At 41.0% G+C, this 104,751-nt stretch overlaps 4 protein-coding genes across 4 annotated transcripts; 1 reads left to right on the top strand and 3 right to left on the bottom strand.

Moving 5' to 3' along the window:
* Positions 1-394: 394 nt before the first annotated feature.
* Positions 395-11,849, bottom strand: LOC139449660 (protein sneaky-like). The gene is made up of 6 exons (XM_071231141.1): positions 11,775-11,849; positions 9,642-9,864; positions 6,821-7,277; positions 5,810-6,028; positions 5,145-5,332; positions 395-3,372 (listed from the first exon to the last, which is right to left on the bottom strand). Exons 1-6 carry the CDS (start codon positions 11,809-11,811, stop codon positions 2,313-2,315), a joined length of 2,184 nt encoding a protein of 727 aa, XP_071087242.1. The 5' UTR covers positions 11,812-11,849; the 3' UTR covers positions 395-2,312.
* Positions 11,850-12,463: 614 nt separating this feature from the next.
* On the bottom strand, positions 12,464-20,809 carry LOC139450170 (DC-STAMP domain-containing protein 2-like). Its single transcript, XM_071231847.1, has 6 exons — positions 20,770-20,809; positions 18,624-18,834; positions 16,098-16,542; positions 15,593-15,802; positions 14,684-14,796; positions 12,464-14,074 (listed from the first exon to the last, which is right to left on the bottom strand). Exons 1-6 carry the CDS (start codon positions 20,792-20,794, stop codon positions 13,048-13,050), a joined length of 2,031 nt encoding a protein of 676 aa, XP_071087948.1. The 5' UTR covers positions 20,795-20,809; the 3' UTR covers positions 12,464-13,047.
* Positions 20,810-24,074: 3,265 nt separating this feature from the next.
* LOC139450423 (alpha-glucosidase-like) lies at positions 24,075-62,138 on the bottom strand. The gene is made up of 11 exons (XM_071232118.1): positions 62,009-62,138; positions 58,637-58,875; positions 55,553-55,732; positions 43,873-44,009; positions 41,782-41,907; positions 41,324-41,449; positions 38,410-38,525; positions 35,422-35,611; positions 30,656-30,841; positions 28,375-28,509; positions 24,075-26,422 (listed from the first exon to the last, which is right to left on the bottom strand). The coding sequence occupies exons 1-11, from the start codon at positions 62,053-62,055 to the stop codon at positions 26,072-26,074; spliced, it is 1,833 nt and encodes a 610-aa protein (XP_071088219.1). The 5' UTR covers positions 62,056-62,138; the 3' UTR covers positions 24,075-26,071.
* Positions 62,139-64,609: 2,471 nt separating this feature from the next.
* Positions 64,610-102,374, top strand: LOC139449809 (major facilitator superfamily domain-containing protein 8-like). Its single transcript, XM_071231346.1, has 11 exons — positions 64,610-64,726; positions 68,770-68,858; positions 78,629-78,770; positions 84,211-84,454; positions 87,756-87,869; positions 88,854-89,042; positions 90,347-90,449; positions 96,077-96,211; positions 98,373-98,476; positions 99,856-100,694; positions 101,730-102,374. The coding sequence occupies exons 2-11, from the start codon at positions 68,806-68,808 to the stop codon at positions 101,952-101,954; spliced, it is 2,148 nt and encodes a 715-aa protein (XP_071087447.1). The 5' UTR covers positions 64,610-64,726; positions 68,770-68,805; the 3' UTR covers positions 101,955-102,374.
* Positions 102,375-104,751: the final 2,377 nt, after the last annotated feature.

Genomic DNA, 104,751 nt, shown 5'->3' on the forward strand with positions numbered 1-104,751 from the left:
TACAATTTTCACGGGTTCTGCGACAAAGCGTGTTTTGAATTAACTCAATCAAATTTGCTGGAACTGACAGCTAACCCGAGGGTTGTCTCCCTTTAACCGAAACAACCGCTTGTGGTGAAGGTTTTGAAAAGTTCAAAAGTCTGCCTCTAGGATCACTCATGACATGTCAGGGACGGATAGAACAGGACATTGTCACATACAGGTGGCAAAGTATTTATAATTACAAGTATTTGTATTTGTAATTAAAAGGCAGAGGTTAGTCTGGCGTACTGAATTTATGTTAGAAAACAGGGAACGTATTGCTACAACTGATTTATTCAGTGAGGTTACAGCAACGTCCACTATGCAAATAAGTCATGCGTACACTGTGAACGCAATTGTCCCTTAGACAAGATATAACGTTATGTGTATTTATAAAACTTGTCCTGACACCATGTGGAGCATCATCTGGAAAGATACAGGACAAGGGAACAAAGTCGAGCAACATGTGCAAAAGGTGAGTGAGTTGGATTTAACGCCGCTTTTAACAGTATTCCAGTTATATCACGGCGTGTCAGCTTAATGTGGGAGGAAAGCCCGAAGTGATGCAGGTCTCAGACGTTTACCACTTCGGTGAAACCCACGAGCAGGGGTATGGTGCTGACAAACCTAGAAACATAATCAGGGCGAACCGGGATTCGAACCCACACTTATAGGTTCCTGGCGTGTCTAGGGGATGCAACTCTGCACAGCGAATCGCGGCGCCTTAGACGACTGGGCTACCCGTGCCCCCAAGTGCAAAAGGACTCAGAAAGCGGTATAGAATAGCATGTGCAAATGTACAGGCTTAATGTGAGGTGGGTTTTAGCGTCGCTTTGAAGATTATTGCGCGTTTCTAGCGACGAGTGTGCGTGCGTGCGTGCGTGTGTGCGGGCAGGCGTGTGTGGTTGTTCCTACTAGTCCGGACTGATGCCGATTTTATAGGGTTAACCCACTGAGGTCCCTTACCGAAGTTTAACATGAATACCACACTCAGACACAGTATACAGACTCCGAGCTGACCAGTCCTTGTTTTAGTTGCTTAATGTCGAGCGCAAGCATGGTAAAAACAGGTACCATCTTTTAACGTCTTTTGGTATGACGCGGTCGGGGATTTACCCGCTCTCTTGGCGGTCGCTCTAATTTAATAGCTAGTGTTATTGAAATGAAGTTTTCTTGCGTATTAATGCGTTGTCATTGTGTATAAATATGTAGCGTGCCATGTATTCGAACCCTTCCCCATTGGCAATATTACCAAACAGTAAGATGTACGTACAATGTTGTGTGTAAAACGTGTTAATCAGATACATCACTCTGCAAAGACATAGCTTGTCATCGTTAAGGAACGTGTGGAAATATTGGTTATCATGTTAGCGTCTCATGTGAAAATGTACCTCCCGATTTGGATGTCGATAGCCATGTGTCGATACAGATGCCATCTGAGAGTGAGGAAATGTCGTTTAAAGCCACAGTCAGCAATATTACCTTATCTCGAGTAGGCTGTAAAACGGCGTTATATAACCTAATCCTGCATTTGGCATCTGCAAATTTTCAATGAACTTACAATGACATTCCAAAGGCATCATTACCGCATGTTGTCGCTAACTTGCAAAGAGTAACCTCCCTTGAACGAGACAGCAGTATTTTCCGTATTTTATTAACTTCATCATTTCGGTTCTGTATTCCTTGGTTGGGGAACTCAAATTTCATAAAATATGAAGATGATAAATATTATAATGAGGGTATTTGCACTTCTTGTCCAGTCTGTTGATAGTAATAAAAATCTCCAAAAGTTTTTTCAATATGGGAAGGGAAGGAACTCTTGTCATCCTTTAAAAGAATCCGTGATGCTACAATTCTTTCATTTCTTTTTAGTACGCCCTAAGGACCATATTTCTCAGAGATCACTAGATGTAATAGGTGTGCTGGGGTACATAATCTTAAGTTATGACTTGTTTATTGTAGCTTTTAGCAGCCAGGAACAGAGGACAGTGTCCCACGAAGAGCAATGTTACGATCCATTGCTAAATGCTAGATATATTCCAAACCCAAGAACCCAAGACACTCTAAATTCTCACCTCGAGGCAAGAGCGACCACTAGCCTTTTTATCAAAGACTTGTTTCCAGCGTAGAAACTAGGCTTTGATACAGGCTGGTGGATACACTTGCCTCGGGAAGATGCGTTCTCACTGACTACAAAGTGTTTTGCAAGCTTTCGGAGTAAAAGCAAATTGTACATTAGATTGATGGAAAAGCAAGTACGGTATGAGTGTTCTTGAGTATAAATCTGCTTTTCAACAGGTTGAAGTCTTTTCGTTGGAATGTTCTAAACCAATGACACTCCACTGGTCCTTCAGAAGATTCAGTTTCCTGGACTCTGAAGCCCGGAGTCTTCTCTTGTTGAGAATGTGTCTGTACAAATAGTGAATTCGTTCCGCCTCTCGCTCGGGAAAAAAGAACGCCACCATTTTGTGTCTTAGTCTCAGCCCATAAGCTTGAAGGAGGACGAAGACCAACACCAGGGAATAAAGGGAGATAATGAAGTAGAGAATCTTCCTCGGCTGCTCAGTGGGAGAAGGTAGACATCTTTTAAAATTCAGAACATCCTCAAAGGATTTCGAAACACTGATCCCTTCAACAACAGTTCGAAAGATGTCAGCGAAAGGCCCGGACCCGCTAACATTAACCTGTAACCACACTCCACCCGTGACAAGAAAATCCACATCCCCGTTTCTTTGAAGGATTGTGAGGACATAATATAAGCCATAATCAACAAGAATCACCATAGCGGATAAAAAGATGTGCAGGATCACCTGGGTAAATCCCATCATCCATGTTAGAGATTCTGATCGGGAAAGTTTCATGGAAGTCGAATCAATGTATTTCCTCTTCTCTACATCTTTCAGTGGGAAAAGAGCTTTACTTTCGTCCTCAGCCCGAATATGCTTGTCCAGATATTTAATTTGATCTCGAAGATAGATGTTGTCAAATTTCAGGTAGCGAAGATAACGCCTGACATAGAGGCTGGCTTTGATGAAGGCCGAGAGGAGGAAGATGATGAGGATCCGGTTGAGGATTTTGAAGATGAAGACAGCAAGGTCCAGCTGTTCTTGTAGTCTCTTCTTCAGCTCCCGGACACTTTGGATAGGGTCGCTGGAGGTGTTGCCTCTGACGTCAATGACGCTTGAGCTGTTGATGCTGAAACTCAGGAGCTCGTCCATCTCGTCATACCGTTCTGTGACTGCCCTGGCACTCGACTTGATCACTGTGTCATTAGCCCACTTGCAGATACTGGATTCCTTTAGTGGGTCACAGATGGGCTTTGACTTGACAGAGTCACACAGTGAAGGGTCGCTGAAGATGCAAAATAAATATTTGTTACCAGACCATGGGACGGAAAAAGACATGCAGGTCTTGGAATAGAAGCATTTACCACTATGGAAACTTATATACTTGAGACATATATATTTTCGATCTGATTGCTTCAGACTGATATTTTCATGGAAAGAAGGATCCAAACAGTTTGTTGCTTGTTTGTTGTTTGTTTGTTGTTTTGATTCATTCAGCAATACTCCAGCTATATGAGGGCGATCTGTAAATAATCGAGTCTGGACCAGATAATCCAGTGATTGATATCATGAGCATCGATCTACGCAATTGGGATCGATGACATGCATCAACCAAGTCGATCCAAATAGTAATTGGACCCACACAACATTAGTTTTCACAACATTAAATATGTTATTAAATACGAATTTTTGTTTTCTAAAACCCAAAAATGATAGAACAACTTTATTTCAACCTTTTCGAGAACAGATTATTTCTCCACCAAAATATAATCTGTTCATTATTGTCAGGCATGTATTCTTTGTTTACTTGTAAAATCACCGATGCTGATTGACTTTGGACATTTTTTTCAGTTACACTCTGACATTAATAACGGTATATTATAGTCCAGATGAGTAACATTTATACTCATAGGTTTTACGAGTAAATATGTACGTACGCGGGCAGAGTGAATAAAATCAAATCACATCCTACCCCAGGCGTGGGAACATTTATTTTACGTGAAACATGAATCCTTGGTGACATAAGTCACTGAAACGGACATAAAATATTCACAAGACGACAATTGTGAAACATAGAGTTTCGAAATGTTTCTTCAAGATAATCTGCAAGTAAGCAGCATTTTTAATCAACTATATATCGAGTTTAGGTTTTCAGGGATTATAGAACATTCGTTTCAAGAGATTTGGCAAATTCAGAACTTGGGGATTATTTAAGATAATGTTCCTTGTAATGAAAGTTTACATTCTTAAACTTCCGAAGCCTGAAGCCGGTTCAGTTTTAGGGACGTTACTCCCTGCTCGAAAGTTGAGTGTGCATCTGTGTTAAAACGGTAGCAGCTATATCATGAGGAGATTTTTATTGTCCTGCAAAAGTGTGTTAACTGTGCTAAACGCCACACTCACCAATATACACGCTGAGCAATATGACGGCACCCTGTAGATCATCGAACCAGTGATTGATATCATGAGCAACGTCCCACGCCGTTGGGTACGATGACACGCAATCATCCAAGCGACAGAGTCGTACCACACTCATGAATTTAGGTTGCAGGTTCCTCGGACCTGTTCTAACCCGTAATAGCCAACATAATTCCTACGACTGCTGGGTTGCTGGGTGCCTATAACGCGGAATCCAAACATGGATTGTATCTTATGTCAGGAACAGGTTGTTGGGGCATAACCTCATCCGGATTCCAAACAGGGATCGCCTCTTACGACAAATACAGGTGGCTGGGGGCCTAATCTCCCCGAATTTCAAAAAGGGATCGCCTATTACGCCAGGAACAGGATGCAAGGGATCTATTCTAATCCTGAATCAAAACATGGATCTCCTATTACGTCAAGCACAGGTTGCAGGGGACATATTCTAACCCTGAATCCAAACATAGATCGCCTCTTGCGACAAATACAGGTTGTTGGGGGCCTACTCTCACCCGGACTCCAAACATGGATCCCCTGTTACGAAGAGCAAAGGTTGCAAGGGGGACGGGGGGGGGGGGGGGGTCATGGAACCACATTACCCAGCAGACTAGTTAAACTCGTAATATCGCATCTCACCATTTTCTTCTCCTCAATGGCAATGGCTTGGGCTGCCCCTGGCTGTAGTTGGGGTCGTTGTAGGGCCCCGTTGGTGTGCCGCTGTTGCGTCGAGCCCGCGTTCCTGTCGAAGCCTTGCACGCCTCGATGGAGTCCTGTACCGCGCTCTCACAGTCTGTGTACAGGAACTGCAGTTGACCAGCACAGCCCTGTGGACAGCGACCAATGTTGACATGGGATGTTGGGTGCAAATACGTGATATCGGGTACCAAATGAAAAATATTCTTTATAGGGTCAGATACCATGCATGACCTATTTCTTGCTTCAACTATTTATATATATTATGGGGCGATCGGGTGGCCTAGTGGTTAAAGCGTTCGCTCGTCACGCCGAAGACCCGGGTTCGATTCCCGACATGGGTACAATGTGTGAAGCCCATTTCTGGTGTCCCCCGCTATGAAATTGCTGGAATATTGCTAAAAGCGGCGTAAAATCAAACTCACTCACTCACTCACTATATATATTATGGGATACAATAATACTGCACTCGGTGAATGAATGAATGTTATTGAACGCTGCTGACAGCAATATTCCAACTATATAACTGCGGCCTCATCCACGTGAGTGGTCAGCCTCAGCCTTTGTTGAGTCGTACCAAAATCCTAGTTATTTGAAATAATTCTTGCCTTTGACGAGTTTGGATCGACAACAGTCTCTTCAATATCCTTGATTTCCGACCTGAAAGATGTCAAGGCCAATCTGATAGCGGACGTTTTCCTCTCAACCACTTCCGCCGCTTTATCTAGGCTCCTCTGTTGCTTAGCAATTGGTTCAAGTAGCTGATGATGAAGAGCTAGACTTTGATTGAGAACCACTTCCGCTATACAGGCTACAGATGTTGCTGTCTGTAAACGTGAGGAATATTAATGTTTGTTTGGTGTTTAACGCCGCACTCAGCAATATGAGAAATATTAAGGAAAATTCAGGACAAGAATACAAATATATACCATAAACATATTTCAAACCTACTGAAATAATGTTTGACATTTATTTGACCCCTTGATTGAAAATAGACCACCATTCTCGTGGGATTTATGTTGGCTAAGCTATACTATTTGGCTGTTTATGTGTCATCGTGCAACGACCGCATGAGGCATCATTCATCATGCCATCGACAAGTGGTTTGCCTGGTCAAGACTTCATTTCCTAATAATATTCCTGAAAGCGGTGTTAAACAACCACCAATGGAATGCTAGGGACAAACTCCCAACAGAGTTTCAGATTCGTTTAGAATTGGTCTTCAGCAACCAATGCTTGTCGTAAGAAGCGACTAATGGGGTCGGGTGGTCAGGCTCGCTGACTTGGTTGTCATCGTATCCCAATCACTGAGTGATCGATACTCATGGTGACAATCACTTGATTTATAGACACGCTGATTAATAGACCGCCGTCATATAGCTGTATTATTGCTGAGTGCGGCGTAAAACAACAAACACACTTCAGATCATCGAGCACAGCCCCAAAGAGAGTGAGTCAATTAGTTGGATTTAACAGCGCTTTGGGTAGTATTCCATCAATATCACAGTCACGAGCAACTGGCGTCCCATATTGTGCCCATATGGGGATTCGGACGCTTTAAAAGCTACGCAACTCTTATCAACATTGAAATGACACTGGAGTGTAAAGTTATCATTGACCTCATTGAAGTTCCTGTGTATGTTCGTCACTGGTCCGGCGAGGAGAAGCCCTGGTATCAGAGACAGAAAGGCAGTGCGACCTTGACCTGTAAACACGCTCACTGACATCAGTGCTGCCACGCAGCGGGCATGAGGGGAGATAACCAGGAAAACGCACATCACCAGAGTTATACCCCCTGATATTGCTGCACTTTCTACAAAGGAGTAGTGATAGGCAAGAGAAAGAGCTGCAAACATCACGCATCCAAGAAACAAGCCCACCAATATGCCAATTACTGCTCGAGTGCATTTTTGACCATGGGTGTGGGTGTTAGGCAAGATATAGTTTTTAGAATTCGTCTTGGAGTCTTCTTTTGTGTTTTCTGGTGAAAGGACCTCTGTGGGAGGCGGAGGAATGTGAAAATCGTAACTTCCTGAAGCATTTTGCTGTGTCAAGTTCACGTAGATAGTCGATACTCTACAATAAAGGAAATTATGCAATAATAAAATATGTAAAATTGAATAAACAAGAGTGAGTGAGTGAGTATAGTTTTACGCTGCTTTTTGAGCAATATTCCAGCAATATCACGGCGGGGGACACCGGATATGGGCTTCACACATTGTACACATGTCGGGAATCGAACCCGGGTCTTCGGCGTGACGAACGAACGCTTTAACCACTAGGCTACCCGACCGCCCGAATAAACAAGAAGTACAAATAGACAAAGATAACTGCCGGAATCTACCGCCCTGACGAGAATTCATATAAACAATAAAAACATGAGGCATACACATTATTTATGTGACGGAGGGTTGTGAATTGAACATACATGAAGTTAGATCCATGACTGACATAAGGAATACACTTTGCAAACCAAACGATCAAAACGCCACCTACATCACTGAGGTACCGATAGAAAACGGGAAAGGCAGCCCGCTGAAAACTTACAGCATGGTGGCTTATACAAATCACCTGGAATAATATTTGATTTCATCTAATTTCAAGGTAACCACAAAGTCTATCAATATTTAAATAAAACGGAAAATAAGAAGACCGTTAAAAAGTCGGACGGTACACGGTTTGCAGCACCAACAAATTTTGATTATCAAATTAAACAATTTGACAGTTAACAGTTATTCAGTCTAGACTTAGACCGGAAGTACGTAAATAGGTTTACAGTTATACAGTCAAAACTGAAGCCGGAAGTACGAAGCTAGGTTTACAGTTATACAGTCTAAACTGAAGCCGGTAATACGTAGCTAGGTTTACAGTTATACTGTCTAAACTGAAGCCGGTAATACGTAGCTAGTTTTACAGTTATACTGTCTAAACTGAAGCCGGTAATACGTAGCTAGGTTTACAGTTATACAGTCTAAATTGAAGCCGGAAGAACGTACCTAGGTTTACAGTTATACAGTCTAAACTGAAGCCAGTAATACGTAGCTAGTTTTACAGTTATACAGTCTAAACTGAAGCCGGTAATACGTAGCTAGGTTTACAGTTATACAGTCTAAACTGAAGCCGGAAATACGTAGCTAGGTTTACAGTTATACAGTCTAAACTGAAGCCGGTAATACGTAGCTAGGTTTACAGTTATACAGTCTAAACTGAAGCCGGAAGAACGTACCTACTAGGTTTACAGTTATACAGTCTAAACTGAAGCCGGAAGAACGTACCTACTAGGTTTACAGTTATACAGTCTAAACTGAAGCCGGAAGTACGTAGCTAGGTTTACAGTTATACAGTCTAAACTGAAGCCGGTAATACGTAGCTAGGTTTACGGTTATACAGTCTAAACTGAAGCCGGAAATACGTAGCTAGGTTTACAGTTATACAGTCTAAACTGAAGCCGGAAATACGTAGCTAGGTTTACAGTTATACAGTCTAAACTGAAGCCGGAAATACGTAGCTAGGTTTACAGTTATACAGTCTAAATTGAAGCCGGAAGAACGTACCTAGGTTTACAGTTATACAGTCTAAACTGAAGCCGGAAGTACGTAGCTAGGTTTACAGTTATACAGTCTAAACTGAAGCCGGAAATACGTAGCTAGGTTAACAGTTATTCAGTCTAGACTTAGACCGGAAGTACGTAAATAGGTTTAAAGTTATACAGTCTAAACTGAAGCCGGAAGTACGAAGCTAGGTTTACAGTTATACAGTCTTAACTGAAGCCGGAAGAACGTAGCTAGGTTTACAGTTATACAGTCTAAACTGATGCCGGTAATACGTGGCTAGGTTTACAGTTATACAGTCTAAACTGAAGCCGGTAATACATAGCTAGGTTTACAGGTATACAGTCTAAACTGAAGCCGGTAATACGTAGCTAGCTTTACAGTTATACAGTCTAAACTGAAGCCGGTAATACGTAGCTAGCTTTACAGTTATACAGTCTAGACTTAGACCGGAAGTACGTAAATAGGTTTACAGTTATACAGTCCAGACTAAAACTGGAAACTGGCTGGAAACCGTGGATCATTGTCAGCCTTTAAAGGAAGCCATCGAGCGATACCAATATGGTAACACCTACAGTAACACGTGACCTGAATACGTCACATTGAAATTATCTATCTGTATCCGACCCTAACTACCAGTAAGGCGTTCTGTTTCCGAAAAAAAATGTTTTAAAAAGCAATATGATAAATAAGCAATATAATGTATGCCTCTTTGTTGGAATAAGCAGCGTTTCGAATAGACTCTCTCGATGACAACCTATAATGCTACATCAGACGACGCCCAAAGACATGGTATCTGCACAATCCGACAGGGAATAATCAAGGATAAAATAGGATAGGTTTTTGGAGAGGACCTCCCCGCGTCCACGTGAATCAGCTATCACCTCACCTATTTCTGAATCGGTCAACTCTACTCTGGCCTCTTCCGGCGATTCCTTTCTGCAGGTAATCCTTCGGACATAGTCCAGTGTTCCCCGTGGTCTTGTTGTATCCGACCACCCAGCCGTTCCCGACGTCTTTGATGTCGGTGATCTCATCTCCGATTCCCAGTCGGAGCTCATCTTGTTTCGTGGGATTGTACTGGTGCTTCACTCGATACACGACCGCCCTTCCTGAATACAACAACAGTGCGCTGTTAGTGTTTGCTTTGTTTGTTCCACTCGGCCATATTTCAGCTATATGATATCAGTCTTCAGCTGTCAGATATGTAAATAATCAAGTTTGGATGAGACAATCCAGGGGTTGTCCCGTAATTGGGATATGATGACATGAATCAACCAAGTCAGCGAGCCTGACCAACCGATCCCGTTTGTCACATCTTTCGACAAGCATTGGTTGCTGCAAACCAATTTTAACAAGGATCTTCACGGGGGCAGTTGTAGTGAGTTAGTCAGTAAGTCGCATTTAAAAATATTTTAGTTATATCACGGTGTGTGAGCTTGATGTTGGAGGAAAGACCGATGTGACACAGGTTTGATTGCAGACGTTTACCGCGTTGGCACGAGCACGTACCATGAGCACGGGCATGGTGCTGACGTACCTAGGAACGTAATCTGGGTGAATGTGAAATGTCAACCCACGATCATAGATTCTGAGAGTCCAAAGGGACGCTTCTCTGTACAGGGAACTTTGCACCTTCGATCACACTGAGCCACCCGTAGTCATCTCAGTTTCCCCTTGAGTACTATTGGGCATCAAAAGTTAAAAACATGTTATACGAATGTGGATATGGTTATATTTGGTTACAGCAACATGTAGATATGCCACAGCATTTCTTCTCCCGTTTGACACAGACCTTAAACGATATGCACATCCAAAAAATGGCATGGTTCTTTGTCCAGTTCTAGAAAAGCAAATTACTACACTACATTTACGACTACTATAATACTAGAAACTTATCTATTACCGTATTCTATTACCGTATTCTATTACCGTATTCGACGTAATAAGCGCCAAGGGCGTTCTCAAAATTGGAAATAGGGGCCTCTTATTAAAATATCATTTTGTTGAGAGAAAAAATTGAAAGAGTTGAAAGATTTTAAATTTCATGGTTTATGCTAACAGCCTGAAATGAAACAAAAGAAAAGTCTGTGCGTATTATACACGACAGTTACATTTTCCATAAAATAATTGCCCATTATTAAGGGTGCATATAACACACGGATGCGCATTATACACGAATAAATAAGTCTTGTGTACATTGATCAATCGGAAGGGGTGCTAATTGGGATTGTTCACTTCTAATATCCCTGTTCATCTATCATGCTACGAAACTAAGAAAATGTATGAATTTGTAACACGCCCCAGACAATGTACTATAAGCCTTTGTCCTCATAAGTACCACGCATAAAGATTGGTTGAATGAGTACTATAGTAAATAATTATATATTTCCAGCAAAAGCAATGAATGGACATACGAAACAACCACATGAGTGTGGTAGCGAGGATATACTTGGTTAAGACCACATTAATTAATGATACCGTATTTGAGTTAATAATAGAATGAGTGAGTGAGTAGGGTTTTATGCCGCTTTTAGCAATATTCCAGCAATATCACGGCGGGGGACGCCAGAAATGGGCTTCGCGCATTATACCCGTGTCGGGAATCGAACTCGGGTCTGCGGTGTCACAAGCCACAAGGCTACCCGGCCGTCCCGTAAACAATAGAAAAAAACACATGTCGCGATAGTATAGTATATATGAGCAAATGCCCAGTAACCTGACTCCTGAAATCGTATACTTGTATATGCCAGCTTTCGCTGTTCGTACACATCTGGACACAGCTGCAGTGTTTTGACGAAATCAAACCTTTAGAATTTGAACCGTCAAAAATAAATTTGTCATCTTTCCTGGGAACTCATCATAACGACTGCATTTGCAAAACATACTCATTATATAAACATCAGATAGTGTAAATTTTAAGAGCTAATTCGTTTAAAAACACACTGAAACTGGTTAATATTTTGGCTTATCCTTATTTTGTTATCTATTTAAATATATAGAAATATCCACAATTTGGTACCTTCAGTTTTGCGACTAAATCTTCTCAGCCCGTTCATGGTGCCTCCTCTGCTGCCCTCGTTGGAGTGAGACTGGATACATGCGGTTGTCTTGTCTTATAGTGACAAGCTTTCCTTCCCTTGAGAGGATGCGCTGAGTTGATAACAAGAGGGTCAATTGTGCTATACTGCTGACGCTTTGTCGGTGGGAAATGCGACATATCCATGTGCAGTGTTAGCAATAATTATTAAAATCTTTGAGCTTTGTTCACTACATGCGACGCCCTGTTATTTATGCAGCATCAGTGATTGTGTTTAGTGAGTGAGTGGATGTGTATGTAGTGAGAGAGAGAGAGAGAGAGAGAGAGAGAGAGAGAGATGGTGGTCTGTATAAAATATTATCTGGACCAGACAATCCAGTGGCTGACACGAGCATCATGCGCAACCACCCAATCCCGCTAGTCGCCTCTTACGGCAAGAATGGGCTGCTGAAGACCTATTCTACCCCGGATCTTCACGGGTACGGTACATCAAATAGCTTGAATATTGCGGCGTTAAACCCTAAACGAACAAAAGCATAATGTACCTTTGTCGGGAATCGAACCCGGGTATTTGGCGTACACAAACTAACGCTTTAACCACTGGGCTAGCATATCGCCCCACCAACAAAGACAAACGAATTTTGATACTTTTATTTGTAGGAGATCCAGAAACAGCGAGACCCGTGTTCACAACATTATGAAAATGAAATATTATATGAAAATACATGAAAACATTTGTACATTGTCACACACATATCACATGAAGAAGTGTAAGTGAAGTAGTCACGGTGTTCACGTTACATCGAGTGAGTACGGCTTACCGCCGCTTAGAACCGGATTTAGGTTGAATCACGTCGTCATCTTAATCTGGGGAGAAAGTGAGGAACGTTTGGTTTCAAACAAAAGCATACGTTCGGTGCTGCCAACCACTGATGATAATCTGTGCGAATATAGGATTTAGTCAACGACCAGCCGATGCTGGCACCACCAAATGGCGCAACTCTGCATACTAGCTACATCGCCTCGATTATTTACAGACCGCCGAATACTGCTGAGTGCGGCGTTACACAACAAACGATAAATCAATACTTCTATGAAAGAAGCCACTAAAAACACTAAAAATATTGAACAACATACAACTTAACATCATCTGTGTCAAGCTAACAACACAACAAATTGAGACCAAAATTCTATACACATTAAATAAAAATAAAAACGCCATACATCATGATACCAAAATGGTTGAGCTATTAAATTACTTCCGACTTAACCAATGACGCCATTCCTTGAGACTGTTTGTATTTCTCTCTGCCGATCTCATTTTTCTTTTCAGCAAGATATGGCGGCACAGAAAACTGACCCTTTCCATCTCACGTTCGGGAAAGAAGAAGGCGGCGATCTTGCGTCTCAGTCGAAGCCCATAGGACTGCAGCAGAACGAACAGGATGACTAGGGTGTAGAGTGTTAATATCATATACAGATTGTTCCTTGGAGCCTCTGAAGCTTCTGGTAGGCATTGTTCAAAGCTGAAGGTATTATTGAAAGTGTTTGAGGTGCTCAAGCTCTCTAGTATGGTCTTAAAGAAGACCGCAATAGGCTGCGAGCCCTCCACTTCAACTGCTAGTGTTGCACCGCCAGAATAGGCAATATCAACACCTCCGTTCTCCTTCACAAGTATTAGGATGTAGAAGATCCCGTAATCCAGAAGGAGGATGATGGTGGCGATGATTATGTGAAGAACAACTTGAGACATGCCAACCTTCCACGCGAAAGATTCAGAGTCGACCAATTTCGGTGACGTTGAATTAATATACTTCCTCTTCTCCCGTTTCAGAAGAGGAAGGACAGCATTCTGTTTCCCCGTTGCTCTCAGCTGCTTATCAAGGCTCTTGAGCTCGGAGGTGATATAAATGTTATCAAACTTGATCTTCCGGAGGAATCGTCTGAGGTACATCCCCGCACTGATAAAGGCAAGAAGAACAAAGATGATGAGGAGTTTGTTGATGATGCCGAATACGTGCACCACCTTGTCCATCTTCCTCTGCACTTCTTTCTTGATGTCCTCAATTTTTTGGACCAAGCTGAAGGAAGTGTTTCCTCTGACGTCTACGAGCTTGGTACTATTCAGTCTGACATTAAACATGTCAGAAAAGCCTTTAAACCTGTTCCTTATTGCTGAGATGCTTCTTCTGGGTCGGCTTGATGGGTAGCAGAGTTCCTCCATTCCTGTCAGAGATGCGCAGAGTGTGTTGGTCTTTAATGTACTCGTCTCCACTTCTTTGCTGCCAACATAGAAGGATGGATTTAGTGTTTTGTTTCATAGGCATAACTTAAAAGTTGACGGATGACAAAGTAGACACAGCTAATGGATAACAACTACGTTACTACTGTAAAGGCGACGTTTCGGTATCTATGCAGCATTAAAGAAGTTGTTATCCATAAACTGTGTCTACTTTGGATTGAGAATACCTAATACTATCTAAATCTATTGTCACTAAGTTTTTCTTTTGTTGGTTTGTTTGTTTATTGTTAAAGGTCGCTTTAGCAAAGTTCCAGCTATATGACGGCAGTCTATAAATAATGGAATCTGGACCACACAGTCCAGTGATCGATATTGAGAGCAAAGACACACGAAGTCGGGATACGAAGACACCATATCATCTGAGTCACCAAGCCTGGCCACCCGATCAGTTTGGTGGCCTCTTACGACCAGCATACGTTGCAGGGTGACGATTCTAACCCGGAATCCCCGCGGGAAACTCTACTTTACGGCAGTGTGGACTATTATTCTTAGACATACATTCAACTGCCTTTCTACTGCATTTCAATGAGTAATGGCGTCTAAATACATCCAAAGATAATATTTACAATATACAACTAATTCACTGTACCATTTCTTTCCTAAAATTTTGCGGCATGGTAATTTGATGGCTGTTATATTTGGCTTATACTTCGTCAGATTGGTGCATCTTTCTTTCATCTGATCGATGCGGCTAAGGCACTCCTGCAAGAGAGACAAGTTGCTTTATGTGTTATGTCAGCGGGCTTTAAAATAAATTAGTCTATCGATGATATAGACGTCAGTAGAATAACTATGACTTTTGATGACTAACTCATTGCATTTAGCTGAATACATGGACAGTATCTTGTCCAAAGAAAAGAATGTGTAAAATGTGAGCATTAATAGTGTAAATTAATTCAAATTTAATTAAATGGACAACGGACATGGAAGGTCAGTTGGACCTAGGCACTGCAGTTCGCTTTGCATCGTTGCATCGTTGCGTTCTTGAGCTTAAGTGGTTTGGTTGGTTGGTTGGTTGTTTAACGCCGCACTCAGCAATATTCCAGAAATATGACGGCGGTTTGTAAATAATCGAGTCTGGACCAGACAATCCAGTTATTGATATCATCGGCATCGATTTACGTAATTGGGATCGATGACATGCATCAACCAGTCAGCAAGCCTGACCACCCGATCCTTTTAATCGCCTCTTACGACAAGCATAGTCGCCTTTTACGGTAAACATGGGTTGCTGAAGACCTATTCTACCCCGGATCTTCACGGGTCTTGAGCTTTAGTGAGGATCGGCTGACAGAGGGTTCGAATCCTATATCGTCATGAATATGAACATTATTCTGTCCTCACATACACGTGTTCTTGAGCTCCACCAAAGTGGTAAACGTCATATATCACTAAGGAATGCCCCTCTTCGTTAAAGAAATACCTCCTGATTCAATAAGAAAATGGTCTTAGCGGGCAAAACGCATTCACTCACGCAACTAGATAATATTACACTTACGACAACACTTTCGTTGCTGTGCGTGGGTGTGGTTTGGCCATCCGTAGTATTCAGATCTGAACCAGTCGAGGTGAAGGTCAGGTTCTCGGCTTCTTTGACGGCATTCTCCAAGTTTTCCCGTTGCAAGGTTACGGAGTCTAGGATTTGGTTATGGAGAGCTAGTGTTTGGTTCATAACAACCTCTGCTACACAGCCAATAGATGTTGAACCCTGAAGAAAAATACCATCATGTTATAGTAGATATAATCCAATATATCAAACAAGCTTGCCGTAAAAGGCGACTATGCTTGTCGTCAAAGGCAACAAACGGAATCGGGTGGTCAGGCTCGTTGACTTGGTTGATGCATGTCATCGTATCCCAATTGTGTAGATCGATCCTCATATTATTCACTGAATTGTCTGGTCCAGATTAAATTATTTACAGACCGCCGTCATATAACTGGAATATTACTGAGTGCGGCGTTAAACAACAAACAAACAAACAAACAAAACCTAGTATATTTACCTCATTAATGTTTCTCTGCATGTTCATTATTGGTCCTGAAAGAAGAAGGCCTGGGATGAGAGTTAAGATGGCCGCTCGTCCTTGACTTGTGAAGACGCTTACTGACATCAGTGCTGCCACACAGCGGACGTAAGGGGAGAAAATCAGGAACATGCCCATGAGAAGGGTTATCCCCCCTGCTATGGCTCCAGACTGTATGAGTGTGAAGCTGTATATGTACAGCAGGGCAGCAAATATCAGACATCCGAGGAACAGACTCGAGAGGATTCCACACATAACCCGAAAGAATACTTGAACGACAGACATTTTCTTTTCGGGTACATTGTTGCTGTGCATTTCGATGTCAAGCGTGTCACTGCTTCCTCCAAGTGTCGTGAGTGCCATCTGGTCGCTTCTCTTTGGTGTCATGACGTTTTGTGCCATGTGCGTGTAAATGCTCGACACCCTGGAAAGAAAAGGCGGACATTGATCACAATTTTGAAGGAGTTCCATTTTTTAAGAATATGTTTATTATGTTACAGCTTGTCAGCTTGGGGTGTAAATCTTTTAATGATTATTGTAGTTCTGTTTTAAGGAGCATATTCCATTAATATCGTGGCAACATATTTGAGTACATTGTAACTGAATCTTGAACAGGCAAGACAGAATGAGAAACGACCCGTGCTGTGGAAGTACGATTAGATATCCTCAGGAAGGTGACACATCTTAAGATATGAACTCTAGTGACGCTGTGAAACCCACAAGCCATGGAAGAATACAGAATCAAAACCAGGACGAATAAAGGAATTGAACCCGATCAACGAATCCTCACACAACCAAGGGGTTCAACTCTTGTCCACGAAAACTATTTTTGATATTAACTCTAAAGTACTCATGGAAATGAAAAAAAACTGTTTTGCCGGATTTAATAATCGGCACAAAGCATTACGTAGATATAAATACGAAATAACAAAACAACTGGAAAAGTACTAGTCTGGATTTGCTAGTTCTACCTCAGTGCTCAATACAAAATGAACTTTACAGGAGGTAATTTGTATGCATTTTCAACATTCAAAAATGAAACTAAGTCCAAATTGACATGGCAGAAACAGGCTATAGGCATTATGCAAATTAGCCTGGAAAAAAGTTATCAAAACAATAAAAATAATAGCTATGTTTATGTACATAATAATAATGACATGTAAGTTGTTGTTTGAGAAGGGAATATGTTACTTTTACGTTCTGATATTTTGACGATGATTCACTATCCCACAATGCCACTCACAAATCACTAACCACTGACAAATCACATGCACGTGGGTTTCAAGCACTTGTTTTCACCTGTCGTCAAGGTGTCATAGGTCATGGACATTCACCTTCATCTACTAACACCTGGTTATGCTCAGTTTCACAATAGTCTGTTTTGTTCATATTTTTACACACTTTTACGTATAAAAAAGACATAAAAACCTTTGATACGCTGTATTTGTGCCAAGACCCCATTAGTACTAATTGAGTTGTTTGAATATTTATATATTTTGTACATTAACTGCATTTATTTAAAATATGAGATCGAAAAAACAGGGTTTTTTCATTTCCGTGAGTACTTTAGTGACGCTGTGAAACCCACAAGCCATGGAAGAATACAGAATCAAAACCAGGACGAATATAGGAATTGAACCCGATCAACGAATCCTCACACAACCAAGGGATTCAACTCTTGTCCACGAAAACTATTTTTGACACAACAAAAGCTTCAAACATTAATTGATTAATAGGGCAGCCTTAGTATGTTATTGATGATTGTAAAAAAGCAATTCATAACCGTCAAAAAGAATACGAAAATATTAATTACCTAATTTATTTATCATCTGTCATATGTATATTATCTCTCACAGCAAGCGTATATCATCAAGAGGTCAAATGCATGCAGTTTTGACGATCACAGAATAGGTAATATAAACAACATTAAAATGTATGAAATATATTCATTGTCTTCTTAGTAGCAGATTTAATTATTCATAAATGATTGATCGATGCAGCGTACCCTTGACTTAAAATCGTATTGGGAAAAATATGTAAATAAATGCTATTACTAATCGAGAATGGGAGCCCTAATCGTTAATGCATCTATTTCAAACGAACATAACCTATCGACGTTGGTTTGTTTTAAGTTTGGCTGCATTACTCGTTTAGCATCAATATTTATCTGTGTAACTAATATAAGGTTATAACGTTTCACTTGCCCAACCAAAGTCAGGATAATACAACAGTGATAATATAGAGACCGCATGATACATTCAGATTACTTTTTCACGATTCCGACGACCCAAAATTTCGAAACTGTGCAATGATAGAATTAGCCAAAATATTTTTAAAATCGGAATATGAAACCATGTAACCCTATTTCATTACAAAAGATACTTGTCATCCTTACTTCGAAGATTCGTTAAATAAGTAAACAGTCACTTGTTGTAAAATTTATTTTTATTATTTATTGGCCACCGATCATACTTTCCTTTTATAATTCTCGGTAAACAAACTGACCTATGCATAATCTTGACCATCGTGCTCTTCCTGCAAGGGCTGTGAAGGTACTCTCTTGGACACAGTCCAGTATTCCCCGTGGTGTTGTTGTGGCCGACCACCCAGCCGTTACCGACGTCCTTGATATCGGTGATCTCATCGCCCACTGTCAGTGCCAGCTCGTCATGGTAACGGGGATTGTACGAGTGCTTCGCTCGTAATGCGCCCGAGTCTGGGGAGGGAATAGAGGTTCGTTCAGTTCATGCTCGCTGCGCTTTATCATGGCGCCTGGCAAAATACGTAGACAATGATGCAGACTAATTTAAAATGTTCTCTGAAAGATATTTACACATGTTGTTGTTGTTGTTGTTGTTGTTGTTGTTGTTGTTGTTGTTGTTGTTTAACGCCGTACTCAGAAATATTCCAGCTTTATGTCGGCGGTCTGTAAATAATCGATTCTGGACCAGACAATTCATTGATTGACATCATCAGCATCGATCCACGCAATTTGGACTCGCAAAGTGCGAGTATTGCTGGGAACCACAAATACAAAAAGAGGTGAGGTGAAAAGAGGTTCAACGTCTCGCAGTGCGAGCCCACTGAGAAACCAAGCCTCAGTTTAACATGGATACCTCACTCAGACACAGTGTACTGACTCCGAGCCGACCAGTCCCTGTTTTAGCCCCTAAGTAACGAAATTCTAAGATATATACATCCTTCGCAACAAGGGTCAAAAAAAGGTCAAAAGTGAAAGTAGAAAAGTCTATTTTTGCATAGATCCTTAGAACAAACTTGTGTTTGGTTGAACATAATTTTAGTTTTAAAACAACCTGAATCTTAACGCGGGGATGGGAGGGGGATGTGATGCTAGGTTAAGGATAACGCACACAATTTGTAAGCAATATATGATGCAGAACTAGGACCGATCCCACATGCCAACCCACAGCTTAAATAAATGACCTGGTGGGGATCATGATTCTGAAAGAATGTCAAGTTACGCTTGCGTTATCGGACTTAGTATACATAAATCAATAAATAAATGAAAATAAATAAACTCAAATATGCTGCACGGACATTCCATGCAGTATACTTGTTATATACTACGCTGAATAAGTCCCCTAACTCATTTTGAGTTGTATCTATGAGAATCTTTAACTTCGTGCTTCGATACCTCAACTCACTCACACACACTCTTAATGAAAATATAGCTGGGGTAAACTAGTCACTTTCATACGCATAAATAAACTTTAGTAATTTTCTATGAAATACGAACATTCTCACTTAACTATTCCACGAAATAGCCAGATATGGGATGTGTTTTCTTTCAATTCATTCATACAGTTATTGGAGCATGTGTGCTTGCTAAAAGCTACTTTCCTTGTTGAAACTCAAAACCGAATGTAATGTCATGAAATCTCTTATTGTTCTGTCTCAAGGAAACACGTGCACTTGTGTGCACAATGCAAGCTTGCAAATATATGCCATACACCCGAAAGGTTTCATCTTCCTTTCGCAATTTGCGTTCTCTAATTATGTAAGTCAAGTCGACCAAGTACATGTACTTTTAAGTAATATAAAGAATCACCACTGAAACAACCCATTTAAAGCTAGTCCCATGCATTCGAGTTTCACTAAACATTTAAAATAAAGCTTTTAACAGTATTCCAGTTATTTCACAGCGTGTCAGCTTGATATGGGAGGAAAGCCTGAAGTGATGCAGGTCTCAGACGTTTACCACTTCGGTGAAACCCACGAGCACGGGTATGATGCTGACAAACATAATCGGGATTCGAACCCATGACCATAGGTTTTTAGCGTGCCAACAGGACGCAACTGCACAGCGAATTACGGCGCCTCAGACGACTCTGCCACCCGTTGCCTCTATTTTCAGTAAGGTAGTTGAAAACGTCTTTCAGTAATTGATATGAAAGTGAATATTATGCCAGCTACATTTCCTAAATGTAGATTATTCATAAATTATTCACCATGATTTCACTAATGCAAAGGAATCTTTTTATTTACTTTTTTCAGAAAGGCAGTAGCACAAAACAGAAAAAAACATTGTTTAATTAAAGCATATATGAAAAGGATTATTCTAACCAGCTTATATTTCATAACATATTGTCATCATCGACATGAAATGAGTTTTTTAAGAAAACAGTCTTACCTTCGTTTTTAGTGATGGTTTCCATAGTCCCAATGACACGGTGACCCACTGATGTGATTCTAACTGTTCCTTACTTTACAGCTGTTTATATAGCGGCTAATTAGGCCTGTCGCTGATTGGTCATCTGTTGCATGTCCGAGGGGGTCATGAATATATTCCGGTACTGTACATGACTAATTAGGAATTATCATCACACGCAGCGATTTGTAAACACTACCAGGACATATTTCATGAATCACGTAAATAATATATGGCCTGATATGTATGGAATAATATTGATGAAAATATTTATGTACTTACTGGTTTAATGGTTATTATCTTCCTATAGTAAACCTAAGATTTTATCTTTACCCTGATATAAACCTGTCATATTTTTTAGATTAAAATCCCGATTTTCTTATGTAATTTTAATTTTCCTAAGGGGTTTGTCCTCCTTTAAGGAAAAGAATCCAAAGCCCCATTTTGACCCATTGGGTCTGAATGATGGGCATGAGAAGTCGTGCGACTCCAACTATATGTTTATCATAAGCATGTGTTGATGAATCACAGTTGCAGCGCGCAAAACCTTTAGAATCATTACTCATGTGGATGAGAATTAGATTTTTCTTCATTTTATAACTTCTGCACTTCGATTTATACCAGCAATGTATATGTTATTAGGCTGAATGTCTTTTTTAGGCTTGAGGAAGAGAATATTTGGGTTTGGGGCCTAGAATTTGATAGATGTCATGTAAAAAATGTGTTGTGAATTTTATTTTAATTTCTCGGCTACTTCTTCACAGAACAAAATGCGAGTTTCGAAGCAGTGACCAAAAATATTCTGTCTCTCATAAACAATATCTAAAAAATATAGATTTTTCAGAGCCCAACTTTATGTCCAATAAAGAAATATAAATTAAGATAAATTCAAATGGTAAAGCGTAGTATTTGTATTTTTAGACTATAGTGGGGCATTGTTCAAAGAAGGAAAACAAATATCGATACTGATTGAATATTGATGTAAAAAGCAGTAAAGCTATATATTTTTGCCATAAGTCGACGAGAAAGTAATGTTATTTGAATAGAGATGCCTCAATGCCCCGCTCCATGTATGATATCAAGGTACTGTCATTTGTGTGAAAATACATATCTTTGTGGTTGTTCTTCAGATAATCACCATTTGTTGAATATATTCTCATAACAATTATATATTTAATCACAGAAACACGGGCAAAACATTGGTTATTTATTAACCAAAATAGGGGCTTTCAAACGAGGCATGTTTATTCTTTTAAGTCGTTACGTAGACAGCAAATAAACATGATGATTATTATTCACATAAACCCACCCAAAACGTTTCGGAGAATGCGGGGGCGGGGGGGGGGGGGGGGGGGGGGGGGGGGTGCTCTCAATGTCAGTCAACAAATTGGGAGGTACCAAACCTAAGGCAATGAGAGCAATGGTCGGACAACTTGGTACTTGGGATGCAAGCGTGACATTTCATAAGCGAGGTCCGCTTGCAATGTTTTTACTGAATCTTGTCAATCACATTAGTGTCAATAGGGACTGAAAATTCAATGATATAAATGATTTCATTGGATTTATCAAAAAGGACAAGATCAGGTTTGATGGCCTGAGGCTTTAAACAGGCCTATTTCGAAGAATTCTATATTTATTACTTTCCATGACGCCCTCTACATATTCTGGGTCGTACCATGGAGGAAACTCTGTGTCAAAACCACGAGCATGACGAAGGCGGCAATCGTGCCACGCCATCATGTCGTTTAGTGTGTTTGTGGGGTTTTGTTTGTTTGTTTGTTTGTTTGTTTGTTTGTTTGTTGCATTTGACTTCATGCATTTGAGGGGCGGTCCGGTAGCCTGGTGGTTAAAGCGTTAGCTCGTCATGCCGAAGACCCGGGTTCGATTCCCGACATGGGTACAATGTGTGAAGCCCATTTCTGGTGTGCCCCGCCGTGACATTGCTGGAATATTGCTAAAAGAGGCGTAAAACCATACTCACTCACTCACTCATGCATGTGAAGGACTCCACAGGGTGGAGCACACTGCTGCACACTGCACATAAGCTTGATGCAGTGGTCGTTAAGATAGCCTCTCCTTGAAAAACTGAGTCAGACTCTGCATATTATTGTTAGTAGTAGTAGTAGTAGTAGTAGTAGTAGTAGTAGTAGTAGTAGTAGTAGTAGTAGTAGTAGTAGTAGTAGTAGCAGCAGCAGCAGCAGCAGTATACAACTCGTTGTTGTGACCATCTCCATGTTATTTAATATTAGGAAGAAACAAATATGTCTCATGTATCTCAACGACTAATAATCCTTCACACGTAGACAGGGACTCGGCACCTACACCAATACCTTTTCCGGCACCTACATCGGCACCTACACCGGCATCTACACCGACTTGGAATCTCAGGGTCTTAAGTATGCTAACATTAACATATGTGACGTTACTTTTTCCTATCAGTATACACGTGATTTGTTCATGTCATTATTTCATCCCGTCATACAAAATAGTGACTTTCCCGAAAATCGCTGACAGGTTTTATCCGTGATGCAGATGTATAATGTCAGGAACATCCGCTCCAAACGGATCAACGGTCACTTAAGTTCCTTATATGGTACTGACCTAAATTCTCAAAATCAATTATGAAATAATCAAAAATACAGTCACGCTGATGAAACGTAAAGTAGGTTTATATAAATCAGAATGCAAGATGTGAATCACTTCTGCCCATTGGTTTGAGTCATCGTGGAGACCACGCCCCTTCCCTCTCTCCGTCGGAGATCATTGGCTAGAACGTTGTGTACGAGGAAGTGAGCCCACTGTGACATACATTATCTTCGCTCAAGTACAGTTGAACGGAAATAGATGCTTTTGTTCTAATGCTTCCGATCGTAACAGTATAAGTAGTAATTGTATCGCTCGTGTTATCAAGGGTAGACTTGGCGACGATGTTTAAATATCATGAAAATGTGTCAGATGGGGTAATATTCAAACTATATTTTTTCATAATATTCAATTGTTTTCAGTGATACATTTTAATACAAATGAAACATTCAATGACAGCAATAATGGGTTTCTCGAAGGATGAAAACAACTGAAGTGAAGTGAACGGGGTTTAGCATCCCAGTCAAGGTTATTGCACTTATATAGCGACGTGTGTGTGTGTGTGTGTGTGTGTGTGTGTGTGTGTCTACTGTCTTGTGTGATGATGATGAATAAATATGTGTCCTCAATGGCGAATGTATTATCTTTCTACATAAATGACAACAAACTCCACTTGAAATTAATATCAAATTTTATCGTGTCGAACATGTGTCATTTTGTTTTGTGGTATGAAGGAGGGTTATTCAGCAGCCAGATGTCCTCGTGATCATCGATCAACCTACACGTAGAATAGGTCTTCAGCAACCCATGCCTGCCGTAAAAGGCGACTATGCTTGTCGATAAAGGCGACTAATGGGATCAGGCGGTCAGGCACGCTGACTTGGTTGATGCATGTCATCGTATCCCAATTGCGTGGATCGATACTCATGATGTCAGCACTGGATTGTCTGGTCCAGACTCGATTATTTACAGACCGTCATCATATAGCCGGAATATTGCTGAGTGCGGCGTTAAACAACAAACAAACAAATAAACATGTATCATCACCGGACCACCAAACTGAATGAGTGATAAAAGTAAAAAATACCTCATTATATCTATACACCTAAAAAGATAATAAAATATATCGGAAATAGATGCTTAGAGCAAAAAGCAACCCATGGCGTGAAAAGCATGATATCAGTAAACTCAAAATTAATTACGCATATATGTGGATGACAAATTCTCCCCTGATTATTGGTGGGTGTTGAGTTCACCGCTCTGGCGATAACTTAAATATTTCCAGCCTTGTCATTAAATCTCAAAATGTAGCTGATTGCATGTTGGTCTAGGACACACATTAAAACACCATATGGTATTAAGGTGGGGAAGACCATAGAAGGATATAATGATATGTATGCTACCCAGGAGGACCAGATATTGCTGACGTTGGCAGTATTTGGTTGCCACATTAGTCACACTGTAAAAGTGTGTTCAGAATGCAAACACAAACATCTAAACACGTTTTGGGTCTAAACACGTGAAATGAGCTATCGTTTCACAGTCTAACTACCAGCTTACACAACACCCCCATAATTTAGACAAAGTTTAACATGTTTATCATTGTGTATTATCCTTATGATTTAAACAAATTAATGTTCTTTAAACAAATATTGTTTAGAATTTAAACATGTCTACAAAAAACTGCATGTCATTGGGTAGTTAGTCAAATATGGATACGATGTATAATGAATATTGAAATAGTCCACCAGGACTTACAAAAACCTTGGTACAATATTAACATAATAACGCACAAATAAACTAAGGTACGATGATTTAGAAACTAGAAACATCGACATGTGTGACTTCAACAGTCTGTAGCACATGTGGATCGTAAATGACAACAATTCGTATCCCATGGAGGTTTAAAAAGTGTTGTGTTTATAAATGCTCTATTACGAACATCAGTTCATTCATATTTGAGACGGGGACACGGGTGGCCCAGTCGTCTAAGGCGTCGCGATTCGCTGTGCAGAGTTGCGTCCCTTGGGCACTCCAGAAACCTATGATTGTGGGTTCGAATCCCAGTTCGCCCCAATTATGTTTCTAGGTTTGTCAGCACCATACCCGTGCTCGTGGGTTTCACCGAAGTGGTAAACGTCTAAGACCTGCATCACTTCGGGCTTTCCTCCCACATTAAGCTGACACGCCGCGATATGACTGGAATACTGTTAAAACCGGCGTTAAACCCAACTCACTCACTCACTCACCATATTTGAGACGGAACCTGAAAATGAAAGCGTGTCTGATTACTACGATAAACCACCAACTTTTTAAAGTTCCCTCCATTAAATGCTAAAAAACAAAATTATAGAAAGCGCCCGTTTTTATATTACCTAAATGAGTTTTAAGGGGGAGGGGATACGTGTCTTACTACACCCTGAACACGTTAAGGTGTTAAACACGAATGAACGGGACAAGGAACGCGCTAAGGTTTGTGTTTAGCACCTAAATACATTTTTACGGTTCTGAAATATCCATACTTAACAAGTACATTTACAACTGAGGTGTCAGCGACTATTCTAGAGGAGGAGCGACCTGGGATTTTGTTAAATACAGATTATGTTTGCGGTCACTTCTTACATCTTCCAAAGACAATTTTGTAAAACCGAATATTTTAACCATTTAGCAATGACATTTCGAGATAGCTTTTTGCTATACATCACCTTAGTTTTATTACTAAACCTTCCCCAGGGTAAAGTTCTAACTGATATAGATCCATTTTATCACCAACGTGATATTTTCCGGATTTTAAGTTTCCTGTTGTGAGAGTTATCTCCCCAAGACGCACGCCGTTCAACGCGTCAGCGAAATTATCTATCGAGACGTCATGTCCAAAATTGATCGTGACAAGATAGCTCTCTCCTGCCGGTGTGGAACGAATGTACGAAAATATGTTGTCGTTAACGACACCATATTCAAGTCCGCCATATTGAAAACACGGTTCGTTTCTGAGGACTGCCAATTTCCGATACAGATTCAGGGGAGACGACTGGGACGAAACTGTCTGAGACTGAAATTAGAATTAGAGAAATGATATTAAATATAAAACGTCAAAGTCAGAGAATAACCAGTCTCGAGTATCCATCGAAACAGATTCATTCGGCGTAAACGGCGAAATAGCGATAAGGTTCTCGCTAAGAATGGTTAGCATGTTTTGCCCTACCAAACACTATAAGATAAGGTAAGATAAGATAATACTTTATTAACCGATTTAGGAATTTGGCTTACATTTACGAAAAGCTCGTAGATATATGTAACATATATACAGACACAAATAAAGGATCACATGAAATGTACCAACATATGAATGAACGTACAACGACGACAGCACCACGCATTAAAAAGGTATAATTTGAGCAATAAAAGATGAAAGTTACTTGTGGGTAACTGTATATGGCTTCTTTTTAAAATAGCGGGTCTGTGTACAAGATTTAAAGGTTAATATTTAGTTAACATGGCTATAATCCAATAGAAGATTGGGTGAGTGAGTATGGCTTTCCGCCGCATTTAGCAATATACCAGCAATATCACGGCGGGGGAAACCAGAAATGAGCTTCACACATTGTACCCATGTCTTCGGCGTGACGAGCTAACGCTTTAACCACTAGGCTACCCGACCGCCCATAGAAGATTGAAAGACATTTGATGGATAAAAGTGTATGACTCACAATAGTAACCTCATGTAACAGAAGCATGCTTAAGATATTAACATGGCTTGTTTAAAAGACAAATACTGGTGGGAATAAAACATGGACGAGACCTTTTTGTTTTGAATTTTGGCACCCGGAATCTGCGACCCGAAGGGAGAAATGTGAAGTGACGGTTGAGATCCTGGGTAAGCTGTAAGCTGCCGTCATTCCTATTAAGCTGGCCTAGATTAGATTTTGTGGCTTGATTTAATTGATGCGACATAATCATCTGAATAATTTTGACTATTATACGAAAATTGCGATATTACGGTAATCTTATCTCTTTTGCCGTGCTTTGACGATTGTTAGTTACAAAGTGAGTATTGTTGTACGTCGCCTTTAGCAATATTCCAGCAATATCACGAAGGGGAACACACCAGAAATGGGCTTCACACATGGTATGTGTGGGGAACCGAGCCCGCGACGACACCTTTGTCGACAGATTTTGATGATGAATCGTAGTATTTAATGTTAAAAGTGGCGAAGACAGGTTTAAAAATTTGGTCAAATGGAGTTACAAACATCCATATCGTCAATATCTAATATGGAAATATATAGATATAGATAGATATATAGATATATAGATATATATATTGGCTATCCGTCCACAGATGTTCCTAGTGTCATTCCAAGTTCTTGCTCGCTGAGCATCTTCTTAATGGTTAAATTTTGATGTAAATAGTAATATTTCAACCAAACGTATTGTCTTTAAATAAATGTCATCAATTTATATTCAGTTATGTTCTTTTGTACATGATTTGCCATTGAAATAATCACATTTGCCGGTTGATATGTATTAACATTTAATTCCAATGAAATGAATGCCCTTCATATGTTGACGCAAGCTGGCGTACGTGAATCTAAAGGGTTTTTTTGTCCTCTGATCTGGTGCTGGTCAAGTGAAGATCCACACTGGGTAGTTATACCCCGTGTTATGTGCGAAACTGAGACATACTATCTGTGTATTTTAGGTAATCAATAGCAGCTAGCCTGGTTGAAATAAAACTAACAATATGAATTTAGAAACGAATGAAACTTGATAGGACCTGGATCTAGCGCCCCTTTAATACTCAGGATTTGAGTAAATTTCCAGGACTGCGTTTATAACATCACAAGCTCTCTCCTGAATAGATCATTTTATACATTGTACCCGGACATGCTACTGTTAGAGAGGTAGACCCAAGTGTCGAAGGTTACCAACAAACGTTTACACTAGTTTATACAGTAAGTGATATTAGCTTCATCCACTGAGTCACACAGGCATCGGACTGACCTCGACATTCTCATAGGATGACGTCTGGCTGACTGGTAGCCAGGGCACGCAACCGGATGTGAACCCGCCGTGTTTCCCTTCATTCCACTGCATTGGTGTCCGCGAGGCGTCGCGACTGTACTTTCGGAAATACTCCTATGTTGAAAACAAACAAAATATGAAAAGTTGTGTTCGTTCACTTCACAACCATACACTATTTATTTAAAGATGTGAGAAAATAGAACTTAAATAATGCTTACAGCTGTGAGTAGAACTTAAATAATGCATAAAGCTGTGAGTAAATAGAACTTAAATAATGCATAAAGCTGTGAGTAAATAGAACTTACCTGCTGCATAAAGCTGTAAGTAAATAGAACTTAACTACTCCATAAAGCTGTGAGTAAATAGAACTTACCTGCTGCATAAAGCTGTAAGTAAATAGAACTTAACTACTCCATAAAGCTGTGAGTAAATAGAACTTAACTACTCCATAAAGCTGTGAGTAAATAGAAATTAAATAATGCTTAAAGCTGTGAGTAAATAGAAATTAAATAATGCATAAAGCTGTGAGTACATAGAAATTAAATAATGCATAAAGCTGTGAGTAAATAGAAATTAAATAATGCATAAAGCTGTGAGTAAATATAACTTTAATAATGCATAAAGCTGTGAGTAACTAGAACTTAAATACTGCATTAAGCTGTGACTAAATAGAACTTAAATAATGCTTAAAGCTGTAAGTAAATATAACTTTAATAATGCATAAAGCTGTGAGTAAATAGAAATTAACTACTGCATAAAGCTGTGAGTGAATAGAACTTTAATAATGCATAAAGCTGTGAGTAAATATAACTTTAATAATGCATAAAGCTGTGAGTAAATAGAACTTAAATAATGCTTAAAGCTGTGAGTAAATATTACTTTAATAATGCATAAAGCTGTGAGTAAATAGAAATTAACTACTGCATAAAGCTGTGAGTGAATAGAACTTAACTACTGCTTCAAGCTGTGAGTAAATAGAAATTAACTACTGCATAAAGCTATGAGTAAATAGAACTTAAATAATGCATAAAGCTGTGAGTAAATAGAACTTAGATACTGTATAAAGCTGTGAGTGAATAGAACTTAACTACTGCTTCAAGCTGTGAGTAAATAGAACTTAAATAATGCATAAAGCTGTGAGTAAATAGAACTTAACTGCTGCATGAAGCTGTAAGTAAATAGAACTTAACTACTGCATAAAGCTGTAAGTAAATAGAACTTAACTACTGCATTAAGCTGTGAGTGAATAGAACTTAACTACTGCTTAAAGCTGTGAGTAAATAGAACTTAAATAATGCATAAAGCTGTGAGTAAATAGAACTTAACTACTGCCTAAAGCTGTGAGTAAATAGAACTTAGATACTGCATAAAGCTGTGAGTGAATAGAACTTAACTACTGCTTAAAGCTGTGAGTAAATAGAACTTAACTGCTGCATAAAGCTGTGAGTAAATAGAACTTAACTACTGCCTAAAGCTGTGAGTAAATAGAACTTAAATAATGCATAAAGCTGTGAGTAAATAGAACTTAAATACTGCATAAAGCTGTGAGTGAATAGAACTTAACTACTCCATAAAGCTGTGAGTGAATAGAACGTAACTACTGCTTAAAGCTGTGAGTAAATAGAACTTAAATAATGCATAAAGCTGTGACTAAATAGAACTTAGATACTGCATAAAACTTTGAGTGAATAGAACTTAACTACTGCATAAAGCTGTGAGTAAATAGAACTTAACTGCTGCATAAAGCTGTAAGTAAATAGAACTTAACTACTGCATAAAGCTGTAAGTAAATAGAACTTAAATACTGCATAAAGCTGTGAGTAAATAGAACTTAACTGCTGCATAAAGCTGTGAGTAAATAGAACTTAAATACTGTATAAAGCTGTAAGTAAATAGAACTTAAATACTGCATAAAGCTGTAAGTAAATAGAACTTAAATACTGTATAAAGCTGTAAGTAAATAGAACTTAACTACTGCATAAAGCTGTAAGTAAATAGAACTTAACTACTGCATAAAGCTGTGAGTAAATAGAACTTAAATACTGCATAAAGCCGAGAATAAATAGAAATAAATAGAGGCATAAAACGCCTGAATCGGTTACTTGACCACAAATGACAGCAAGCAAGACTTAATTGTCATATGGGCAAGATTTGGGAATGCACCATTCTGTCACCAAAGACAAAGCGTTACCATTGGAGCAGGTCAGTGGTACTTTGACAGTCTATACTGTAAGGTTCCTCGCATATCCATGGTGCTAACCTCGCCTTGGCCTTTAGCTTGAAGATCTTGACCCTGGTCAAAGGATACGTGGACATCCGACATTCCTAACTCTTCCCCATAGTATGTTGTGGGTGTTCCCGGCAACGTCAGTAACAACATGTTGACAGCGTTCACAAAATCTTTACCCATCTTGCTGGCGACACGAGGGTTGTCGTGGTTACCAACCTTGATGAAGATATTAAAGCACAAATTACACATATCATGATCGGATTTGATTCTTTGTACGCGACCGCCTTTCATATTAAACACACGCTTTTTTTAATGTGTTGTTTGAATTTGACTGAAGCCGCCACCGTTTTGTCAGCTACAATTTCAATTCCCATAAAATGAGTCTCTGCCTGTAAAAACGATGTAAGTTTGATATACTGCTGGAGAATTTGCGGGACAAAACCGGATGTAAAAAAGGGATGAAAACCATTGTACGATTCCGACTATATCATAAGCATGTATTTATTAATCCTTTTCAAATAGGAATGACACCAGGTGTTCGCGAAAAGGTAAACCTGTCCAGATTTACCGGTGGCACCCGTCACAAACACATGCAAAGGCAAGTCAACTGTCACCTGAATAAACATTGGAGCACATGGTACAAGGTAAAATAGAGAAATGCATCGAACATATATGTTATCATTGATGCGTCAAATGCCCTCTACATGTTCTACCACAAAACCTTTTGAACGCTCTACTTCGGCCTTAAATACTATAACCCTGATCAAACAACCTTTGAGTAAGTGTCTTATGATCACCTAGGAAATCTTCGGAAAAAACAAGCTTGATTGCACCTCAAAAGTTGTGAAATGTAGACACTTAAGAGTTGAGCAGCTGTGATATTGCTCAATTTAAATCGAAAGTTGACTATTGGAAAGTCTTCCCTCTAGTCACATAGTTTTGTGGATACTTTTGTCTCTCTATGCATAGATTCAAATAACAAAAGGATCAGGCCGTTTCACTGGTCTCTGTCATTTCAAGTACAAATTACCGTGTGGGTAAATCAGAGGAAGGTTATTTCTGACCACGATATCAGATAATCGATTTACCTGAAACTTAAGTTAACACACTGCTCAAAATAGATAGAAATATAGAGCGTTTTAGTTAAATACTCAGTAGACACGTGACGTCATAAATCGATAATGACCTAGTAAACAAACGGAAAGCTTTCTTAATAAGTTAGCTAGATGATCACTGATTGAAGTTGTAGTTTTGTGATCAAAAACATCATGATGCCGGAATTTCATTACAGTGAGTGAGTGAGTTGGGTTTAACACCGCTTTTAACAGTATTCCAGTTATATCGCGGCGTTTAGACGTGTACCACTTCGGTGAAACCCACGGGCACAGGTATGGTGCTGACAAACCTAGAAACATAATCGGGCGAACCGGGATTCGAACCCACAATCATAGCTTTCTGGCGTGCCCAAGGGACGCAACTCTGCACAGAGAATCGCGGCGCTTTAGACGACTGGCCCACCTGTGCCCCCGATAATCATATGTTTGGACTATAAAGATCGTCATAGTTTCCGCACTGGGAGAAACACTTTATTGGTCATATTTCTATTCGTCACCACTGTTTCCGTCGCCTACTGGAATGTAGTTAATTTTAGGACCATGTGGGTGGTGGATGTAAATGTGCCCGTTCGCTTGCATTAACATTTAGCTTACTGTCACATCATTACATCTAGTTATGACTGGACTTGCCTTTCCAAAACTAGATTCAGTGTCGAATCCATTTTGATCATATACCAAGAGATGGTAATAAAAGTAATTAAGTAATCAACAAATTTCAAAAGAATAATAACGTAAACATAAACACGAATTATAGGATATATATGTGCTGGGGACATTTAATTCCATTTGAGATTTTTTTTAAATCTATTTGCAACAGACCAAAATAGCTATTCTTTCATTAAAGATAAAAAAACATGAAGTAATTTCCTATTCATTATTCAAATAAATGTTTACTGAAATATTAGAATGTGTAAAGTGGACGCGTATCTATTGAAAGATGGAGTTGGCTGAATCTACTCAGGTTATTCCTATATACATGGTACTCGTGGATCAGATCACATTGCACAAGGTGTTTGTCAGCTGAGCTTAGTTAAGATTTGTGTTCCAAACGAGAGAAATTATTTATATTTTTAAAAAAGTTATGAATCTGGCATGGGGTATCAATGTAATGTGTAGCATCAGTCACAATTGACACTGGCATATATAGAAAAAATCCACTTTTCCATTACAATGACTTTAACTGGTGATTTATCAGCGGGTGGCTTTGTGTGGGTGGACAAAAAATATCAGAATTAGGACAGTGTGGGTAATATATACCTTAGTATATTTAGTTTATATCATATTTGGTTGCTTCTCAGTGGATTAGCACTATAAAATCGGCATTAGTCCGGACTAGTACAGCCGAACATACACACAGGCTCGCGAGCGCGCGCGCACGCACGCACACACATACATGTACGTACATACACACACACACCTCTGTGTTTTGTCAGACCTCTGTCAAATACCTTCATTACATTAACAAGTGATGACTGAACAAAAAATACAGATTGTTGAAAACAATTGATTCCTCGATGAATAATCAGAACCATATGATGGTTGGTAGACCTCATTCAAGTATAAAAATTATGAAATTTAAAGTAATTCTTTCAAAATTTGTGAAATGAAAAATCTGACTCTAACATATATTACAATAAAAGAAAGCTATTATATAAAGATAACCATTAAATACTTACTGAAACGTAATGTGATAAATATTAGGGGTTTCAAATGGCCTACCTGGGTGACGTACACATTGTCTTGCTTATTAAAAGCTTCAGTCCTCCTTGGGTATAATGCCACCCTGTATATAATGCCACCCTGGATATAATGCCACCCTGGTTATAATACCATGTTTTTCTCAGAACAGATTTCCGCAGTGCAAAATTCCCTGGTTATAATACCAGCCTCGTTATATTGCCATTGGCGTTTTAGAACAAACGTTCCAACTCCCTGGTCATAATGCCATTTGTTTATTTAATTTTGACCAAAACTTGGCAATGTACATGTAGTTACAATGGAGATGATTCCCTCTTTCGAATTAAAAAAAATGTTGTTTTCTCAGTTGTTTTCACAGCTCACACAGAGAATTATTCACCTTCTTAAAATAACAAACAAATTAGTATGATGATGATGATGATACTACCTATTAATAAGCTTAAATAAATTGGCATTTAATCTTCCGTCAGAATACATACGTGAAATGATGGTAAAGGAGGGAGGGGTGTTATGGAGTGATGCATGTAAACATTCCGCAGGTAAATATAAGCAAGGTAAGAAAGATGCCCCGATGACCAAACAACGGTTCACGGAAGTCCCCATCTCCACTCCAGTTTCCACCCTTGCGAACTAGGCTGGAATTTCTGAGCTCGATCGTCGAGCGTCACCGGTGGATATTACGAGTTATGTCCCTTTCATAGTCCTTCTATTGACCAATGAAATTCCACTTCTCATATCCCTTGTATTTGCTTCAAACGAAATGGCGGCGCCAAGTGAGGACGATCTGATCGATAATCAAGATCTATATTGTAATAAAACGGGTCTTACTTCGCGAAGCGCATCAAATTACGTGACCACCTTGGTTAAAAACATCTGGAAAATATCTGTTAATGCTAAGTTGAAGGTACACATGCTTTGCAAATCCTGCACAGTAGTTTACAAACCTGATTTCGTTACGCGATTTTGATTGGACGACGTTTAGACTCGTAAATCAAACCAAAATATAACTTCATAATTCCAGCCTAGTTCGGCAAGGGTGGAAACTGGACTGTTATCGTCAGGTTACTCCCTTGCCTCGGGTAGATGGGAAGTCCGACAAACTCACGACCGACATTTACTGAGACATGCCTACTGTAATGACGTCACATCTTGAGTTCTGTCAGTCTCTGTCGTAAAAGAATGTGTCACGCGTTAAGAGTCATTCCAAAGTCTTCTTCATGCTGTTTTGTGTCCAGCAATAAATTTATGACATATAGAGAAGGATTACATAAGCTTGGATTTATTTAAGATGGGGTTTAGAAAGGCATTTTGTTAAACGCCTCATGCACTGAACATTTTAGTAAAATAATATATTATTGTGGCATTTCTTCGTGTGGTTAGCATATGAGACCAGACATCTTTTTATGTCATTGTTTCCCGATGGCGTTGACAGTCCTCCATGCACTCATCCAATGGATGGCTTGTCAGAAATTTGATTATTTACTGCTGTGATAAAGTTTGAATGTTGATGAGTGAGTGAGTGAGTGAGTGAGTTGGGTTTATTATTCCTGTTATTATAATATTCCAGTTATATCGCGGCGTGTCAGCTTCATGTGGGAGGAAAGCCCGAAGTGATGCAGGTCTCAGACGTTTACCACTTCGCTGAAACCAACGAGCACGGGTATGGTGCTGACAAACCTAGAAACATAACCGGGGCGAACCAGGATTCGAACCCACAATCATAGGTTTCTGGCGTGCCCAAGGGACGCAACTCTGCACAGCGAATCGCGGCGCCTTAGACAACTGGGCCACCGGTGCCCCCTGAATATTGATGAGTGATTGTGGTGTTACATAATCTCTTTCAGTCCACATCGTATAGAGCTAGGATAAAATATGTTTTAAATCGTGTACATTTTATCGTGTATCTTTAAAAGGTCGTGGATAATTATTGACATCGTCCATTTTTTGGGAAACAGAATTAAGGCATCAAGATGCATTACTAACCACAAAGTTCGGCCACTGGCCTTGCGAAAGATGGCCAAGCTCCCTGTTCACGTAATGCTGAATACAGTGACCTCCACATGATCTATTGACCCGCAAAAGGTCAAAGTTGAAGGGCATATCGGCACCGTAGTCGTAGTATTGGTTCCTTATTGATACGTCATTGTCGAAGAGTGTCTCCACAACCAGGTACCTGGAAGACACAGGTCTAGATTAGCCTTTCCTTAAAGAATCTGTGTGACGAAAAATTCAGTTGCACATGGTAAATATCGTACCATCATCTTAACGCTGCGTGATGGGCGTTAAGTCTTCTTCTCGAGGCAAGCGTGTCTACTAGCCCAAATCAAAGCCTAGTTTCTACCTTTGCCACATCAAGGCCACTTTTCCTGGCTCGACCCTGGCACCACCGCGCGTAGATCACGAGTTGTGCCCCTTGTAATTGAAACGCGATATCCAATCAGAGCACTGTTATCTCGTACAGCTTCTCAGATAACGAAAACATTCGCGATTTCACCACTGACACAAAAAACACAGGCAATGGTTGGGGGATTTAAAAGTTGAAAAACACATATTCATGTCAACAAAGATGGGAAGCGGTAAACACTTTCACACGAAGGTGTACCAGTCGTAGATGTTCTTCGATATGTGCGATGGTCCAATCATATTTAGCACAGGAAAGTGGGCTTGACGTGGCAAGGGTGGAAAGAAGAAAAAGACCAGTGGACGCTCTTGCCTTGGGAAGATGGCCAAAAGGTAAGTAACTCAAAATGTATTTTAATTTATTATTACGTGAATAAGAGCATGTTTTGAACAATGAAACCATTATGATGACGTCACGCCATTGATCTTGCATTTGCTTCTGAGCCAGGAATTCACTCGCTGTTGTGAACGTACATTTTAGCAAGAAACACTGACGGACCTATGGGTCATGATACAAATTTATAGAGAGTGAGTGAGTATGGTATTACGCCGCTTTTAGCAATATTCCAGCAATACCACGGCGGGGGACACCAAAAATGGGCTTCACACATTGTACCCATGTCGGGATTCGAACCCGGTTTCGGCGTGACGAGCGAACGCTTTAACCACTAGGCTACCCCACCGCCCCAAATTTATAGAGAAATCATATATCAAACACAACACGGATAGTCGGAGAAAGCAATCAAAGCTATTGATTTCGGAAATCAAGAATCAACAGATTCTACCGATTTCCCCTTACGGTATTGGATGAGCGAGTGATTGGGTTTGGTTTAAAATCTCTTTTAACTCTCTGGATGCCGAGTTATTTTTCTCACGCACATTTTCATAAGATCTGAAAAGAGAAAGTTGTGCGAGAGTTGCGCTCGCGCGGCACTTCATCTACCTCCGGCTGGCTATAAAATTACTCAGAGATGTAGAATATTAAATTACCTATCTGATGGTGTAAATTTAACTGTAAATATTAAGAAGGTTTACAAAAAAGACACTGCTAAGTGTTATCCGAGAATTTGTTCTGCGTTGATAACCAGCAAATTTCTCCGCTATTTATCGTTTACCGATATAAGTATTGTGCCACAATTAGTTTTATTTAGCAGCTTTAAGGAAACTTTGAGCGAACAAAATACTGCCTAATATCTGAACGACATAAATTTATATCAAATGGATACTTATGGATAACATTAATATATATTCTATACAAAAAATAGCTGATTTTACTCAATGACATCAAAAGACGACAGAGAGGTTACACACGTACAAAGAACAGGGGGCATAACTCCGCAATGCTTAGCACTAGTTCATTGTAACACAGCTCATATGGTGAGAGTTGTTAGCGGAAAAGGACAATATAGTTTCATGATATAGGAATCAAACTGTTCGAACACAAATTTCGATATTTAACATGAAAAATGGTGAAATCGTACTTCATTTAAAAAAGGAAGTAATAGCGAACTGGATAGCCTTATCTTACATTTAAATTAGTCCTTAGATTCTAACATTCTCCTGATTTTGCAAGTGAGATTTGACTAAAGTTGCACTATTAATAATGGAACACCTGCTTTATTATAAAATGTATTGGATAGAGGTTCATGCGGGGAAACCAACAGGTACGGTTGTTGTAATGATAGACCAAGAATCACAATCGGAATTCTTGGATTTGAACCCTGGATATGCGTAATCTGGCATGGCACAACACGGTATGAAGAAGACCTGGGCCCACTTGCACAAAGCGATCTTAGCACTACAACTATTGTAGGCCTATGTTAAAGTATGGGAGTTACGATCATCTTAGCGCTAAGATCGCTTTGTGCAAGTGGGCCCAGGACCACTGGGCCACCCTTCCTTCAGTAACCGGATCTACATTGATTGAGTATCACATGCAGAGTACATCTGTGCCCTGCATTTTGATGCGCCCTAATACCCTGTGCAGAGTAGCGTCCCTTTGCCGCGCCAAGATCCGTTTATTATGGGTTCGAATCACCGATTCTGAGAGATTATGATCCTAGGTCCGTCTGAAACCTATCTGAACTGATGGGTAAAGGCAGTGTGTCAGTTTGGACATTCCTTTCACAGTTGCCACGCTATAATAATACAAAAACATTGTTCAATAAGACTTTAAACTTAACTCACCCACTCGCCAACAATTACAAATTAAAAAATTATTCCAGGGTATTCCTTCTACACGAAAATTACACCACACCTCAATTATACTCTAAAAACTGTTCCTAAACACAAACCTAATCGCGTTCCTTGTTCCATCATTTCGACGTATTTAGGGTCTAAACATGTTTAGGATTCGGTTTAACAGCTAAACATGTTAAGGGTTTAAATGTGCAAGGCCTGTGTCAACCCATATGTTTAGATAGAACACATCAAATTAAACCCGTTTAGGATATAAACACATCCCCTAACATGTTAGATCTAAACGTGTCTTTCTTAACATTCTAAACTTTTTGTTACAGTGTAGAGTAGGACACTTGTCATGACTGACCAACAAGAATGGCCACACATTACCTTGCTTTTCCATCCAGAGCCTCGTATTCATTCAAAACATCCCGCCATCGTCTCACAGCGCCACCTATTTCCGGCAAGTCAAATGTATAGTCGTGTCGCAATGAGTACCAGCTATCCTAAAACATGTATCAGATACAACTTCACGCTCTAATCTTATTAAAATATCTGCATATATAATAATATAAGGGTAACGCAAATTTTCAGGGCATTATCATTTGGAGAAGACCGAGGTCTTCCAATAACTGCCCGACGAAGGACCGAGGGCTTCTGCAAATGATAATGCCCTGAAAAATAGCGTTACCTTTATTATAGCTAAAATGGATGGAATTTGTTATCAAATAAAAAGAAACAACAACATCGGTTTTGAAACATTTACTGCAATCAACACAAATGTCACTGACCCACTTTTACAAATATGGAAGCGTCATAGAATAAACCAGATGACGTCACTATTTAACGTGACGGCACCTATGCCTACCCTATGACGTCACCTAACAACGGGCGTGATAATGGCTCGTCGTCAGGTCATATGAGGGCATTATCAAGTTACAGTGGCCCGCTGATTCTTGATAACGTGCGGGCGGTTTACTAATAATTCTATCCATTTTAGCTATAATTGTTTATTACAAAATGGAGGGGAAAAAGAAAGTATACTACTAGTATTTCGTTCTTTGTGTAATTACAAATTGAAAGAAGTTTTGTTAAATTTAATCATGTCTATTTAATCATCATTCAATCTGCAACAATTTGTAAAAAGTAATCTGTGGCTGGGTAATTTTGTATAAAAGTATTTTTTATCAATGAAGACGGGGGTAAGAAATGAATTTGCAACCACATAATCCCTACTACAGTAAACTACGATTAAAACGGACTCAAAGGGATCACTAATTTTAGTTCGTTATAAGCATACATGCAGCATATAAACAGCAAATGGTCCTGACAAACAAATAGGTTCCTTATATCCGTCAGTTCGTTATAAGCGTGATCGTTATAAACGTAGTTTACTGTATGTTTGAAATGTTGTAAAGTATTTTTTGAGTCCTGACTAAGCGCCAATTCAGCTAATTGTTTGAATAAAATATCGCTAACTTAAGATATTTTGAATTTAAAACCAAACATATGATAAAAACAACTGAGAGGTATATGTATTTTTCCTCCTCAGTTTATATTAATTGTTCAAAGTGGCGTTAAGTAGCTGTATTAAAGAAGCACCAGTAAGTAGTCTGGATCAAGCATGAAGAAAATGGGGAACATGAACAACGTCAGGAAGGTCAAAGACCCGTGGGTATTCCGGTTAAGGATGATTGTCAGAACCAGAATCAGAATCAGTTTATCCTCAAAATCCACAAAAGGAGGTACAAGACCATATTACATGCCCCCCGCAACCTTTGCTTGTAGTAGGAGACGACTAAATGGATCAGGTGGTCAGACAAGGTAACTTGGTTGATAACATGTCATCGTGTCTCAGTTGCATAGATCGATGCTCATAATATTAATCACTAGAATGTCTGGGCCATTCTCGATAAATAACAGACCGCCGTCATACAGCTGGAATGTTGCTGCGTGCGGCCTTAAACAACAAACAGTCACGTCAAAAGGCCTTACCACTCTATTCATTTTTGTCGTAATTGATTATTATCAATGATGCCAATGGCAAATCCAAAAGACATCGCATAAACTCTGACACACCAAATTGTCTCATAATCAAGTAATAATGCCTTTTCTCGAGCTGCCTTTTGACAGCACAGCGTTGCATGAGAAAACCCTCGTCTAGACGATATGATCTGATATGTTCACAGACTGAAGGCACGAACTAAGGTATGATGTGTTTGAGGTATGATATAATGAGCTTTTATCTGTCACCAGATTTAATGGAGCTAAGCGTCTTTCAGATTGTATTTATAGATCAATAATTAGGACAAGACGCCCACAAAGTATGGTTCATATAAAAGAAGGAGAAGGAGGTTCGTTCAGAGACAGATTCTCTGTCTCAAACAAGTTCTGTATGGCATCAACTCATTCACCTTCTCTACGTCACTATCTCCAGAAGGACGTTCGTTCAGAGAGAGATTCTCAGTCTCAAACATATTCTGTATGGCATCAACTCACTCACCTTCTCTACGTCAGGATCTACAGAAGGAGGTTCGTTCAGAGGCAGATTCTCAGTCTCAAACATATTCTGTATGGCATCAACTCACTCACCTTCTCTACGTCAGGATCTCCAGAAGGAGGTTCGTTCAGAGACAGATTCTCAGTCTCAAACATATTCTGTATGGCATCAACTCACTCACCTTCTCTACGTCAGGATCTACAGAAGGAGGTTCGTTCAGAGACAGATTCTCAGTCTCAAACATATTCTGTATGGCATCAACTCACTCACCTTCTCTACGTCAGGATCTAGAGAAGGAGGTTCGTTCAGAGGCAGATTCTCAGTCTCAAACATATTCTGTATGGCATCAACTCACTCACCTTCTCTACGTCAGGATCTCCAGAAGGGGGTTCGTTCAGAGACAGATTCTCAGTCTCAAACATATTCTGTATGGCATCAACTCACTCACCTTCTCTACGTCAGTATCTACAGAAGGAGGTTCGTTCAGAGACAGATTCTCAGTCTCAAACATATTCTGTATGGCATCAACTCACTCACCTTCTCTACGTCAGGATCTCCAGAAGGAGGTTCGTTCAGAGACAGATTCTCAGTCTCAAACAAGTTCTGCATGACATCAACTCACTCACCTTCTCTACGTCAGTATCTCCAGAAGGAGGTTCGTTCAGAGAGAGATTCTCTGTCTCAAACATATTCTGTATGGCATCAACTCACTCACCTTCTCTACGTCAGGATCTCCAGAAGGAGGTTCGTTCAGAGACAGATTCTCAGTCTCAAACATGTTCTGTATGGCATCAACTCACTCACCTTCTCTACGTCAGGATCTCCAGAAGGAGGTTCGTTCAGAGACAGATTCTCAGTCTCAAACATATTCTGTATGGCATCAACTCGGAACCCATCCACGCCTCGACTCATCCAGAACCTCAGCACATTCTGAAAGCATACAAAGCGAAGAAGGGGTAGCATACCCTGATTACACTACACCACACTCTTCCAAGCATGAAGGACATAACGATATTCGATATAACATAAAAAGTGAGTGAGTGAGTATGGTTTTACGCCGCTTTTAGCAATATTCCAGCAATATCACGGCGGGGGACACCAGAAATGGGCTTCACACATTGTACCCATGTCGGGAATCGAACCCGGGTCTTCGGCGTGACGAGCGAACGCTTTTAACCACTAGGCCACACACACACACACCCGCCCCTATGACATAAGGACATGAAAGGTTGATGATTATTGGATTAAGGGTCCTGTCATACATTCATCTCCTCCACCAGTTGAGCACATCTCCAGTTGAGGTCCGGCTGCTGCACCATGAAGGCGTGATAGTACAGCTCTCCTCGGACACTGTCCAGCGTCCATGCCGGACCACGGAATAGGCTCAACTGGAATAACCAAATGAATCTAATGTATTTCATTACACAAAGGATGAAGTGATTATTACTGTGATGAGTGAGTGAGTGAGTGAGTCTGGTTTTACGACGAGTTTAGCAATATTCCAGCAATATCACGGCGGGGGACACCACAAATGGGCTTCACACATTGTACCCATGTCGGGAATCGAACCCGGGTCTTCGGGGTGACGAGCTAACGCTTTATACACAAGGCTACCCCACCGCCCGTATTACTGAAATGTTGGTTGTTAAAAGTACAGGCGAAAAACAACAATCATTAAAAAACATAATATTTTACTTGAATGTGATAAGAAGCATTGTCAAGTTGGAGCCATAAGAAGCAGTTGGTAAAAAGAGCTAAAAAGCATATGCAAAAATGCCTCCATAAAAAAGATCACAGTAGTATTTGTTTGTTTGGGTGTTTGTTGTTGTACGCTGCACGAAGAATATTCCTGCTACATGACGACGGGCTTAATAATCGAATCTGGACCAGGCAATCCAGTGATTGACATCATCCAAATGGAATCCGATGACAAGCATCAACCAAGTCAGCGAGCCTAACTACCCGATTCCGTTAGTCGCCTCTTATGGTGATCAATATTCTTACCCCGATTCCCACGCCTTCGGGTGACAGCTCAGCAGAAATTAAGGGAACTGATCACAAATTATTGAATATTTATCACTCGTTTTAATATGTTTGAATGAATATGGTTCAAAGATCAAACATCCACACAATATGGATTGATTTTAGAATTGTCTCTTACTTTTAACTCCCAATATATTTTAATATGTTGTAAACTTTACACTCGAATGCTATTCTTCAACAGGATTTATTACGTTTTGTCTGTACCGTGTTTAACGCCGCTCAGTGCTAGCAGCAGTGATTAATATTATTATGCGGTGGGGGTACCATGCCATGCAGTCAAACAAGTCACCGAATCTGACCACCCGATCCATTCAGTCGTCTCTTTCGACAAGCACGTTTCTGTATGCCAATTTGGCCAGAAGTCACCATGGGGTATTATTATCAGCAACATGTTTGAGCTATCTTCCCGAGGCAAGGGCGTTAAGTGACTGTAAGAGGTTCAACCTTGCCAAACTAGGCTGGAAAACCGGAGCTGGATTAACGAGTCTATGCATAGTCCAATCAAAATCGTGTTACGAACTAGACATCCGGTTCGTAAACAACGTGGATTTCGACGTGCAGATTTCGGTCGACTGAAGGATTTGCAAATCATGTGTACCGTCAACTCGGCGTCGAAAGATATTTTGCAAATCTTTTCAGGATTTTAATCAAGGTGCTCATGTTGTTTATTGCATTTCGCGAGGTAAGGACCGTTTTATCATGATAAAGATTAGCCTAGTAGGGCAAAGGGTGGAAACAGGACTTTTATAGTCAGTTAACGCTCTTGCGTTGGGAAGATGGTTAGAGCAGACAGTAAGAATGTGCACGTTTATATTCCGCTTTAAGCAATATTCGAGCTAAATCACGACGGTTGGTTGGTTGGTTGGTTTGTTGTTTAACGCCGCACTCAGCAATATTCCAGCTATATGACGGCGGTCTGACAATTATCGAGTCTGGACCAGACAATCCAGTGATTGATATCATGAGCATCGATCCACGCAATTGGGATCGATGACATGCTTCAACCAAGTCAGCGAGCCTGACCACCCGATCCCGTTAGGCGCCTTTTACGACAAGCATAGTCGCCATTTACGGCAAGCATGAGTTGCTGAAGACCTATTCTACCCCGGAATCTTCACGGGGATAAATCACGACGGTGACACGTGCCAAATTAAATCACGACGGGGACACGTGCCAAGCTTCCTACATAGTACCCATGTGGATCGTGAATCGAACCAGGAGTTTCTGTCTGACGAGCTAACGCTTGTCCTCTAGGCTACCCAACCCCCTTATGAATAGTAACGTATATAGCACTCTATATAACAACCTACCCAGTTGTTGGGCGGTTCTCCAGGGCTTGTCCAAACGTAGTAGTCTTTGTATGGTGCCACGCCCTGTCGGCTCAGTTGAAACCATGGGTGAAGGTCACTAGAATGGTTTGGCACAAAATCCAAAATGACTTTGATCCCTACAACATGAAACATTTAATTGATCTAATCTTTTAAAAAGCAGCCGGCGAAAATAATTATAATCATTTTAAATAATTAATTTTGACAGTGATTGACATCGTGAGCATCGATCTACGAAATTGGGATACGATCAACCAAGTGAGCGAGCCTGACCACCCGATCCCGTCAGTCGCCTCTTACAAGGATGGTCGCGTTTTACGTCAAGCATGGGTTGCTGAAGACCTTTTCTAACCCGGATCTTCACGGGTGAACCGTGTTAAAGAACACGTGCTCAGCCAACGGTTTATGTATTAGCTTCATAAAGTATCTTAGTGCTTGAACTTGCGATTTACGTTGGATTTGTGATCTTTATGTGAGTCGTTTTCAGAAATGACTGAATCTGTGATTTGGACACATGGCACCATTTACGATCCAAGTGAGCTTCAACTTTTGCAGTAATATTTGTTCTACATAATGACAAGGTTTATCCATGTCCTGCTAGGTAATTGTAGCTAGGTGAGCTACAACAATTTCGCCTTTTCATTTGGTGTAATTAGACACTGTGCATCCACGGCTTCACACATTTTGTGAGCGGTTTCATCGCGTATTCCACCCCACTCCCACGATCAGAGATCTATGGTGACATTCTTGAAAAAGTAGCTGAGCAAACATACGTTAGGCCGATGTGAAATATATACCTTGTATATATTGATTGTCACCAGCGACGTGAACATATAGTAGGACACCTGCCTTTGCATTACACGAGAGGAGTGACACATTTCACCTGCACTCACTCAACATTTGAAATTCGTGGGGGGGGGGGGGGGTGTTCAGGTTTTACAAATAACATCGTTCATGCTGGATGCCCTGAAAAAATAGGCATTGTGGTTCCCAAATAAATGTGTTGGTTCCAACTTAATTAATATGTTGTCCCTTGATACATATAACACACTCACACACATACACTTGTAGATTCCGAGGTAGGATAGGTCTTCAGCAACCCATTCTTGCCGTAAAAGGCGACTATGCTTGTCGTAGAAGGCGACTAACGGGATTGGGTGGTCAGGATCGCTGACATGGTTGAAGCATGTCATCGATCCCAATCGTGTGGATCGGTGCTCATGATATCAATCACTGGATTATGTGGTCCAGACTCGATTATTTACAGACTGCGGTCATATAGCTAGAGTATTGCTGAGTGCGGCGTTAAACAACAAGCAAACAAAACAAAACAAATGATGGATGCTCGAACCCTAAGTATTTATGACCATTGCATTGTGGATCAGTGAATGAGAACGATAGTGATGACACTTTGGTGGCATAAATCTATTATCTTAAGACGATTTTTGTATTTCAATTAGCTGCTAATGTTTTCGAAACTTCGAATTTTTTGTCGTTACTTCAACAACAATATCTGACCGTAATAGTTCTTTGTAAACTGTACACTCATAATAATACATTTCTCATAGTTATCTTTCAGTGTGGGTTAAGTCAGTGTTTGATGGCGTCAATGGTAGAATGCACAAACTGAAAACGAGGACACAAAATTGGAATAAACCCAGTCTGTCCCAGTCCGCTTTCCTCCCAGATCTGGCTTCCCTACTAGACCGGCAGCCCAGAGCACTTTGGTCAAACGAACAAGATAAAACAACAGATAAAAGACTCCTGTAAGTGTTCAAATGGTTTTAATTTGTCATACTGACTTCGGAAAATGCGTGATTTGTCTGGTAATGGGTATTTTATACTAAGTAGAGTGTAATAGTTCATTTTATGTTGATTTCATGTGGTACCTCCATTGTTTAATCCAGCCCAAAATTTGGGACCCTCTCTGGGGGTGTCTGGCAGGCCTTATGCAGAGGAAGATTTGTCTGGTGTGGCCCATTCTGTACTCTATGAGATGAACAAGTTCATTTACACATACTTCCATGTGGTACCTCCAATGTTTGATCCAGCCCTTGAATGGCCCCTTCTTTTGGGGGGCCAGGGGCCACACGCAACAGGGGCTCCCCGGCAGATATCCATATATGAATATGTTGGGTTACACAGTAAATGTTCCTGTGTTCGGATATTGGTACCTTGTTCGTTTGACCAAAGTGCTCTGGGCTGCTGCTCTATACATGGAATGTTTGTTGGTGTTCCCACTGACAAGAGTGAGTGAGTGTCTTGTGTTTAACGCCGCTTTGAACAGTATTCCAGTTATATCACGGCGTGTCAACTTAATGTGGAAGGAAAGCTCGAAGTGATGCAGGTCTTAGACGTTTACCACTTCGGTGAAAACCACGAGAACGGGTATGGTGCTGACAAACCTAGAAACACATCAGGGCGAACCGGGATTCGAACCCACAAACAAAGGTTTCTGGCGTGCCCAAGGGACGCAAATGTGCACAGCGATTTGCGGCGCCATAGACAGGGCCACCTGTGACTCTAAAAGTCCTTTCCTCCTGTGTACTGGATTCCAAAGTTTCAGTAATAAAATACCCACAAACACAGATATAACGCTGGTTCAAGCAAATATAACACCAAAGCTATGTCTCGAATATCAACCATGATCCTTAATATAATCCAAGTAAGTAATGTATATATGTTCACACAAGTATTTGAGACAAGAGGAAATAATACCATGTGGATTGTCAAAATATTTGCAATCTCAGAAAAGAACCAAGTTTATAAAAATTGATTTTTCAACTTTCGACAAACTCACGGAAAAACGTCATTCCTTGAACTATGGGCGCATGCGTGAGGCGGGGAGAAGGCTGACATTTTGAGAGCTCTGACAAAAGTGAAGAAAATTGTGTGTTTCAACCGAAATATTTGCTTTAGGCGAGACATATCCTGCATGACCATTCTCCAGGGACAATTCCCATAACGCTCAGCGAATATTTGAAACATTTAACGTTGCAACTGCCATATTTTCAACACAAATAAGCCCGCGATGTCGACAACTCGTGTTGAGCTAACATCAGACTCTGAGACTCTCTCCAGAAAAAGAGAGTTGGAGGAGAAAAGTGACTTTGGTGAGACAGAGGACGATAATATGGATACGCCATGTACAAAACGGTTAAAACATACATCGGAGGAAAAGAGTGGAAATGATGTGAGTAAACAAAATGATGTAAATAACTCTGTCCTCCTGTTTGCCATTCGCGAGGTTGGTGATAGTTTGGGTGCCAGAATTAGTTCCCGAGAAAACACTTTATCCGATAAAATTAGAGAAGTTGTTCTTGAAGAAATGCAGAAACTCAGGGATGAGTTCGAGGATAAAGTGCGACATATCACCGAGAAACTTCAACATCTCGAGCAGAAACAAGTAGCAGACGACACACATCTGAGGGACAAGGTTCAGGTTTTAGCAGAAACCTATGCTTCAGCTACTGCCACTAACTGTGATAATGTGATTGTTATAAAAAATCTACCACTTCAAGCTAATGAAGAAAAGAACACGACCATCACAGAAAACAAAGTTTCTGCACTCTTCAAAGATGGTCTTAAATTAGGGGACATCTCTGTTACTGGTGTGGAGCGAAAGAAAAGCGCCAGTAAAAGACCAGGCATAGTGACTGTGCGGGTCAGCAACGCTGAGCAGAAATCAAGAATAATGAAAAATAAGTCAAAGTTAAAGCAACACAAGCGATACTAAAATATCTACATTGAGAACAACATGTCTCCTGTCGAGTAAAAGACACAGTCTAGTCTTTTGACCCTTGTAAAAGAACTAGATAAACAAGACAAATTCTATGTTAAAGGCAGCAGTATTTTTAAAAGGAAGGTACAGAATTAGGAATTACGACTGTGCCATTTGAATTGTGCTGGTTGGTCCACAAAAAGTAACGAAAACTCTATTGTCAGAGAAAATCTTATCAAGGCTAGTGATTATGATATCATTTCCCTCCGTGAAACATTTTTTACGCGACGATGAACAAATACAAGTTGAGGGTTATAAATGGTTCGGTCATAATAGAAAACAAGTCGACAAGAAAGCTAAACGGGGCTCAGGAGGCGTAGGATTCCTTATCAAGAACAGCTTAACCAAAGTGTTCAAAATCTCAGTTTTAGATGATACAATTGAAGATATTTTATGGCTAAAATTAGAAGCCCGTGACATCACCCTCTGTGCATGTGCGTGCTATCTCCCACCTACAGGATCATCTCATGCAAGGGACCCGGATCTGTTCTTCAGTGACTTGCTACACCAGGTGTACACATATCGGAATGAAGGTATCTTGTGGGTGTGGCGATTTCAATGCTAGATGTGGAATTCAAATGGATTACATTGAGGGAGTGGACAAAATACATCCCAGGTCAGTCATTGATTGCAATGAAAATAGCTATGGAGCTATGTTTATCGACTTCCTTTGTGATGTCAACTTCTGTATGTTGAACGGGAGGGTTGGTGACAGTAACGACTATACGTATGTGTGTACTACAGGGCGATCATGTCGTTGACTATGTTGTGGTACCGCACGAGCACATTGTCAAGTATTATATCTATGCTTAATATCCCAGTGCCTGACAAAATCCCAGATCATTCTGTGCTCGAATTCAAAGTTGCTATCAATGTTTTTGATCGGTACACTGTTGGTATTGCCCCAGATCGTCCTGAGAGACCCGCTCATAGACCAGATATCCCTTACGATTTCTTGATATCTCAGGACGATGTGCTGCGTTTACAAGACTGTATCAAACGCATTGAATCCAGTTTGAATGCACACAATCGTCTTAATGAAGCTTACGACAGATTCACATCTCTTATTCAACACGAGCTTAATAAATGCCCAAAACCTAAACCGGTTAATAATCATAATGTTAAAAAACGTAAACCATATTGGAACGACGAGTTACAGCGTCAGTGGACACTAACATGCGCTCGAGAAAGGGAGTGGTTAGCATGTAGATCACCAGGCGTGAAACGAGCCAGTCATCAGTTATATATCAGTCAGAGAAAATACTTTGATAAACTACATAGAAAATATAAACGTTCCTATCAGCTAGAAAAGCAGAAGAAACTGACAGATTCGTTTGATAATACTGACACAAGAGATTTCTGGAAAATGATTGGTAGATTAGGAGTAGCTAACGACCGTACAGGTAAGTTGCCCTTTGAGGTCAGAGACAACGAAGGAAATGGTGTTTGTGTTACTAGCTCTGTCCTTGAAAGATGGAAGGATGACTTTGAGAATTTATACGGTTACGACCCACACCCTGATAGAAATTTTGATAATGAACACCTGGATAATATAGTGCATGAATTATCCAATTTTGTTATAACAAAGGAAGTTAAAACAAACTGTGATCCCTTGAACGTCCCTATTACGTTGGTGGAAGTAGAGAAGGCAATAGAACGCGCTAAATCCAGAAAGGCGGCGGGTATTGATAATCTTCCTGCTGAGTGTCTGAAAAATCCTGTCTGCGTTGACATATTGTTTAAAATAATGACTCGTTGTTTTAATAATGGTGTAGTACCTGATGCATGGCAACAGAGTATCATTAATCCTATTGCTAAATCTGACACCGATGTTCACAATCCTCTGTCATGCAGGGGTATCTCGCTTATTTCTGTACCCTGTAAAATTTATTGTGACATTTTAAATGCCAGATTGAGTGAGTGGTGCGAAAGAAATAATATTTTAGCTGAGGAGCAACTATGGCTTCAGAAAAAAGGAGCTGTTTGGATCACCTCTACAGCATTTGTACAATAATATAAATAGAAAACAATCAAAATTATCAACATTTTGCTGTTTTATTGACATGAAAAAGGAGTTCGATAATGTAAACAGAAATTGTTTAGGTGTAAAATATTAAAATTTGGCATAAACGGAAAATGTTTGAAGCTGTTAAAAGTTTATACAGCAATGTGAAGTGTGCTGTGAGAGTAAATGGTTTGTTTTCACCCTGGTTTAAGGCCCCACGGGGACTAAAGCAAGGATGCCTTGTCTTTCCATTATTGTTCTCTATTTACATTAACGACCTGGCGGCCAATATAAAACGCATGAATTGTGATGTTGACGTAAATGATTTAAATATTGGTATTATGTTATATGCTGATGATATTTTATTATTGGCGCCCTCGGAGGACAAACTCCAAAGTATGTTAAACGTGGTCAATGAATGGTGTCAAAAGTGGAGGCTTACAGTTAATCCTACAAAAAAACTAAGATTGTTCATTTTAGGCCTACCAATACAAATTGCTCCACAACCAACTTCTCAATTGGAGAAACTCTTCTGAAGTATAGTAACAGTTATAAATATCTTGGTTTGTGGCTCAACGAACACGTGGACTTTAAGTCCACAATTAATGAACTGGCTAAATCGGCAAGCCGAGCTTTTGGTGGTTTTACTTATGCAATTTACACTAAATTGTATGAATCCTTGGTTCAGCCTGTTATGCAATATGGTGCTTCCATCTGGGGGATGTATGAACATAAAAAGTTAAACACTCTGCAAAACAAAGCATGTAAAAAATTTCTCGGCCATAGACGTAATGCGTCAAATGTCACCGCCAGGGGAGACATCGGTTGGAAAACATGTGTCACTAAGCAACGCATAGAAGTATTTCGTTTATTCTTCCGCCTTAACAGTGTGGAAATTACAAGATTGCCCCGTGTCATTCATGCTTGGTCAAGTAAAAGAGGGCGCTCATGGGAAAAGGAGCTAGAAACTTAAACGTCGTCGACTTGATCGATGTCCATTCGATGACACGTGGCCAGTTCACTCTCAATAAGCAAAATTTATTTCAAGTGGATGAAACTGCTTGGTTTTCAGAGCTGTGGAATGATGCTAATAACCCTAATGGTAATAAGCTGAGGACCTATAGATTGCTTAAGAAGGATCTATCGCCCGAGCCCTATGTCTTATCAAATTATATCCATAGAAACACCAGAAAATATTTGGCACTTTTACGCAGTGGCAGCCTCCCCATTAACATTGAAAAAATGAGGTACAGTCGTCCCCCTGTCCCCCTTCAGGATAGAACTTGCCCTTTTTGTTTTAACTCAGTAGAGACTGAGGTCCACTTCTTAATTGATTGTATGATGAATTACGTTATGATGTAATGAACGCTATGTGTGAATGTATGCCAGATTTTAAAAACTTATCTTCAACCGAGAAATTTATAACATTACTCAGATGTGAATACGGGTGTTATACTCTTTGTAAGCTAATTGATCAAATGTTCCAAAGACGCTTGTCACTCATTTGATTCTGTGTGCGCTTTTCTGCATGTATGTCATTATGCTTGCGAATTGTAGTATTTCTTCTTGTGATATATGTTATACTTGTAATGCTTATGTTGAGTGTCGGTGAGGATAAATTCACCCCTGTGTTGGGTGTGTGTGTGGGTGTGTGTGTGTGTGGGGTGGGTATAATCTACGTTTGGTGTATGTGTACGTGCGTGTGTGCGTGCGTGTGTGTGTGTGGGTGGGTGGGGGGTGCGTGTGTGTGGGGGGGGTTTATAATGTACGTATGGTGTGTGTGTGTGTGCGTGTGTGTGTGTGGGGGTTGCGTGAATGCGTGCGTGTGTGGGGGGTATAATGTACGTATGGTGTGTGTGTGTGTGTGTGTGTGTGTGTGTGTGTGTGTGTGTGTGCGCGCGCGTGTGTGTGTGTGCGTGGTATGGTGTGGGGTGGGTGTGTGGGTACCTACGTGTTTGCGTATGATAGTGTGGTGACTTTATAAGTAATTTGGCGTGTGTGTGTGCGAGCGTGCGTGTTCATAACCCAACCTTACTTACTTTTAAACATTGTGTTAGTATATATCTTATTTTACCTTACCCAGATCATGACGTTATAATTTTCTTTTTTGTCTAAGTGTCTCGTAGGCCATACCTGGTCGGATGTTATATTTTACTGTTCGTGTACGTGTTTTAGTATGAAGTGTATATAACATGTGACACTATAATAAACATTCTCTCTCTCTCTCTCTCTCTCTCTCTCTCTCTCTCTCTCTCTCTCTCTCTCTCTCTCTCTCTCTCGCTCTCACTATGGGTCATTTGTCACTAATCGTGGTGACTTCAGGTATAGATTCTTCTCCATCTTCAAAAGTTCAGGACAATAAGTCAAAAAATAAAAGCAAATGAAATATGAAGTCAATAAAGAAAACAATATGTGAAAAGCTGGAATTCCGCATAGATAACAGGGGCGGTGGGGTAGCCTTGTGGTTAAAGTGTTCGCTCGTCCCGCCGAAGACCCAGGATCGATTCTCCACATGGGTACAATGTGATGCTCATTTCTGGTGTCCCCCGCCGTGATATTGCTGGAATATTGGTAAAAGCTACGTAAAATCAAACTTACTGACTTACATTGTTTGACATTTGTGCGAAATATTTCATACACGATAGCGCGTGTTCATTATACATCGAAACACAATGGGGCGAGGTGTTTGGTATTAAACGATAACAAGCGTGTCCTACAAGCGAGCAAACGAGGAAGGAAATATCTAGGCCATGATGATAAACATTGCTGCACTCGGGGATGATGATAAGATAAATATATGTGGATATATTAGATATTTACATACATATGTCTTACAACTGGTGCAATGATACATGAATAAGTACATGTACTTGTGAGGTTGGCCCAGGATTTTTGATAAGGGGTGAGTGCACTTTACTTGAAATGTATTTAGCACACGTGACTGGAAGACACTTCAGGTGCCTGGTTCGCCAGTGCACTGGGCGGAGGGTGTGAGACGCTTAAGCAACGTATTGTAGTCAATGTTTGCCTTCTGTATTACTGGGTCAGTCACACTGGCTTCGGCTCCCTCGGTTCAACAAGGGATCTTGCTCAACGGCTCGAAGTTCAACGATTACTGACAGTGGTATCCCTATCGGGGGAGGCAACGCAATTCGCTGTCCCACGGGCGGGTCAGAATTCACTCGTGTGTTCCCCGATTTCTCAAAGGCCTGACAGGGTGCCATCGTACAACAGTTGCTTATTCTATCAACCACCCGACAAATCATGTGGTTAATAGAATGAGCAACGATTGTACGATGGCAATATGTCAGCCAGGTAGTTCATAACCTACCCATCCTATTTCTGGTCAGGGGGCACGGGTGGCCCAGTCGTCGCACGCCAGAAACCTATGATTGTGGGTTCGAATCCCGGTTCGCCCCAATTATGTTTCTAGGTTTGTCAGCACTATACCCGTGCTCGTGGGTTTCACCGAAGTGGTAAACGTCTGAAACCTGCATCACTTCGGGCTTTCCTCCCACATTAAGCTGACACGCCGCGATATAACTGGAATACTGTTAAAAGCGGCGTTAAACACAACTCACTCACTCACTCACTATTTCTAGTCAACTGAAGTTTTGGGTACTTGGATCTAACTGTGATGTAAATGTTTGTTGGTTTTCGTCGTAGTCAATGTTCCAGCATGTATCCAAGCGGCTTAGTAGAGTCAATGTGAGTCAAGTGGGTTGATATTATGAGCACCGCCTCACGTCATAGTACCTGACATGACAATCTACCAAGTCACCGGGTCTGACCACCCGATCCACTAAGTCGCTTCTTAGGAGTGGAATAGGCTATTGGGAACCAACCTATTCTAATTCCGGAATCCAATGGGGCTTTGCAGTGAGAGAAGTCTATAATGAGACATATTGGTTACACGTGGTCCAGCGTACAGCGTACAGGCAGCACATTAAGGAACGTTGGTTGCGGAGAGTAGTTGGATGGGTGACCGTGTGCAAGCCTCGCTTCTGAGAGTTTCTAGGGCTCCGGTCTTGTTCCATACTAAAACACCGATTGCATGCTGTGTCTACGTAGGCAAGTGACTTTTGTCCAACGTATGCCTCTGTTCAGTGTTTGCGAGCAGTGAAAGGGTACCCGGTAGGATGTGACAGACAACTTGGATACTCCTCAGGAGCTGAGAATAAATTCAATTGCACCCAGATCCACTGACCATGATAATGATATGTAGTGTTTTGAGCATTCTTCCATTGATGGGTATGGCGCATTATGAATACACATTATTTTGATATTATATTATTGTGAACAGCACCAATGGTATCTGTTAAAACATGTTATCATTCGGGTTGATTTGATAAGTTTTTGTTGGAGAGGATGAATGTCGTTCAACGCCAGCCAATCATTTCACTGACTGGCTTCACCGTGGAAGAAATTAAAAAAACATTGTTATCAAGATTGTATTCGCTCAGCTTATCCTACCCCTTCAAAGGGACGCAACTGAAATTATAGCACGTTACAAGGCCGCTAACATCCAATAACCACGAATGAGACTGGGTGACTTACAGTCTAACATCGCGTTTACCTTTGGTACATGGCATTCCTTTCACTGTTTCTAAGTCAGTTCTTGGACATTGGTAGGCTGGACATGGGTTCCTGTCTACACAAGCGAGTAGATAGGGTGTGGCCGATTTCTTGTTGGCTGCATTTGGACGATATTTAGGGACCATCCATTCTGACCTGCTTCTGAATTAACCTCTCTTGTTTGCCCAACTGATTTCTTTACTTTATATGCAACCGAGATTTTGTCTGGGAACGTTTCAGGTGTAAACATACCTCTTTGAATTCTGCAATTTTTAAAAGCACTGGAAAATCACAATGGAAAATGGTATGGATTTGTACCACTTATTTTGGTCGCCGCCAGTTGGCCAAAAGCGCCAAGCTCGCTGCGCGATCCAAATGTGGAACCAGTTAAGGAGGTTTACTAACGTTGTGTGATGCACCAAGGATCATAATCGGTTCGATTATGTTAAATCTATCCCTACCAACTACAGTGAGTGAGTGAGTTTGGTTTTACGCAGCTTTGTTTATTATCATGGCGTAGATATTTCGTTCCTCGTTTGCTCGCTTGTAGGACACGCTTGTTATCGTTGAATACTAGACACCTCGCCCCCGTTGTGCATCGATGCATAATGAACACGCTCTCGTGTATTTCGCACAAATGTAATACAATATGAGTAAGTAAGTTTGATTTTATCACGCTTTTAGCAATATTCCAGCAATATCACGGCACGGGACACCAGAAACGGGCTTCACACATTGTACCCATGTCGGGAATCGAACCCGGGTCTTCGGCATGACGGGCGAACGCTTTATCCACTAGGCTACCCGACCGCCCCCTACCAACTACAGACATATACCGTTCAATCCGTTTCAGGTAAGCCATAGCTCATAATATGTGTGAGCTGATGAGACGTCGGTGGCTCTTATTTATATAGATATTTCCTTATCCAACCACCGACCACCCGACCCAGAAAACACGAGAAATGCAGTGGGTTGTTTGGCGGCCTAGTGCCATGAGCATTGGTCAAGCTTTTGGGCCAATGGATTTATTATAAAGAAGAGTGCGAGAGGTTGATTAACACTGCTTTCAACAGTATTTCACTTTGATGTAGGGAGAAAGCCCAATGTGATCTAGGACGTTTACCATTTTGGTGAAACCCTCGTCACATTGATTGAAACAAAGTCAGGGTTAACATGGATTAAAACCTGCGATCCAGGTTTAAGGCGTGCATAAGTGTACAGGTGCTTTAGACGACTGGGCCACTCTCATTATAAGGAATAGTATACATCAAGTCTCGGATGACAAAGTGTCCAACGTTTACCTCTATCATGTGCTGCTGAAATCAGATTGTCGAAATCTTCCAGGTTTCCGAAAGTCGGGTCAATATCAGTGTAGTTTGAAATATCGTAGCCGAAGTCACGCATTGGAGACCGGAAGATAGGACTCAGCCATATTGCTCGTACGTTAAGAGACCGGATGTAGTCCAAACGTTGTATGATGCCTGTTGAAATAACAGTTGAGAGCTTACCTGTGACATTTAGGAAATATCACTCATCATATATAAAGGTAATGACATTCGTGGTGCAATACATATTCATGTAACATTGCTGTTATACTAAAGGTAGTCATCGAGCAGGCATTGTAATCGCTGCATTTTCAAAAAATAGGCTTACATTATCGTGTTATTTTTTGGATACACGGGGGGCTTCTATGCACAAGTCTTAACAATAAGTTGTAACATTGGGGTACTGATTAGAATCGTAACACTAGTAACACTAATTAGGTCATGCGTTACTTTAGTACTTCTAGCCTTTGGGTATCGCTTGATGCGTATCTTAAAATCAAATTTTCCTAATCAAACTATATTACATACACACTGTTATATGGCTGTATTGTTAAACAACGACTGTAACTGTTTACATCGTTTCTGTTGAGATTCAGTAGAAGTTCATTGCGTTGTATTTGGACAATGATTAGTTGTCAGGAATGTAGTACTATTTAATGTAAGCCGTGGTGAGTAAGTTGTTATATTAAGATTGGGGTTTGGGGGTTGAATCCCGTCCGGGATTCGAACCCACGCTGCCTGAGGGATTGTGTGATTTGGTGCCTTACCCTGGCAGTGTGGGTTCGAATCCCTGACGGGACTCAACACCAAAAGTTCGAGAATCTGTACTTTACTTTATATAACATCTGTTACATTTCACCACTTTCAAACTAGCATTGTGTGTTCACATGTGTTGCTTGTTAGTTGTTTTCAAACTATTCTTTTACGTATAGATTTCAGGGTTAACTAATTATTTCAATTTGGGAATCGCCACGTAACGATACACACATGCATCTGTACTGAAAGCATAGATTAAGAATACGTTCAAATGTACATGAGCGGATAGAATTAACTAAAATGAGCCATAGTTATATATTTATTAGCCTATAATTTTCCTAGGAATTTCAAGATGCCAAACAGGTGATTGGGTATTTTGGTGGTTAAAGCGTTCTCTCGTCTAAATATGAGTACAATGTGTCACATTACTGGAAGAATGCTAATAAAATAATACTTACTCACACAAGAGGCCAACAGACGGCCCTTCAAATAATACGGTTATGCAGAAGTGTATTCTATGTTTAGTGAGTGAGTATGCTTTTCCGCCACTTTTAGCAGTATTCCAGCAATATCACGGCGGGGGACACCACAAATGGGCTTCACACATTGTACCCACGTCGGGAATCGAACCCGTGTCTTCGGCGTGACGTGCGGACGCTTTAACTACTGGGCTACCCGACCGCCCCTATGTAACGTGATGTGTGATGAAATAGTGTTAAACGCTGGGTTAAAGATTACTGCACTTACATCACGACCTATATTCTGACTGGGTTAGGCAAGTTCACCATATTGACATTCCAGATCAGTGGAAGGTCCTTCCTTGTACAGCATGCTTAAGAGCCGGTGTATAAATGCACACCCATGAAATCCAGCCCTGGTAAATCGGGCCGGCACATTGTCTTCACTAACATTTGATAAAAAACATTATCAAAATCTATTTAAAACTAACTGACTTTATGTACCTCCAAAGATTACAATATGCTATAGGGAGTAGGGAATAGGGAATGCTGGACGCAGTGGTAAATGTAAATAGTCTTTTGATCTCAACACTGATCTGGTTGTTTGATGTTGTCCCAAAGTTTGTTGCTTCTTGATCAACGCCGCACTCAGCTTTATTGAGCCCCACGAAGAAGGAATTGCGTCATAGTCCTATGAGCAACAGATAGTCAGTAAAATAAGCCAGGTCTGCGACCTTTGGAAAATAGACAAAATAGATGACCTTTCCTACACCACTTTGTGGTGACCATCAGAATTGTAGCGTGGAAGGGAGATCCTTGAAAACGACCGTTCTCGAAGACCAGTCACGTCAGCAACACCAGAATGATCCAGTGAATTCACAATAAGGTGATGACCGACCGGGCAATGACTGTGCGTCATATTGCTAGTTCTGTAGGCATGTCCCAAGACAGAGTACACTTCATTACCACAGAAACTTTGGCAACGAAGACAGTGCCAGCTCATTGCGCTCCAAATCTTCTGACATCTCATGAAAACACACTATGCAAAACATCTTGTGATAATCTTGTTCTGTTTGAAGCTGGCCGCCTTTTGCAACAACGTATAACTGTACGTCACTTCCAGCAAAATCCAAACAGGGGAAGCACTTGAAATCACCGCTACTAAAGAAGACAAAGATGGTGGGCTATCTTCCAAAAGGCTTGACAATAAACGGAACATATGAATGCTGCACTTTTTGAGTGGATTATTGAATGAAATTAAGAATACGAGACGTGACACCCTGGGAAACTTGCTACTCATCAGGGCAATGCACAAGTGCACAAATCAGTTAACGGGATCGGGTGGTCAGCGTCGCTGACTTGGTTGATGCTTGTCATCGTATCCCAATTGCGTGGATCGATGCTCATGATGTCAATCAAAGGATTGTCTGATTGATTGACTCGATTATTTACAGACCACTGTCATATAGCTGGAATATTACTGAATGCGGCGTAAAACAAAAAACCAACCATACACGCGAATCATGGAGTTCGGGTATTGTGACATCCAGCCTGATCTCACATTCTTCCCAGTATCGCGAACACCTGGTGTCACTGTAACTTTACATTGATTCGTCTGGTCCAGACTCGATTATTTACAGACCGCTGTCATATAGCTGGAATATTGCTGGGTGCGGCGTTAAACAACAAACAAACAAATCATAGGAACATAGAGAATCTCCAACCCAAACGTATTCAGAACGTTTTGCATTAGTTTAAATAACAGTTATGATAGCAATTATTGCTCCTAGCCTCTGTCGTATCAGAAATAAGGATTGAGTGATTGAATCTGTTGAGATGTACCCACCTCTAATGTCACCCACACCATCTCCATCCGAGTCCTGATAAGATCGTGGGTAGATCTGATAGATTATGGTTGTTTGCCACCATGACAGAGAGGGCGGGGGGTCTTCCGCCACCCTCCCGCCCCAGAGGAAGACCCGCGCCAGGACAGCGAGGAGAAGCAGCAGTAAGACAATTATTTTCGTTCGGTGGTGATACACCATGCCACTCGGTGCTGGTTGTCTGGTAGAGACTGCATCATGACTGCCAACGTAGAAAAAACAAATATCATTGGAATACATTTGTCTATCGTATGCTTATACTTCTAAAATTTTTACCAACATGCAATTAGGTTATTCTTTCAAATATATATTTTGGATCGTGTTTCTGTTTATTTCTCCGACGTGACATATGTGATGTCCTCAGATCTTTGACTTGTAGCTGCAGATGGCACTTTTAATGAGATCGTGCACAGCTGTTTAAATTATTGAATGTAAACTTCCTGTTTTTCGATGCTTGATGCTTTTCATTTACTGTCAGCGCCTTTCATTTGCTAAAAGTGCCACATGGTCCAGTCAGAATCGATTTACACATTTTTTAGTAGTAATATGAGCGGTTTATATCGGTTCTTTATCACCTCTAATAAATCATGGTCGCACAGAAAATCAGCCTGAAAAGATCCAGATATAGATCAATTTTATATTTCTTTTCGTCATCGACCGCCTCCGTGGTCTAGTGGTAGAGCGTCCGCCCGGAGAGAGGAGGGTCCGGGGTTCGATCCCCGACCGCGTCATACCAAAAGATGTTAAAAGATGGTACTTGTTGTTACCCTGTCTGGCGCTCGGCATTAAAGGGCTAAAACAAGGACTGGTCGGCTCGGAGTCAGTATACTGTGTCTGAATGGGGCATTCATGTTAAACTGCGGTATGGTATCTCAGTGGGCTAGCACTATAAATCGGCATCAGTCCGGACTAGTACAAGCAGCCACACACACACACACACGTACATGCACGTCGCTATATAAGTGCAAAAATCTTGGACTCGACGTTAAACCCCATTTCACCTCATCTCTTTTCGTCATCACACATCCTAAACCGTCTTGTGATAACGCGAACGATGTTTTTGCCTCGAATGACCCCGAAACGCAGGTAACGTAAGCGAGACTCAGAATGTTTCGCATATGATAGTAACACTTCAAAATCGAAGACCGAGAATGGCAGTCATTTTCTTCGTCATTACTCCTGAATGGGTTCAGCATAACTCAAAAACAAACACATGTCAGCTTTGTATAAATCATATGAAATCGATTTTAATGACACAGTTAAATTCTAATTTGAGAGCGAGTACCTTGAAGAGACGCGCTAACGGCAGTGATCACAAACAAGTAGTTTCGACTAAATATTTGGAGTCGGACGTCGTTAGGCAATACATAACATTACATCTGAGAGAGATGTTATTCTGCATCAATAGCCTGCGTATCGGGTTTTAAGTTTTATTTGATCTCTCAGAATGTGGCCCCAAATGGTTTGAGTGAGTGAGTTGGGTTTAATGTCGCTTAATCCAGTATTCCAGTTACATCACGGCGTGTCAGCTTAGTGTGGGAGGAAAGCCTGAAGTGATGCAGGTCTCAGACGTTTACCACTTCGGTGAAACCCACGAGCACGGGTATGGTGCTGACAAACCTAGAAACATAACCAAGGGACGAACCGGGATTCGAACCCACAATCATAGGTTTCTGGCGTTCCCAAGGGACGCAACTCTGCACAGCGAATCGCGGGGCCTTAGACGACTGTGCCACGCATGCCCAAAAATGTTTTGAAAATGGCCCCATGTTTTATGTTGAAGGGACCCTTGTCACTACCATTCATTTCACGGATGGCCTGGTCGTCTAAGGCGCCGCAAATGCGTTGTACAGAGTTGCGTACAGAATACAAAGCCGGATTCAAATATCCGCGTTAACAAACACGCCATGGCTCAGTTACTTCAGAGATTTTGTTGAAAATGATTAAAGAAAGAAACGTAGGTTTCAATTTCAAAGTTGATATGCTGCGAACACTTAGTAAACAGAGCTGACATAAAGAAAGAACGCAGCCGTTCTTCAGTTGGGTGTTCGAGTGTGACGGTGCTACATCTGAATCTTAAGATAATTCTTTCATAGAACAGGGGGAGTTCAGATGATAATAAGTATATCCCAACATTGACAACGGAATTGAATTATGTTTGTTTCTTTTGTATTGTTTGTTGTTTAACGCCGCACTCAGCAATATTCCAGCTATATGACGGCGGTCTGTATTATAAGTAGAATTGACATTTCGACATTACGACAAGCATAGTCGCCTTTTAGGGCAAGTGCGTTGCTGAAGACCTATTCTTCCCCGGATCTTCACAGGTCCGATGTTTTTTTATGAACACATGAGGTTGCAAATAAAATGGGTTGCTTTTTAAAATTCAACCCTCTAACCCGCCCCAAAATAACAGCCCATGTGGTATGCGCCATACAATGGGCATGTGTTACTCAAACAGTCTTCACCCCTACCTCCTTTACCAGCGGCCATAGCCCATAGTCCGTAGCTTGACGGTCGTTCAAAACGAGGCGGTGGGAGCAGCTGATAGTATTATAAGTATTGACATTGAGGTGAAGTTTCGAGGGATAAATGCCAGTTTTGATAGAGACAGTAGTGTACTCAAAGCCAAGCCCTCATTGGAAGTCTTATGACGGTTAAGTTAACGCGTTGTTGTTGTTTATCACTATCATCCAGTGTCTTGAGCATAACATATATTTAGAGAGAGAAGTATAGAGCAAGTAACATATATTATAAATCAGTATGGGGGTGGGGCGCTAGGGGTGGGTTATAGCCACTTGGCTAAGCGTTCGCTTCTCACGATGACATTTGGGCTTCGATTCCCACACTGGAGTAATACGGACAGCTGTTATTGCGCTCAGAAGCAATAGCCATTCGTAACAACCCCCTCCCCCCGAACACCACACACCCTACTGCCCTCTTGCCTTGAATATTAAACACAAACCAGTCACTCCAGTGAACTAATTGAATTACAACCCATAAGCAATACAGGCGTGATTCGGCCGCATATACGTTCCACCAAATCAGAGCTAACACCACCCACTCTACCCCCTCTTGTCTTGGAGATAAAGATAAACGCCCCAGCGTATCCAGTGTACTGAATGAATTACAACATACAAGAAATACACGTTTGATTCAACACCACAGGGACTGCAAATACGTGGCACCGATCAGAACCGCCACAGGTAACGATCCTTCTTCTGGGCGTCATGACAACGCACAAAGGAAACCATACATTAAACACTCAATATTCCTAACACACAGACAGTTCAGCTGTGAATCAAATGAAATAACCACGAGCACCACGTTCTTACCCAGCGTTCTTCTCCCTGCCTCCTCTCTGCCTCATGGCCGTCTCCATCTATCCTCTCTCACTGACAAGTTACGCCGGGGTTCACCCACATTCGTAACACAAAACCTATATTACTTCTAAGGAGGCCATGCCGTGGCTGGCTTTTCAAAATGCAGTGAGTAACCGTTCATCTCCATCACAAATTGTTAGCGCATGTAGATTATGCAACTTAAATAATTAATTGAACAAAATACTTGAAGCGGAAATACTGGCCGTGTATCGGTACAGCTACCATATTTGTGTGAGACTAACAGATAACGCGGTGATCATTGCTGATCGGGGTTTAATGTCGCGTCCAAGATTAGTGCACTTATATAGCGACGTGCATGTGTGTGTGTGTGTGTGTGTGTGTGTGTGTGAGCTTGTACTTGTCCGGACTGATGTCGATTTATAGTGCTAGCACACTGAGATACCATGCCGCTGTTTAACATGAATACCCCACTCAGACACAGTATACTGACTTCGAGCCGACCAGTCCTTGTTTTAGCCCTTTAATGCCGAGCGCCAGACAGGGTAACAACAAGTACCATCTTTTAACGTCTTTTGATATGACGCGGCCAGGGATCGAACCCGGACCTACCACTCTCCGGGCGGACGCCCTACCACTAGGCCCCGGAGGCCAGGTATGACAGGTAGTAATGAATATACGACTCAGTTAATGTCATCGACCACAGTGACTTCTCCTACGTACATAATCAACTGTTCTTTCATAAAAGATCTCTGCTGGTATGATTTGCTTGTTTGTTTGTTTGTTTTTGTTTTTTAAAGCTGCAGTTACAAAAAAACCTTGTAGCTACATTCTAGCTATATGACAGCGGTCTGTAAATAATCGCGAGTCTGATCATCTCGGGTGGATGGTTTTGTAGCCACTACAGAGCTAGAATTGGGGGATGGTCTGATGATTGTTCGCATCAGCCTCATTGCTCATGATATCAATCACTGGATTGTCTGGTCCAGACTCGATTATTTACAGACGGCCGTCATATAGCTGGAATATTGCCAAGTGCGGCATTAAACAACGAACAAACGAAATACTACTACTACTACTACTACTACTACTACTACTACTACTACTACTTCATTATATTTACAAATCATTATGGGAGGGCGTGGTTTAATTAACGTGGATGCTCTTCATGATAGAATTGTATTATGCACACATAATGAAAACAAAGCATTCTTGACATGCATCAACCAAGTCAGCGAGCCTGATCACCCGATCTCGTTAGTCGCTTCTTACGGCAAGCATAAGTTGCTGAAGAGGTATTCTCCCCGGACCTTTAAAGGTAAGTGGTGAGGTGAAATGGGGTTTAACGTCGCGTCCAAGATTATTGCACTTATATAGCGACGTGCATGTACGTGTGTGTGTGGCTGCTTGTACTAGTCCGGACTGATGCCGATTTATAGTGCTAGCACACAGAGATACCATACCGCTGTTTAACATGAATACCCCACTCAGACACAGTATACTGATTCCGAGCTTGGTATAGTAGCTAGTGTCTGCTCGGAGCGGTGAAGGTCGGTGACTCGATCCCAGGGCGAATCATACCAAAAGACGTTTAAGGAAGGTGTTTCCTACCGCTCGGCATTAAACCGCTCGGTTTTTCAAGTATTGTATCTTACACACACGCGCACGCACACGCGCGCGCGCACACACACACACACACACACACACACACACACACACACACACACACACACACACACACACACACACACACACACACACACACAAGTACACACATATACTTTCATGTTGCTTTTTAAATGAAATTTCTTTAACGCGACGTTGAACTCCATTTCACTTCCCTCACTTATGAAAATTACTTCTTGAGCATGTGTGTAAACTGAGTTTACGAAATGACGGTTAGAGATTTCCAAACTTTTTAAAACGCGTTTGATTTCAATTACATCTACAGGTTCCAGGCCAAACTTTAAAATATTTAAAATGATTAAAACAACACACAGCATGGTAATCTCGTACCCAAATCAATAAAACATTCTGTTATACAACAATTTAAAAGGTAGTGAGTGAGTGGGTTTAACAGTAGTAGTAGTAGTAGTAGTAGTAGTAGTAGTAGTAGTAGTAGTAGTAGTAGTAGTAGTAGTAGTAGTAGTAGTAGTAGTTATTGTTGTTGTTGTAGTTTGTGTGTACATCGGTTCTGAAGTGCATGTTGTAATTCATTGTCATCATATCTACTGACGAGACTGGCATATTACTGCTTATACACATATACTGGTAATACAATACGATTCGGCCTAGTTCAGTTTTCGAAATATCCATTACCGTATACGTGAAGAAACATGCGTTCTAGTATTATAAATGATAATACTATACTGCAAGTCACCAGCGTCACCATCTGTCCAACTAGGCCGACGAGATCCAGTGATCGACTATACAACGGATAATACAAGCCTAGTCACAACAGTGTTGTGGTTATCCAAGTGTTTGTCACAGCTGTTTAAAATTCAATCATCATTTCACCTTCGGTAACAGCCGACGTACTCAATTATGATCATTGGTCTTTTCATGTTTAGCTCGGCTATCGGAACTAGTTAATAATACATGTGTCAACTGTAAAATGGCAGGGATAATGTGACGCCGGTTGTAAACGTTTTACACTTTTCCTGAAACTGAATCTGTGCCGGATTCCTGCAGGAGGCATGAGAAGTATGCTAGGTAAGACTTCGTGTATTTACCTTACATACTTCCTCAAATATTCAGTAATTGATTACACATTACGGATTCAAGGGAGTCAGAAAATTGAGGTGAAAGGTCATGATAAAGCCACGTGACTCACAAATGTACAGGTGAGGTGAAATATGGGTTTAACGTCGCGTCCAAGAATATTGCACTTATATAGCGACGTGCATGTACGTGTGTGTGTGTGTGTGTGGCTGCTTGTACTAGTCCGGACTGACGCCGGTTTATAGTGCTAGCTCACTGAGATACCATGCCGCAGTTTAACATGAATACCCCACTCAGACACAGTACACTGAGTCCGAGCCGACCAGTCCTTGTTTTAGCCCCTTGATGCCGAGCGATTATTTACAGACCGCCGCCATTGAGCTGGAATACTGCTGCGTGCGGCGTTAAAAAAACAACCAACCAACAACAACCAACCAATCTTATCTGTGAGTACAGAGGACAATTGTGAATTACGTGCGCTTCATCTTCAAATACTTTCTGGTCATACAAACTCGCTCTCAGCAAGCCTGCTTCTCCTCTTATTCTTAATGCCCAAGTAATTATAACCGACTCTTAATATTAGCAGTCCATTTATATACTTTGAGATGTTAATATTTACTATATATTTTCCAAGTTGTTAGGATGGCTTTATACATGAATAAAACACGAAACGGGGAAGTTATTAGGTCTCTGAAAGGCATGTTTCAGAGTATGTGCTTACTTCTTCATCAGGTGAACATATACTACGAAACGTTGTCTACCTCATGAATGGTGATGTTATCGTTGAAGAGTGCCAATCTTGAACATTGCAATCTCTTATTCTTTGTTTAAATAATTGAATAAACGAGTCTGTGTTACCTACCTTGCGCTGTCCAGGCATATCCAACACTATAGCTATGATTGCTTGGTTGGTTTGTTGTTTAACGCCGCATTCAGTAATATTCCACCTATATGACGGCGGTCTGTAAATAATCGAGTCTGAACCAAACTATCAAGTGATTGACATCATGAACATCGATCAACGCAATTTGGATACGATGACGATGTTAGCCTCACCACCCGACCCCGATGTCGCCTCTTACGACATGCACGTGTTGCTGAAGACGTATTCTAACTTCACTTATATATGTTCGAGACAACCGAAAATTCGACAAATCCAATTCGACTTACCTGAGGTGAAAAATGATAAAGAATGAAAGAATTCGTCGGAAACACAATCAGTTTGTCACAACCGAGACTTCAGTACATCAGAGCTCGACACAACTGTGTTTGACTGTATCAGTAAACTTTCGTTTCAGAAACCTTTCTGGTACTTTAATGATTAGCAAGTCTCTCATACTTAAGAAAGGCGGGTTTGTTTATTTCGTTGGTTTACATATAGGCTGATACATAATGCATATATGTCGAATGAAATGTTTCCTTTTGACAATGACGTTAGTAAAAAATTATCAAAGAAGTCCAACTGTCACGAAACAAGGGAAGTAACCCTTTGACTTGTCATTCAAAACACAAACACAGTTAAGTTTGTTAACTCCATCTACATTTTTTCAATGTTTTTTTTCAACTCTAGGGCGACCTGGTCAGAAAAATGCATTGCCTAAGGAATAATTACACATTGCGATCAATGGTCGAGTAAAGGTCTTGTTTGCTTTTCCCGTTGCTAAATAAAGGTGAAATCAGATTTTACGAGCGCTTCACTTTCCCTTAATAAATGTTATCTCTTCCCTTTTTCTGTGTTTGACATCGCCCAACCGGTTTTCATTCCTTTGAAGGTCGAATGTTTTTATTCTCTAAATAACGCCCACTTTCCAGTCACGTCTACGTGCTCCTTGTTTGCTATACGATATATCTGAACGTAAATGTTAAACATACAATTTAATGAAATTTGTAGTCTTGTTAAAATTACATATTTCTCATGACTCGCATGCCCCTAAATGTCCTTAAAAGCTGTAATTTCTCTACACATATTTAAAACGAAAGGTCGGTATATCTACGGTAAGTATATAATTCATGCGATTACAAACAATATTATTTCGAACCATGTCAAAGAAAACGTATCTAAAACACATATAACGTAACACAGCTATCGGATGCTACTGTCAAGCTTTGTATAGTCTAGGGTTGAAGAAAGGATGAATGATATATAAATATAATCAAAATAACATTTTTTTAAAGTAATATTTCTTTAATGTGTATTGACACATGACGAGGTTTGATGAAAATTCTGGTATCCAGTAAATGTGAAGGTTTTAGTAAAACTTTGAAATATTGTTATGATGTTATAAAAAAATTAAAAAAACATTTATCGGACATGTCCATATGACTGTCAATAATCCTTTCTATGTATTTCAAGCAGATATTTTGACTGATGTACGTGTACATACAATTCTACGAAAACCAGCTTGTGCCAAACCTTTCAAATCAGTTTTTCTAATGATGTAGCATACTTACATGTATATATTTTGCCATGTCTGGACCCTATACCTTGCATATACTAGTTCTGACTCACCATGTCAGAGCAGGTAATCTATTCTATCAAAATGCCTGTGTCGCCAGATCTCGAGAAGTCCTCATCGAAAGCTAATGCATGTAGTACCAGAGTACCGGGGCTTCAGTAGGGATGGGCAGATTTGAACAGATAACGCATGTAAACTTTGCTAGAGATAAATATCATCATTGAGTTTTGGTCACGTGGTTACACAATACGGTCGGCAGTCCGCGAGTGACACAATTTAGCAGTATGTGCAGGGTACGTATATCACCGACACGAAATGGAAGAAAAATACATGCAAATGTATTTAATGCGCCATGGAGTGCTATATATAACCGCCTGCTGTTAGCTGACTGTCAATTCTTACCCGGAATGTAACCATGTGATCAAAAATCAATGATGACGTTTGTCTCTAAGAAAATGGATTATTTGGATTATATTTAAAAGCGCACGTAGCAATTTTTGTCATTACAGTATGTTATATTCCTTATCTGTGGAATGGCTTGATTTCACTTTATAAGTATGAGCAAAGTATATATCTTCATTAATCGACTCGTGAAGATCCGGGGTAGAATAAGTCTTCAGCAACCCATGCTTGCGTGGATCGATGCTCATGATATTAATCACTGGATTGTCTGGTCCAGACTCGATTATTTACAGACTGCCATCATACAGCTGGAATATTGCGGCGTTAAACAACAAACCAACCAACCAACCAACCAACCATTGAATGTTGGCGTGGTTTAGGTTGATTTGATCACTGAAACTGAATAGCATAAGAAACTATATCTTTCAGCTGATGTTATCATTATTGTAATGTTAATCTTTACGTACGTCAGCGATATCATGTTTGGAACATGAACTGTACTGGCGATCTTAAAGACTTCTTCTACATGGTTTCATTTTTAGAAATATAATTTGATTTTATACTTTTAAAAATTAAAAAAGTTAATTCGCATGATGCACAACTGCCGACGGGTATCTTTATCCGACACAAATTTGCAAGATTTCAAATATCATGTGGTTGCCAATTCATTTCTTACCCTAGTCTTCAGTGAACCAATCTATTGTTACACAACATTATCCAGCTAAAGATTACATGTTACAAAATGTTGCAGGAATGAGTGATGGTTAGATACTAGACATAATCAAATTTAACAACAGTTGTTTCAATTGTCAAGGGGCGGTGGGGGTAGCCTTGTTGTTAAAGCGTTCGCTCGTCACGTCGAAGAGGCGGGTTCGATTCCCCACATGGGTAAAATGTGTGAAGCCCATTTCTGGTATTGCTGGAATATTGGTAAAAGCGGCCTGAAACCATACTCACTCACTACAGTTTTGAATTACATTTTTTTTTAAAACTCGGTATACGTTCCAAGCTCCGTCGCTAGCAGTTAATATCTTAATATTGTCGGATATAAACCGTACAATGTACCCATAACCTTGATAAGTTTCTCTAATCAGGGTAGATAATCTAACGCAGTGTCATGTGTCATCGTCTCGCGGTCACCACGTGACCTGTCGTCTGCTCCTTTTTGTCTAGCAGACGATATTTCGAGAGAGGCGGAAGGATACACCTCAAATGTCGGACATGGAAGAACCGAACGAACGAACGCCAATATTGAGAAAAAACAGGTAAGGTCTACTCAGTAGATATAAGCTTTGTTTAACCACAGAATGATTCACGAAGCAAATTTGACGGACATTGCATCCCATTACGGTGGCTTAGATATCCCATATCACCAAGATGTGAAGTGATCGCATGCTTACCGTAAACTCTCGTGGTAGGCTTTATAAGTATGGCTACTTGAAGTTTGATTTGACAAATAATTAATTTTTACGCTTTAACAGTTGACATGATAAATATGTTCAGGAATGAGACTTGAATTAGTTAAAGAGAGAGAATGGTGTTTTATTTAAATGTGACATGTATTATAAACGGGTAAATGAGCAATTAATAAAACATCCCGCAAATCACTGGTCTGTGAGACACTATTCTGGACATGTAATATATCCTGGTCACCGCCATAAAATTGGGTTGCTTTTTAAAATGCAAAAGCTGTGTAATACTATCATGTTCTGACTAAAAAGGGTAGCTTAGCCAGGTAGAACAAGAGACGACTAGTACAATATACACAGATTTATTTACATGAACATCATATATATAAGTAGCTAACAAATATATATAACAATGGTGAGCATACATAGACTTCCCAGGGACCGAGCATGTTCCTAGGAAGGCGAGGGCAAGTCTGTCGACACTTACTTACTTACTGACTTACTGACTTATGTTGGAGATTTATCGGGCGCTTTCCGACTGCAGGCCTATGTCGCACACAGGCCCGGCCAAGCCATTTAATGCCTTTCCGAAAAGGGGAAACGTGAGTTTACGCAACCCAGGAGGGGGTCTTTAGGGGATGCTTATATAGTAATTTTGAAATTTTGCGATTTGGAATGAACGCGAAGAGGGGGTGGAGGACGAACTAAGGGAGCTGTGTGTGTTGGGTGGTTGTTAGATTAGGTAGTTTGGGTTTTAATATTTTATTTGGGGTTTAAATGCGACTAATTAGTCCTGTTTTAATTAGGTATATGCCTAAGGCTTTGAATTTTTCTAATTTATTTTGTGGATTTAGAATTGATTCTAGTGTAAGTCCGGTTTTAAGATTTAGGGTGGTCTGTAGTGTTGTTCGGTGTGTTTGGTAGTGTGTGCAGTGAATGAGTACGTGTTCTGGTGTTTCTTGTTTGCAATGTGGGCAGTTTCCTGTTGTGTGTAGATTAGCTATTTTACGGTGATTATTTAGTTTGGCCTGTTTGTAGTTTAGTGATACTTACTTACTTACTTACTTACTTACTTACTTTGGAGATTTAACGTGCGCTTTCCGACTGATGCGTATTTCGAACACGGTAGTGACACTTGGCTGACTGATTTATAGGTTTTACGTCCGCTTCGCATTTATTGCATTTCGCGGACGGGGTAGGTTGGGAAATAAAAATAAATAGATTAAATATGAAAATCACCATACCCAAAAAACTGTAACTAGCCGGGGAGTAACCTAGATCATCCTAGTGAAGATACTTGAAAGTTGGGTTGTTTGTTTACTAGGGCATAGTTATGTTGTATAGATTTGTTTGGGAGGTTCTAAAATCGGTCTATAAGGTCGGCTTTGATGATGAATTGTGTTATTGCGTTGAAGATGGGGGTAGGGTTGGAAGGGTTGAAAAGTAGTGTGAGGTTTTGTTTATAGTTAGGAGGGATAGCGTTATAAAGTTTGGAGTGAAGGGTGCAATATAAAGGACAGCTGTTAAAGGTCGGCTGTGTATTGTAAGGAGGGGTGTGTGTGTGTTATCTTGCTTAGGTTGTGGGTGTGTATTAGCTTGAGTAGGTGGGTCATGTATGGGGCTTGGTCAGGGGATTTATTGAATTTGAATGCCGTTTGTTTGTTAATGTTGTTATATTTTTGTTTGAGTGTTTTAAAGATTGGATTGTGTTGTGCCCCAGCCCAGTAGTTGAGGATTGTCTGTTGTATTCTGTGTGTAATGGAGACAGTGTTGGTCATGAGTAGTAAGGCATGGTGTGAGGTACCAGTCCTGGTGCTGGTGGCTATTTTGAGGGCCTTATATTGGATTGATTTGATTTTATTGTAAGTAGTTGAAATGCCGCTTAGGACCGGAGCGGCGTAGTCGATTTTGGATTGAATGAGTGTTTTGAAGATGTCGAGGAGGGTTTGTTTGTCAGACCCCCAATCGTTCCCTTTAATAGCTCTCATTAGGTTTAAATCTTTTTCACAAGAGTTGACCAATTTTGATATATGAGGGCCCCATGTAAGATGTTTGTCGAATGTAACCCCTAGGAACTTAGCTTCTTTTTGGTATGTAATTTGTTTCTCATTAAGGTGAAGTTTGGGTGTGTAATTTTGCATATATTTTTTTGAAGAGCATGCCAATGGTCTTTTTGGTGTTGATTTGGAATCCCCAGTTGGAAGCCTAATTTTGGATATTGCTTAAGGCAGATTGCATTCTGGTTTTTAGTAAATTTATGGAGGCCGAGGAGGTCCAAAGGGAGACGTCATCTGCGAATTTTGCTGTGGTAACTCTTTCTTTATTTTTGTTAATCTAAGAAGATGTCATTTATCATAAAATTGAATAGAGTTGGCGATAAGATGTTTCCTTGTGGGGTGCCGTTTTCAATGGGGTGAGTGTCGGATAGGGTTTGATGAGATTTAACAGTGATATGTCTGTCAGTTAGGAAAGAGTGAATGAAGTTTAGTATTCTCCCATTGATATGATTGTTTTCGAGTTTTTTAAGAAGGCCGTTATGCCAAACCATGTCGAAAGCTTTGCTGAAATCTATAAAGATGGCAAGGATGTATTGTTTCATTGATTGCGCTGTCCTAATGTCTTGTTCTAGGTGAAGGATGTGGTCTAATGTTTGTCTGTTATTTGTGAAGCCGCTCTGGTCTGGGCTGATTAGTCTGTTTATGGAGATGTGATGCTTAAGTCTATTATTGATAATTGATTCAAGGATTTTGCATATGTGGGAGGTTAGGGATATGGGGCGGAAGGAGTCGGGATCATTGGGGGGTTTGCCCGACTTCAGGAATGGAATGATTTTTGCGTGTTTCCATGTTTGTGGTGTTTTTACTGTTGACCATATTTGGTTGTAGAGTTGTAGTAATAATTGTTGTATTTGAGGTGGGATTTTATTTAGTATTATGTAGCTTATGTTATCTAGTCCTGTGGCTGAGGCTGTGTGCATGTAGGAGTTCATGTATATTGATGGTTTTATTGATGGAGAGATGGGCTAAGTCGGGGCGCTTTTCGTAGGGGGGGGGGGGGGGTGTTGATTGTGTCTTGGAAGGAGGGGAGGTAGTTGGCGGTGCTGCTGGTCTTGGCAAAGTGAATAGCTATATGATTGGCTTTATCTTTATTGGATGGGCAGTTTTTGAAGTTGGGTTGGACTGATTTTCGAAATGTCCCTTTTAGGGATTTAAGTTTGTTCCATATTTTTCTTGAATTGTTTTCGCCAAATTTGAGGGTATTGCAGAAAAGCTGCCAGTGTTTTTTTCTGGCCGTTTTAATGAGCTTTTTGGTATGGTTTCTGAGATGAATGAAATCAGGAATTTTTGTTTTATCTCGTTTGCTTCTATTTAGGGCTCTTTTCCTTAATTTTCTAGAGTTTTGGATGTCGTCGTCCCACCAGGGGACTGGGTTGTGGGAGGGGGCGGGTTTGGTTGTGGGTATGTATTGGCTTGCGATGTCGTATAGTGTGTTGGTAAGGTTGGTTTTGAATGTGTCTATGTTTCTGTTTTGTATATTTTGGGGGTCTGTTTGGTTACATAGTTTGGTAAAGTGTTGCCAATTGGCTTTTTGGAAGTTGAATTTTATTTGCTGGGTGGTTTCTAAAGGAGGTTCGTTGGTGGTAAAGGGGGATTTGTAGAGAATTTAGTTTCAATCTTAATGGGGCAGTGGTCACTTCCCCAGGTGTCGTTATGAACATCCCAGCTAATTAGATTGGACAATCTGTTAGTTATTAGTGATAGGTCGACTGCGGTAGGGTTTTGTAGCCGGGATATTGGGTATCTTGTGGGTTGGTGATCGTTGAGTGAGATGAGGTTGGCCTTGTCTATCCATTCTACCAGAAGTCTCCCGAATTTATCAGTATAGTTTGTAGTTCCCCAAAGCGGGTGGTGTGCATTTGGGGGTGTTTGGTGGGCGGGGTCGGTCTTTACGTAGAAATTGGAATTCGGGGATTTTGAAGTCTTTTTTGGATGAAAGTAGGGTTTCCTGGAGTGCAATAATGTGGGGTCATATTTTTTTAAGAGAGATGAGAGCTTTTAGTTCGTGTCCGTTGGCCCGAAGGCCATTACAATTCCATTGGATGATGGACATGATTGGGGGTTGATTGGAAGGGGGGTTGTGCTGGGGGGTAGGGATGGACTGGGGGGGTAGGGGAGGTTAAATGTTAGGTTTTTAGTTTGAGGGTAGCTGTTTGGAGAGATGCAAAAGACTTCTGGTAGATTTTGGAGTTAGTAGCTAGTGTGTGGAGTTTTTTGGCGGTAGAGTATTTCAGAAGAATGGCTGCGATTATATATTCGACTAGTTTGTTTGTGTTATGGTGCAGTTTTTGTGGAGTGATGTTTGCGGAGGGTGTGGACTTAAGTTGATGTATTTTGTTTGTTAGGAATTCCCTTCTGTGTTTGGCGATATGGTGTACATGTGGACTGGAAGTGGGTGGGGTGGGGGAGAGATTCGTGTAGGGGGGGGGGGGGGGGGGGTATGGGATGAGGGGGAGGGGTATGTGGGGAGTATGGGGGTAGGGGTTTTGACTGCTAGCGGTTGTTTGGGTATGGTGGATGTGGGTTGGGGGGGGTGGTAGGAGAGCTGTGGTCTGATTGTTGTTGGGGAGTGTTACACTTACTTACTTACTTACTTACTTACTTACTTACTTACTTACTTACTTACTTACTTACTTACTTACTTACTTACTTACTTACTTTGGAGATTTAACGTGCGCTTTCCGACTGATGCGTATTTCGCACACGGGCCCGGCCAGGCCATTAATTGTGTTTCCGAAAGGGGCGAAAGTGGTCTGTGCAACCCAAGAGGGGGCTTTAGAGGTTGCTTATATAGAATTTGGGAATTTTGAGATTTGGAATAGATGCCGATGGGGTAGGGGAGGAGAACTAAGGGAGCTGGGTATGGTGGATGTTTGTGTGTTTATGTAATTTTGATTTGGTGGATTATAGTGTTTTTAGATGCGTTTTATTAGTTCCGTTTTGATTAAGAATACGCCTAAGGCCTTGAAGTTTTCTAGTTTATTTTGTGGGTTTAGTATTGCTTCTAGAGTGAGAGCCTTGTTTAGATTGAGGGTGGTTTGTAATGCGGCTCGATGTGTTAGGTAGTGCGTGCAGTAGATGAGTGCGTGTTCTAGGGTTTCTAGTTGTTTGCAGTGTGGGCAGTTACCTGTAGTATGTTTTTTTAAATTTTTTTTTAGGTGGTTATTTAGGTTGGTGTGTCCTGTTTGGAGTTTAGTGATTACTCTGTCGATTTTTTTGGATGGATGGAGAATTTTTGGTTTGGTTAGTGGTTTGCTGAGTACTTTTTTGATTTGGCTATTTGAGTTTAGATATAGGTTATGCCATTTTTTGGTGATTTTTTGCTTATTTACACTTTTAATTTCTGATTTTGAGATGGGTAAGTTTAAGCTTATTTCTGGGATTTTGAGGGATAGTTTAGCTGCCTTATCGGCGTTTTCATTACCGTATATTCCTACGTGGGCGGGTATCCACAAGAAGGTTATTTGTTTGCCTGCCTTAGTTAGGTCGTTGGAGCTTTTAAGTATACGTATTAGATTTATTAATTTAGGTCGGTTTTTGGTATTTTTGTTTTGGAGGGCTTGCAGTCTACTTAGGGAGTCGGTAAGTATTAGGATTTTATTGTGTTTTTTGGATTCTTGACTATGGAGGGCCGAGGCCATGCCCATTAGTTCTGCCGTGAATATTGATTGGTTGTTTGGGAGTCGGAAGGATAGTGTGGTTTTAGTTGGTTGTGTGGTATGGACTCCAAAACCGGTGTGTTTGGAGGTCGGATCTGAAGATCCGTCCGTGTAAATGTGACACCAATTTGGCCAATTTTCGTGTATGTATGCTAGTGTGGTGGTTTTAGCTATGTTTGGGTCGGTTTGTTTATTTATTTGGCTAGCTAGTGTTGTGTCTATTTTGGGTATTTCAAGTTTAGGGGTGAAGATATTTGATTGTTTGCAGTTTTGTTTAAGATTTTTAATTTGGTGTTCATTGAGGTAGTTTGTTATTCTTTGGGATATTGGGGTAAGTAAGGGGTGTTTACGAGCTAGAGCTTGGTTTTTGGGGCTGATATTTTGGTTTATTAAGTTTTGGATTAGAGGGTTTGATTGGGATGCGGCCCAGAAATTTAAGCTTAGCTGTTCCCTGCGTAGACTTAGTGGCATTTCTCCTGTTAAGGCCTGAAGTGAAGTGTAGGAGGTGCCATGTTGGGTGCGTGTAATTAGTTTGAGAGCCTGATATTGTATTGAGTCAAGGTTTTTTTTGTTTTTTTAGATAGAGAGTTGTTTAGAGTGTTACACTTACTTACTTACCGATATTTTTACTAACTTATATGTGGTATACCATGGGTTTGGGTAAGTTGACCAATCACAAGGTTAGGTTCTGTTGACCAACCATATTAGGGATTAACATTTATGTGAATGTTATTATAAGGTTTGGAACTATTTGGATGTGTATCCTTTGACGCTAACTCGCTGGCAGATGAGATCTATTGTTTTAGATGATTAGCACTAGGTAATTAGGGTGCTGTCTAGACTTATTGAATACAGAGGTAATTAAGTGGTGGAGACAATGTTATTTTAGGGTTATGTTTACTTAGTTGGATTATGGGGATTAAGGTTTGTTTACATTGATACTTAGACACCCAAATCAAGTCATAGCTTACATGGCATTTAGATGAACAATATTTCAATAGGGATAATTATTGAATGTTTTGATTTACGTGACAAAGTATTTATGACCAGTGATAAACCTCCCCACCAACAAACAGCCCCTTTCGTCATCAGCCTGCCCTACATAGGAACTACCAGCCATCAGATCCGCAGACTACTTAAACATGAAGCCAATATAGACGTCGTGTTCCAGAGAGGCCAGACAATTCAGAACCTCCTCAATGCCACAAGTAAACCACCAAGCACACGCCACCAAGATCCAGCTGGTGTTGTGTACCACATAGTGTGTGAATGCGGCGACTCATATGTAGGTGAAACTTCAAGACCTCTCAACCAACGCTTAAAAGAAAATCTTGCCTCTGTCCTAAAAAAAAAACAACTCTAAATCTGCTATCACTGACCACACCCAAATCCACCCCAGCCACAATATTAAGTGGGACAACGTCAACATCTTAACAACAAACCAGAAAGACTTCAAGCTCAGAAAATTTAGAGAAGCCATTTGCATCAAAAGAATTCAGCCAGCCATAAACAGAGATCAAGGATACTACATCCCTCCAGCTTACCAGCTCGCCAAAACAACACTGAACTATTATCTCCCCACTGGCTTCCCATACATTCCTTCTTAGTAATCCTTGTGTTAATCCCATACCCATCAATTACTGTACATCAAACCCATCTCTTGTATAAACTTGTCTTATCATAACTACCTAATCAATCAGTGTACATGAACCTTATCTGTTATATAAACATCTATCTATTGTTATGTATATATATCATGCTCATACCTAGTTTGTACGTCATTTGCTTGATATCGGTGTTAGAATCTACACCGAAACGTCGCTCAATTGTAATAAAGAAGTTGCTCATCCATAACAATTTTGTCTTAGAAAGTATTTATGGTTTAATACTTAGTTGATTTAGAACATTCTATTCCTTTTTTGGGTTGATTCCCACCCGGGATTCGAACCCACAAAGCCAGAGTGAGGCACCTAATTGCCAGCACACAAAGTCAGCGATCTAACCCACTCAGCCACCACAAAATGAAAGTCCGACACCTGGTAGTCTAGATCACGTACTTTGTGTACCAATTTGACGAGTGTAAATTGGCACGGCTCCTATGGCCGAAAGTCAGTGAGGTACACAAAACACGTGATCCAGGATACCAGTTGTCGGACTTTCATTTTGTGGAAGCATCGGTGGCCGAGTGGGTTAGATCGCTGATTTTGAGTGCTGGCGATTAGGTGCCTCACACTGGCAGTGTGGGTTCGAATCCCGGGTGGGACTCGACTCAAAAACGGAATAGAATCTGTACTTTACTAAGAAAGTGTTATCCCGAAACATAATATTTGTTACATTTGACCACGATCTAAATGGTATTGTGTGTTCAAAACATTATATATTAGATTCCCAATGCGCATGCTCTAATGTTAAGATAACACAGCCGTGACAATGCAGCATTGTAGGTATGTGTATGTCTGTAACAAAACTGGGTTTTATTTAGTAGTGGTCCTATCTCAGGGTGACAACTGTAACTTCATAAGAACACAAAACGTTGCTTCATTTGGGCTGTCTGTTTGCTATCAACAACTAACCCAACATAGCTCCTTTGTCCGTGGTCGTACTTACTGAATTGTCAGTTAAACACCACTTGGCGGCAATGACGGAACTTCTTTTATCCCTTATCATTTATCTTGATGATAGAATAGTTTCATAATAAACGTTTTTCGCCAGCGGGAATGGAACCCGCGATGTCCGCACTGAAGGCTAACGAACGGAGTCTTCTGATACGCGACATGTTAGAAATTGTATGAAATTAACAACTAAATATTTACTTACATCAGTACCAATTGCCTATCCGTGTTTGAACTGCGAAATGTGTTTTATGCAATTTTTATACAGATTGTTACTCTAAGCATTCTAGTATTTTTCCAGTACTTGTGATTTTGTAGCTTTTCGTTCAACGAAATGAACAGATAGAAAAGAAATTACTATAATCTTGATCAGGGCTATATTTGCTCATAAGTAATAATTAGATGATTGATAAAAGTGCTCGAGTTGGTCTAAAATGCTTGGTATACTTGCCCCGGGACATGCATTTCATAACCCAAATCGGCACAGTGCGAGGTGCATGAGCTGAAGGCTCGGGAAACACATTTCGTGTTCTTCACGCAGGGTCGATTCACACCGTGTTCTCACAGTTGATCATAGAGTTCCTGAGTATTTTTCAAAACACCTTGAACCAAACAATGTTTTTTCCAGCATTTAAGTTGTCATAAATGTTGGACGTGGTCTAATCAATACATAAAACGTTGCTACATTTGTGCTGTTTAATGTCCGGCAACTAACCCAATAACAGTGGCGAAGGCGGTTACATGACTGTGGAGTGTATGTATACACTAGGAAAGACTCCAATACGGCAGCGACAAGCTAAGCATACCGCTCCGTGTCAGAACCTAGACTTTGGCCGATTGTCTGTCAGTACATGCTAGCTAAACCTGTCAGTTAGATCATGCGGAGCACCCTCTGATAACGACATTTAATCTGTCAGATATATTTACATGGTCCACAACACCACATTGAAATACATGGCTTTATAGTGAGTCTTGGCTTCTGGAGAGTGTATTTACCTTCCTTATAACATGTATATATTTCATGTCTACCAAATACGGACATTGAAATGTGTTAGCGGTGAAATATGAATCCATTTTATCTTAATGTTTTTGAATTTAACATGTATTGTGGACGAGATTTTTTGTTTTGGTTTTACCTGTGCGGTTGTTTATCCACCTATTTACCTAATTATTTATTCATCATCAGTATTTTCTTATTTATTATTCAATTAGGTATCACTCATTCATTAATTCGTTTTGTTTGATTGTCTTATCTATTATGTATTTCTCCTTGAATATATTTATGTTCTCATTTTCAGCCTTAAGAGAAAGGTCGTTCAACCTGGCGATTTCTCAGACCGGCAGCGATGGTGGTCCATCCGGGTGATGTATTTGACGATGTTTCTCAGCAGTGTGACCTTCACCTTGACCTTATCTTCAATATGGCCATTCCTGCAAGTGGTATGTACTCCAATTTCATAATGACGTGTTGTGTTTGTGAATACATCACCAGAATAGAAATACATCTTACCATTCTTAGCGCTTGGAACCGTTTCTATGCTGAGGCAGGTTAGACGAAGCATACAAGAAACCTTCTTTTGGCATTTGACGCCTTTTTGACTATTTAGCACTCTTCTCGGTCGTGAGAAAGAAATACAATCTCAGAAGAAAAATACTCATGTATTTCAATGGGTAAAAGTAAACTGTCATCGATAATTCTATGATAATACGGTCTCTGTATGAATTCGACTTAAAAGCAACTTTAAACACACTTAATATTTTGTATATTTCTTTACTGCGCGATGCGTTTCGCGATGAGATGAACAAAAATGTATTAATTTTATAACACGATAAGACATTATTCTTGTTTCTGAGTTAGTGAATGCTCTCTTTTAACATATACATCTGTGTGAAAGACTGAGTTTTTTAGAGTTGAGAACAGTGATATTTTCATTGTAGTGAACATAACACTTGATATTTCACTGCAGTGAACATAACACTTTGACGGAACTATTGTATACTATTGTAAACAAGAATGCGTACGTGTCTCGCCCGCACACAAACTGTTGACGTCCCTTTAACGTTAGTTCCACATAGGCAAAGCAAAATAATGACAAATGGTCATTTATGGAGTTAATATCACTTCTTGTCGTTTGTTATTCTCTCGAAAATGTTTCGCTTTAGGTTGTTGATTTCTCATTTAACTCGTCAATCGAGACTGTTCGTTTCGCAAAACTTGAGCAACATGTATTCTTTCGCTTCCACCAGCGGTCTCCTGGTTTTCAAGAATATTTTTTGTTAAAGTTGATTTTGTATATAATCATATCGAAATGTATGATGATTTTGTGACCCTAAATATTTTTTATACTTTTGTTTACATTTTGGGAGATTTGGGAGATTTTGCAAACACGAAACTGATTTTTTTGGTCGCAAATACATGGGGTGGTGAACCGTCCCTGTGTGTTAGGTAGGGAGAATTTACGTTTCAAGGTTTTACATTTATAATGAAATAATTTACAAATACACAAAAAGTATATAATGATATGTTTCTCTCATCGAGTGACGGGGGGAAATCCTCCATATTTACATTGCAAAGTTCTTTTACTGTTTTGTATTTAATGCTGAATGCTCTGAAAATGAGTGAGTTGTGGGTCCCAAACGAGTTGTGTATCTTTAAGCGCTGACTGGAAATTGTCAGTAAGATACGATACTTTATCGCTTAATGGAGGATGGGAGTGCAAAAAAAAATAATCCGACCCTGTCACGGACGCATCTCTCGCCAGTTATCTTACATCCTCATGTTCCCGAGATGTCATCAGCTGATCTAGATGTCATTAACTGGCACAGGTGAGCCGGTAGTTTATAGCTGCGTCCTTTGAGCGTGCTCTGATGTTGGGTTCGAGTCCCAGACTCGCCTGGTTAACATCCTGATTGTGGTTTGTCGGAACCATACCCGTGGTCGTTCATGGGTTTCACCAAAGTGTAAATGTCCAAAATGTGCATAACTTTGCGCTCCCAGTTGACACGTGGGGATAGAACAGAAATAATCACCAAAGCGAGTTTATGTTTCATTTGACCCGTGAGGATCCGGGGTGGAATACATCTTCAGCAACCATATTTTATGTCTCTGCACTCGGTCAAATGCCTTGGCAAAGTCAACGAAGAGCATATAAAGTTACCCACCCTTGACACTGAGGTATTTGTTAACTAAAACTTGAAGTATAAAAATGTTATCAATTGTTGAATAGCCCTCTCTAAATCCAGCTTGTTCTTCATTGATTTTGTTGAGGGTATCTGCCCAAAACACTAACCTTTTATTTATTATGTTTTTGAATAGTTTACCAAAAATACTTAGCAGTGAAATACCTCTGTAATTGTTTATATTATTTAAATCACCTTGTTTATGTATTGGCACAATTATCCCTATTGACCATGCATCTGGAAATGTTCCATTTTCTAATATAACATTAAATATAAGTTCAAGGTAAGGTACAATGATATCTGAGGAATGTTTAAAAAACTCGGGAATAATCTGATCCATTCCTGGTGATTTGTTGCATTTAAGATGGTGTATACTCTCTAAAATCTCATCTCTGGTAATAGGGGAATCCAGTATATCATGATGTCAATCACTGGATTGTCTGGTCCAGACTCTATTATTTACAGACCGCCGCCATGTAGCTGGAATATTGCTGAGTGCGGCGTTAAACAACAAACAAACATTATATTTCATTACTGGGGTCTACTGAGCACTGTAGGGTGTGCACCATTTCTACAACATCGAGTGTTAAATCCATATTCATTTACACATACACGAATCACAAATCGCTTTCCCGTGAGAATTCGAAGGTAGGGGCTTTACTTGTTATGCGAGTCGACAAAGTGGATCAGGTGGTCAGGTTCTGTCACTTGGTTGTTTGCATATTGTCGTGCTTTCCATCACCAGTTTTTTGGTCCTGACTGGAGTATTTCAAGGCTGCCGTGATATAGCTTGGTCTTCAGCAACCCATGCTTGTCGAAAGAGGCGACTAACGGGATCGGGTGGTCAGGCTCGCTGACTTGGTTCATGTCATCGTCTCCCAATTGTGTAGATCGATCCTCATTATGTCCATCAGACTCAATTATTTACAAGTGAAGCATTCTTAAACGCTACATTTGACCCCATTTTACCTCACTTCATTCAAGGTTATGGTTAGGTTAGGTTATTTGTTGTTTAACGCCGCACTCGGCAATATTCCAGCTATATGACGGCGGTCTGTAAATAATCGAGTCTGGACCAGACAACCGAGTGATTGACATGAGCATGGATCATTTTATACAAGGATTTACGTGAATACATGACCATGAATTCAAGGGAAGAACCCAACCATACTATGCTTGTAAGAGTGAGTGAGTGAGTATGGTTTTACGCCGCTTTTAGCAATATTCCAGCAATTTCACGACGGGGGACACCAGAAATGGGCTTCACACATTGTACCCATGTCGGGAATCGAACCCGGGTCTTCGGCGTGACGAGCGAACGCTTTAACCACTGGGCTACCCGACCGCCCCTATGCTTGTAAGAGGATCGGGTGGTGAGGTTCGGTGACTTGGTTGATTGCGTGCCATCGTACCCCGACGGCGAGGATCATTGCTCATAATATCAACCTCTGAAATGTCTGATCCAGACTCGATTATTTACAGGCCGGCTTCATACAGCAGAATATTGCTCAATGCGGGGTTTAACAAAAAACTATAGTCATATTAAGCTAACATGCCATTAAATTACTTAAAAATGTTCAAGGCTGCATTAAACCCAACTATCATTGTCAAGTGCGGCGTTAAACAACAAACATACAAACATGTGGAAGCCGTTTAGGCCAACATATTTTTTTCTTGACATTTCAAGATGCTAACGTGAAATTTCAAGATACAGAAGTTGAAAATTCAAGATGTTATGGCGAAATTTCAAGATACATACTAACTTGAAATTTCAAATGATCTTGAAATTTCAAGATAATAAGTTTAAATGTCAAGTTAATACATTAGCATTACTTATAATATAACCTGGCATCTTGAAATTTCAACTTAGTATCTTAATATTTCACGATACTAAGTTGAAATTTCTAGTTATAATCTTAAAATTTCAACTTAATGTCTTGCAATTTCAAGAAAAAACAGAAAAAAAACAAATGGCCCTGAAAGACATTTTACGTTGTAATACTATTCACTGAGATCAAAGGTAACAGGAGCTTGTGTATATTCACAAGAAGGAAATGTCAAGGTATGTTCAGGTTTCCATTACAGAGCCACTGAGCTCTTAATGAGAATTCCGAAGACAGCGGGGTAATTGCCGCATCTTTGTATCGTGTTGTCTTTGTGTCGCACTTTGTTACGCGAGGTCAATTAGATTTGCAACCCAACGTATGCAAGTGTTTCACGAATAGAATCAGATTGACTGAATGAAGTTGTACGTCGTTTTGCGGTATTCAATCCATGTGGGAGGATTACCAATGGCATCGGAATCAGACCCGGGTCTTCATGACGAGCCAACGCTATTATGAGCTTTAACGTTTTTACCACGAGCGTTTCCATAGTCACATTGAAGCCTGTTAAGCCACACTCGCGTGTCAGGTCCTACCGAGGCGGACACCGTGGTATTTGTTCCCAACAAAAGTATAGAACTTATAAAGCAACTCCAGGACATTATGTTAAACGTGTACATGTAATGTACAGAGATAACCGTCATGATTTATCCCAATTTAGATACCCGTGAAGATTCCGGGATAGAACAGGTCTTCAGCAACCCATGCTTGCCGTAAAAGGTGACTATGCTTGTCGTAAAAGGCGACTAACGGTGGTCAGACTCGCTGACTTGGTTGATGCATGTCATCGATCCAAATTGCGTGGATTGTCTGGTCCAGACTCTATTATTTACAGACCGCCGTCATATAGCTGGAATATTGCTGAGTGCGGCGTTAAACAACAAACCAACCAACCCAATTTAGATGTAGTATTTTATCCTTGTATAAAGAAACTGGCAGATATGTCAAGACTCTTGTGCATCTTTCAGAGAGATTTTGTAAAAAAGTTTTTTACCAATGATGTGCATGTTAATATGATTGAAAATGAAAATGAAAATAATCCTTGGTTTCATAACATTAATGATAAAAATAAATGTGTATATATTATGAACGAAAGTAAAATATAAAGCCTTTTAGTCTTAATACTTTTTAAAATGTTTCGAAGAAGGCAAATTTATTATGGTTTTTTTCAATTCTTTTATTTCTTCTGTATTTCCTTTATTTAATTATTTCGTTTGTGTTGTTTAATTTGATTATAGTGTCTTATATGCTAATTTGTGGCTCGACGCACTGTATTTCATATGTATATAGCATGTATACTTTACATGTTCAAGTGAGTGTGACAATTACCATTACTACTACTACTACTACTACCAAAATCGTAACGAATATACATGCGGGGAAATAGGACAATTAGCAGGCTGTTTCTGTGCAGTGAACGCGCTGATTCACATTTGTGATGTGAAGAGATGTCGTGATTTTCCCTTTTTCATATATTTGGATTTTTTATCTTATCTCTGGTAATAAAACAATATTTGTTCCCGAAATTCAGGTGAAAATATTTTAATCTCAGGGTTTACAAAAAATAGAATCGTCCACTGGAGATCCTAGATCTCCTGAAAAAATGAGTTATGGATAAACAATTTGTTGTTTGTGAAACAAATTGTAACCCTAATCCCCTCCAAAACACGCACGCACGCACGCAAAAACAATATTAAAATAGGCGCCTTAGCACTGAGAATATTGTTGATAAAGAGATGTACAATTACAAATAGTCATACAAACAGAGGACCCTGGTACCTTTACATCAGTTCCCCAATGAACCCCTTTCTGTTCAGCTGGACCCATCTGCTACTGCCGACTTCCTGGGATGGGTGGTGGCCGCCTATAGCGTCGGGCAGCTCGTGGCATCCCCATTTTTCGGGATGTGGGCCAACTGTAGGGGACAGAGCAGAGAACCTCTGGTGGTCTCCATTGCATTGGGTATAGGAGCGAACATCATGTACGCCTATCTACAGTCCATCCCGGGGAACAAAGGGCTTCTCATGATCATTTCTCGTGGACTCATTGGCTTTGGCGCAGGTTGGTGCAATCAAATGACTATAAAACGTCAACACCAGAGAATGACTAGTATCGATTATCCGACGAAACAGATTCTTTTGGGTGTAAAAGGCAAATTAGCGAGAACATTATAATTTTATTATGATTGATAATCAGTGACACCAGGTGTTCGCGAAAAGGGTAAGCATACCCTTCCCTACCGGTAGCATTCATAAAATTTGCATTAGAAACTATGTTTGTTGCCTGACATCGCGCAGCAGTACTGCCATGCCCCCTTGGAGTTCATTCCTTCAGACCCGTGAAGGTTCCGGGGTAGAATCGGTCTTCAGCAACCCATGCTTGCCGTAAAAGGTGACTCTACTTGTGGTAAAAGGTGACTAACGGGATCGAGTGGTCAGGCTCGCTGACTTGGTTGATGCATGTCATCGATCCCAATTGCGTGGATCGATGCTCATGATATTAATCACTGGATTGTCTGGTCCAGACTCGATTATTTACAGACCGCCGTCATATAGCTGGAATATTGCTGAGTGTGGCGTTAAACAAACAAACAAACAAACTAATTCCTTCAGTTGAAACTGTGTTGCATGTGGTCAGGCTCGCTGACTTGGTTGATACATGTCATCGATCCCAATTGCGTGGATCGATGCTCATGATGTCTGTCACTGGATTGTCTGGTCCAGACTGGATTATTTACAGACCGCCATCATATAGCTGGAATATTGCTAAGTGCGGCGTTAAACAACAAACAAACTGGAAACTGGATGGCTTTTAGCAATATTCCAGCAATATCACAGCGGCGGACACCGTCCCCAGGCCTTTGCGTGTCGAGCGAACGCTTACACTAAAGTACTCACGGAAATGAAAAAGAAACTGTATTGCTGGATTTAATAATCGACACAAAGGATTACGTAGACCTAAATACGAAATAACAAAACAACTGGAAAAGTACTAGTCTGGATTTGCTAGTTCTATCTCAGTGCTCAATACAAAATGTACTTTACAGGAGGTAATTTGTAGGCACTTTCAACATTCAAAAAAAAAAAAAAGTCCAAATTGACATGGCAGAAACAGGCTATAGGCATTATGCAAATTAGCCTGGAAAAAAGTTATCAAAACAACAATAAAAATAACAGCTATGTTTATGTACATAATAATAATGACATGTAAGTTGTTGTTTGAGAAAGGAATATGTTACTTTTACGTTCTGATATTTTGACGATGATTCACTATCCCACAATGCCACTCACAAATTACTAACCACTGACAAATCACATGCACGTGGGTTTCAAGCACCTGTTTTCACCTGTCGTCAAGGTGTCATAGGTCATGGACATTCACCTTGATCTACTAACACCTGGTTATGCTCAGTTTCACAATAGTCTGTTTTGTTCATATTTTTACACACTTTTACGTGTAAAAAGACATAAAAACCTTTGATACGCTGTATTTGTGCAAAGGTCCAATAAGTACTAATTGAGGTGTTTGAATATTTATGTATTTTGTATATTAACTGCATTTATTCAAAATCTGAGATCGAAAAAAAAGTTTCCGTGAGTACTTTAGGCTGTTCCACCACATCTTGTGGATCAAGTGTTCTGACAATTATTTGTTCGTTAATGATAATTAGTATTATTGGTTACCAGTCTTTCCCTTTTTGGCAATTGCTTCCGGTTTCCAAATTGTCCATTGTTTTTTGTTAGAATTACATAGTCTCCTACCCGTGGCAAGAGTGAGTGAGTGAGTTGGGTTTAACGCCGCTTTTAACACTATGCCAGTTATATCAGCTTAAAGTGGGAGGAAAGCCCGAAGTGATGCAGGTCTCAGACGTTTACCACTTCGGTGAAACCCACGAGCACGGGTATGGTGCTGACAAGCCTAGAAACATAATCGGGGCGAACAGGGATTCGAACCCACAATCATAGGTTTCTGGCGTGGCCAAGGGACGCAACTCTGTACAGCGAATCGCGGCGCCTTAGACGACTGGGCCACCCGCCCGTGGCAAGGATGCCTGTAGGTACACAGTATGACTTGTCGTTAGAGGGGCGTTCACGTAGGTGTTATGACCATGGTGGTTTTGTGTCATTGTTACCGACGGCGTGGGCCATAAGGGTTAGGGATCGATCATTAACGTGCCGCAGTGATAAAACTTGCTTACAGTTGACTGTGATATAAAACCACATAAACGCACTTCTATCGCAGTGATAGATGGCCATTAACTCATTTTGAGTCATTATGCCAATATTGCAGTCTTATAAGTTTTATAAGTGTATACGAATGTACATTCTAACATGAATTTGGAATTTACTCGATTCTGATTGGTCAATCAGAGGCTATTAAATCACAATTAACCCCCTATGATTGAAACAGCTGCGCAATCGGTTCCAAATTCAATTAAGCGCGGTCAAATCTACAGGTAACCTAGCTCTACATTGAAAACACAGTATGTTTAATATTGTATATCTCCTAATTCTTTTAAGCGACCGACCAATACATTTTCATTTTCTGTTGGGCCTGTGAATTTTGTTAGAAACAGAATATTTTTTCCACTGCATACACACGAATCGACCCGTAGCAACCAATGCTTGCCGTAAAAGGCAACTATGCATGTCGAAAGAGGCGACTAACGGATCCGGTGGTCAGGCTCGCTGACTTGGTTGATGCATGTCATCGTATCCCAAATGCCTGGATCGATGCTCATGATGTCAATCACAAGGTTGTCTGGTCCAGACTCGATTATTTACAGACCGCCGTCATATATTTGGAATATTACTGAATGCGGCGTAAAACAACAAACCAACCATACACGCGAATCATGGATTTAGGGTATTGTGACATCCAGCCTGATCTCACATTCTTGCCCGTATCGCGAACACCTGGTGTCACTGTAACTTTACATTGATTCGTCAATGTATTTATTCCTATAATTAGCTTTATTACACGTTTAAGCAACGGGAGAATCACATACAACCATGTTTTGATTAAGGTAAAGTCTCGTTAATCCGACAATCGGCTTTATCCGACACTAATGATGGGAACAGATTATATCAGTCCTGCACTCCGACTCCGACACACCTAATTTGCAACGAATTACCGAAATCATTCATTAATCACTCTCGTTAATCCGACACAGTGATCAGCGTACTCCGTGGTCATCTGCCCGCGAGTACACAGCCCCGTGTTTTGATGCGAGACGAGTCGGCTGGTAGCTGCATATTACAACAGCTGCAGAGATAAACTTGCTTGACAAAAAAACTAAATGATTAATGCTTTAAATAAACAAAACAGGATTAATCACATCCTTGACTGTAATCTGTTTCAGGGAACGTGGCAGTCGTGAGAGCTTATGTAGCAGGGGCCACACACATGTCTGAACGTACACCAGCAATGGCCAATGTCAGTATTTTCCAGTCTATTGGATTCATCCTTGGACCAGGTAATGTCGAATATGTACCATTGAATAAAGGGACAACCTTTTAATATTGGAGTGGTTCCAAGCTCCTCACAGTGATAGCCCGTTTGCGGAGCTCTCTATGGTATCACTGCCACCAATGAAAGCTCCCCACTGTGATAGATGGCTGCAACCATGCTTGGAGTTGAACTCACAACCAACTGTTTTATTTACAATCAAACAGTTGGTTGTAAGGATTTTACAAATGTTAAATGGTTTTTTTCAGCTTTATATGTGTGTAAAAATATTATTTCGGGGTCAAATCTTGGATTTTACATTGTGAGAAGTGTCAAATATTTGTCATCATGTTCATATATTTAAGATAAACTACAAGTAAACTACGAGTCAAAGATCATTCCTTGTTTGTTGACAATGGAATTGCATGAATAAGTTCATTACGGTGAAGGGATGAAGGTTTTGCTAGTGTGTGCCCTGAAGTTGTTTTGATAACACTGTAGGCAAAGTGCACTGGAGGCAATAAGAGAAGACATCTTCTGGGAGGGATGGGATTTGTTTGAAAAGTAATACTAAAAGAAATAATTTGGCATTTAGTTTTACCCCTAAAATTGTATCCTAACTGGACACACAGGATGTCCTGAGAAAAGCAGCTTGGGGTGTATACCTCCCAGGGAGTTGAGAATAATAACTGGAATGCAAACAGATCCACTGGTTGGGCAACACATAACTGTAATATACCACATTTGAACAGATACGAGTACTTGGATAAGTGCGATATATAAAATGAATAAAAATAAAAATTGTGAAAAGCGAATTAATGAATGAATGAAATAAACCCCAGTATGGAACACTCTTCACCCGCTCGATCTGACACGAGTTTCCGTTGCCTCTGACTTTGCATGGCTGTATACATGTTTCTACACTCGGTACTTCTTCATGACAGTTATCCAGGCTGCCTTGGTGCCTATCTGCTGTATACATGTTTCTACACTCGGTACTTCTCCATGACAGTTATCCAGGCTGCCTTGGTGCCTATCTCCTACCCCGGGGTCGTCGAGGTTCCTGGCTTCCACCTCAACATGTACACCGCGCCCGCCATCTTGGGCGCCATATTTTGCACAGTCAACGTTGTGCTACTTTTTGCCGTCTTTCGAGAATTTAAAGTCCACGATGACGTCACCATTACAAACATTCAAAGCTGTAAGTGAATCTTTGTCAGTGTGTGTATGGTTGATTTTGGTTCGGGCTGGAGTCTCGGCGGGGATGGGGGATGGAGTGTATGTGTGTGGGAGGGGGTTGTTGGTCTGCTCTGTGATTGGTTGTTGTTTGTTTAACGCCGCACTCAGCAATATTCCAAATATATGACGGCGGTATGTAAATGTTCGAGTATGGACCAGACAATCCAGTGATTGACATCATGAGCACCCATCTACACAATTAGGATACGATGACATGCATCAACCAAGTCAGCGAGCCTGACGCCCCGATCCCGTTATTCGCCTTTTACGACAAGCATGGGTGCTGAAGACCAGTTATTACCCAAATCTTCACGGGTGTTAGGCTCAGTGACTTGGCTGATTGTGTTTTATCGTACCCGTCGGTGTCATGGATCACTGGTTTGCCTGGCCCAGGCCGGAATTTTTCCGAATGCGTAAAACAACACATGGACAAACGTCACCTATGGCAGATCAAGGTCATTCGCTGACATGTCTACACAGGTCATGAACAGAAGAAAGTTCAGCTTTCGTTTTGTTTTGTTTGTTCTGTGGAGGACAGTCTCAACGCCGAAAACCCGGGTTCGATTCCCGGCATGGGCACAATGTGGAGTCGATTCTTGGTGTCCCCTACTGTGACATAGCTGGTATAATATGCTTATAATGGCGTATAAAACCTACTCACTCATTATAAGTGGTTATATTTGCAAACTGTATAGTTGAAAAAATTATATAGTTATGCCTTCCTGTGAAATTCAATGTTTTTTAACTTGGACAGAACAATATTATGATACGACTGAAATAAATTGTTAGATTCTTGTTGATACTATATATGTTATTATTTTAAATTGATAGAATTTGTTTATTTCAAAATTAGGAATGCTGATTTTCACATATTATCATTATTTTTGGTGTTTGAATTTCGATATTCTTTCGATATAACGAAGTTTGATGCTTTAGGGAGGTTCTGTAGAATAATGGTTCGTCACGCCGAAGACCCGTTTTCGATTCTCCACCCATTTGCAAAATTTGAAATTGTTTGTCATGATGAAAGCGACTAATCGAAATCAGGTTAAAGTTAATGTTTCCGATGTTTACTGTTCGGGTAGCCTAGTGGTTAAAGCGTTCGCTCGTCACGCCGAAGACCCGGGTTCGATTCCCAACATGGGTACAATGTGTGAAGCCCCTTTCTGGTGACCCCCGCCGTGATATTGCTGGGATATTGCTAAAAGCGGCGTAAAATCAGACTCACTCACTCACTCTGATAGCGAATGACTTTCCATCTTCCAGCGTATGAAGAATCGGTCAAGAACTACAAGCCTGATTACTTTGCGGTGATCTACTGCATCATCATATTCTTCGTTGTTCTCTTCATCTTCACGATTTTTGAAACGTGAGTATCCGTTTTTACTGCCCCAAATCTGCTGGAGTTCCTTTAGGTCGCTGGGTATATATCGGGTCGTATAACGCTATATTGACAATGCATAAATCTTCCAGGCCGTTGTGTGTTCACCTCAGTGTTCCATGTTCCACAAAGCCATATTAACCCAAGACGATCGTAACGCCGGTGTCTTCCCAATGTGCCCAGTCCCATTCTGCCTACAGTAAAATAATGAAATGATACGGTCTGATGCCCAGAAAGTGATGCATGAGTGAACATGTTACCTGTTTTACCTGTGATGGGAGATAAACTGTAAAATAATGAAATGATACGGTCCGATGCTCAGAAAGTGATGCATGAGTGAACATGTTACCTGTTTTACCTGTGATGGGAGATAAACTGTAAAATAATGAAATGATACGGTCTGATGCCCAGAAAGTGATGCATGAGTGAACATGTTACCTGTTTTACCTGTGATGGGAGATAAACTGTAAAATAATGAAATGATACGGTCCGATGCTCAGAAAGTGATGCATGAGTGAACATGTTACCTGTTTTACCTGTGATGGGAGATAAACTGTAAAATAATGAAATGATACGGTCTGATGCCCAGAAAGTGATGCATGAGTGAACATGTTACCTGTTTTACGTGTGATGGGAGATAAACTGTAAAATAATGAAATGATACGGTCTGATGCTCAGAAAGTGATGCATGAGTGAACATGTTACCTGTTTTACGTGTGATGGGAGATAAACTGTAAAATAATGAAATGATACGGTCTGATGCCCAGAAAGTGATGCATGAGTGAACATATTACCTGTTTTACCTGTGATGGGAGATAAACTGTAAAAAAATGAAATGATACGGTCTGATGCCCAGAAAGTGATGCATGAGTGAACATGTTACCTGTTTTACCTGTGATGGGAGATAAACTGTAAAATAATGAAATGATACGGTCCGATGCTCAGAAAGTGATGCATGAGTGAACATGTTACCTGTTTTACCTGTGATGGGAGATAAACTGTAAAATAATGAAATGATACGGTCCGATGCCCAGAAAGTGATGCATGAGTGAACATGTTACCTGTTTTACCTGTGATGGGAGATAAACTGTAAAATAATGAAATGATACGGTCCGATGCTCAGTAAGTGATGCATGAGTGAACATGTTACCTGTTTTACGTGTGATGGGAGATAAACTGTAAAATAATGAAATGATACGGTCTGATGCCCAGAAAGTGATGCATGAGTGAACATGTTACCTGTTTTACCTGTGATGGGAGATAAACTGTAAAATAATGAAATGATACGGTCTGATGCCCAGAAAGTGATGCATGAGTGAACATGTTACCTGTTTTACCTGTGGTGGGAGATAAACTGTAAAATAATGAAATGATACGGTCCGATGCTCAGAAAGTGATGCATGAGTGAACATGTTACCTGTTTTACCTGTGATGGGAGATAAACTGTAAAATAATGAAATGATACGGTCTGATGCCCAGAAAGTGATGCATGAGTGAACATGTTACCTGTTTTACGTGTGATGGGAGATAAACTGTAAAATAATGAAATGATACGGTCCGATGCCCAGAAAGTGATGCATGAGTGAACATGTTACCTGTTTTACCTGTGATGGGAGATAAACTGTAAAATAATGAAATGATACGGTCTGATGCCCAGAAAGTGATGCATGAGTGAACATATTACCTGTTTTACCTGTGATGGGAGATAAACTGTAAAAAAATGAAATGATACGGTCTGATGCCCAGAAAGTGATGCATGAGTGAACATGTTACCTGTTTTACCTGTGATGGGAGATAAACTGTAAAATAATGAAATGATACGGTCCGATGCTCAGAAAGTGATGCATGAGTGAACATGTTACCTGTTTTACCTGTGATGGGAGATAAACTGTAAAATAATGAAATGATACGGTCCGATGCCCAGAAAGTGATGCATGAGTGAACATGTTACCTGTTTTACCTGTGATGGGAGATAAACTGTAAAATAATGAAATGATACGGTCCGATGCTCAGTAAGTGATGCATGAGTGAACATGTTACCTGTTTTACGTGTGATGGGAGATAAACTGTAAAATAATGAAATGATACGGTCTGATGCCCAGAAAGTGATGCATGAGTGAACATGTTACCTGTTTTACCTGTGATGGGAGATAAACTGTAAAATAATGAAATGATACGGTCTGATGCCCAGAAAGTGATGCATGAGTGAACATGTTACCTGTTTTACCTGTGGTGGGAGATAAACTGTAAAATAATGAAATGATACGGTCCGATGCTCAGAAAGTGATGCATGAGTGAACATGTTACCTGTTTTACGTGTGATGGGAGATAAACTGTAAAATAATGAAATGATACGGTCTGATGCCCAGAAAGTGATGCATGGGTGAACATGTTACCCGTTTTACCTGTGATGGGAGATAAACTGTAAAATAATGAAATGATACGGTCCGATGCCCAGAAAGTGATGCATGAGTGAACATGTTACTTGTTTTACCTGTGATGGGAGATGAACTGTAAAATAATGAAATGATACGGTCCGATGTCCAGAAAGTGATGCATGAGTGAACATGTTACTTGTTTTACCTGTGATGGGAGATGAACTGTAAAATAATGAAATGATACGGTCCGATGTCCAGAAAGTGATGCATGAGTGAACATGTTACTTGTTTTACCTGTGATGGGAGATAAACTGTACAATAATGAAATGATACGGTCCGATGCCCAGAACGTGATGCATGAGTGAACATGTTACCTGTGTTACCTGTGATGAGAGATGAACTGGTCCATACTGAGACAACGAAACAGTGTGGGAAACACTTGTGAAATGAAATATAACCATAACACGTAATGAAAGTCACGGATATATTATATTCATAATATAAGACAGAAGAAAAATATAACAATAGTTTTGGCCATACTTTCACATCAATCAATTAACCACAGGCAATCATAGAAAGTTATTGTCCAGATTTAATAAGGTGACCAGCGTCATGTAGGAACTGCATGGAAGTCTTTCTTCCGAAGTCGAGATGGTCCTTCAGTCCTGTTGTCCATTTCCCGCATCACTCCATAGCATCATCGCATCTCTCCATCGTTTCATCGCATCACTCCATATCATCATCGGATCACTCCATAGCATCATCGCATCATTCCATAGCATCGATCATCGCAAAACCCGATAGCATCGATCATCGCATCACTCCATAGCATCGATCATCGCATCACTCCATAGCATCGATCATCGCAACACTCCATAGCATCGATCATCGCATCACTCCATAGCATCATCACAACACTACACAGCATCATCGCATCACTCCATATCATCATCGGATCACTCCACAGCATCATCACACCATTCCATAGCATCGATCATCGCATCACTTCATAGCATCGATCATCGCATCACTCCATAGCATCGATCATCGCATCACTCCATAGCATCGATCATCGCATCCCTCCATACCATCATCGGATCACTCCACAGCATCATCGCATCATTCCATAGCATCGATCATCGCAACACTCCATAGCATCGATCATCGCATCACTCCATAGCTTCGATCATCGCATCACTCCAAAGCATCGATCATCGCATCACTCCATAGCATCGATCATTGCAACACTCCATAGCATCGATCATCGCATCACTCCATAGCATCATCGCAACACTCCACAGCATCATCGCATCATTCCATATCATCATCGGATCACTCCACAGCATCATCGCATCATTCCATAGCATCGATCATCGCATCACTCCATAGCATCGATCATTGCATCACTCCATAGCATCGATCATCGCATCACTCCATAGCATCGATCATCGCAGCACTCCATAGCATCATCGGATCACTCCTTAGCATCGATCATCGCATCACTCAAAAGGCTCAATCATCGCATCACTTCATAGCATCGATCATCGCATCACTCCATAGCATCGATCATCGCAGCACTCCATAGAATCGATCATCGCAGCACTCCATAGCATCATCGCATCACTCCACAGCATCATCGCATCATCGCATCACTCCACAGCATCGATCATCGCAGCACTCCATAGCATCAAACCATCACCCCACAGCATCATCGCATCATCGCATCACTCCACAGCATCATCGCATCAACTCATCGTTTCATCGCATCATTGCATTACTGCATCTTCACAGTCATCACACAGATTGTTTTTATCAAATTAGAATATATACTATTTTAGAAAAAGAATTTTAAAATAATTAAAAATCTCTCACCTCACAATATTATTTGATATAAATGACGATGATGATATTAAAAATGATTATTATTCCAAACATATGTTTGAATGTTGCTTAACTCTGAATTCAGCAATATTCCAACTATATGACGGCGGTCCGTAAATAATCGAGTCTCGATCAGACAATCCAGTGATTGACACCATGAGCATCGATCTACGCCATTGGGATACGATGATATGCACCAACCAAGTCAGCAAGCCTGACCACCCCGATTCTGTTAGTCGCGTTTACGACCAGCATATAGTCGCCTTTTACGGCAAGCATGGGTTGCTGAAGACCTATTCTACCCCGGATCTTCACGGGTACCAAACATATGTAATGGAAAAGGTTATGAGGACGACGTGACGGGCGAGTGAATTTTCTGAAATGTTGCGGTCAGAACTTCGGCCTGTTAGTAATTGAGCCAGTTCTTGAATGACTAAACACACAATCCAGGCAATACGATGACACGCACTCAATGACGTCTTCCCGTCCTGTGAAAATCCCAGGTTAGAATTGATCTTCAGCAACCCATGTTTGTCGTGAGAAGCAACTAACGGAATCGGGTGATACTTGCTGATGACGTTAATGGATGTCATGGTATCGCGATTGCGTAGATGGATGTTAATAATGTCAAACAATGGGTTGTCTGGTCCATATTCGATTTGACCCGTGAAGATCCGGGGTAGAATAGGTCTTCAGCAACCCACGCTTTCCGTAAAAGCCGACTATGCTTGTCGTAAGAGGCAACTAACGGGTGGTCAGGCTCGCTGACTTGGTTGAAGCATGTCATCGATCCTTATTGCGCGGATCGATGCTCATGATATCAATCACTGGATTGTCTGGTCCAGACTCGATTATTATTAACAGACTGTCGTCGAATAGCTGGAATGTAGCTTAATGCGGCGTCAAACAACAAACAAACATATTTTCCCACATTTAAATCTGCTCTAACGAAAGGTACATGAGGTAAAAGGAACCTGTTCTGTCCCTAAATCTCCCAAGGATTACGGAACTAAAGAACTGATTCCACCTGTAATGACACATTTATGTACTACAATGAGTGAGTGAGTGAGTATGGTTTCACGGCGCTTTTAGCAATATTCCAGAAATATCACGGCGGAGGACACCAGAAATGGGCTTCACACATTGTATCCATGTCGGGAATCGAACCCGGTCTTCGGCGTAACGAGCGAACGCTTTAACCACTAGGCTACCCGACCGCCCCTTATGTACTACAATTTCAAAGACGGTTCAAAGACTCTTCCGAATGGTAACAGATGTCATCATTATCTGGACGAATCGACATTCTAAAACGTTATCCTCGGATCCCATTGTTACGATGAATGTATATGGTTCCAGCATCGCGACGCCCCTGGGGATGAACATGTTCGCCTGGAGCAAGAAGCAGTCCACGCTGTATGTAGGGGTTATTCTGGCGTCGTGCGGAGTGGAAGCAATTGGAGTGTTTGTCGTTCTTAAGATACTCAGCCGAAGGTAATCCTCAGCAATGTCTCAAGAGAAAGTAGGCCTTGTTCCCCATTCTCAACAATCTGTCAACAGAACCAAGGATTTGTTCCCCACTCTCAGCAATCTGTCAACAGAAGGTAGACCTTGTTCCCCACTCTCAGCAATCTGTCAACAGAAGGTAGACCTTGTTCCCCACTCTCAGCAATCTGTCAACAGAAGGTAGACCTTGTTCCCCACTCTCAGCAATCTGTCAACAGAAGGTAGGCCTTGTTCCCCACTCTCAGCAATCTGTTAACAGAAGGTAGGCCTTGTTCCCCACTCTCAGCAATCTGTTAACAGAAGGTAGGCCTTGTTCCCCACTCTCAGCAATCTGTTAAGACAAGGTAGGCCTTGTTCCCCACTCTCAGCAATCTGTTAACAGAAGGTAGGCCTTGTTCCCCACTCTCAGCAATCTGTTAAGACAAGGTAGGCCTTGTTCCCCACTCTCAGCAATCTGTTAAGACAAGGTAGGCCTTGTTCCCCACTCTCAGCAATCTGTCAACAGAAGGTAGGCCTTGTTCCCCACTCTCAGCAATCTGTCAACAGAAGGTAGGCCTTGTTCCCCACTCTCAGCAATCTGTCAACAGAAGGTAGGCCTTGTTCCCCACTCTCAGCAATCTGTCAACAGAAGGTAGGCCTTGTTCCCCACTCTCAGCAATCTGTTAACAGAAGGTAGGCCTTGTTCCCCACTCTCAGCAATCTGTCAACAGAAGGTAGGCCTTGTTCCCCACTCTCAGCAATCTGTCAACAGAAGGTAGGCCTTGTTCCCCACTCTCAGCAATCTGTTAACAGAAGGTAGGCCTTGTTCCCCACTCTCAGCAATCTGTCAACAGAAGGTAGACCCTTGTTCCCCACTCTCAGCAATCTGTCAACAGAAGGTAGGCCTTGTTCCCCACTCTCAGCAATCTGTTAAGACAAGGTAGGCCTTGTTCCCCACTCTCAGCAATCTGTCAACAGAAGGTAGGCCTTGTTCCCCACTCTCAGCAATCTGTCAACAGAAGGTAGGCCTTGTTCCCCACTCTCAGCAATCTGTCAACAGAAGGTAGGCCTTGTTCCCCACTCTCAGCAATCTGTTAACAGAAGGTAGGCCTTGTTCCCCACTCTCAGCAATCTGTCAACAGAAGGTAGGCCTTGTTCCCCACTCTCAGCAATCTGTCAACAGAAGGTAGGCCTTGTTCCCCACTCTCAGCAATCTGTTAACAGAAGGTAGGCCTTGTTCCCCACTCTCAGCAATCTGTTAACAGAAGGTAGGCCTTGTTCCCCACTCTCAGCAATCTGTCAACAGAAGGTAGGCCTTGTTCCCCACTCTCAGCAATCTGTCAACAGAAGGTAGGCCTTGTTCCCCACTCTCAGCAATCTGTTAACAGAAGGTAGGCCTTGTTCCCCACTCTCAGCAATCTGTCAACAGAAGGTAGGCCTTGTTCCCCACTCTCAGCAATCTGTCAACAGAAGGTAGGCCTTGTTCCCCACTCTCAGCAATCTGTCAACAGAAGGTAGGCCTTGTTCCACACTCTCAGCAATCTGTCAACAGAAGGTAGGCCTTGTTCCCCACTCTCAGCAATCTGTTAACAGAAGGTAGGCCTTGTTCCCCACTCTCAGCAATCTGTTAAGACAAGGTAGGCCTTGTTCCCCACTCTCAGCAATCTGTCAACAGAAGGTAGACCTTGTTCCCCACTCTCAGCAATCTGTCAACAGAAGGTAGGCCTTGCTGCCAACTATCAGCAATCTGTCAACAGAAGTTAGGCCATTAAGTTCACTGCTTAATATGCCGGTTTCTATCCAGATTGTAACCACGTGATCAAAACTCAATGACGTGGTCTATCGCTAGCAAAAAAAGACATATTTTTTTTAAAAGCGCACTTTGCATTTTTTGTCATTACTGTAAGTAATATTCCTTATCGGCGGACTGGCTTGTTTTCACTTTAGAAGTATTGGCACACATGCAGCTATCTTCATTGATTAATCACCGCGATATGTCGTGATTCTATTTCAAATGGCGAGGACTGTAACCATGGCAACATCAGATATCATCAGCGATTCCATAAGGTGATCATGTATAGATCAGATGTTATTCACTTGAAGACTCATTGAAAGCCTGAATTTCCAGAAATAGTAACTTGAATAATATACTGCCTTTCATTTTGGTCAGGATAAACGAACGCTACCTTCTAATCATGGGATTTGTCCTGTGCTTCTTTGGATACTTTGTTCAACTTCCGTGGGGAGATGGGCTCCCGGCGAGAGCACCGGCAGGTGAGACTGACGGGTAACTTGGTAGTTCTTCCATTTATTACTCGTGACGCACATTCGATGTGTATCTTCATCTTCAGATGTAATGAGTGCATTTCCGAGACAGAGCCCTTTCATGTGGCATTATAGCTGGATCGCCATGCAGACACTGGGAAACTGTCAAATCTATCCAGTCTGTTTGATTCTACGTTATTGCTAACCGATTTTGAAACATGGTGCAGAGCTACTGATAAAAAAAAACATTCAAAACTCAATTGAAACATGGTGGGTGGGCATAATACCCAACACGAATTTTTTAAATATGTTTGTTGTTTAACGCCGCATTTAGCAGTATTCCAACTATATGACGGTGGTCTGCAAATAATTGAGTCTGGACCAGACAATCCAAGGATTGACATCTTGAGCATCGATCCACGCAATTGGGATACGTCGACATGCATCAACCAAGTCAGCGAGCCTGACCACCCGATCCCGTTAGTCGTCTCTTACGACAAACATAGTCGCCTTTTACGGCAAGCATGGGTTGCTGAAGACCTGTTCTACCCTGGATCTTCACGGGTCCAAACATGAAGTGACTTGGTCGAGGGAGCAGTTAACATATAAGGCCCCAGAAAATAGGGATGGGGTGCGCACCTCCCCTGGATCCACCAGTTTTCGGTTTTAGGAGCGGTGAGGTAGCCTAGTGGTAAAAGCACTCGATATACTCAAGACCAGGGTTCGATTCCCACATCTGTAAATTGTGTGAAGCGCATTTCTGGTATCCCCCGTCGTGATATTGCTGGAATATTCAATTTGCTAAAAGCGACGTAAAACCACTCTCACTCGTCGGTTTTTACGTCTGTTGTTTTGTATCTTTGTATTCATTTTGATACCAATACACTGACATTTGCCTGATTTTGACCGATATTTTTCTCGGGCAATGTTTCACTTGCGTGTCTGGACTGGAGGATCGCCCCGATTATGTTTCTAGGTTTTGTCAGCACCATGCCCGTGCTCGTGGGTTTCACCGAAGTGGTAAACGTCTGAGACCTGCATCACTTCGGGCTTTCCTCCCACATTAAGCTGACATGCTGTGATATAACTGGAATACTGTTAAAAGCGGCGTTAAACCCAACTCACTCACTCACCATGCTTATGAAAATGGTTATGTCGCTTTTATTTACACCCGGGGCGGTCGGGTAGCCGAGTGGTTAAAGCGTTCGCTCGCCACGCCGAAGACCCGGGTTCGAATTCCGACATGGGATATAGGTGGAATATCGCTAAAGGCTGCGTAAAACCATACTCACTCATTCACTTATTTGCACCCGAGTCAATCATTCTTTGAATGATTTAGTACATGTACGCGACACACTGACTAAAGTTTTATATTTCCTTTGGTACAGTGATGGTGCCGAGTCACACAATCAAGCCGACAGGAGTGGGAAACCATACGCTCGAAGGTATCATGTCTCAACTCAGTAACCATGCCGACAGCGGTATCCTGACCATGTTGGTAGATAATGTGACGACCGCATTGTCAGCAGTGAATACGACGATTGCACCGTTGACGACGAGGACGATGGGAGACGCATCGTCGCTAGTCACCGAAGCTTCGATAGGAACCGCAGCAACGTTAACGTCAAACATCACAGACGCCGTCAATTTGACTGCGGGGACTACAACCAAAGCCACGACAACCATCACAGACGCTATACTGTCTACTGCCGAGACGTTTACTACAACCAAAGCCACGACAGCCATCACAGACGCTGTCCTGTCTACTGCCGAGACGATTACTACAACCAAAGCCACGACAACCATCACAGACGCTATACTGTCTACTGCCGAGACGTTTACTACAACCAAAGCCACGACAACCATCACAGACGCTGTCCTGTCTACTGCCGAGACGTTTACTACAACCAAAGCCACGACAACCATCACAGACGCTGTCCTGTCAACAGCAGCAACAGCAACTACATCAACGCCGACATACACCACGGAACACATAGTATCAACGTATTCTACAACTGTAAGCAATATGACGTCGACGCCTCACAGCAACATTTCCACAACAGTAGAACCTGTTGGTTGCCCAGCAACCATGGACTGGTGCAACCACACGCCACCAGTGTATCTGGCCCAGTTCATTGTTGGTTGTATCATAATCTCAGCTGGGTACCCGGCAGCAAACGTCATGTGTTATACGCTCTTCTCCAAAATACTTGGTCCTAAACCACAGGTGAGTCAAGGTTTGTTGTGTTATTTGTTTCGTTTATTCCAGTGTTTGTTTGTTTGTTGTTTAACGCCGCACTCAGCAATATTCCAGCTATATGACGGCGGTCTGTAAAATAATCGAGTCTGGACCAGACAATCCAGTGATTGACATCATGAGCATCGATCCACGCAATTGGGATCGATGACATGTATCAACCAAGTCAACGAGCCTGACCACCCGATCCCATTAGTCGCCTTTTACGACAAGCATAGTCGCCTTTTACGACAAGTATGGGTTGCTGAAGACCTATTCTAACCCGGAATCTTCACGGGTCGTTTATTCCAGTGAGTGAGTGAGTGAGTGAGTGAGTGAGTGAGTGGGCGAGTGGGCGAGTGAGTGAATGAGTGGGTGAGTGGGTGATAGGGGTTTTAGGTCGCGTTTAGGAATATGTCAGCAATATCACGGCGGGGGACACCAGAAATGGGCTTCACACATTGTACTTTGTGGGGAATCTTCGGCGTGACGAGCGAACGCTTTAACCACGAGGTTTAACGTTAATGACGTGAATATATATCCATGGTTGTGTCTCCAAACCCACTGGTGTTGACTGGCACTTTGCTGCTATCAGTGTAAATGTAATGTTTTATCATAATTTTCACTGCTGATAAAACGCATTACCAAAAAGGCATCAGCGACGCTCTTGTTGTCGCCATTAGTAGTAGTAGTTGTAGTAGTAGTAGTAGTAGTAGTAGTAGTAGTAGTAGTAGTAGTAGTAGTAGTAGAAGACCTGGTAGTAGTAGTAGTAGTAGTAGTAGTAGTAGTAGTAGTAGTAGAAGTAGTAGTAGTAGTAGTAGTAGTAGTAGAAGACCTGGTAGTAGTAGTAGTAGTAGTAGTAGTAGTAGTAGTAGTAGTAGTAGTAGTCAAGGATATCATCGTCAGACTATTAGTTATAGTTGCTGAGTGAGGTGAGGTTGAAACGAGAATTACTCACTCGTCTTCGGCATTATTATTATTATTATTATTATTATTATTATTATTATTATTATTACTTTTATCCAGGGTACGTGGATGGGCTGGTTGACAGCGTCTGGCAGCCTCGCCAGGACCTTGGGGCCAATATTCGTTTCACAGATTTATTATTCATTTGGACCTCGCGTGACATTCGGCGCAGACTGCGGTATTATCCTTTTGACAATTATTGCCATTATTGCTGTGTTCAAAAGACTTGTGCCCTGTAAGTATACAACTGATTATCAACACCAGAATGGAGATACCGTCAACTAGAGAACCGTCCCTGGTCGCTCATCCAATAACCGACACTGATTGAGGCTGTGTGTCCCCAGCGACTGCTGCGTATCGACGCTGGCCTACAGTGTGATTCAGCAACAACGAAACGTTTCCGTTTTGTAAAGCCCAAACTGGTCAGTACGAAAATTGTACATACTTTTTCAATGTCGATAAGTTCAAGAACGACGTTGAAACAACAGAAGGAACCGTAGAGCGCACATGCGTATTCGTGTGTGCGTGTTTCCGATGATAAAATGACAACACAAGAATCACAACACCATTCCAGCCCAAAGGGGGCAGACAGATCACCATAATGTTATATTTATTTATGTATGTATTTCTTTTACGTCAAAGTCATCATTAATTTTATGGAAATGTGACCGGCATCTATAAACTTCATCGTCTTTTAAAACTATTGGCTATTCTAGTCTTTTGCCCGTCCTTCAAGTGAGTGCTTGAGTTTGATTTTACTACTCTTTTAACAATATCACAACACTATGATGGCTTGGAACCCCAGAAATTGGCCAATATAGTCAAGCGGACGCGTTAACCACTTGGCTAACCACTTATACCCTATACCAACGTGGGTATGTACAGTCTGCACTGGGGCATCGATAACTTGCAAAGGGACTGTCTCCGTGGTCTAGTGGATAGAGCGTCTGCCCGGTGGTTCGATTCCCAGCTGCGTCTTACCAACACAACAAAGGTGGATCTGTCCCACTGCCATGTCACACACGATATAACTGACAGCAAAGGTGGGTCTGTCCCAATGCCATGTCACACACGATATAACTGACAGCAAAGGTAGATCTGTCCCAATGCCATGTCACACACGATATAACTGACAGCAAAGGTGGGTCTGTCCCAATGCCATGTCACACACGATATAACTGACAGCAAAGGTAGATCTGTCCAAATGCCATGTCACACACGATATAACTGACAGCAAAGGTGGGCCTGTCCCACTGCCATGTCACACACGAAACTGACACAGCAAAGGTGGGTCTGTCCCACTGCCATGTCACACACGATATAACTGACAGCAAAGGTGGGTCTGTCCCACTGCCATGTCACACACGAAATAACTGACACTCAATGGTGGATCGGTCCCACAGCAATGTCACACACGATACAACTGACACAGCAAAGGTGGTCCTGTCCCACTGCCATGTCACACACGATATAACTGACAGCAAAGGTGGGTCTGTCCCACTGCCATGTCACACACGAAATAACTGACACTCAATGGTGGATCGGTCCCACAGCAATGTCACACACGATACAACTGACACAGCAAAGGTGGTCCTGTCCCACTGCCATGTCACACACGATACAACTGACAGCAAAGGTGGATCGGTCCCACTGCCATGTCACACACGAAATAACTGACACTCAATGGTGGATCGGTCCCACAGCAATGCCACACACGATACAACTGACACAGAAAAGGTGGATCTGTCCCACTGCCATGTCACACACGATACAACTGACAGCAAAGGTGGGTCTGTCCCAATGCCATGTCACACACGATACAACTGACAACAAAGGTGGATCGGTCCCACTGCCATGTCACACACGATACAACTGACACAGCAAAGGTGGATCGGTCCCACTGCCATGTCACACACGATATAAATGACACAGCAAAGGTGGATCGGTCCCACTGCCATGTCACACACGATACAACTGACAGCAAAGGTGGATCGGTCCCACTGCCATGTCACACACAATACAACTGACAGCAAAGGTGGATCGGTCCCACTGCCATGTCACACGCGATACAACTGACAGCAAAGGTGGATCTGTCCCACTGCCATGTCACACGCGATACAACTGACAGCAAAGGTGGGTCTGACCCACTGCCTTGTCACACACGATAAAACGTCGCTTTAAGAAGTGGATCTGATTTGACTTTTAGATAAACTAGTATATTAAACATGGTCAACACACATATTTCTACATATATACACACTCTTTGAGCAGCACACAGGGGAGGTTTGTCTGCATGATAACTTCCATTGGAGGGGCACGGGTGGCCCAGTCGTCTAAGTTGCCGCGATTCGCTGTGCAGAGTTGCGTCCCTTGGGTACGCCAGAAACCTATGATTGTGGGTTCAAATCCCGGTTCGCCCCGATGATGTTTCTAGGTTTGTCAGCACCTACCCGTGCTCGTGGGTTTTACTGAAGTGGTAAACATCTGAGACCTGCATCACTTCGGGCTTTCCTCCCACATTAATCTGACACGCAGCAATATAACTGGAATACTGTTAAAAGCGGCGTTAAACCCAACTCACTCACTACTTATTGGCGAGTGCGTAATAAGCAACACAATCAACTCAGGCTTAATACTTTTGCTACGTGATGAAGTCTCTCTTAACATTGGCTTAATTTCCGGTAGGTTTAATGACAACGTTGGTTGAGGCAGGTTTGCCCAGCGGGCTGATCATCTGGGATTACATTGCAGAAACTCATGTTCTATTTCTGTTCAGAATAATAAAATAAATGCGACAAAACCATTTCCACAATCATAACAAATATCTGCTAAATGCCGAGTCCTGTGTACGATTCAAACTGTAGCATAATACATAAACTAGTTTCATTTTCATAAGAAATCTCTGTTAAAATCACAGTAAATTGTACGATTCCGACTTTATCGTAAGCATATGTTTATGAATCTCAAACATTGATGGTACCAGGTGTTCGCGAAAGGTTGAGCGTATACTGTCCCAAAATGGCACCCGTCACAAACACATGCAAAGGCTAGTCAAATGTTCACCTGAACAAGCATGACATGG

Source organism: Haliotis cracherodii, unplaced genomic scaffold (genome assembly GCF_022045235.1).
Source record: "Haliotis cracherodii isolate W230 unplaced genomic scaffold, xgHalCrac1.p SCAF_8, whole genome shotgun sequence".
Classification (NCBI taxonomy): domain Eukaryota; kingdom Metazoa; phylum Mollusca; class Gastropoda; order Lepetellida; family Haliotidae; genus Haliotis; species Haliotis cracherodii.

Bases quoted from the DNA above. Each gene is read 5' to 3' on its own strand.
- LOC139449660 (XM_071231141.1), bottom strand. From the start codon at position 11,811: ATGAACGGGCTGAGAAGATTTAGTCGCAAAACTGAAG. The intron at 7,278-9,641 runs GTGAGGTGATAG...CCTTTATTGTAG, and splicing joins GTTGACCGATTCAGAAATAG to AGTATCGACTATCTACGTGA. The intron at 6,029-6,820 runs GTCAATGATAAC...TCACGTTTACAG, and splicing joins TACACAGGAACTTCAATGAG to ACAGCAACATCTGTAGCCTG.
- LOC139450170 (XM_071231847.1), bottom strand. From the start codon at position 20,794: ATGGAAACCATCACTAAAAACGAAG. The intron at 16,543-18,623 runs GTCAGTTTGTTT...TTTTCTTTCCAG, and splicing joins ATGGTCAAGATTATGCATAG to GGTGTCGAGCATTTACACGC. The intron at 14,797-15,592 runs GTAAGTGTAATA...TCTCTCTTGCAG, and splicing joins ACAGCAACGAAAGTGTTGTC to GAGTGCCTTAGCCGCATCGA.
- LOC139450423 (XM_071232118.1), bottom strand. From the start codon at position 62,055: ATGGAGACGGCCATGAGGCAGAGAGGAGGCAGGGAGAAGAACGCTGG. The intron at 55,733-58,636 runs GTGGGTACATCT...TTATTTCAACAG, and splicing joins TGGTGTGGGTGACATTAGAG to GCATCATACAACGTTTGGAC. The intron at 38,526-41,323 runs GTGAGTGAGTTG...TACATGTTTTAG, and splicing joins GAGATCCTGACGTAGAGAAG to GATAGCTGGTACTCATTGCG.
- LOC139449809 (XM_071231346.1), top strand. From the start codon at position 68,806: ATGTCGGACATGGAAGAACCGAACGAACGAACGCCAATATTGAGAAAA. The intron at 68,859-78,628 runs GTAAGGTCTACT...TCTCATTTTCAG, and splicing joins CCAATATTGAGAAAAAACAG to CCTTAAGAGAAAGGTCGTTC. The intron at 84,455-87,755 runs GTTGGTGCAATC...AATCTGTTTCAG, and splicing joins ACTCATTGGCTTTGGCGCAG to GGAACGTGGCAGTCGTGAGA.